Genomic DNA, 144,179 nt, shown 5'->3' with positions numbered 1-144,179 from the left:
CAGATATACGGGAGAATGGGTGAGGTTGTCATGTTTTTTATAGTTAATACTTTTGTCACATTATGCAGTTGTGACAGTTATTATTAGGGCTGTCAAAAGATTAATCGTGATTAATCACATTCAAAATAAAGATTTGTTTTTGCATAATATAAGTGTGTGCACTGTGTGTATTTATTTATAAATACACACACACGCATGTATGTATTTAAGAAACATTTTGATGTATATATATTTGTTTCGATTTTGATATTTTTATATTATATATACATAAATAAAATTATACATAAATAAATGTTTTCTTAAATGTATGTGTGTATTTATATATACATCATTATTACACACATTTCACACAAATATATTATGCAAACTAGGGATGCACCGAATCCAGATTTTTTTGGGTTTGGCCGAATACCGAATCCATTGTTTAAGATTCGGCCGAAACCGAATACCGAATCCTACTCGCATCCTTATTCCATTAACACAGTAAAACACATTAATGAAGTAAACAACGTCCACAGCAGTGTATTTTTCATTTGATTTAATTTTAACTGTAAAAAAAGGATAGGCAACATTATGCCAGGATGACAAGTGGGAAAAACTATTTTGACAATTACCATAAGCCTATGCATAATGAAAGCGATGCGGTGCGACATGCTCGTTTTTCCATTAGCAAAAGTGAACCGCCCATAAGGCTCACCGAAAGAAAAAGCTTATCTCCACGTCAGCACCCGATGTAATCAACGGCCGCGTGACGTCGACCAGCGTAGCGCAAGCCTAGGGTTCGGTTCAGTGGAAAAAAATCTAGGATTCGGCCGAACCCGAACCCCGTCAAAAATCCTGGATTCGGTGCATCCCTAATGCAAACACAAACTTTTATTTTGTATGCGATTAATCACGATTAATCTTTGGACAACCCTAATATTATATATTATTAAATACATAAAAATGTACAACGCATTTAAAAACTGTATGTGTGTATTTATATATACATAATTACTACACACAATACACACAAATATATAATGCAAACACAATCTTTTATTTTGTATGCGATTAATCGCGATTAATTTTTGGACAGCCCTAATATTATATATGCTTAATTACATAAAAATGTACAACACATTTAAAAACTGTATGTGTGTATTTATATATACATAATTACTACACACAATACACACAAAGATATAATGCAAACACAATCTTTTATTTTGTATGCGATTAATCGCGATTAATCTTTGGACAGCCCTAATATTATATATGATTACATTTTGGACAGCCCTAATATTATATATGATTAAATACATAAAAAATGTACAACACATTTAAAAACTGCATGTGTGTATTTATATACATAATTACTATACACAATACACACAAATATATAATGCAAAAATGTTTATTTTGTATGCGATTAATCGCGATAAATTTTTGGACAGCCCTAATATTATATATGATTAAATACATAAAAATGTAAAAGCCATTTAAAAACTGTATGTGTGTATTTATATATACATAATTATTACACACAATACACCCAAATATATAATGCAAACACAAACTTTTATTTGTATGCGATTAATCGCGGTTAATCTTTTGACAGCTCTAATTATTATATATGATTAAATACATAAAAATGTACAACACATTTAAAAACTTGACGATTTACACCTGGCATTTATAAAATACATACTTTATCTTAGTATACTGTGTTCACCTAAATATGAAATTGCGATTTTAATTTAAAAGACATAATTTACAAAACAAAACTCTAATTTAAGACACTTTTGAAGTTGGTGTTTAAACCAAAAGCCAGCGTACACACTCTGTACACATTTTATGAGTAACAAAGTGAATTGTACAATAACGTATGATTATAAACAAAAACTATTATAAAACTCCTCCCCTAACCCTGCCCCTAATTCCAACATCACAGAGGCGAAAGCAAATCATCAAAACATGTACAGATAAAACGTACGAATAAGCGACCTTGTAAAATCCATACAAATTACCATGAGATTATGTTGACAAAAACACAATTTTGACTTTATAGTTATTGAGATAGTCCTTGTGTGACAACTTGCCCCGGTCTTCTCATCAATAAAAACATCCCCACACAGTAGGATACAGACGTGCATGTGTGTCATCTTAGCCACGGAGGAGCAGATCAATTAAAAGGATTGTGAGTTGGTTTTGTGTGTGGGGGGGTGAGGCTTTTGTAAAATGGATGTCCTCCAAGAAAGCCAGGCCGAGTGCGTTTAAAGCGTGAATAATTTATCCCGAAACTCTATCACAGCGTTGTATCAGTTTCCATCATAAAACCTGGCAACAAGAGAGGGAAAATATATCAGCATCTGTGTGACAAGGCTCGGATGAAGAGGAGAATGCTTTTTAGGTAGCGGTGGCAGACTGCAAAAAATTCTAATAAATTAATTCAGCGTCAAGGCCGACGGAGTCTGAGGAATGACGGCATATGGCGAGGAACCGCACGTCACCCCTGGCTGTCCGGAGAGCAGACAGCATATGTTTTTCTGCTGCAATACACAGTCACAAACCGTCTAGGTTTCTAATTCAGACCTCTGCTATTGCCAACAAGGCACAGAATAAACACAGAGAAACAGGAAGACGATGTGAAGAAGAAAATTCAGTTCGCAGCAAACACTGCCAGCATCACGTAGCCTCCAGCGGCAATTTTAAAACATCATTTCAGATTTGTGAGTGAATCTACTACGAAGTAGCATCCCATAATGTGTGATACCGGCTCTGATTGCTTATCAAAGGCAAACATTGAGCATGTAGGAGTTTTCTCATCACAACAGACTAAAGCTGGGCCTGTTTTTTGAAATCTGAGAGTGAAGTGAAAGAAAACTACAGTGCTATAGACAGAGAAACTAGGGAATATGTGGAACAGCCAGAGAATGAGAGGGTACAAGAGACAAAGACGAAAACATTTTAGGTTGCTTTTCACTAGTTGCCACGGTCTGATCTGAAACGTAGCCCACCCTCCGGGCACAGGAGTAATGTGTTATGACAGTGGGGCGGGAGGGGGCAGAAGATGCTGAAAGATTTTGTTTCCTGTTCCTGTACTCCTGATTTTATGTTAATGAATATCAGATGCTGGCTATTGTGTAAACACTATCACACAGTATTTTGAGAGGATGTTTAATCACCGAATTCATCATCTGCCAAAATACATCTTTTACGCTTTGGTTCAGTTCAAGTGCAACAGCATCTAAGTGCTGAAAAATGAGATTTTGAGTAGTTGAGTATGAGTTGTTTGTATTGTTTGTTTAAAAAATACAGATTTATGCAATATTCCCATGCATCATAAAACACTTTTCTTGGTTCTTAATAATTATGTATGCAAAAAATTACAAGCAGGAATATTCCATATATTCACATTAAACATGGCTGCCACACAAATCAGAATTTTAAGGGAACACACCCAGATTTTGGGAATTTTGCTTATTTACCGTATCCCCCAAAGTTAGATAAGTCCATACATACCTTTCTCATCTCTGTGCGTGCTGTAACTCTGTCTGACGCAGCCCCCGCTAGCTTAGCTTAGCACAAAGTCTGGAAGTAAATGGCTCCAGCTAGCATACTGCTCCCAATAAGTGACAAAATAACGCGAACATTTTCCTATTTATGTGTTGTGATTTGTATAGTCACACCGTGTACAAATAACAAGGTCATATGAGACACAGCGATCTTTTAACAGTTTACATACTGGGAACTATATTCTCTGAAGACGAAGCACTGCTTCTTGGGCGGAGTGATTTGCTCGCAGCACTCGAGAAGCCCCTGATGAGGAGCAGAGAGTTCGGTCAGAGTTGTGCAAATCACTCCGCCCATGTAGCAGTGCTTTGTCTTCGTCTTTTTTAAGTTACTCATCTCAAGGGGTGTAAAATAAGAAAAAGAGACTTTTAAGACTGAAACTGTTACTTTTAAGTCCAGCACTTTGTTATAACTGAAAGTCCTGCATAGAACATCTTAAGTTTGCTTATTATGTTAAATTTCTCTTTCAAGAAACCACACACATGCATTTTTCCTGATTCGTTCATAAACTAGTGTATTGTGTACCGTACGGTTAAGATGATTCCTGACGGTTTTTTGCACTTAAAACGACACGTCTCCAATGACACACACATTAAGACATTGTTCCTTTTTTTTGTTCACACAGGGTGCTTTCCGAGAATGTTACTAGGTCCCCATCCCAGAAGGGGTCCCAGGATCAATTCCAGGAAATGTGTGCATTCACACAGAAGGCACTCTGGCAATTTTATGGCATTTTTCTTGGTGCTTCAGTGTGCTTTGTGAAAGGAGGTTTAGCAACAGAATGTACTAGCAACCACCTAGCAATGCACATCACCAACAGCAACCAATCTCTTCACCCGAATATTACAGAGATATAGGGACTCTAAACAAAGACAAAGACAAACTCCAATATCACGACTCACTTTTTTCTTAATAAAATTACCCATGTTTCTTATATAGCTGTATAGGGAAGCTATATCTAGGATTGTACAACATGTTGTGGCCCTGAAAGCTAAATCATGATTTACATTCTTTTCATTCAGCAGCCTTGAACATGGTCAAAATCAAAGGGCTACATTTACATTTGTGTGTTTCCAAACTACCTAAAAATTACAGAGTGCGTTTGGCCAACATGGCTTCTGCATGCCAATGTTTGGCCTTTTTTCTTCCAGACACTCTCTTGAGGGATTTTGGGGGGTGGGAGAGGTTTCCAAACGTGAAGATTTCCATCTGTTGGTGGCTAATTGTGTCTGAGTTCAGTCTGTAGCCATAATCACAGCACCATCATTTCCATCTGCTGAGAGAAACAACTCGGCTACCGCACACTTAAAAATCGTCTACCAACGTCCGAGTCTCCCAAAGGAAAGTGTGAAAGTGTCTTTAAAATACTAGATTGCTATGGGCCGAGAATGTGAGGGATGGTGGATGACATCTGACAAAAATAGCTGAGCTTTGAAGAATTCAGATAGTCAGGGGTTAGGATTTTTGAAACGTGCTGAGGTGAAGAACAAACATAACCTGTGCACCTCAACCCAAGTTAAGTATTTCAGAGTGGACCTGTGTGTTAATGGGAAGGTTGTGTATATTAATTATGACAGCTTTGATCTTATCACACTGTCCTGCAGACAGTTATGAGTATTTTGTTGTGCGTCGGCCAAACTGACATATAGCACGTATAGCTACATATAGCAGTAACCGCTATCAGTGAGATCTGGGTTAGATGTCACAATGAAGAAGTTGTTATTAAAACTATATCTAAATGTAGTTTCAAACCAAAAGTCTACTAGTCTGACTCCATGCATGTCAACATCTAGTTCAAAACTGCTTTATATTAAAGGGGACATATCACAAAAATCAGAGCTTTTCCATGTTTAAGTGCTATAATTGGGACCCCGGTGCTTCTATCAACCTAGAAAATGTGAAAAAGATTAACCCAGTAACTTAGTTTTGGTGAACCATTCTCTGCAAGCATAAGAAAAAATAAGTCATTGAAATTTGGATCCCCTTGTGACGTCAGAAGGAGATAATACCGCCCTTTACATACATACTCTGGAGACACCAAAAACTTATTTGACATCTTAAAAAAATCTTGTGAAATGTTTTTTCAATCAAATAGTTTTATGCATTTTATGTAAAAATATGCATAAAATAATGGCTTAAAATATATATGCTACCAGTGTTGGAGGTAATGCATTACAAGTAACATGCATTATGTAATAATATTACTTTTCTGAAGTTACGAGTAAAGTAACGCATTACTTTATAAATGTACACGACACGTTAATATTTGAGTAACTTTTTAAAAAAAAGTAATGCGAGTTACTTTTCAGTTTAATTAATTCAATGTAAAAATAAAAGAATGTACTGAATTAAACTGAACGTTTTAACATAGAATTACGCACTACTTTGCGCCTGAGCAGGAACAGTTCGAGTCAGAAATGGAGATGCCAGGCCAGAGCTTGACATTTTTGCGATCATAAAAATGTAATCACTACTAATCATAAAAACGTAAGCAGTACTTTCCATGAAAATTAACTAATTAATGCAATTAGTTACTTTTTTGGGGAGTAACTTAATATTGTAATGCATTACTTTTAAAAGTAACTTTCCCCAACACTGTATACTATACTCCTATTTCTATTGTTTTGTTTATTTTCTCTGTGCGTAAATTATTTATGGTTTGAATTTTACAAAAAAATCTACAATGGTGTACAGTCTGTCATTGTGACAACTTACCCCATATTAAATTATGCCTTCCTCTGTTGAATAAACTGTAATTTATTTCCTGAGCAATTACAATAGAAATGTTTAATGGCTTTTTAGAGCCAAGACTTCAGGCTATCTTTTAAACTTTAAAAAAATAAAACTACCTTGACAAATATTAGCTTCCTCCGATTTCCCCAGTGTAAATTGACCTGCAAGCCAACACCTCAGAAATAACCTAAATAGTCATCACAATAGACCCTCCGGACAAAAACCCGGGCAACGCGTTAGACACCACATTCGCTGTAAAAGAAAACCCTAAGACTCTTCCTCGCTCACGTAGCCTATAGCACATGTGAATTCAGACCGTTTACATTGCATCTATAAATAGAGAACTTGAGCGCCTCTTTTGTGGAGGTGCTCACAGATCATATTTGCCTTGTTAAGGAGGTGCTAATCTGCTACTGGCCAACATCCCCTCAAACAATACATGTTACAGTGAGGAAAAAAACAGCCAAAATTAGATCAGGACTGCACCTATTAGATGTAGCAGCATTACAGCTGTGTACACTATGTTGGGTTAGAGTTATGTTTCATGAGTGTATATTACTCCCTTGTGTCTGGGTGACCTGTATAAATGAAGATCAGGTATTACATTCAGAGCGGTTTAGTACATTCGAGTGTCACTTTAGTGCAACATTTTATACTTTGAAATATCCCTAATTATCACGAGGTTTTGCAATGTACTATCATATCATATATTGTCTGAGTAGCTGTCAAACTCCACAGCACAAAAAGTAGGGAAACTTTTTTTAACCTTGTGCATATATAATGTTTTCTTAATACATTAAAAAGCTGTTCATAAATGCATACTGTAATCCATCATAATTTTTTATAAGCAACTTTATAACTATAAAATGTAACTGAATAAGTGTTATTTTTTTAAGCATTTTTTTTAAACTTAAATTCTGTCTTAATTTACTTACCCTCATGTTGTTTTAGATCTGTATGAATTTATTTTTTCTAATGAACACAAAAGAAGAAATTTTGATAAATCATGAAAAGCACACTGCTGGTGGAAACTGTTGACATCCATAGGAGGAAAAACAAATCTGTGCTTACTTTCTTCATCATCATTTATCACAATGCTTCCATAGTATTTATATATATATGTCATGCTGTTATTGACTGATTTCAGTCCAACTTTGGGTTTTGATGTCAACACTACAGTACGATACAGCTTGATGTCAAGCCAAAGTTGTTTTTTGATGTCAAGCTGACGTTACAGCTCGATGTCATTTACTACACAAGTTGTAAACCAAAGTTGTTTTTAATGTTAAGCTTACGTTACAGCCTGATGTTAAGTTGACGTTACAGCTTGATGTCAATCCGATGTTACAACTTGACGTCAGGCTAAGGGTGGGCGATAAATCGCAAAATCATGTTCATAATCATGGACAAATCCCCTCCGATTATGTATGCGATTTTGCCGTGCTTCTGTGTGAAATACGGCTCTGTGTAGTAAATGCCGCTTCATCTGAAAGCAGGTGATGGCGATTTACTACTATTCACGAAACTGGCTTTACTGATGAGATACACTACACATAAGTACGCATTATCGCCAAACCCTACATCAGGCTGACGTTTGGTTTTGATGTCAACCGGACATTACAGCTTGATGTTAATCCAACGTTATAGCTTGATGTCAGGCCAACGTTGGTTTTTGATGTCAAGCTGACGTTACAGCTTGATGTCAATCCAACGTTATAGCTTGATGTCAGGCCAAAGTTGTTTTTTGATGTAAAGCTGACGTTACAGCTTGATGTCAATCCAACGTTATAGCTTGATGTCGAGCCAAAGTTGTTTTTTGATGTCAAGCTGATGTTACAGCTTGATGTCAATCCAACGTTACAGCTTGATGTCAAGCCAAAGTTATTTTTTATGTCAAGCTGACGTTACAGCTTGATGTCAATCCAACGTTACAGCTTGATGCCAGGCCAACGTTGGTTTTTGATGTCAATCTGACGTTACAGTTTGGCGTTCCAAAGGAGGGAAAACAAATCCTATGGAATTCAATGGAAATTGCCAACTTACCATATTTTGGCAAAATATCTTGACGTCAAGCTGTGATGTTGGATTTACATAAAAAACAATGACGGCCTGACGTCAACCCGAAGTTGTTTTTTGACATCAACCCGACGTCACAGCTTGATGTCAGTCCGAGGTTGTTTTTGACATCAATCTGATGTTACAGTTTGACATCAGGCCATTGTCTTTTCTAAAACCTTTCACACAGTGAGCCCAGCAGCAGTTGTGTGAGCTAAACTGTGGATCATTTATCTTTGCTTTGGCACAACATGCATTCATTGACTACTTTCAAATTCTATGAATCCTTTGCTCATTTCAACACAACAACTGCTACGACTACCTACAGACCAGATTGCACACATTTACATACTCTTTTCAAAAAAGCTTAAAACTTCAGATTAAAACAATAACATAATACAAAAAATAAGACATTAGGAGAATAAGCATTTAACAGTAATATTTATTAAATGCTATCAACATGTGTTACTCCTTTATGTAATTTCATTACCATCTACACAGAATATAAAGGGGACAACCTACAGTAACTGCCAAAAACTAAAATAAATAGGTATATATTGAAGCATAGAGCATCATCTGTGATTCATTCCTGTAATATTGCTGTTAGGTAATTTTTTATGGATGATCAATTGTGTTGGCTGACAACTTTTGCTAGTGTTATGGAGAAATTAGATGATTTGAGACACAAGACATGTATAACTTGTTTTGATAGTTTAAGTATTGAATGTGAAACTAACTGAAAGTATTGAAAAATGTGTCCAAGCGATTGTAAAAACTTGTAAACTTGACAAGATAATAAAAAAGACAAATAGATTTTTTTAATTTGTCTGTCGTGTCACTTAAGCCCGGGATACACTGCACAATTTTTGGCTCTCCCAGACAAAAGATTGTTATCGTGACACAATCGCGATTTCTGTGATCGTGGCTCTTCACCGGTGGCCCTATACGTCATACAGTGAGGGAGGTTCAAAGACGGCCGTTTTCTCGATCTTGCGTCCAAAGATAACCACAATAGTTTTCTAACAGTGTCAGAAATTTTGCATGATCAACGCGTACCGGTATTTGTTCACCACTAGCGCATGCTGTTGGCGTTGCGCTAATGTGTGCACAGCTGTCAAAGTCTCCGATTCAATAGGTGTCATCATCGTACGGTCTAGATGCTTGCTGTACCCAAGTTTAAACGTGATAAGGTATGATCTTAAAGGAGTACAAAAATCCTGCAGTGTATCCCAGGCTTTAGTTGACAGAGACAAGTGAGGTTTCCTTAACTCTTTCAAAAAAGTTTTACTTCAGACATCTCAAACGTCAAATGGTTCGGGCTCTCTCTTATTAAAAAAACGTCACAGCAAACAGCACAGGCTACTACTGCTTACAAATGTTTTACAATTTTTACTACATTATGGTGCATTTTACCTTTCTTTACTTTCTTTACAACTGGTTCAGTTGCATAGACCACCTGTACGGAGTGACTCAGCATTACTCTCACCTTCACCTGCATCAAAAGTGCAAATCCCATGTAAACCAGAACACTACCTCAGGCCTCAAACAACCTGCCTGAGATATTACCTCAAACAGGTCAGGCTTCCTTCTGAAACACCTACCCTCCACCCAGCAAAAAGTCCTAACCCAGTGCCAAGAACTTACAGAAGATGAGACAACTAATATTGTCTTGGCTAACTCTGCATAGCCTGCAGTCACAAGTCCATTGTTGCAGTGCTCTTTTGAAGCCTGGGAAAAATATCAAAGTGTTACAGCTTGACAGAGCTTTGAACACTTAGGTATTGGCCCAATGACAAAAACAACCTTAGACAACAGCGGCAAGAGAGAAGCGAGTGAGAGAGAGAGCCATTTCTTTCCCCTCCGATCCTTTATTTGCTCACGTCACACCGGCCCACAGCATTTCTCCAGTTTCAAGCCCTGACTTGATTGTTTCAGGGTTATGTGAATGGCCTGCTCTTAGCAGAAAGACGCTGGCTCGACAGCCCCAGGTAAGGCTCTCCCGCTACATGACAGCTTGACAAGTGATCTTCCATTTACTCTCTCAGGAAGTCAAGACCAGAGTATCGCACAAGTTCTGGCACATTAACGCTGGACTCTCTCCCGTCTCCTTTCTGTGCCCTCATCTCTCTCTCTTAGTACAGTACGTCTGTCACCCGGACCCCCATATTGCTTTTCTCTCTCTTTTTTCACACACACACATCCACATAAGGAATTTCAAAGAGTTTTTTTCTGTCAGGGGACGGTCTGCAATGTCTTTGCGGCACAAAGACAAAGGCGAAAGCCAAGTACTTATAATCATGTCGTTTCCACATGGAATGAGCCTGTCAGAATGGTATCTTCCATCTGACGTGCTGACAAGCAATGAGAAGACGAGTGAAAAAGTGAGGGAGATGTGGAGGAAATGAAGAAATAGGATCACATGCGAATCTTACCTCCTTAATAGTCTTGGCCAGAGTTTAGTTAAGACCTCTTTCACAATGAACAGGAAACAAATTATTGAACCAGGTGAGAATCAAATCAGCCATTTTAGAAATCACACCAATTAAACAGGTGGCATTTATCAACAATCAGTCGCGATCACAAAACAGAAGAATATATCAAAACATTTGTTCATTTGGTGCAACTTTGTGTGCAAATATTAAAGATGTGGTCAAATAATGTTAGAGGGAATAAAATGTTTTAAGTATAGGAACTGTGTACCTATTTGTTCAATTAACGATTGCTTTTTGTTTGTTTGTTTTGAGTGCAAAAGTTTAACACAGCTTTGAGGCAGACCAGTGTGTTGCATTACAAACTTTGACAACGTTTACACGTGGGCGGCTATTTTCATAAACTGACATTTCAACCTCTCTGGTTTCGAAAAAAGCTTTGTGCACATGTCACAGGTCGGGGCGGACCCGAGATAGCTAAAGGGTCACGCCCCTTTCCTAGGTTCCACCTCGAGGAGGTTCCCAAAGTCACCCCAATGACCAGACACACAAGGTAAGAATAAAATTTAAAATACAACTTTATTTAAATTATTTAAAAAGATAAATAGGGGGGGACTTAAAATAACGGCCTCTTCATGTCCACTTTCTCCTCTATTACAGGCAGTACTAGTGCGGTGCAGGTAAGTTTCCTCGCTTCCTCTCCACAGGCTTTCCAGCTTGAGAAGACATACAGTAAAGACGATGCAGGTAAAGTTCTCTCGTTCTCTCTCTCTCACTTTCTCTCCACAGGCTGCGGGCTGGGACACAAAGATCAGTTATTTGGACTGCTGATTTCTCTCACCTTTCCAGTTGTGACGACGTACAGTAAGTACGGTACGGGAAAAAGTTTTCCTCGTTCTCTTCCTCTCTCTTTCCACAGGCTGCCGACTATCACTACGGTAATTATCCACAGCAGGGCTCACCCACAGCATAGGCCAGGTAATAACAACTGAAACCGGCTGCCTTTTCGTTCTCCCACGGCGAGGTTAGCGAAGGCGGGGGTTTTTCTGACAATACACACACAGCAGTACACAGCACCACATCAAAGTGAAATTTCCACAGCAATACTGACTCACCCACCGCCCTCAAAGTGAACACTTAGGACGCCCCGTCTTCCTCCATTTCACCGGGGTCCGTTAGACGGTGTTTAACACGGCCCAGTCGGCGTTCACATCGCTGTGATAGCCCAAGTTATCCTCCTCCGGCTCACCCACCACGCTAGTTAGGGGTAGGACCGTCCTCCTTTTCCTGGAGTCGTTTGCTACGAAACAGGTTAGCATGCAGTGTGTCTCAAACTCAATGTTTCATACTCACAGTCACTGCAAGATCTTCTCTGATGCTCTCCTTTTTGATAAACACAGGCAATTTCTTCCAGCCTCACAGAACAAAGCGTTTCTTCCCCCAACAGGGTTGCACAGCGGTTTCACTTATATCGCAATATCCTCAATATAGCGAACACTCACGCTAACTCCGCTTCTCCTTTTGTTTCGTTTCAGTATCCAGTAGTCTCCAATCGTCTTCCAGCCACTATGGTTTACTTCGTCCCACACAGCCACGCCAGCTTCAGCCTGAGAGGAAAACAGCACACCAAACAGCACCAAACGAAACCTCTTCGGTGTGCTCCTTTAAAATGATCCACGGCCACCTTTCTTTCGCCTCCTGTGGCTCTGTCCTCTTTCCGCTCGCTTCCAGCGATACCCGGATCAACAGAGCCCTCGGGCTCTTCAAAAGGTGCGTGTCTTTAATCTGCCCTAGGCAAAAGGAGCTTTCCCCGTGCCGATCCCCTCTTTCCTTGTGTCCCTGCAGAGCTATTTAAGTGCCTCATCCTCACACAGCCTCCAATCACACTTTGCTTAACTAATTCGTTGCACCTGTGGCTCGTAAGGTCCTGATTTTGTTGTCCTGGAAACCAGGAAGTACTGATGTGTCATCAATATGTAGCCTGGGCGGAAACCCCATCTTCAGGCGGAACCAATCTCTGTCACTTTTGGTTCCGCCCTCCAATAGTCACCTTGTGACACACACATGTCTGTTTTCAGAAAAGTGTTCATTGACCTGTACCCGTGTATATATGCCGTCAAGAGCAAGCCAATCCTCTAGGTGGCAGAGTAACGAGAAGCTCATGCCCACGTAAGCCAATCAGAATCCCGAAAACAGCAACGAATCACTTCCTGTTCCTCTTTTGAACAAGGGCTGTTTCTCAATTCCAAGAACGCTCGTGGAGATTGGTCTTGCAAGGTGACCTTGGAAGAACGAACTCAGAAGGTTGCGAGAACACAGAACGCACTTGTGAGAACTGAGATGTGTGCGATCTTCCTGTTGGTCACCTGACCTCCCCAGATTTCAGCGCGCAAGTGTGCACTCGATGCATCCTCGATATCAAGAACACATCCAGGTATTTTCATGCGTCCTCTGTACTTGTGTTCTTGGGAATTGGAATTGAACTTCGACGGTTGATGATGACGTAGAGCGATCACACAAGGATGCAAGATCGCTAAGAACGCATATTGAGAAACAGCCAAGGTCTCACTTTTGGTGGAGATGCGAGCTGTGGCACATACTGTGTAGTTGACTGCCTAAACATCCGTTTGTCTCAGTTTACATGCAACCGTGCAACTGAAGATTTTCAAAATTTACACTCTGGCCGGAGTTTTTATAAAGAATTGGTTTCAGAGGCAAGTTCTTCGTTGTGTGTAAACGAATGGCGCAAACAAAGGGAAATGTCTCAGGTTTTCAAAATAACCATGTACGTGTAACCATGTTTTCCTAAATAGTATTCAAATTATAATTAGTGTGTCCCAAATTATAGTATATTACTGTAAAGTAATTGTCCTTAAACCACCCAGATGATGTACTTTTCCAGTGAAAGTTGCAGTGCAGATCAAGCACATGGCTGATATTACCCACAATTCATTGCAAATGGTAGGAGTTTAGTGATGATGCACTGAATAAAAAAAGGAAATTATATAGTAAAAATTACATTGTGAAGAATGAATGAAAAAGCTGAAATGTACAATCACAACACTATGCATACAACTACGCATACTTTTTTGCTACCCACTAAATTTGCTTTAGATACTTAACAAATATATACAAATAGTATACTTTACCATAACAAAAACAGTGCATACTTTTATGACCTAGTATAAGTTGGTGAATTACAACATGATCTCACGGCAAAAATGTAATACATTTATTTGTGTCCATGGCACGAAATGTAGCTTTTTTTGGTGCCTTGAGCAAGAATGTATTTTTCGTGTCATTTTATATGTTGTTTTATAATTGTTTTCCCTATTTTTAAATCATTTTTGCTTGGGGTTGGGGTTAGATTTGGGGTTTGGGCTAGGATGTCTAAAAATGTAACAGAAAGTGACTCTAACTCCAACCATAAGCGACAATGGTAAGAAAATAGAAAAAACAATGAGAAAACAATACATAAATACATACATGACACGAAAAAGAAGTTGTGCAACAGACATGAAAAACTATTTAAAGAAATTTGTGCTGAGTGACACGAAAAAGACATTCAGAAAAAAGCTTAATAAATGAATCAAATTTTTGTTGACTATAATGCGACTTTCCGTGAGATCAGTCTGGCGAATTAGTATGCAGCATATGTTTATGGCAGTATTGAAGAATTCAAGGAGACTGTATTAACAACGAGTCTTTTGTCATCGTTTCTATAATCTTATTGTCAACGCTGTCTAAGAGTCTGAAAGTTTAAACAGATGGGGCTTTCACAAATATTTAATGCAACTCTAGACACTGAACCCACAAAACAAGTTATGTTATTTAGATTTACATACCCTACCTACATACGTGTTTCCCGTAACAAAAACAATATGGGGCGTTTTCCCGGACAGGATTTAGAATAATCCAGGACTAGGCCTTATTTATATAGGTTTTTACAAACATACCTTACAAAAAACACTACAGGTGTGCATCCTGAGACGAAACAATGTCACCCATATATGTTAAAATTAGGACAAGGTGTTTTTAAATTAAACCAGCTCAAACTTGCATATTAGTCTGGGACTAGGATAAGCCCTCTCTGGGAAACCGGCCCAGTACACATTTACCGCCTAGTAACAGTAAGTATAAGCGAATTTGGGATGCAGCATATGTTTATTCCCAATGTCAAGATCCTCTTAGGGGCTGTTTACACTTGGTATAAAGATGTGTTTTCGTCGATCGGATCACAAGTGGACGAAAGAGACACATCACGTTTACACTTGATATTTAAATCCGTCTCTTTTGTCCACTTTCGACCGCTTCTGTCCTGAATACTGTGAGGGGGCGGTCTGTGAGACGGTGGGCGAGTCTCTCTGCTGTCATTTAAACGCGAGTGGGAGTGATTATAGAGTTTATATGGACGCAAACTAATATTATGTCGGAGTTCACTGCTTTTGTTGTAGGTAAATGCTGCACAGTGTTTTGTACGTGTATATGTACGAGCTTTCTCTGAATTTTCAGCGCAATTAATGAAATAAGATCGTGCAACTTTTACACGCTTTCAAAATGAAACTGCGGAGATCAGTCGCTTTAGTTTTATCAATGAAAGGCTAAAAATAGCACTGTTCACCATGTGTTCGCGCCAGAAGTCAGAAAAGACGTAAAACATTGTGCTCAGTACCTCAGATAAGATAGTGGGCGGAGAGAAGGCGGTTGCGTGTGGCTGTTCGAACACATTCAACCACATGTGCGTTTACACTACAAAAGCAATCCGATCGAAAGGGTTTTCGACTACCTCTGCATCTGGTCGAAAGTGGACGAGCTGAAAACGTTTTGAACACCGTTTACACCTAGCATTATCGTCGTCCACTTGCGATCCGATCGACGAAAACGCATGTTAATGCCAAGTGTAAACGGCCTCTTAGAAAATACTTTGTTGTATTTATAATCTTTTCTCTGAATAAAAGGTGAATAAACGAAACTCTTAAAAAAGAAGTAGGCCTATAGTAAAACCACCACTTCCAATAGTCTCTAATCTCTTCGATCACCTATAGGGGATTCAGTCAGATTAGACTATTAGCAGTATTTTAGCAGTCAGTTTTTATTTTTAAACGTGATCTCATAGATTTACAGTTACATCAGACATTTTTCATGTCTTGAGTAATTGTATTGACTGGACGCGCGGTCTCTTTTGGAGAATTAAGTAGCAAACTGTGAAATGACTGATTCACTCAATAAACAAGATATGAAATGATGATACATCATCCGAGAAGCATCTAGCTAGCGATCCATATTTGCTATCAAAGCCCGTATAGAGGCTGAAGACTTGGAGGATTTGTTTAAAAAGCATTATTTTGCTCCAGCAGGGGTTCCCTGTGTAATATCGAAGCTTGATTATGTTTGGCTCCGTTCCATTTTTCTTCCAGTGAGCCAAACAGTATGAGCAGATTTGTAAACTCCCCTTTATTTCAACATTTCAAGGGGAATTCCAACCAACTCTCACCCTCCAGTGAGTCCCTTGGCTGTCCAAAATCTGTTATTCCGGTAAAATTACCACTATTGTCGTGTATATTTACAGACGTCCTTTTGTATACGACCCTGTATATTCAGTAAGAGTAATGTTGTCATAAATCTTCAGTCAGTTCAAAACAGGGTACAATGAGAACATAAACCTTCGGTTGTATTTAGTCCCTTACATCAGAGTTGGAGCAATCAGAGCGCATGGTTTGCTATCCCGCTGTTTTAAAAGTCTAATAACAAACACCGTGTTTAACACCCTGGCAAGGAATCAAACACGCCCATATAAAAACACCCCAAAACCACATCCAGTAATTGTATCAAAATGTGTGGCTCCACTATGACCTGGAAATGTCAGATTTTTACCTTGTAATCCAAGTTATGGCTTTTGACACGTAATGGAGGGGCTCGAACTTTCCAATCGGTTTTAGAGTAAAGTGGGTTTTCGGTCTCTCTTTTCTAAAGAGCCTGAAATCTCATCAAGCCACACGGAGTGATGTAATGTGCTCTTAACATCGGCAAGAGAGGTGGACCTGTGATTTACAGAGAAGAGAGAGAAGACATGACAAAGACTAATTGCTCTCATTTATCACGTTTGCGCGCACATGCGCCAGGCGTAAACTAATTGAAATCCTCTTACCTGTCAGGCAGCGGAGGAGTGCGAGCGTAACTGCATGTGCGGGTAAAAGACAGAGAGAGATAGACAGAGAAAGAGAGAAAGTGAAGGTCCAGACAGGAAATGAAGCTTTAACTCCAAATAAACCATGTCTTTGTCTAGACAAATCTCCCTGAGAATGGTAATGCTTTCTGAAAATGTGTTAATGTCATGTAAAGTCTTTCAGTGGAGGCAGACACGGCCAAAGCCCTGCGCAAATGTGGCTCGGGACGAAAGGCTCTTTTCCGGCATAAACACCAAATCAAATTATTCGGGCAGGCAACAGCTGCCACTGCCTTCTGAGGGAGCCGGGCGAGCTTTTACTCGAAAACCTCTCTGTGTGACAGGAAGCACTAAAATATCAAACAAACAGAGACGTCAACATTGCCACAGACAACCTCAAGATCCGTGCTCAATTGTGTGACCGTGACTGCGATACGGCATCCGTGCCAAGTGACCCTTGTTTGGTACTTTTCCACAGTGGGGTGTTTTAGGTCTACACCCCCTTTGTTGTTATAAAAGGGGGAAAGAGAAAATCGGAAGGAATTTTTATTCCACTTAAATGCCAGTGCTTAAAGAAAAGGTGCGGGGGGAAAAGCACGAAAATTTTAATCCCATTCCACCCTCTCCGTCATCCATCAAAAATGTCTTTTGTTTTCTGTCCAGGGCTGTAATTACCTAAAATCGGTAGGTGTACACAAGTATGAAAGAGAGGGGTGGAGGATAAGCGAGAGAAAAATGAAGAGAGAGTATTTGTGTTTTGAACTCATAGTGGGATTTACCCTCCCCTAAAAAAAAAATCCTCAGACAAACAACGCTGTTCGAAGGGTAAATTAAAAGGATAGGTCATTTGTTTTGCCAAGCTCCAAATGTGCACGCCCGTAGCCCCGGCGAATGCATGGGACAAATTCAAAAGTGATTGCCGTGTGAAAAGAAATCCTCCTGCCTTGAGAGCGCAGATCGAATTTCGAGGTCAGAGACAATTAGAGAAAGAGGATGGGACCTGGCCTCCGTTGTCATGGAAGCCGGACCGGGCAGCTCGACGCACACACAAACACGCTGTCTATCAGCCGAGAAGCCTTTAAGTCATCCATCCTTACATTAAAAAAATAACACGGAGATTTGTGGGCCCACCCCATTGTGACCTCCGCTGCAGAGTTGAACAGGCCTCGGGCTACAAAGTCAAAGTGTAATTCAAGGTGCAGATATTCATTTATTCCCCTTTGACAAATATTATCTGTCGATCTGGCAAGTGTTAGCCGCTTCCTGAACATCTCTTGTCATTGATGTGGTGAGGGACCGACTTCAGATGTTATCGCAGGTTTAATCTTATTGGGTTTCAGCTGTTTTTTAAATGTAGTATTCCAGGAGATGAGACTGTATTAACAACAAGTCTTTTGTCATCTTTTTTTAATCATCTCATTGTCAACGCTGTCTAAGAGTCTGAGTGATTAAACAGATGGGGTAAATATGTTATGCGACTCCATGACACCGAACCCACAAAAATCTAAAGTTATGTTATTTAGATTCTCTGCATTATTGTGGTTACGTCTATTACAATCGTCCGAGATCTTCGTCATGATGAAACGGGTGACTTTTTTTGTTTGATTAATTTTTCAAACTGGGGTCCGGGGAGTTCCAAGGGGTCCCCAGACCATTTTAAAGAGAAAAAGACAAAGCAAAAGTCTACTGTGTGGCCAGTTTGTAACAATTTGGTGTCTTTATAAAATCACATCTAACTATTTATCTGTTTAAATGTTTCTTTTATAGAAAATATGGAGATATAGAAACAGATAGATATATTTTAGAAAATGCTTAAGATTTATCATAAGTGGGGTCCCTGCCATAAAATTTTAAAACCTCTGGTTTATACAATGTCACAGTAACACTGACTTTTCCCATGTTTAAGTGCTATAATTGGGTCCCCAGTGTTTTTATCAATTTATAAAATGTGAAAAAAATCAACCCAGTAACTTAGTTTTGGTAAACCATTCTCTGCAAACATGTTGAAAAAATCTACCCAGTCTCACAAAGTTTCATGATATAGTCACATATTTTTTTTATTCTTTTTTCGTGATATTATCACGAATTTCCGCGTTTTTTCGTGATCGTATAACGAATTCCTGTTTTCATGTGATTACTCAACTGCTTTTTTCCTATTTTTAAACCATTGTCGCTTTGGTGTAGGGTTAGATTTGGTGCTTGCATTAGAATCTCACTTTGGTTTATACTATTTTTTCAGATTAATTTTTTTATATGTTGCCTGGCGTTTGGGTTAGAGTTTGGTTTGGGTAGGGATGTCATTTTATGTAAATCTAACCCTAAATCGAATCGACAATGGTAAGAAAATATGACAAAACAGTTGAGTTACCAATACGTAATAATCACACGAAAACAGGAATTCGTTATACGATCACGAAAAAAAGCGGAAATTCGTGATAATATCACAAAAAAAAAATACGTGACTATATAACAAAATTTCGTGAGACTGGGCTGGAAAAAATAGATAATTTATTTTTGGCTCCCCATGTGATGTCAGAAGGGGATAATAAGGGGATAATACCGCCCCTTAATCTGCATTAATCCAACCACAGCACCGCCATTTAGTGCAGAGATCACCTCATTTGCATTTTAAAGGACAAAATTGCACATTTTTGCTCACACCTACAAATAATAATTTATTATCTATATGGTATTTTAAGCTAGAGTTTTATTTGACATCTTTAAAAAATCTTTTAAAATGTCCCCTTTAAGATCTACCACAGCAATGGAAGATCACTAAAACAAACGATTAAAGTTAAAGTGATTAAAAATATAAGAAAAAAATTTGTTATTGAATATATGAGTTCTTATAAGGACGATTATTCCTTTATTACAAATGCTTTACTCAAAAGGGTACATTTTTGATGGAAACAGGGTTGACACAACCTGGGGGTACAGCTTGTCTTTCTAACAATGCAATATAACAACTGAAACATACAGTGTTTCTGTATAGCTCAGTGGTAGAGCATTGCGTTTGCAGCGTGAAAGGTTATGGGTTTGAACCCAGGGAAGACAAGTACTGATAAAAAAAATTTATAGCTTGTAATGCATTGTAATAAAACACACTTTCGGATAAAAGTGTCTGCCAATCCATAAATATAATATAATAAACATAGCTGGATGACACGAGGATAACAAGTTGTGCCATAGCTTGAGAGAAAGAGATTTCTCAAAGATGTGTCAACAATCGACACCAAGATACCCAACAGTGCAATCCATTAAACAGATCATACTTCTGTTCATCTCAGCTTTAAAATAAAATATGGCAGAGGTCCATTTACAGTACAGGTTGGTTTTCCAGGAATGAGGTGTTGGGATGTCGCCAATATGGAATCCACAATTCAGACACAAAGAAAAACTATCTACCTGGTATACTCACAGTGTTTGTTCCAATGCATTCTAGATGAAATCATGCATAGCAAAAATGACTGGACGAGACAACAAGAGAGTCTTTCTGCTTATGTTTAAATAACAGCAAGCAAAGACTTAATGTATGAACCGATGACACATGCAGTGTTTCGTTAGTAGTTGTGAGTTTGTGGTTTTATACATTTAGCCAGACAAGTAGCTACCTGCTTAGAAAGAGTTTAAGAACGAATGAAAGACGGATCTAGACGTATGTTTACAGAATAAATAAGAATCAAAAAGGTCTGTGAGAACATTTGAGAGTGTATATTGTTTTTTCCTTGGAAATTCCAGTCTGACCTAACTGTTAATAAGCAGTAAAAATACGTAACTACTCTCAAAAAGACAAAGCATACTTTTTTGAATGTTTTATAGATGTTAAAGCATACAATGTAGACAGTTTTTACCGCTACATACAAAACTAAAACATTTACAAATCGTTTATACCACAAAGATTGCTGTATAATTTCCATTTAACCATTTTATTGAAAATGTTACCACTCTAACCCTACCCCAAATCTTACCCTAAATCCTTTTTATACAAAAATTTTAAAATACGTAATGTATTATTTTTATATTCTGCAACTTAATGGACATAAATAGGAATATTTTATTAACAATCGTAACAATATAGAATTTAAAAGATATTTTACGCTGCTAATACAGTCCTACCCCTAAACCTATCCAAAAGAGTTTATTAAAATCATGTACTGTTAGAATAAAAAGCATAACATAATTTATTGCGAAATTTCAAGAAAAGTACCAAAAGTAGTTAAAACGATGATGTGCTGTAGCCGAGGTCCGATGGAATATATGAAGTACCGAAGTATTAAAGTTATTAATCCACAAAAACGTTAATCTGGCCTCTCTCTGTCAAGGCGCGCATCTCAATTTTCAAAAGTACATTGACTGAAAGACGGCAATGTGCAAATCTGTGATGTAGCAGGCAAGAGCCAATGAGTGTTTGATATCACTGCCATGAAGCAATGATGCGCAATATTTGAATTAAAATTCATAACGAATTCGAGTTTTGTTTGTTATGGTCGCTGCTGAGAACTGAAATCAAGATCGCTGGATAAAGAGCTGAATTTGGATCTGTTCTTTGCAATCGTATGAATTTTAAAGATGTGGATTACAGAAAATGAATAAAATAAACATCTTTTGTGAATTTATGCTGTGTTTTGGTGTAATTATTGTTGCACTGTTAAAATACTTTGCTGCCTTAAAGTCATTTCAACTTACTATTAATTATCTTGACTAGAGATGAGTTGTTATATCTACAGGTGGGTTGTTATAACTTATAAGATACAGTTGAAAAAAGTAAACTTCATTTTATAAGTTGTAACAACTCATCTCTTGTCAAGATAAATAATAATAAGTTGACATGACTTGTAAATCAATTGATTTAACAAAAATATTAAGGCAGCAAAGTATTTACAGTGGACTGCATAGGAGAAAACACCTTTTGTGTGTCATGGCAAACAAACTAAATATTACAAATGGTTAAATGATTACAGAAATGCTATTCATTTTAAAGTTTTTAAAGGCGGGGTGCATGATCTCTGAAAGCCAGTGTTAACATTTAAAAAGACCTAAACAAACCCCTACCCCAATAGAATCTGGACCTTCTTTTGATAGACCCGCCCCACAAATACGCAACCCAGGCAACGATGTCGGTTACTAGACACGCCCCTTACTGCTGATTGGCTACCAGTGTGTTTTGGATCTATCTGCAGCTTTTGACACGGTCAATCACCGCATCCTCCTGTCGACTCTCATGTCTATGGGTGTCACTGACACAGCGCTTCTAGTTCAAGTCGTACCTCTCAGATAGGTCATTTCGGGTATCCTGGAGAGGTGACGTCTCCGAACCCCAACGTCTTGATACCGGGGTCCCTCAAGGCTCTGTGCTTGGACCGCTGCTCTTTTCGATATACATGACATCCCTGGGCTCTGTCATTCGGAAACATGGCTTTTCCTACCACTGCTATGCAGACGACACTCAACTCCACTTGTCGTTCCACCCTGATGATCCTACGGTTTCTGCCCGCGTCTTGGCATGCCTGAGGGACATCTCACTCTGGATGAAGGATCACCATCTCCAGCTTAACCTTGCGAAGACAGAACTGCTTGTCATATCATCTGAACCAAAGATTCAGCACAACTTTTCCATTCAGCTAGCTTCCTCGACCATCACGCCTTCCAAGACGGCCAAAAACCTGGGAGTGGTCATTGATGATCGGCTTAGCTTCACGGAGCATGTTGCCAGCACCGCTCGCTCTTGTAGATTCATCCTCTACAATATTAGGAAAATTAGACCTTTCCTAGATGAGCATGCTACGCAGGTCCTGGTCCAAGCTCTTGTCCTGTCCAGGCTGGACTACTGCAATGCGCTACTGGCAGGACTTCCAGCCTGCACGACCAAACCCCTACAGATGATTCAGAACGCAGCTGCAAGAGTGGTCTTCAATGAGCCAAAGAGGGCGCACGTCACTCCTCTCTTTGTCAAGTTACACTGGCTTCCTATAGCAGCCCGCATCAAATAAGGCTCTGCTCCTGGCCTTTAAAACCACCACTGGGTCAGCACCCCCTTACCTTCGCTTGCTTATAGAGCCTTATGTACCCTCTCGATCACTGCGCTCTGCCACCGAGCGACGGCTTGTGGTACCATCTCAAAAAGGGAAGAAAACACTAACGCGTACCTTCTCAGGAACTGTCCCACAACTGTGGAATGATCTGCCGGTCGTGACACGATCAGCTGACACTGTAGCTGTCTTTAAGACTCGGCTAAAAACCCATCTCTTCCACCATTACCTAACTTCCTAATTACAGATTTACTATCTTTATTTAGTTACCCTTCTCTTTATCTCTCTCTATTTACCTTCCTCTTTATCAACAAAAAAAAACAAAAAAAAAAAAAATTACTAACATACCCTTGGCTATGTATATTGTGTTGGACTTGATGAGACTATTTCCAGTGCACTTATGTATTGCTGTTCTTATGTTGCCATACTTGCTTCTATTGTTTACCTCACTAAGTTGCTTTGGACAAAAGCGTCTGCTAAATGACTAAATGTAAATGTAAAAATGACTAAATGTGTTTTGGTACTCATCCCGACAACCTTTTCCAAAGTGTTTTTCAAAAATCATGCACTTTGCCTTTAAGTGTAGTCTTGTTTTATATTATGTAATTCTCTGAAAGTCATGAAAATTGTATTAGATAAATGAGTAAACTATCATAAGTCAGAAAATATGACTGAAAATATGCCATAATATGAGTAAGACATGCCAAATTAATATTTATGAATAGAAATACTTACAAATCTGTATGTCTATAAAGCTGTTAATGTATAAATTATTAACATATCAGTCCTGTCAATATGTCAATATTATACGTTTCATTGCATATGAAAACATAAGAAATGTTCGTGTGGTACACTTTACGTAAACATACACACATATTCTCATGATATCACTTTGGAAGTTTGTTGTTGTCTTTTTTCAAGGATTTTTAAATTCATACACAAAATGCTGTACTAGAACATGAGGACAGAACATCATTTTTGTTCCTGTAAAAGCGTTTCAATGTATTTAATGCATTTAGATTTTTTTTTAAATGAACAATGTATACACTAATTTTTTTTTTAAATATAACAAATTTAAAATAAACCTAATGCGGACATATTATTAAATCATGATTTGCGCATGTAAACATTCACACACGGGTTTTCCACATGCACAGACACATTTGGGGAATGTTACGCGAAATAATCAAGCAATACTGTAAACAGTCGAGAATTACATGTTTCAATCTCGGTTTCTGCCACTGGACTTTTGGTGTTATGAAGTTCTGAGTCTGTCGAATGAGCTAATTGGGTAAATGTTTGGGAAACATGTCAGAAACAGATGTAGCGTACGTCCACTAGACTCCATCTCATACAAGTCTTTGATAACTCTGGAATTTTAATCAAACGAATAAAGCCGACCAGAATCCAGCGTCCCGTCGCGCAGCCGAGAGGGTATTCATTTCCACCATGCACTCTGTTAATGCTTTAAGGTGATGGCTTGGTCAATGGAGAGATAGAGTACATGAATTATTGAACAAGGGCAATGGATGGTCCCTCTGTTACCCGGCGGGAATCATCCTAGACTCATTAGACAATAATGCAGGCATATTTAAACACAGGATATTTTAGTGAAATTAATAGATGCCTATATTACACAGGGAAGTGATCTTTTAGTTTGATATTAGATTTATTGACTCATCTTTTACAGCACTTACATTGATTTGGGTTTGCATCTGAATAAACATTTTAAATTGAAACAAGCACAATGTTGGATTGACCCCTCTCAATTGACCAAAGGAAGTTTTTACTAACTTAAAGCCTTCCTGCTAATTACACTGAATTATAAAATCCGTCTTGGCGCTCTCTAACCTGTCTGTGATTAAATATGTATGACCGAGTCGTTGTGCGCCCTTGTCCCGAACAACCCGTGACCTGACTGTGACTCTGCCAGCTTCCTGTGGCTTCAGGCTGCCAAAGTGGCGGGCAGGGGCCAGTGGTGCCGAATGCCATACTGTATGCGTTCTCTGTTGCAGGCCCTTAGGGACTGTCGGCAAGAGAAGAGGTGGAGGTTTGGGGGGGGGGCTGTGGTTTCCTGCTCTCTGAATGCTTAGCTCCTGTGTGTACGCAGGTATACAAAGCCTTCCTTCAGCTTACCGGAGGAGCAGCGGTCAGATGAAAAGGGTCCGATGATGGCTAACAGATCTGTCCCCCAAGACTCCCTCCCCCAATCTCACAACACCGTGTTTGTTTACACTCTCTCAGAGCCTTTTTAGCATTTTCAGACCTGGCCTAGGACTTGGCAGTCCTCCATGGTGCTGATTGCCATATTCCCAGACCAGAAATGTCACTTACCACTTTGCTTTCCTTCATCCGCCAGTTTAAAGCTTTTGTAATCCCCGGCCGAGGGGACTCGCAGAGGAACTGGAATATTTTTGCCTGTCCGAAAAAAGGCAAATTTGCCTTTTCAGTGACAGCAATGGAAGAGTAAAAATTTTTTTTTGCCCAATATTAACATTCCAAAGACAGACGAAAGAAAGAATAAAAAAGTAAGGAAAAAAGTGCACTCTGTTAATGCTTTAAGGTGATGGCTTGGTCAATGGAGAGATAGAGCACATGAATTATTTGGTGGCTTCTAAATTCATCCCTGTTTGGATCCTAAGGAATGAATGGGGCTAGGCTAAATGCTAACACATTCGCAACGCGCTGTACGAAGATTAAGTGCACGCATTGAAAAAATATATATATGTATGAATTTGTCTAAGTTGAGGTAAGAACATAGTAAAATATTGAAAAACTGTGGTGTTTTCCTTTAAAGTTGTCAAAATAATGTCCTTAGGAACGCATATTACTAATACAATTTTTACTTAGGCTATTTATTACAAAATGTCACCATGGAACATGATCTTTCCGTAATATCCTACTGATTTCTGTCATAAAAATTTATCATTTTGACCCATACAATGTATTGTTGGCTATTGCTACAGTACAAATATACCTGTGCGACTTATGACTGGTTTTGTGGTCCGGGGTCACATATAAGCATTCAAAACTTATGGTCTCCCATTTCCACCAATATTAATCAACACATTTTTTATTGTTATTCTGCACTTTAGCTTCTCAGATTACAAGCTGTTATGTAAACTTAACGCTATTGGATGTTTAAAAGAGGGAGGGGCCACTCCCTACACGTCCCACCCTAACTTCCTGTTTCAGTGGAAATTGCATCAAAGCATCAAACAAAGCAACACACCTTTTTTAATATTTACACAAAATATTATACACAATAAGGGCAAACGTACATTAGCTGAGCAGGTGTGGGCGTTCTGTCATCTGCTTGTCAATGTATTCAGTCACTACAATAACCTTTACTAGTATAACAGAGTTAGCACAACTTCAACAACTTCATTCAACAAACCAGCGCAGATGAGAAAATACAGTACTGTAAGTCCATCCTTCTCAATGCAACACAAGAAGAAAAGGAAGTGTTTATGAAACCAAAGATTACTTACTGTAATGCTTTACTGTAGGACCCAATGAGAATGACACAACAGAAGAATCAGACAGTAGGAGGAGATACATTTTTTATAGACAGGGCAAAAGATCCATGTGTTTCACTTCACACAGCGAGTATTTTAGCCTTGAAGGCATTGCTCTGAAATTGCCCGTGGCGAAAAAAGTGTGTGTGAGAGCAAAGCAGAGAGAGAGAGAGGTTGAGCGAGAGAGAGAGTAAAAATCCCATGACTTATTGAGGAAAAACAAGCCAAGGCAGGACACAATGCTGTTTTATTAACCGGACGACATAAAGTTTATTAAACTCACAGAGAGGTTGGAACGCGGGCCAGCCGAGAAAGGCCTTGGAAGGAGTCCGAGCCATAACGGGAGAAAGTCCGACCAATTAACACCAGACCGGGAGGTCTGGACGCGGCTCGCTGGCCAAATTAAGTCCCGGGAGATCCAGAAGCTCACATCTCAAAGCAGGGGAAGCCGGAGTCATCGGCTCCACGCTGCCAAAACGAGCCCATGGCCGTCTATATAACTCACTGCCACTCACTGCTTGGTGGGCCTACAAAATACCACTGAGTGTGCAGTTTGACCACAGGTGCAGGTGGAAGTTGCGAGCGAGAGAATGGAAACCCTCTCTCACAAAAATAAGTAACAACTCAAACTTTAATGACAGCACCCGTGACCGGGGCCAAATTTCTGCCGCTATAAAACCAGGACCGGCTCCTGTGATAGGCTAAGATGTTTACACAGCCAAAGGTTTGGAGGACAGCTCCCTTTGGTGTCACACTAAAAAACATCCTGGTGTTGCTAAGCCGTTCCAATGCGGAGATACGGTTTCGATGAAAAAGCAAAAATAATTTAATTGGGCAAAATTCTTTACAGTGGGAAAGTCTTTAACACCGATGCCATAAAGTGCCTGTGTTGTGTTCTTGTAGCTGAATTGATAGAGCATTGTGTTAACAATGCAAAGGTTATGGGTTCGATTCCCAGGGAACACACATACTGACAATAGCTTGAATGCACTTTGGATAAACGTGTCTGCCATATGCATAAATGTCAAGAACATCTATATGGCATAATGTAAGATTAATGAATTGGAGTCAAGGCCTTATAGCTTGTAAATGCAATGACATATTGAATGAAATGGCAATACTCAGCGTAGGCCGGTTTAAACTTTATAAACACATAAATCAAACTCATGTCCTATGATTTATGGCTTGACAAAAAAGTCAGAGAAAATCATACAAGAAATGCATTCCAAGTAAATAAACCAAAATACATAATCATTTAAAATATATATTGCAAATGGCCAGCTTTACATAATTAAATAAACATTTTCTATCATTTTCATTTTTCTCATGTATTTGTTTCCTCCTGAAAGTTACTTACTACAATCCTATTTTATTAAGATCTTTTTGTATTTTGTATGTTTCTATATTCATATGGTGTGAATACAAAATCTCCAACATATAAAATAGATACATTTTCCAATTGGAACATTTAGCTTCAACATTAACATTTGTATAACTGGAAAAGGTGCCGTTTTATAAAGACCAGGGGTCTCATTTATTAAACGTGCGTATGCACAAAACGAGGCTACAAATGTGCGTATACCGGTTCCCATGCAAAGGTTGTGATCTATAAAAAACAAACTTGATGGGAGAATGGGCTTAAAGGGTGGAATCTGAGGATGATTCATGTATGCACACTTGCAGGTGATGTGTGATTTATAAATGGAACATTGCTTTGTTTTATAAGTCTTAATATTTTTTGGCGTTTGCCATTTTTGTCTTTTGTGTGTACGTGGACTTTTAGTAAGGATCCTACACACAGTTTTATAAATCAGACCCCAGGGCCGTGCGAAATATTGAGTTTTGGTAATATATAAATATTTTTTTCCCAGCAAGAGACAATACACTCTATATTGGTATTGTTAGATATGAACCCTGCTTTTTTGCAACAAAAGATCTGCCAGAAATGTACACTAAGTTCAGACATAAACTTTTTGACCAGCTTGCATGTCTTTGAATTATTTTCATCATACGCCATTTTATTAAAGATAATTGTGACATCTCACATTAACTTGCAAGGAAACATTTATTCCATATTCCATAAGATATTTATCATACTGTATATCGCCATTCATCCCAAAATTACAGATATATGAATTTTGGTCAACATCTCCCAGCCCCAATGACCAGTACACAATAATAGTAACGTAAGCAACCCCAATATTACAGGGACGTGCACAGGTGGGTTGCTCAGATTGCCGGGGCAACGAGGTGGAAAAAAATAAACTTTGTTAGACTGGGCGGCGTTCCTTCGTTCCTGTATTTTAATTAAATACGAAATATGTATTTCATTTTTAAATTGCCGTTTCGTGTTTCTAGGACATTCGCGAATTCATGACTCGTTTGAGTCGATTCCTTACAAAGTATGGCAAATAAATGAGTCTTTTGAGTCGATTCTTTACAAAGCAATTGGGCCAAACCATAGATATGTATAAAGGCTAGATGTCTCGCCCTCGCTGCTGGCCAATTGAGTGGAACGTCCGCATTTTGGCGGCCATCACCACAGGGCACTCGCTCACTCGTAGCATTAAGTTTCAATGATGCAGGTACGTTTAAAGGACCATAACTTGCTAAATTTTTTACCAATTTTTAAACTGTTTGGTTTGTTATAAATGTCAAAGATGTACCTATGACACTGCATACTTATACAAAAAATAAATAAAAAAATCATGAAACATGTTAAAGCATCCATAATTATAGCCACGTTAATAACGTTTGTAAAAAAACAAACCGTTTGAAATTCAGTAGAAAATTGAGCAAGTCATGGTCATTTAGAAGTACCTGAACCATTAAACTAAATGCTACGAGTGAGCGAGCTGTCTGTGGTAAGATGGCCGCCAGGTGATGCCGTTAGAGACTACGCCGTAAGACATCTAGCCTTTATAAATATCTATGGGCCAAACGTTTTGAATTGGTTTGCGAATCAGTTTGAATGAATGCAAAAACTGAATCGTCTGATGCTGTTTTACTCGTAGCCTATGTAGAAACATGCAGAAAATGAAGAATGTTGGATGACGTGAATACTAATTTGCTAATCTTTTAACTAAAAGCAAAACTTCACACATGTACTGTAACCGCGACCTGTTCGTCGTCAGACCCAGTTAAACGCGTGCAACCTACAGAAACACTGAAGCACAGATCCATTGAGAAAATCCATTGATGATTGACATCTGATTTGCTGTATACTGTACTGTATGATGTAAGTGCTTCTCACAACACACACGTGACATGAGATTCAACATGAGTTTTGTGTAAAATCAGTTTGTATCATGTATGTGTAAACCATTTATTTAAAATGGTTAAAGGGATAGTTCAGCCAAAAATGATATTAAACCGATAATTTACTCGTTATTACATTTGGAGAAACCTATCAGTGACTTGATAAGATATTGATAGGGATATTGATGAAGGGATTTTCCTGACTCAAGTCATGTTTTTCTGTGTTCTTCTTTGTGAATATATATTTTAATAAAGACCCTGTTATTCTCAGTCCTTCATATAGCCTGTGAATGTTTTTTTTTTTCGGAGGGTTCCAGAGCAACTGCCCCTCAAAATTCCTGTGCACGTCCCTGCCAATATTGATCGATGACCTCCCAATACTCTGCAATGATGTCACGGTTAGAGATCTGTACACTGAATCCTTTAATGTGTAAAAGTCTAAATGCACCCAGAATCTGAATAAAACCTAACAAACAAAAGGCTAAGTATAGCAGCAAGACTTATAACTGTAATGGTAGGTCGGTCTGTCCACGGGAGTATTTGAGTAAGTCTTTCCTCAGAGCACTAAATCTTCCTGTCCAAAACCCACCATGAAAAGAAGCAACAATAACTTCAAATGTATTTTTCTTCTCCCAAAGGCAAATATCATAATTAAAGACGATGGCAGTAAAATGACAGGCGCAACTGACTTATGTACTTTCATAATGTTACTGTTGGAATGTAGATTTCGGCTATTTTATTAAAGATCTCTCTCTTCTCTTTCTTATACGCGATGAAATGAACTCCCTCAGCTTGAAACACATTAGCTACCGCATCTGGGGGAACAAGGGCCTTTTAATACATCCTCTGCTTGTAAAGTATCTCACGCGGAACGAGTTTTTAATATTTGATATGTATGTAATACAATATTAGTTCACTTACAATGCGGCAGGGGTGGCTCTTTCTATGCGAATCTGCATGAAATCGGTGTCTGGGCCCCGGCAGTAAATCACTTTAGTGTTGTTTGTCGAAGAATTACTGTAGAGTGAGTGCAAAGCCTTTTTTTTACCGTGACGTCTCAATTTTTCGATTTTTATTCTTTGGTTTTTAAAAGGGTGGTTGAGTGATGTGCAACAAGATTATAGTTTTAAATCTCAAGAGGTTAAACTTTATGAATAAAAATGTGCCAGCAGTTTCTTTCAATGTAATCAGTGCAAGCCAGATATAAAACAGAAAGGTTTAAGAATATTTCAACATAATAAAAACAAAAGCGTCAGTTTGTCAGAATAAAGCATTCGAGTGCATTCGTTCAAGTGTGGACAGGAAATATATCAGAGAACAAAACCCATTTTGTCTCGGTGGGGTCAGAGCCCAGGACAGTATTTGTCTTTTCGTCGCCAAAAAGTGAGAAACTGTTTCGTTGTTACATTCCAGGGTAACAACCCTATCTGCTCCTCCTGGCTGCCTCCAAGTCCACTGAAATATTACAGTAGATGCCATCTGAAACTTAATTGACTTGTATATTAAAGAACTAAACAAACGCCTCCATTCCTCTCTCGTTACATCTTCATTTTGGGCACTCTATAAATAAAATAGGTCTTATAAATATTTTTCATATGTTATATAAACCAGCTCAACTCCCATATGTAAGTGGCTAAAGTTGTGTTTTTACAAAAATATGCAGAGTCTGAGGGAAACATTTGTGTAGAGTGCTGTTATTGGAGACATTTGGCTATGCTGCAAAGAAATATCACAATTAGGTGTGGGATTTACCTTTAGCTAAACCCCAAAAATAACACAAATCGACTTACAAATCTTTGGTGACATTATGGCTCTTGATGGATGCATGTGCTTTTTGGATTGGTGCTTCAACATTTTGGGACCTACAGTATAAATAAAAGATGATTCAATTTAAAAAAGTTATATACCTGTCTGCCTTAAAATTTTCAGTTAAGATTAACCTTAAAAAAATTAGTTGACAACAATTTTTACACAATTTTTAAGTTAAAAGTCACAATGAAACAGAAGTAGCAATTGTCGTCATTTTCCTAAGTGATGTATATCCAAGTAAAACAACTTCTGAAATAAAAAATGGTAGGGCTGGACGTGAATTTATCCATTGAGAATGGATTAGATCGTTGGATTTTACACATCTTTTTGTGTTAAGCTTTTAACACATTATGTGTAATTATTTTCTGTTGATTTTGTGTTCAAATAAAACACAAGTTGTGTTAAAAGTAACACAAAATGTGTTGTTTCAATAATAACACAGAGATGGGTGGATTCTGGGACAACGCATTTAGTGTGTTGTCTCAGAATCATCACTAATGTATTGTTTTAACACATCTGTTCTAAGAGTGTAATCGCTGTAATCTTATTCTGTGCCCCGTCCACCTGCCATACCGTGATCGGAAGTTAAAAAATCGTTTCGAGGAGGGGATTTGCTTTTTTGATTAAATACTATGAGGACACATTTTTTTTTTTTAAATAATGAAGCTCACAGATAAGTCATTTGTAAAAAGTAGGGCTGTCAAAAGATTAATTGCGATTAATCGCATACAAAATAATTTTTTGCATAATTTATGTATATATATACCCATCAATCGGTAACTTGTCTTTAAATCTGTTTAAAATGCACAATATTATTATACATATATGTGTGTACAGCACACACACACACACACACACATATTATGCAAACAAAAACTTTTATTTTGTATGTGATTAATCACGAATAATCTTTTGACAGCCCTAGTAAAAACAACCACAATATTTCCCAAAAATTTTTGTTTTTAAATTTAATTTCATTGTGACTTGTGAAGTTAAATTAACTAACTTTTCAAGGCAACCAGGTAACTTACTTATTTAAGTTGAACAAACAAATCGTTTTACAGTGTAAGTATATAAATGGACATTTTATAAAAATATATGTTCAGCTGAACAAAGGAAAGGTATACATATACATTTGGGATGGCATGAGGGTAGAGATCGACCGATACTCATTTTTTTAAACCGATACCAATAACAAATATTTGGATGCTTATGTGCCCGATAACCGATATGCTGAACCGATTTTTATTTACTGTTATACTTCTGATTTTGACATAATTACAACAACACTACTGAACTGAACAAACCCTTATAATAATAATCATCATAATCACTCCCTCTTTGCATACAAAGTAATAAATAGAGGGGTCTGAAAGAGTGAATAATAATATTAATTTAATGAATAATGTAGAAACTATATTCCCAATACATGGACCATTCCAAACACCCCTACCATTTCGTCAGAAATGGACTGATCCAAAGTTTGCGCTTGCGGTTGCCAGGTAACGGAGCGGGAGAGAGAACGTATAGCGGAGTTGGCTGCATGTTGTACATAGTTTATAGAGTAAAACAGGTGGATTAAGTGACATTTGGCTATGCTGCAAAGAAATATCACAATTAGGTGTGGGATTTACCTTTAGCTAAACCCCAAAAATAACACAAATCGACTTACAAATCTTTGGTGACATTATGGCTCTTGATGGATGCATGTGCTTTTTGGATTGGTGCTTCAACATTTTGGGACCTACAGTATAAATAAAAGATGATTCAATTTAAAAAAGTTATATACCTGTCTGCCTTAAAATTTTCAGTTAAGATTAACCTTAAAAAAATTAGTTGACAACAATTTTTACACAATTTTTAAGTTAAAAGTCACAATGAAACAGAAGTAGCAATTGTCGTCATTTTCCTAAGTGATGTATATCCAAGTAAAACAACTTCTGAAATAAAAAATGGTAGGGCTGGACGTGAATTTATCCATTGAGAATGGATTAGATCGTTGGATTTTACACATCTTTTTGTGTTAAGCTTTTAACACATTATGTGTAATTATTTTCTGTTGATTTTGTGTTCAAATAAAACACAAGTTGTGTTAAAAGTAACACAAAATGTGTTGTTTCAATAATAACACAGAGATGGGTGGATTCTGGGACAACGCATTTAGTGTGTTGTCTCAGAATCATCACTAATGTATTGTTTTAACACATCTGTTCTAAGAGTGTAATCGCTGTAATCTTATTCTGTGCCCCGTCCACCTGCCATACCGTGATCGGAAGTTAAAAAATCGTTTCGAGGAGGGGATTTGCTTTTTTGATTAAATACTATGAGGACACATTTTTTTTTTTTAAATAATGAAGCTCACAGATAAGTCATTTGTAAAAAGTAGGGCTGTCAAAAGATTAATTGCGATTAATCGCATACAAAATAATTTTTTGCATAATTTATGTATATATATACCCATCAATCGGTAACTTGTCTTTAAATCTGTTTAAAATGCACAATATTATTATTTCTGTGCTGCATTCTTGTCACTTTTCAGAGATTTTTGCCGTTATGATAGTGTTTTGAACATGGTAAATTACTTTCTGGCGGCAGGCGCTGCAGTCAGAGCAGCCGCAGACGTCATCAGCGTGAGCACGCTCACGAGCTTTGCTGTTGCTGCTGCATTTGGCTATCTGAGGAATTAAAACGTGCAAGAAACGCTCACAACATTTTCAAACCCCAGTTCGGTAATGTGCAGTTAACCTCCTCTGTGTTGAAAATGTATGGTTTAAAATGTGACCATCTCGACGGTATATTAGTAGAAATTTCTAGATTCATCTTCTTGGCACAATGCCAAAGTTCGCCAGAGTTCACTTGGGCGCGGGATCACACATGCTCACATATGAGTAAAATTTAATGCAAAAATTCATTCCTCCAATCATTTTATCTAAACATATTTTTTAAAATCATTATTGAACATTAAAATCAATCACGTTGCTATAGCTTATGTCGTTGTTTATTTATTTTATGGATATAAAATGACATTAATTTCATAATGCAGTTGTTGTGCAAAATGCATTAATGACACAATTAAACAAGTCATTAAACAAAACTTAAATAAAACATGTCGTTTCTGTTTTAAATATGATACCAATATCATGTCATTATTCCGATTGAATAGTATTTGATATGAAAATGAGTCAACACTTTTATTTTGGAGTTTTTTGCATGAAGGCAGGGGCACTCATATTGTTAGAAATGTTTTTTTTTATTGTTAGAAATGTAAGTGCCATGAAAAAGACTGAAAGCTCTATAATATAATTCGTTTGATGTATGTGTATGCACAATTAAAAAAAAAAAAATTGGTGCATGAAGCCCCTGTATATATATATATATATATATATATATATATATATATATATATATATATATATATATATATATAAATACACACATTAATGTTTGTATTAAAGAAACATTTACATGTATATTTTGATATATTTAATATTATAGATATAAATAAAAAATATACTGAAATATCATTTTTCTTAAATTCATACATATATGTGTGTACAGCACACACACACACACACACACATATTATGCAAACAAAAACTTTTATTTTGTATGTGATTAATCACGAATAATCTTTTGACAGCCCTAGTAAAAACAACCACAATATTTCCCAAAAATTTTTGTTTTTAAATTTAATTTCATTGTGACTTGTGAAGTTAAATTAACTAACTTTTCAAGGCAACCAGGTAACTTACTTATTTAAGTTGAACAAACAAATCGTTTTACAGTGTAAGTATATAAATGGACATTTTATAAAAATATATGTTCAGCTGAACAAAGGAAAGGTATACATATACATTTGGGATGGCATGAGGGTAGAGATCGACCGATACTCATTTTTTTAAACCGATACCAATAACAAATATTTGGATGCTTATGTGCCCGATAACCGATATGCTGAACCGATTTTTATTTACTGTTATACTTCTGATTTTGACATAATTACAACAACACTACTGAACTGAACAAACCCTTATAATAATAATCATCATAATCACTCCCTCTTTGCATACAAAGTAATAAATAGAGGGGTCTGAAAGAGTGAATAATAATATTAATTTAATGAATAATGTAGAAACTATATTCCCAATACATGGACCATTCCAAACACCCCTACCATTTCGTCAGAAATGGACTGATCCAAAGTTTGCGCTTGCGGTTGCCAGGTAACGGAGCGGGAGAGAGAACGTATAGCGGAGTTGGCTGCATGTTGTACATAGTTTATAGAGTAAAACAGGTGGATTAAGTGCCTTTTTTGGGATATAATATCTTTGTCTTGACCAGCAACCTGTAGCCTTCAGCAATCCAACCAATAGTTAGCAAAGAGATTTTACAAATATTATCACTGACTGGAATACTTCATTCAGGAAAGTAGCAAACAAAACGGCTCATATATCATTTAATTTCTTAACTGGTAATGTCATTTGATGTCAGAATAATGAATATTTTGTTGTTATAGCTTATGAAATGGTTGTTGACAGCGCTGTTTATCTATGCATTTACTCATGCATTAACTTTATCAAACTGTGACCGCTTGCGGAGGTAATAAATAATTAATTAATATCCACAGACATTTATTTAGATATTTTAGCAAAATAATGTTTATCTAGCAAATGTTAATATGGTAAATCTTGTTAAAAGTTAGCTACATGTGATGGCTATGCTTCAGCCTTCAACCCCGGTAACTTAAGTGAACAGCAATATGAACGTGATTTTACGATGCTAATGATAAGCATAAATAAAAGAAAAACGAATTTAATTTAGCGTTTTTAATTCCACAAAGCATTAACTCATGGTTGTTTTATTCATGCAAAGCTACGTCGTTATTGGGACCGGATTTGATGGATCAGCGTGACTCTGTGAGTTCGTCTTTATTCTTGGACAAGCTGCACACACACATTGCTTTTAATAAATCAACTTATTTAACATAACATACATTAATGCACAATAAGATGTGTTATAAATGCCTCATATGCAAAGTAAGTATACTCAAAGACCTTTTAATGAAGTCGCGTCGCCTTCATATTTGCTGTGCACGTTGCTGCTGCTGTGAGCTCCTCTCCTCAGATGCGTTCAGCGCGCAATTCTCTCGTTTATCGGTCAATCCGATATTACAAAACCGATATCCGATCATCGGAAAATGCTCAAATATCCGGGAAAATATCGGAAAACAGATATATCGGTCGATCTCTACATGAGGGCCAGTAAATTATGAGATTTTTATGGGCAAACTACTATTACTTTAATGACTAAGTTAAGACTGAGTTAAGTTCTGTGACTGTTAAGTTCTGTGACTGTGTATGTAGAGTCAAGATAATCCAAAAATTTACCCTGTTTAAATGATACATTTACTTTTAAAAACCTCAACTATCCTATAGTTACAGAGAGAAGAGAGTTTACATGGTACATTATGTATTGCATTACATCAGTTGTAATTCTTTAATCATATTTTAACCCAAAGTGCTATGCATGATGTGTTGTCTGAGCATCTGTCAAAACAAAAACTAAATTGTAGAGCACCTAACTACAGAAATGGCCACGAAAAAATACATTTCCATCCAATAAACTGAATTTATAAAACCCGGTATTTCTGTCGGTGTGTGTGCAAAATATAACGATTTTAGGACAAGCGTCTGTTGGTGAAAGCCGGTTACCTCGCCACAAATAGCCGTCATTCACAACACTGCATTTGATCACAGGGTCAAACACTCAATAAATAAAAACTTCTGAAAATTCTTGCAGAGCCACCATTTCAATCACTTGCAAAACGGGAAAAATATGTGTAACAGTTCACAAATCAGTTTTTATTAATTTAAACAATCAAATAATAATGTCAAAAACATCTGTACACATCTTTTTTGCAGACACAACAAACTGCGTTTCACAATGAGGCCCACGGATTGTAAATTATTTCCAGTTTGCATTATGATTGCAACATACAAAAAAATCTTGCCGTGTTTACTCTACAAAACCATGTCTACTGTTACCGTGATCTAGCAGCAAAATGTGATTCCCCGATATGGGGGGTGGCAAGGTTGGGGTGAAATTGTAAATGTGGTGAGAGAAAAAAAAACTAGGCTAACAGAAGACCTCACCTGCAGGAGCCAAGCAACATCATGTGCTGGGAGGGAAAATTAAAAACAGGTTGAGTTAGCTGGGGAAATTCACAGTCGATAGCACATGTATGTTCTCAACTCCATCGTGAGCGTGTGTATAGGTGCATATGTGTGCCCGTGTGAGTGAGCAGTGGCTTTCTTAAAGTCCAACAGCTAAGAGTTTCTCAGTCCATAGTTACCTAACAACTATCAATATGCATATTGAAAATCCTACAGTGATTTTCAAGTGGACACAGAAGACTTTTCATAGTCAAATAAAAACACTACTTCATACAAAATTACACTTGCTGTACAAGAGTTTGCATTTCAGCGCTGGTACAAAAGATAACAAACCCAATTTTGAATGCCTGTTGTGGACACGGAGGTCCAGCGTCAGGCAGGGGTAAGCAGTGGAAATACAGACATTTACATTTAGTTTGACATTCAGAGGATTAAGTTCTTAACAAGTTTTTATTAATATGCTGCTTATGCGATTCGTGATGAAGTTCTGTTTGGGATACCCCTGGGAGTTAAATAATTCTTCCCAGACATTCTAGAAAAACGCCCTTTATGAAATCCCCACCGAGTAAAAGTGTCACATTTCAATCCTCGAGTCTGTATACGATAACAAGACATCGAAGAGCGGAAGCGTACAAAGAAAATAAACATCAATGAAGGAAATACGAAATCATTGACACTTGACATCCATGCGTTTGGTCATGACAAAACAATTATCACAAAAAAATCCTTATATCTACATTTATTTATTGAACAAAATCTTAAACACGTCAACACTTTTCGGCTTTTCGGCGCAAATTACAGTGCGCGGACGCCTTTATGTACTTCCATGAAAAAACATTGCCACCTTTCCACAGCATGTACCATAATCAATATAGGAAGGAATAGTCCAGTGATTACAAATTTACACACAAAAATTGTCTGTACACGATTGTCTCTGCAATGTAAATAACGTTTCGTTAAATTTTTCCTTAAATTACTAGAAAATCCATTGGTATAGTGGAACCAAAGTACGTTGCGATGCGAAAAGGCACGAAGCCGGTGCCACTCCACAAAGTTTCAGATCATAAATAAGAAGCGCAGGACATCCAGACGAACGGTTATCAAATCAGGGCTGGAAACCAGGAGGCCCCGCCCTATTGTCTTTGTACCGTTGAAATAGATGGAGGCGTATGGAAACAAACAGGGAGGAAGATTACACCATGTTGCGGTGGGAGCGGAGTCCTGCTATGTTCCAAAGGCATCGGTAGCTCAGTTTCGTCACAGGTGTGAACCCTTGCCGAGTGCCCCGCACAGACAGGGCTGTAAAACATTTTGATGGCTTTCGAAAAAAAAAAAGCCAATTCACAGTAACCAGGGCCAGCAGCTGCAGCGCCATAAATTCACTCTCCTCTGCTTCGAAAAAGGTTTAGGGTTAAGACGAATTCCGGCCATGTGTCGACACGCTGAGCGTGTCGCTCGGGTTCTGCTCTTTCTGTGTTATGTGTATGAAGCATTTTTTTTGGGGGGGGGGGAACGCAGACACTCGGGCGACGCAGAAGGCTGGCGATGCTGATGATGGTGTTGGGGCCCGTGCGCAGCCAGGAACAGAACGTCAGGATGCTACAAGTACTCCAGGTCGAGAGCGTGGTGCAGGGCCATGAGGTCAGAGTGACTAGATATCCTCCAGAAAGGCATATTGTGCTGGGAAAACAGAGAGGAAGAGTGTTTGAAGGTGAAGAGAAAACGAAAATAAAACAAAGTCTCCAATGAACACTTCACTTGGAAAAACAATCACGCCCGCCACATGAGTGTCTAAACATCCTCAATGACCCGTAACTTCACACGAGGCTTTTAAAGAGGAGCGATTTGCAAAGACCCTCTGAAGCAGCACCAAAATGTTAAAGGGGACATATCATGAAAATCTGAGTTTTTTCATGACATGCTTAAGTGCTATAATTGGGTCCCCAGTGCTTCTGTCAAATTACCAAATGTGAAAAAGATCAACTCAGTAACTTAGTTTTGGTAAAACATTCTCTACAAGCATGTTAAAAAATAGCTCATTGAAATTTGGCTCCCCTTGTGATGTCAGAAGGGGATAATACAGCCCCTTAATCCGCACTATCCAACCACGCCACTGCCATTTAGCACAGAGATCAACTCATTTGCATTTAAAACGACACACCCAAAATGGCACAATTTTTGCTCACACCCACAAAGTGGCAATTTTAACATGCTATAATCAGTGTTGGGGGTAACGCATTACAAATAACTCGCATTACGTAATAATCTTACCTTTCTGAAGTAACAAGTAAAGTAATGCATTACTTTATAAATGTACACATTAATATTTGAGTTACTTTTTAAAAAAAAGAAATGGGAGTTACTTTTTTAAGTTTAATTAATTCAATTTATTAAATAAAAAATGTAATAATGTACTGAATTAAACTGAACATATTAACATAGAAGCAGGAACAGTTTAAGTCAGAAACGGAGATGGCATGCCAGAGCTTGACATTTTTGCGATCATAAAAAACATCTGCAAGGCCTGAAAAGAGATTAAGCCTCAGCCAAGTAAGAAAAAGTAACGCAAAAGTAACCCAAAAGTAACCTAAAAGTAACATAAGCATTACTTTCCATGAAAAGTAACTAAGTAATGCAATTAGTTACTTTTTTAGGGAGTAACTTAATATTGTAATGCATTACTTTAAAAAGTTACTTACCCCAACACTGGCTATAATAAATTATCTATTGGATATTTTGAGCTAAAACTTCACATATGTAGACACTAAAGATTTATTTGACGTCTTAAAAAAATCTTGATAAATGTCTCCTTTAAGATGTCAGATAAAAAGATTTAGTGTACTTTCATTAGATTTATGCATTTGGCAAGGTTAGATTTGATAAATTTGTGTTTTACCTACGGGTCGAACATATGACCTTAGCATTGCTTACGTAGAAGAAAATGTGACCCTGTCTGAAGAGATTTGGAGCATCAAAGTTAGATTTTAATCATTAATTTCACTTTTATTTCAATCTTTTACTGCGTCGATATAAGATATCAAGGTTGTATTTTTTTATAGAATGATTTTAGGTTGAAATCTCAAAATAAAATGACCTTGGCTTGATGTTCATTGGCAGGGCCACTACATTGACATTTTCAGGGACAAAAAAAACTTTTAAAAAAGGAGACGTGTTAGAAAAACGAATCTGCTGAGTGTTGACTACTCCTCTCGATATCATACTAATGCTGCCTTCACATGCTATCGTAATTATGGTAAATACCAAAATCCCACTTGGAAAATGCACATGAACACCCCTCATGATGTATTTTCCACTGGGCAACTCGTAAAATATTTTGATGCCCGAGTTGCCGAGATGAGACTACCTTTGACCTTTTCAAAATGGCGGAGAGCAGCAGCAACGTCGTGAATGGTTGAATGACAACAAAAGCAATGGTAAATACCAGTTCACAAATGGAAAATGCACTTGAACGCAGCAAACTGGTAAATTCTAGTTCACAACTGGAAAATGCACTTGAACAAAACACGCTGGTAAATACCAGTTCACAAATGGAAAATATCATCTTTCCCATAGCACGTGAAGGCAGCATAAGGCCTGGTGGGAAATAACTATTAGACGCACCATATATACAGCACCTCTGCACAAATGTTGCTGGAGACAACAGTGCAAATGAGGCATTGTGTCCCTGGGAGAGGCCAGGGAGAAATATGATTCTCCCAGAAGCTTGTCAGTTCAGAGTCTTCGACACTCAAACCATTACTGAGTCTTATCAAAGGTACGCCGTCTCTCAGGCATATGTTCCGCTTAGAGAAGCCTGCAGTGACCCTTAAAAGACTCTTTTCTTTTGTTTTGTAAATTGTCTTTGCTTTTAACTTTGAAAGCCAGGGAGATGGTATCTCCCCCTGCCTCGCTCGAGTTATTAACTAGAGAGGAATTGTTTCAGGGACACTTTCAAGAAGATGCCGAAAAAACGAAACTATACAAAAGTTGGACTTTCCTTTGCTGGAAGTCGCCCTTTACATTCGTCTTGTATCTGACAAAACTGTGCTATTTTATTTTTGGCAGGCCTTTTCTGGATTTCACCCTATAAAGTGCCCAGGACTTATAAAAATCTCCAAACACTATAGGCTTGGTCTTGGAGGAAATGGGGACTGACATTTAAAACTGAGGAGCCGATGTTAACTTCCTCTATTCGCATTCCTTGCATGATTAATTGACAACGTGGAACTAATCACTTGGCGCAATTTAATAAAGAATCACGTCAACACTCGCTGCCGACTCTTTCAAAACCTGTCTGAACAAAAGACTGGTTTACCTTGGTAATTAATTACATAATGACTAATTTTGGGTTTTGTGGTTTATGGCAAAGGGTTTACGCCAAAACTTGGCAGGCGTTTTGAATTCACAGTTCTTGTCAACAGGCTGCAGGTAACATAAATCTTCAAGTTTGAACAACAGGAGGCAGGAAAAACAACATTCAGGTGTTCGCTGCCTGGCCGCGTCCAACAATGCATCAAAAACTTCTGACAATCCGAACGTCCCCGTTCTTTATTCGTCAATGCTTGTCATTTTGCCGATTATCTTAAACTTATCTAACAATGATTTAAGCCTCTTAAACGCATGTTATATTTATGAACCCAACACGCCTGAGCGGACTTGTCTAGCATTACACATAGCGCAATGGCAGGGAGGTGTAATTATGTCATCCCAACCCTTTACATTTGAGCTGTCAGATGAATTGGGCCGATTACAATGTTAAGACTCATTTTCTCAGCCAATGGCACTTTCAGGGAACAGGCTGAAGAAATTAAAGTTTTAAACTAAAACAAAACAAAACCGAATGTATAGAGTTCTGGGGTACCTTTTTCGATCCTTGTTCCTCCTCCACGCCGTCTCCCACCACCACATAAACAACTTTCCTCCCGAATCTCTGAATCACCCTTTCAAAGCAGCTCTCTTTTCCTGAGAAGAGAAACAGGTTTAGTTGCTGCATCCAAGACGCAGCTCATGTGAGGGCTCTTTAAATACGCAATAAGTTACACAAAATTATGCAGCGTAAACACTTTGCCTTGGCTCAGAGATTCGATAAGATCGATGCCCAGATAAAAGCGGTCTGAAAAGCATTAAGTGTGTCTTATTTCTCCCAGAATATGGGACAAATGGACTTTAACAAGCTAAATCAGCCTCACATGTGAATGGCACGGCGAGGGAGGTACAGAGCAACCACGGGATTGAGCGCGGATCTACTTGACAATGGCCCAGAAGTGAAGGTCGGTGTTTATTTTGCGTTGGAAAAGGCAGAGAGGAAAAAAAATGTCCAAGTGGAATGACATAAATTTGGAGAAGTGGTTTCATATGTAGACCTGAAAAGAGGCCCAGTTTAGGCTGAGCTCCAAGAAAATAATCCCAGCCTGATTAGACCTCTTCCTGAACATCAACCCTCTCATGTGTCCGCCACTTCTGCAGTCTAAGCCAATCACACGCCATGTGTCTCGTGCTGTTTACACGTAATATCACAGTAATTATGGCCGCTCCAATAAAAAGTCCACTCTCATACAAACACAGGTACTGCTGCCAAACAACGCTTACCTATTTTTGTGGCGCTGTAAATGTTTTCGATTGGAAACACGACTCCGAGGCCATAGAGGAGAACCTTTGCGAGAGCAGGTATGAGCTGTGTTGTGGTCACCAAGATGTTCACACAGTTCGACCTGGAATTAAAAGTAAAATTATGTCAATCCAAAATACAGCCTAGTCGCCATCATTCGCAATGGCTTAACCATCTCCCTAAAAGGTCCAGATAAGCGTTTTTAGTGTACTGGGGAATAAAGCTCACCAGTACTGACCTTGTGTTGATTTATGAATAACAGAGATGGTCTCTATATAATTTGCATACCTTGAGTGAATTAATGTTAGTGCTTTCAGTGCCAGTGTTAACCAGGAGTCCGTCAAGGCTTCAATTTCTGCTCGCAATTGCAACCAGGCTTCCCTTTTGGCTGGGCCGAGCAGACCTGTGATGAACAGAAACATTGTTTGAGTTGGACCATCCTTCGAAATACTTAAAAATGTACTCTAAACCAAGTGGCTCTGCACAAGGGGTTATTTGAAAAAGTGCTTTTGTCGACACACCATCCCCTTCCCTAGCAATTTTAGCAAAGCAGTGTATTGGGGGATTACCTCCGACATTATTTTTATAGGTGGTGTAAATTTCTTTTACTCGTCTGTAGCGGAACGCAAGCTTTCTCATCCAGTCCACACCTCCTCTTACACCAGTGGCCAGGCACAGGTTGGCACTAGTAGCAGCGGCGTGGAATCCATCCGTGCTAAAATTATACGTACTGAACATATAAGATAGAGAAAGAAAGGATACATATTGACCAACTGCTTAAATGATCCAAAACCAATGATCCTACAGTACATGATGCCAACCATACCTCAAATCCTGGCCGTTGTCGTCCGACGACACATCGTCAATATGAACTTGATCGCACTCCTGCAAAAAGAAAAACAATGGATAGACACGGTCAGACAGTCTGAATTAAAATACACCTATTTGATTAATGGTTTTCATGTGCAAAATTGGGTGCGATTTGGCAGCTCGAGTCCACGAAGCGAATAATGTCAACAACTGTGGAATTCCCATTTGAAGCCTAAGCTCTCTCCCGAAAGCTCAAATCAGGGCTCAACCACTTCCAGCCTGAACCCCCCACCTGCTAAATCTTAATAAAAATAAACACCATCATCAGGGGACTGGGGGCCCAACCCATTTGGCGTCCACCACTAGGGGGATCCCTTGATATTCATATCTGCAAGTCATATAGATCAACCGGGACTGCATCAGCTATCACCACGGACTCTGGTACGGTAGAGATGGCCTCTCCGTGTTAGGTGTGCTGGACTGCAACAAAGAGATAGCTGTGGGATAATGAGAGCATCTGAGCCCCCTTCGGGATCTCTGGGGTCTTGGAGAGCCTGCAAGATTCTTCAGCTAAGAGCTGATTCAGCCAGTGCACACACAGTAACACGAACCAGACTTTCTGGTAAATGTAACGTACTAGAAAAATTGAACCTGATGCTAACCGCCAATGAAATTATGACCTCTGATTGCTGCCGAGCCACACACCAACACAGCCTGAGGCCAGCTTTTTGGAGAAAGCAGACTGAAAATCTGTTATTAGTTTTCCATTTATAGTCCACCTCCTCCCCTCCCCATGCAAGAGCCATGGATGTTAGCAAGCTGCGTCTGAGCATTCAAATCAAACAAATCTCAAATGGAAAGACAGAGGTGGTGGCTTGTGCATTATAAAAACTGTCTGCACATGGCATTGTGGAACATCAAAATGGAAAGAGTTATACTTGTCTATAATATAGCATCACTTACATTCACATTTATGCATTGGACGAACCCATAGTACCTTGGCACTGCTAACTTTGCTCTACCAATTGAGCTGCAAAAACACCACCAAATCATTGCATAAGTGTTTGTTTTGTTAAACTAGCACTCATATTTCAAGTTCCACCTAACACTTAGTAGTCCAGTGTTAAAACGAAGCATTTCCTTTTAGCTTTCATTGAAGAATTTCCCTTCCGTAACATTAAGCCTTTTAATTAAGTTTCAACGGCCTGCTAAGACACCAAAAACACAAATAGGACTTCCTTGTTTTAACTCAATCTGAACCTGGCCAAATGCTGACGTTATTGCATTCCTGTCTAATGCTACGGCAGGGCAGGGGTAAGGGCTTGAGACCGTAAACCTTTTTTATTTTACTGGTTCCCCTCTGAACAAATTTTTCATCTCTCTGGATTTGCGGGGAGAGGGAGGGGAGACCGACGTGAGGAGAAACTCAAACCAGCTGTTCTTTAACAGAATTAAAATCTTGACCCTCAACCCCTGCTCTAATGCAGCCATTCTCTCGCCAAGCCTCTCCCAGCAAGCTTCGAGATCCAAAGAGGAAAAGACTTTGACCCGGTGCCCTGCTCCTCCTCTGCAGGGCTCCACAGGCTCAGATAAGGGGGAGGGGGACGGCGGGTTTGGTGCTGGGGGGTTTGGGGTGACCTCACATGGAGAACTTGAAGTGTTGTGGGTCCAAGCGATGGACTGCCAATTGTGGCCGCAGCTCAGGAACACCTCGAGCTATTTGTGTAATATGTTTTTAGATAGTCAGCAGTGGATCCTTAATACCTTTTTTTGGGAACCTTTGGACAGGCCAGAATTGTTACAGAAAACTGGGTCATAACATACAATGTTTAATCCTGACTCACGTAATGAATAAAAAAAAAGTGTTTGCAGGTATTATTCATTGCGATAACAAAATGCACAAAAAATGTAAATGCTCTTTCATTTGCAAGTTGCTTTGGTTAAAATGTTCCTTACTGCGGTATTTTAAATTTAAAGCTGCAATTTGTAATTTTGCCTCTCTATCGCCATCTCTGTTTAAGACATAAAAGTGCAGGTTACTCTACCTACTTTTTACACACTATCATTATTATAAGCAGTGTTGGGGAAAGTTACTTTTAAAAGTAATGCATTACAATATTAAGTTACTCCCCCAAAAAGTAACTCATTACTTTTCATGGAAAGTAATACTTGCGTTACTTTTTCTGAGGCTTGATCTTTTTCAGGCCTTGCTGGTCTTTATTAACTCTTTCCCTGCCAATGACGAGTTTTACCGTCTTTCCGCAATATCGCTATTATCCACTTCCGCAACTTTTTAAACCCGGAAGTATTGCCCTATGGCAAGCTGCTGCATGTCCGGATCTGTTTTAAAGATCGCTCTGAATGGGATCTCTATGAAAAGTAGAATTTTTTCAAAACTGATTACAAAAGAAATACTGAAGGTAGGATGAAACGGTTTTTTTGTTTGAAAGCAGAGGGTCTGTTCTTTCATTTGGAATATTGTATGTTTATATATTTGAAGAAGAACATTTTCTGGAAGACATTAAACTTTTGTGAAAATCATGAAAAACGCTGGCACTGGCTGGCAACTTTTTTTTAAAACGCTGGCGGTGAAAGAGTTAAGAAATTGCATTTTCCATCACAAAAATGTCAAGCTCTAGCCTGCCATCTCAGTTTCTGACTCAAACTTTTCCCGTTCAGGCGCGCATGCATAGAGTGCGTAATTCTCCGTGACTATGTTCAGTTTAATTCAGTACATTTTTTTTTAATCAAATTATTAAACTGAAAAATAACTCCCATTACTTTTTCAAAAAAGTAACTCAAATATTAATGTGTAAATGTATAAAGTAATGCGTTACTTTACTCGTTACTTGAAAAAGGTAATATTATTACATAATGCATTGTAATGCGTTACCCCCAACACTGATTATAAGCTCTTTGAGAAAATATTCAACACTTCTTTATTATGTACTCTGACTTTTGTTTATTTTCAACCCCGAAAAAGTTACAAATTGCAGCTTTAATAAATTCATAAAACCGCTAGTAAAATATCTAAACTATTTAATCAACTACAAACCCATACTGCAATACTGCTCAAGTGTATTGATTGAGTGGTGGCAGCTGCTTAAATCTCTTGATATTACCACTTCTCTTGCCACAGCAACATTGTCAAAGTCACCGCATGTTTACATCGCCTTTTAATTCAGCGGTTATTACAACACGCAATTAACAGTTCACAGGCTTCTAGACCTCCGGGATGAAAGTTAGGGCGAGAGAAAGAATGCACAACCTCCAGCAATTACTGCACACAGCTGGGGCTCACATAAACCACTTGACTGCCACTCTGGTAGCTGCACCCAGACGCTAATGGAGCCGAGCGGTCCTAATGTCTTACAGTAACTCATGAGACTCATTAGGACAGCTTCTTAAGCACTCGTAAACACCGTTAAGCCTAATGATCGAGGATGGGCCAGCTTTAAGTGGTTAAGTACAGCATGTGGTTGATCTTTAAGGGTGGCTGAAGGTATCTTCAAGAAATACCTTTCTCTTGAATGGATGCAATGCTATAAAAGAAGTATAGCGCCAAGTGGGTTAATTGAAGACCGGTGGTGAGAATTCAATTGGGGGAATGAAAGCGAGCGCGATCCAGTGTAAACAGGTCTGACCTTGTTTCATTGTAGTCCTCTATGCCTTGTTCACGAAGTAGTGGTTTTAAAAACCTACAATCACTCTTAACCAAGTCCAGATGTTCCTACTGTAGGATGTGTAAAGATCCTCTTCGCAATTCATACGTAATTACGTCTTACACAAACACTTTGTCTCTCATTTTGTTTAATTCATCAAATTTCGCATTTGTTTTGAAGGTCACGCTTCAAGAAGGAAAACAATATTCATAAAGGGCTACTGTGTACAACTGTGGGAAACTCCGAGAGGGGCCTAACAAACTAGAAAATAAACACGTTCAAATCAGCTCTTCTCTGTTTTCATTCTCTCGCACTCATTTTCTTTTCAGTTCCTGCCCTGACTATCCGGGCCTAGAAAAACCTTTTCATTTATGCGAGCTATCAGAGCCTCCTTTGTTCGCTGGCATCTGTCATTAAGCAATCAGGCCGGACCGCTTGATTCTTCCTGTTGGCCAGAGGAAGGGCTTTGCTGCCGACTGCTCGGGAGCAAGCTGCAGAATGTCAAAATGAAAATGATTATTTAAAACTACAAACCTCACTTTCCCTTTCGTTGCTGCCGTTGAAGCTGGAAACATCCGTATTGCATTACCCTTCCAGGCTACCTCTGTTTCTACTCTCTTTTTTCCTATTAGCACAGGAGGTAATGGGCTTTTTTCCTTGAGCCAGATCCTAAACTCGGCCTGGAGAGGAACCGACTCCCTAACGCAGGTGAGCAGCCCAGGTAACAAAGGCACAGTATGAGTGATTACAGCCATCATCACAACATTCCTCCAAGCCTACAAGCTAAGTCCATGTGAAAAGACCCAATCCATGGTTCGCAGGTTCTCAATGCTGCCACTCCATTGGCAAGGTCTGTCATCCCCCCGTCTGTGAGGGGGGTTCATGACCCCCGGTGTTTCCCCCCCTTCACTTTCCCACCACAGTTGGCCCACGCAAGGGCGAGAGAGGTAGAGAGAGATAGGGAGGGTGCAGCTTACCTGTGGGTCGGACACAGGATATGGAGAACAAAGAGACTTCTTCAGACCCACTTCATACCAATCCACAGTTTGTGCTTGAACAGTCATGGAATTCAAACAGCCGAGTGAAACAAAGCTCTCTGGAAACGTAGGTTTCCTAAAATGGAGGCTTTTCACACTTTCATGTTAGGACAGAAAACGAGCAGATATTCTAGTCAAGTCAAGCCAAGCGAGTTGGACAAAATGCTACAAGAAAGTTTTCTCAATACATGGGTACAAATGCCAAATATTCCACTGCACATTATTGCATTTCTACCTTATGGGTGCGTTGCCAGTTAAAACAGAAGTCAGTCCAAACATAAAGACAAGCTGAAACTTGCCCTTATTAATCCTCTGACAATGTGAAGGATCGACATATCAAATTATACATTATTGTAAATCTCAGATGCCTTTAAACTTTTGTGCATTTGAAAAACTGCTATGCACACATTTTAGTATGTATATACAGTATGAGGATGAGCAAACCATCACTTGTCATCACAATGTTTCTAGCACAAGGTTTTCCATAGACCCACAACCCTTATTGCTTTAAGGCCGCTATACTGTGGGCTGCTGGGTAAGAGGGGCCCGATGCTGAGAGAAGATAGACAGGCCAACTTTAAAAGCTTTACATTTTCTCTTTAGTCATTCCAAAACACATCAGGGCTCCTGCCTTGGGACCTCTGAAGCTCTGACAGCCAACAGATACTACCTGCGTCTAGACATAAAAACACATTGAATCCACAGAGTCAAATCCTGTTCCCGAACACACAACACGCGTAGGGAAAGTTATGATAATGACTTATTTCACTTTCAAAAGAGTCACTCCTCTATTTTGGTTTGGTCCAAAGCGCTCTAGGAATTTTAATGGAACATTTGCTTGTGGTATTGGCCAGAAATAAAGTATATTAAATAACAAAGCTATCCCCTAAATAACCAACAGCAAAACGGAAGCATGTCAAACATAGCAATTCATGAACGTTTGCAAAAAGTAAATTTATAAATGAACCTTACACCACTTAAATGACCCAAATTGTAATATAAGTAAAGTCCTTTATCCTGGGGTGCTTAAAACGCCCCATGTCCCCTTTGTAAAGTCACCGGGTTAGCTCAGGTATGCATCGGCGGACGTACAACAAGGTTAATTGAAACCGTTCCCACCGCAGAGCAAAGCAGAGCTCTAAGCCAAGGAGAAGAACTCTGTCCTGCACACGGCGCTGTGTTGTTTTCTCTCCCGGCGAGCCGTGGCCCTTCCCCGCTGAGAGGGAGCACGGCCGGTCCTCCAGAGACGCACATTCCCACACACTAACCCGCACTCCAACTCTCACCCAACACACAAGAATGCTTTCATCCCTGTCGTGTCCCTACGCTCAGGTACTGGACACAGAATATAACAAGAGCTAGAAGTTATTGCATGTACCACCAGTTGTTGTGTTATAACCAAAGAGATTCATGCCAAAAAAAAAACCTCTGTGCTTTTTGTACTAATGCACAATTTTTTTATTAATTGTTATATAAAGGTTAGAAAACAATATTTTATCCTGTGAAAATAGATCTTGGAATGTAGAGAAAATTATTAATCTATAAAAATTTATAAAGGGAAAACACTGTACTGGCGTAATTATTTGAAAAAATAAAACAGAGAAAATAAGAAGAAGAATTTCAAAGGGAAAATGACAAAAATAAGTCTATGAATTTATTAGATTTAAAAATTACATATTATATTATATATTATTATTTATTCTAATTATTCTAATATAGACTAAATAAATAAATTATTAATGTATTAGTTATTTGGGTAACACTATACAATAAGGTTCATTAGTTAACAAACTAATAATGAACTGCACTTAATTTCAACAATTACTAATACTTTATTACAATCTTTTTAACGTTAGTTAATGCACAGTGAACTTACATGAACAAACAATGAACAGCTTCATTTCCATTAACTAACATTAACAAAGATTAATAAAGACTGTAACAATGTATTGCTCATTGTTTTGTTCATGTTAGTTAACACATTAACTAATGTTAACTAATGAACCTTATTTTAAAGTGTTAACTTTATTTGTTTACATTTACAATTAGACAAGATAATATTTAGTACAAAATGTACTTTTTGAAGTGAACATGTCACATCTATACATTTACATAATGTTTTTTTTTTTGTAACACTTAACACTAAAGTTGAAGTTAACATTACTAAATGCATTAGCTAACATGAATAAACAATAAACAGTATAGTTTTTCGGCTTTAATAAACATTAGTGTAAATATGATTATTTATGTTAGCACACAATAACAATGTTTTGTTTTAAAAATGTATTAGTAAATGTTGAATTTAACATAAACTAAATTAATATATATTGTAGATCTATTGTTTATTCATTGTTGGTGAATGCATTAAGTTTCGTTAACAAATACAACCTTATTGTTGTAAAGTGTTATCATTTTTTTTAAATATGATGTAAAAGTATAACAATACAAAAGCATGATAATTTTGGAGGGAAATCTGTTACAATAGAAAGGGCATAAACATACAGTATTTAAAATTTTAAAATATATATATATTATTTGCAAAATCATCTACTGACATTGTGCATGCTTTATCTCTCTATTTTTGAATGAAACTTTTCCTGAAAATAACCGCTATGAATCAATATACAGCGATCAATACAAGTATCATATTGCTGACAAGCATGAAATATATTCTGCCATTGTACAATATCAATAATTAAGTGAGCCAAAAAAACAAGACTGTCTCCTTTTCCAAAAGATCTCTGCCAATTTGTTTCTCATGTTCGGTGCTTTATCACGAGATTTCGTGCAGGTCAGTCTCTCTCTGTGTGTGTGTGTGCCCTACATGTCCCATATCTTTTCATTACTTTTCATCAGTAATCAGCATTGATCAAACTCCAAGAAAGCAGGCAACAAACAAATAAGCAAATAAGAAACAAGCCGTCAGCGGCACAGAATGGTGTAACACGACACAACGCAACATGACCCCGCACTTCACCAAGACAGAGCGAAGCTTCAATCAAACAGGATGTGACCACGAGGAAACATATCCGTGTTGATCACAAACCAAAGCAAATTTACTCGCATCTTAGTGTTTTATTCCCACAAATGTGCATGGACGCAGCATGGCACAAACCAAAGGCTAAAGAAGACAAGAATGTGTCAATCAGGCTGATGGTGTATTTCAGGACAGTTGCACATTTGTGTACACGTTACGCACATGACAGTCTGGTGTTACGGAGGTCTTGTATTTGCAAAGCCAAGTGGAAAAATGAAATTACACTGAGCATATGCACTTCTTCAAGGTATCTGCTGTGGTATTATTTACAGTTTGGAAATCTTCCTCCAATTCTTTCTTTATCCCGTCTAAATAGTCTGTTTAGTTCATAGCAAACATTCTGTTGCGGTTTGAAGTACAAAAAGCGAAGTGTTCTGGTATTGCATGCAATTGTAGTTTTAAGAGAAGGTCCTTAGCTTTAAAGTGTCAAAACGAAATGTAATAATTCCATCGCTGAGACGTAGCAGAAAGGAAAAACTGCGCATTGCACAATTCGATCGTTTTACAAGATGCCTGAACCGCCAATTCATACCCGAGTGGTCTAAACACATGAAACGAAATCAAAATACGGGACAGATGTTGTGAAAAAGCCACATTTAAGCTTTGTCACAAAACTGTCATTTCTTTTTCAAAACAGCACATCTATTATACAAAATGCGGCGTGCAATTCGACGTAGCCAAACATACGGAAATATTTAACGGCCAATTGCCGCCAATTAACTTTGATCAAGATGAGCGCGATTGCAATCTCGCCGTCATTCTTCTGTCTCGGGCAGCACAAACATTTTCTCCCTGGTTCTTGTGGCAGTAAAAGCAGAGCAAGGCCGCTGACTAATGAGACCTGCCAGACTCGCAACAAGTCTCCTCACACTTAACTATCAAACAAAACATCGCCTCCTCTGCAAGGTCAACCACGAGCAGGACACGGAGGAAAATCAATTGGTTAGGTGCGTCGGGTTTGGGGGATGAGGGAGAGTTGCTCGCCAGTGGCATCTGGGCTGGCGCGGGTTTAGATGGCTTAGTTAGATCAAGGATTATGAAATTTGTATTTACTTATTTAATTGCAATTGCAATGAAGGAGAACTGAAGCTTTAAGTTTCAAAGAAGAACGAACTGTTCCTTAAAGGGTTTGGACTTTTTTAAGTTCATCACAGTCTATACTTTTCTCCCACATTGCTAATATTTTCAATATTCGGAATAATGTGCCACAGTAGCTTGAGCAAAACCAGATCGGGTCAAGCTGAACCTGGCTGCTATGAACAAATGGATTACCGCCAATCTTAAGTAGAAATGACCCCACCGGTCTCACAGGGAGGGGCAGAAAGACACCTATATACCCTCTCAGTAACAGCCCCCTGGGGCAAATTTTACACTGATCCAACATGAATCAGGCGGTGCGGGCTGAGGAACAGTTTTCAGACCGTGACTGCGGCCGGGCGGACAGAGACACCGAGCACACAGCGTGACATGCAGACAGTCAGAGCCTGTACAGAAATATTAGAAGCTGACAAATTGGCCTGGGGAGGAGGGGCGGCGGTGGGCGCAGACCAGTGAGACTGACAAGCGCATGCAAAATTCATAGTGTCCCATGGGCTCGGAGGTAATACTTCATCCGTTGAGGGACGTTAGCGAGAAATAGGCACCCCGCTATTAAATGGTTGTTGATGCTATGGCTTAAAGTTTAATGGACTGCTCTTTTGCTCATAATGTAATGTATACACTCTGTTGTGACTTATCGACATCTTGGGCCTGGGTTTTAAATATTGCCCCTATGAAAGCAGGCTGGAGAAGTAATCACAGTATTAGAAAGTCTTCACGGGGTATGAACGCAGGAAACCCCCGAAGTGACAAAACGTGCTGGACTTACTTCTAAGTCGTTGAAGAAGAAATGCGTGTCGGCCAAGTTGAAGATCATCTCTTCCATTCTTAGTCCCAATGAAACCGACGTCGGAGGATCCTGAAAAAAAAACACCCAAAATCAATTCTAGCCTGATCAGGGTTCCCACACCTTAGTTAACTTCACATTCAAGGACCTTTCAGGGACTTTCTAGGTACCCTCAGATTCAAGGACTAAATGTGGGGACATATTTCAAGTGAGAACAAGGTTACATTGTGTAACCTTTGAAAATACATTGTTACAGTTCCCTTTCGAGGGAACTCACGCTGCGTCACTGTATATCAAATTCAACCAATGGTGAGGCTTAATGACAAAGACAGGGTGACGTGGGAGCCAGCAACTATATCGCTATCTGAAATATTGCCAAAGACGGCGTTACAGGGACGCAGGAAGTATGGCAAGGGAGACGCAGCGTCTCGTTCCCTTTTCAGTTCCCTTCTCATATACGTAACCAGAGACGTTTTCATTTGTCAAACACAACTATACAAAAACGCATTTCGGAATGAATTAACATTCGCATACAGAAGATATAAGCATTTAAAGTGAACAGTTTAGCACGTGTGCTTAAAAACTCTAGGAATTTTATGATATTATCCTACACTACACAGGGAATAATATGGATTTTTTTCCAGAACACTTGCATAAAATAGATTCAAGCACTTTAATGACCTGCATCTATGTATGTATATTTTCAAAAACTTCCCAGGGCCTTGAATTTTTTCCGCCATATTCACAAACTTTCAAGGATTTCAAGGACCCGAGGGAACCCTGCTGATGGCTAAATAATCCTAAATATGAGGACATTTTGGTGGATATCTGCAAAAACACAACATTTGTTATTTTAGTGGTAGAGTGGCTTTGAATAAAAGCATGTGAAAAGTAACAGAATGGTATAGAGATAAACTCTACACTTGGCACATCTCAATGGGTTTAACATAAAATTAGTTTAAAATACTTCAAGACCTCTAAAAGGAGGCACAGCTTAATTTTCCCACTCTGTAGACATTAAAAATTGGTCTTTGATGCGTTAAAAGGAACTTGAGGTCAAAGTGCCATCATAAATACCTAGCTGTTCATATACCTCTGTAGATCATCTTTCTTCACATTACTACTGATGCATCTCACCCCACTCCCCCTACACAATCTGATCTCACGTCAGATAAAGTATTTTTCCAACTATTTCTAAAAGGTTTAAGTTGGCAATTTAATAGAAACAGGAAGATGCACATTTTTCCTTCACAAAATAGCGTTACCAGGTAATGTATAAACCTATGCACTGGCAGTAATCAAAATGGATTACTCTCTCAAAATGTAATGGACTCTTTTTTTTTAATGTATTCTGTTTCCACAGTAATGCAATACTGGCAGTAATGGTGATCTTAGCGGTTGGGTTCGAGTTGATACAAAGATGGAAGTGACTGCACTGTACACAGTTAATACATCAGATACAGTGGATTTTTCTCTCTTATTGCAAAATGAACCTGCGCACACAAAGCGCTCACATTTCATATATTGTCTGCAAACAGTTTGGAGTCAATGCATTTGGTGTCAATACTGTGCTGTTAAGACAAAGAAACACTGTAGTACAATCTAAGAGCAACCTTATTAAATGAGCATTTATGCATTGGGGTTTTTAATCTTCATTCCACGCTGGCTTATTTCTCTAATCAGTGGATGCTCTGTGGTTCTTCATTAAGAGGATAGAGCGAGGACAGCAGAGATGAAATGAAGCAGGGGATTTATTTCGGTGTCTGTGCGGCTGTGCTGAGTCAGAAAGCTCTGCTGCCGGGATTAAAGCTTAAAGCCACCTGAAGAAACGGCTGAGCTTTTAACTGATTACATCCACGCTCGCAATGAAAATGTTTTAAGTGCGGACAGTGGGAGGGAAAACCACACAGGTTGAAGAGACCGCCAGAGTCACCACTGACGGTTTATATGCTTTTGGATCTTGGAGATAAGTTGTTTACATCCACACTGTTAAAAATTAAAGGTGCTACAGACGAGCCATTTTTCTATGTGAAATTATTTATGCTACACAAATATCTAACTCAACCTGTTTACATTAAAAAGCAATAATTGAAGAGCTCAGATGCAAAAGCGGCTAAATGCCACCTTCATCAAAAATTAGATAATGATATGACCAAATGCTCTCAGTACGTATTATACATTTATTAAATACTTTCACTTCAAATCTGCTTAATCCTGGCCTCAGGCAGAACAACCCAGTATCACGAAATTACGTACCTATAGTTACATAAATTTGTGTTTTCCGTGACGCTGACACGTTTTTCCGCCTTTTTGCGTGAACATGTCATGCATTTCTGTTTATGTGTCACTGTCACATATTTATTACTCAACTGTTTTGTCCTACTTTCTTACCATTGTCGCTTCGATTTAGGGTTAGATTTATATAAAATGCGATCCTTACCCAAACCCAACTCTAACCCTAATGCCAGGCGACAATGGTTTAAAAATCATAAAATATAAAAAAAGCAAAAAGGTATAAACCAATACTTAAAGTGACAACCTAACGCAAACACCAAATCTGGCCCTAAACCAAAGTGTCAATGGTTGAAAATAGGACAAAACAATTGAGTAACAAATACGTGACAGTGACATGTAAACAGAAATGCGTGACACGTTCACTCAAAAAGGCGGAAAAACGTGACTATAGGTACATAATTTCATGATACAGGGTTGGGCAGAATCTATTTGGATCCTGATAAAAAATGCTCATTTACATACAAGAAAACGAGTTTTGCATCTGAAGCACTTTACAAGATAACAAAAGCATTAATACTAGTGCTGGGAAAAGATTAATCGTGATAAATCGCATACAAAATAAAAGTGCATTTTTGCCTAATATATGTACTGTGTGTAATTATTATGTATATTTAAACACACACACACACACACACACACACACACACATACATACATATATACATTTCAGAACATTTTTATTTATATATCCATTTTTATATATAAAAATATAAATAAATATATATACACATGTAAATGTTTCTTAAAAACATACATGAATGTGTGTGTATTTATATACATAATAATTACACAAAGTACAGACACATATATTAGGCAAAAATGCACTTTTATTTTGTATGCGATTAATCGCGATTAATCTTTTCCCAGCACTAATTAATACTTTCAAATTATTATTATTAACTGTAATATTTTGTCCCCATATAATCCTAAATATGTCTTATGTACCCCTCATGGACATACAGTAAACTTTATTTTTAATCCAGACTCTATGTAGATTTCTTGCATAAGTGCATGCATAAGATTTAAAAAATACTGTTTCAAATGAACTAAGCTCTACAGTATATCCTAAAATAGTTCTTACTAAATAGCACTATGGGTGGTAATTCTTAAAGCAAACAACACGTTTGAATATTCCTCCCCTCCCGTCTATTTTGAGCCTCCCACACAGTCAACTTTATATAAACACCTGCGTGCGTATCTGACAGTTAATAAAAGCAGGTTTGGTGGTGAGAGGTATGCAAAGTGCACTTCTCCGTCCCGGCGAATCCTCTCCAATTAAATCTAAACAATCATTCAGCAAGAGAGTTAAGAATACAAGCAGGCCAGAGTGCCAGAGGGTCTTCTGCTGCCGTCGCCACCTGTCCCCACACATCAGTGCCTCGGCAAAGGGCGCCAGGTCCTCCCCTCTCAAATCCCCCCTCTCCCCTTCAGGCTGACGGCCACACAGCTGGCCCGAGCCATCAGCTTTATGGGAGTGAGCTGCTCTGATGCCAATTAGGATAACTGATAACCACAGCGGTGAGCTCTCCGACATGGCTCTATTTATAGGGCTCTTCCTCAACAGCCTGCCTGAAGGAAATACATTTTGGTGCGTTTTCTTACTGTTTATGTTTGAGGTTCATATCTTGAGAAATGTGAAGCACCTTGGTTTTTAATGTAAGGGGGTTGAGATGCGTATGCTGATATGGTTTAAGAGAGCATTATGTGGTTTGTGATGTTGCGGAGTAGATCGCCTAAGCATATTTCTGGTGGGAGGGCAATGTGTAATCAGATTATAAGAGGAGAGAGAGATACAGAGGGACTTTATTGGCATGTATGTGCTTAGTTACAATATTGCCAAAGTATTATTCATAAGACAAGTTATTTACAAAATCACAATAACAAAAAATAAGATACATAAATAAAAAGGACTTTTAGCATTAACACAAAGACGAGACAAAGAAGAAAGAAAGAAAGAAAGCTGTCATATTATAAATGAAGAAGGGGCCCTTAAATCAGAGGGGTGCACTGATGGCTCATATGCTGTTTGTGTGTCCTTAGATGTGAGTGTGTGAGAGGGGACGCCAACACATTTCATGTTGAGGCACAGTGTTTCGCTTCTTTACCCAGCATGCTCAGCCGAGGAAAAGTAAATAAACAGAGCAGGGTCGAGGGCCAGAGCTCCCTCACCCTTAAAACAAAACAACACCCCCATCAAACACCCTGTCTGAGGAACAAAGAGAACAAACCAGCCGCCGGGCCCGTTCCACTGACATACGAGCGCTGCTGTCATCTATACTCACCACAAAGAAAACCCTTCAAGAGCCAAAATATGCCACTTTTGTGATTTATTCCCCTTGAACTAGGAAGCTGATTTTTATGTGGTTTAAGAAACAACGAGAATGCATGCATACTAAATTCAGATTACAGCCGCAATAATCAATAATGCATTTGTGTGTTTGTGTATAAGTGTGTGTAAAATTATAATCTGGTGAATTTAGTGAGCAATCGTCCAAGTCAAATAAAGCAATGAGATCATTGCAAAAGCATGAGCATCGGAGATTGCCGTATTTCCCAAATTGTTTGTTTTTAAGGTTCAAGTATAGCTACAATGGTTTATTGACTGCAAAAGTCAACTAGTTTTCATTTCGTATTCATAACCCTATTGAACCTGCTAAATTTGGTGGTATGACTTACGAGGTAGATCACGAAAAAATTATTGCAAGCCTGTATAAATTTCTTTGTTCTGCTGAACACAAATAAAGATATTTTGAAATTTTTTTATTAACAAAACAGATCTGAGGCACCATTCACTTCCATACTATTATTTTTCCTACCATGGAAGTCAATGGTGCCCCAGATATGCTTAGTTACAAACATTCCTGAAAATATCTTTATTTGTGTTCAGCAGAACAAAGAAAGTTTGGAATATCTTGAACTTGAGGGTGAGGAAATGATGACAGAATTGATCTATTTAAAGGAAAACACCCCTGTTTTCAACATTTTACTATGTTCTAACCTCAACTTAGACGAATTAATACATCCCTATCTTATTTCAATGCGTGCACTTAATCTTTGTAGAGCATAGTGTGTATGTGTTAGCCTTTAGCCTAGCCCAATTCATTCCTTAGGATCCAAACAGGGATGCATTTACAGTAGAAGCCACCAAACACTTTCATGTTTTCCCTATTTAAAGACTGTTACACGAGTAAGTATGGTGGCACAAAATAAAACGTGGCAATTTTTTAAAAGGACAATAAATTAGAACTTTATTGTATCGCAGAAGTTTAGTTTAGTTTGTAGCATTTCGGGTGCAGTAATATTGACGGAAGTTTGAGCGAGATGGGGAGTAGTCAGGAAGTCGTTGAAGTCGAAGTGCTGCAAACTAAGTGCTCTTCCACCATACAATATAGTTCTCATTTTTTATCCGCCTAAAAAAATCGCCACGTTTTTTTGCGCAACCATAACTACTCGTGTAACAGTCTTTAAATAGGGAAAACATGGAAGTGTTTGGTGTCTTATAAATTCATCCCTGTTTGGATCCTAAGGAATGAATGGGGCTAGGCTAAATGCTAACACATTCACGACACGCTGTACAAAGATTAAGTGCATGAATTAAAAAAAGATATGTATGTATTAATTTGTCTAAACTGAGGTAAGAACATAGTAAAATATTGAAAAACGGTGGTGTTTTCCTTTAAGTCCATTTTTAATAACTTGACTGTGTTATAACAAAAATCAAAGCATTTTTTCCTTCAAACCACCATCAACCTATTCTTGCTATTCCATACCAGTCTTTCCTCTTTAAATGGCAGTTAAGGTAAATACTCAATTAAACCAACAATGAAAGATTACTGAAGTCCTAAAAACTCTTAGGAAGTGTCAATGGACATTCTCTGTGCAACTGGCTTGTAATCCACGCCTGTATCAGCCAAATAACTCAGACAGCTGCGGTCCAAGCTGAATGCCTGCGAGGCCTAGCTGAACTTATCAAAAAAAGAAACAATTACCCGATCTCCAAGCTCCTCAAAACTGAACCGTGTGCCCAAACAGTCCCTCTCAACAATGTTTTAAATGTTGCTGCAAATATTTGTCTGCGCCCGAAGATACTCACCCTTCCGAATCTGTTGGCGTAAGATCCTGTGAGCAAGGAATGGAAAACGATGATTGTTTCATCCAAATCCCAAATGAACACGCGCTGAGAAAAGAAAGAGCAAAATCAATGGCTCACTCAGCATGCAAGATGATCTGATTGTCAATAAGAAGGGTGCATGGATTCGTGCGCCCTGGGATCTTGAGATATTCACCACTCATGGTCACCATAGCACCCCGCAACTGCGGGAAGGGCCACCATCCATCTCCTTCCCCAAATGCATTAACACAATCAATACCAACAAACTAATTACCTAGATTTGTTAACATGTCATGATCTCAGTTTGCTAATGGGGGGGAAACCTTCCCGAGATAGGTCAGGTTATGTTAATCAAAAGACATGTTTTGAACTGTACAGGTCAAATATGAAAAAGATAAATTGATGATGCAGACTGAGTATTGAACTTTGTCGCCTGCTTATTTTTATAAGTACAAAAGTCTGAGTTCACACTACTTATCTGGAATTCAAACTCAAAATCTTGTTTTTTGGGATTATGCAAAAGGTCATGAGTTTGAACTAAAGAAAAAAAATGTATAGCCTGTAAGGCACTGTATTGTAAATCACTTAGGATTAAACCATCTGCCAAGCGCATGAATGTAAATAATGTAACATTAATAAGACTTAAAGACTATTTCCAGGTCAAATGTAAGCAAATGTTGGACTCCTTTGCTTCTATTCAAGCATGCATGATGTTTTTTGAATATTCGCAACACATGCTAGGGTAACATGAGTCATTATATTTTGCATAATACACTTATATACTTACTGTATTATGTGATTAAAGCACAAAGAGCATATTATAATTATAATTATATATAATGGAATATAATTTTTTCAATTCATGTCAAATGTTTTTCAACTTTTCACTTAAAATGTTAAGCTGGTACTCATAAGTATTTTCACCAACCCTCCCAGATGCTTGGACCCCACTGTACGTCAATGAACGTTTTTCTTTATTTGAAGCAGTGAACGAAACATATTTCCACATAATGAAAAGTTTCATGGTAATAATTTATTCTAACTCTCCAAATCCTGCTCGTATGAAAAACTGACAGGGCGGCAGAGGTCCAATACCTCAAGGTCAGAGTCAGGAGGAGGGGATGGGTTGTTGTTCCTTCTCCCCCGGCCACGTGACTTTCCATCCGAGGCCCGACGCAATCGATCCGATTCTGAATCTTTAATGGGGGTTGATGGACTGTGGATCGTACTGTACTCTGCTGCAGGAAAAGAAGGAAAAAAGTATATCAGAGGAGGAAAATAAAAAAGCAACCGAACATTGCGGCTGGATCCATTTACATCATCCAGTGCTCAGGGCAGTAGCTGCTGCCCACATGTTCTGATACTGATCGGTTTATGCCCCTGATACCATTTACGCTATATTAATGGCACTGCAAGGGTGTTTATGATAATGTTAAAGCTTAAATTACACAATACACATTTCTACGAGTGCTGAAGATAATTTCTCTTACCTGCAGGTTGCTCTGTAAGGGCCTGGCTGGTGATAGCTGATGGAGGTTCCTGTAAGGTGTATGTAGCAGTGGTGGAGGGCGTTGTTGGGCTGGTGTTGTTACTGGTCATGTAGGGAGAGGTATAAGGGCTACTGTTGTAATACTGCGCGTACTGACTCTGCCCAAAAGCGGGGTAGGAGGGGTAGTCCTGCAAAAAAGACATCAGGAAAGTAACGTGAGATAGGCGCACAGCAACGCTGCTACTTTACAGCGCAGATTCCAAAACGTAAACGTGACCATATGTCTGCCGTGTGCTACATCTGGACAGTGATCTGTCTTCGCTTTTTTCTTTTCCCTCTGCTTGTGGCATAATTCATACGCGCGGAGAGCAAGAGGTAATCCTTGCGTACAGTGGTCGGAACATTTAAAGTGATTCATATCATGTGAGTAATATGCAAGTGTACACATGTTCAATAAAGGCTTCCAGGAGGCAGGAGAAATACTGCATGCGTATGCCAGAAGGCGACAGGCTATGGCCCGACACGGAGGAAATACAATTTCAACTATATAGTCGGAGATAGAAAACTTAATAAAAGCTACCTGTTGTGTACTGTTGAATCCAGTTGAGTTTGTGAGGGAATTGCTGCCAGCGTAAAGCCCTGAAGTTGTTGTAAAACTGCCTCCTACGAGTGCAAGAGACATAACAGTGAGTTATCTACACATGCAATATCAAATCTAATCAGATGTGATGGGCATCAAAGCATTACTTTCAACTGATGCATGTCTGTTGCGCAAAAGACAAAAATAAAACAGTGAAATTGCAAAAAGGGGATAATTTTTAATGGTTAGAAAAAAAAGAAAACAGTAACACTTTACAAACAGGTTGTATTTGTTAATGTTAATTAATGAAGTAGAAAACATGAACGAAACAATGAACAATAATTCTACGGCATTTATTAATCTTAGTTTATGTTCATTTCGGCATTTAATACGCTTTTAAAATCAAAAGTTGTAACTTTGTAATTAGTTAAAGGGACACTTCACTTTTTTGAAAATATGCTCATTTTCCAGCTCCCATAGAGTTAAACATTTGATTTTTACCGTTTTGGAATCCATTCAGACGATCTCTGGGTCTTTTAGCATAGCTTAGCATAATCCATTGAATCTGATTAGACCATTAGCATCACGCTAAAAAAATAACCAAAGAGTTTGACTCAATGACTTTGCTGAGGCGCAATGATATTACACAGCAGCCGAAAATAGTCCCCTTAGTAACTTTCAATGGCAGGGGACTATTTTCGGGCAGTGCGTAATATCACTACGACTGGTGCAGCCATGTTACAGCAGCAAAGTCCTTGATTATTACGCCAGAATGAGAGTATAGTTCCAGACATATCTGCCTAGAAAATCAGAAGTTTTAATTTTCAGTCGGTCTTAGTACACGATGTAACTACAGAAGAGTCAAGTTTTAAATATGAAAATATATAAACTTTTTGGTTATTTTTTAGCGCGATGCTAATGGTCTAATCAGATTCAATGAATTATGCTAAGCTATGCTAAAAGTGATAGCACCAGACCTGGAGATCAGCTGAATGGATTTCAAAACAGTAAAAATCAAATGTTTAACTCTGGGGGAGCTGGAAAATGAGCATAGTTTCAAAAAAGGTGGAGTGTCCCTTTAAAGCACAAATAACGATCATGAACGATTGTATTAGCATTAACTAACATTAACAAATATTCATAAATGCTGATAAACTATATTGCTCATTGATTTTTCACATTACCCAATGCATTTATTAATGTTAAAAAATTCAACCTTAGGGATTGTGCACACCAAAACTTTTACGCCCGCGGCCGGCGCATGTTTTCAATTGTTTTCAATGGAAGCTCAGCGTTTTTCAAATAAGCCAGCAGCTAGCGTTTTTCTTCCGCGCTGAAAACAGGCGCTCAGCGCTGAGCGTGGAAAAAACGCTGGGCACCGGTTTTCAGCGCGGAAGAGAGTTGAAAAATGTTCAACTTTGTATGAAAAGCTCCGCTCGTCAATGTCAGTTCTCACGCGGCCGTCCAATCACAGTGGAGGAGGGGCGGGACAAGTATGTTTTCAATTGCAACCAACCGTCTCACAGCTGATGTATCAGAGCTACCAAAGCACCTAGCTGAAGAAAGCCGGAACTCAGCTGAAAAACAGCTGGCATTCGGCGTTTTCAGCCGCTTTTAAAAGTTTTGGTGTGCACAACCCCTTACTGTAAAGTGTTACCTGCAAACCCATTGTATTACCTATAAAATGAATGACATTTTTAAATCATTGCATGGGGACTGATCCAAGCAAGGCCCGAACCAGCTCAAAGACATTTAAAACAAAACCTTGTAGGTATTATAGGGGCATGAGGGCTTGTGAATGTGTGTGTATTTGTGTTTGTGTGTGTTGATGGGATGTGACAGTGGCTTTTTCTCTAGTTCTCTTTTCTCTATATCAGTGATTGAATCTCGGCTGATGGTCGAAAAGGGGGCCGGATCTATTATTTCATCCACCGCTACCTTTACAATAACAGAAACAGTGGCACTGTTGTGTGTTATCCACTCAGCTGCGAGGAACGGGAGGGGTGAGGTGGTCTTTTTACCTAACATCCTGCCTCAATGAATATGCATATATGTCTGCCCAAAAAGTAACTTGTGTGTAAATAAGACTCTTGATGGAGAGATAGCATCTGATGACTTAATAACATACGTGAGTTTTAGGGAATGAGACAGCCTGAAGGGACATGAAATCTTCATTGCTTTTCTAAAAGCTTCTTTTGGCCTCAAAGTCCTCATCAAGCCCTGATCAGAGGTTTCCTCAACCCTAACACAGTGATGTTTGCTCAAAGTATTTTCCCAGACTTTAAGCTAATGGACAGCTGCACTCCACGTTGTTTTCAAGCATTCCCAATGTGAAATTCTCATGTCAGTCTTATTGGATGCTATATATTTTATTGTACCCCTAATGCATTGAATCATCGTGTACATAGACTTGACAATTCTCTTTACTATTATTATTTAAATTTCACGCATTTGACAGACACTCATGTCTAAAGTGACTTTTTTAAAGTGCATTTTATCAGTAATGTATTTGTTCCCTGGAATCGGACCTGGGATTTTTGTTGCAATCCTTTACTACTGGAATGCTACTCTTTACATGTATTACTTTAGTTTAATATCTTTTGACTGCTGACTGTAAGAGCTTTGCTTAACAATTCCTATGTACTTGTATTATCTCTGCATGCTCAAATGTCAAATAAAACTTTAAATGTCAAATTTTAGTTTATTAATTTCTTTCTCGTTCTTTTCTGTATCTCTCTCCCCCCTGTATTCATTCAGATACCGATGTTTTTACTCTCCGGACGCAGACCCACTCATGTCACATAAAGTGAAAGTCATCAAACTCCCGTCGCACAACAAATTAGCTAAATCCACAGTTCAAAAAGTCATAAAGCCAGGACTTATGGGATAGCAGTTAAGTACAGAGCCACATAAAAGGCAAGCAAGACCCCCTCCGGTCCCAAAAGAATGACTCCATGCTGGGGAGAGGCCTGGTTGTTCCCAGGGGCAAAACCCCCCGTTCCTCCCCCCACCCTCTCTGTCTTGCTCCAGTTAGTTCAGTTAAGAAGAGACACTGGCTCTCCTTATGGCCTCTGCAATTGGGAGTCCATTTGCTTTGCTTGATCAGTCCTCTAGCCATGGGCTATGTCTATCATCAGTGCACAATATTTGTAGCAGAGGTTTTGTAGGCCTCTCTGGGGAGCTGGCGATCAAGTCCAGATGGGCTTCTTTAAAAAGCAGTCTGCTGCTTCTCTCACACTGTGCGCTGAATGGAGGCAGGCACAATTGTTGCTGTAATTATCAGTCAGAGAAACCCATCTCTCTCTCGCTTTCTTTCTCTCGTCCTGCATAGCCTATAAGCTTTCGGAAAAGGAAGCAAAGCTCAAACAGGTGTGAAAATATCAAATTAATTCCTAATTTATACTTGGAATGAAATTCATTGGCATGTAGCAAATCTCTACTAATTGAAAGAAAACTATTATGATAATTCATCTCTGTTTTGTGGTGTATAGATGAGGGCTAGTAGTCACAAGTTATAGGGGCTTTATCTCAGTATATCCACAATTATTATCTGTTATGTCTCAGTAACTTTGTTTATATATTTAACTTTCTAATGTAAATTTATTTCTACCTTGTGAGGTTTACTATTTTTCTCAAGCAATGGATTTTTATGTATTTAAAAAGCATCATATTTTAGTAAATTTTAGTATATAGGGCCAGATTTAGCGAAGTATATAGCGCCAGCGAAAACCATCATTTTGGTGTTAATTAACGACTGTTGATATTTACTAAAGACGCACATTGGATACTTAGCGCTGAAAATTTTGGTCTAGTTATTTTTGCGACTGACCTTATTGAATTTCTATGAGTTTTCCTTTTAGATGCAAAATTTATGGGAGGAGATTATGTAAATGATTCACGCAACTCGATTTACTTATGCTTACGCATGTGATATTTCTGGTATTTGTGCCATTATTTAACACCGTAAAAAGCATTTCTTAAATCATTTTGCAATTGAAATGGCAGCAGCAGAGATCAGAGAGCGTGTTGTACAAGGTAGAGGATTTTAACATGAAATGCCAGAGGAACATTTTATTCAAAAATATTGTTTGTCAAGCCACGTTATTTTTTATTTGCTGGAGAAAGTAAAGGAGGAGTCACTTGGAGAAGTCACACAATACAAGGTGTTTAAAAACTTCTTGTAAATCTTAATTTTATGTCCTCTGGTTCTATTCAGTGTACTATGGCTTCAATAGCTGGGATTTCACAACCAACATTTTCAGCTGCGATATCCGTGGTGCTGAACTCAAGCGCATCAGGCGTTAGTAGATCACCCGCACATCATCAGCTCTGCTTATTTGCAACCCTGAACTATTTTTCGCTGCTTTTTTGTAGATTGTGTTGGTCATTATGGAAATCAGCTGTTGCGCCTGTGTTATTTAATTTGCGTCTTTTTAGTAAATAACCTGTAGATATTAACATTCCCATCACCGCTTTAGGGAATTGCACTTTTGCCCTAATTTGCCCTGTTTAGTAAATCTGGCCCTTAATATTTAACTATTTTTGCTAACTATTTTGGGAAACTTTTAAAAAACACACACTGGCAAATGCAGATTTTAACCAAAAGTTTGACATTGATTTTCCATAAATGTCCAAACAGAATACTTTGTGTTAAAAACAATTTTTGATAATTCTGTACCTTTTGACATTTTTTGATAAAAAGCCAATTAATACAGCTTTTTTGTCTTCAAACTTTAATTGACTTTTATAAAAAAATCTACCCTGATCAATCTTTGTCCGAGTATAAAATGTGACAACTTGCCCCGGTCTCCCCTTTGCATCACTCATGACCGTTTTAAACCAGGAAGGTCCCTCTGTGCTACACTTCTGGACCTTGATCTCAGAAACCAAGCGTCGTTCTATTATACATTAAAGAGCTGGGTAAAAACATTAATTTAATTGTATTCCCTTTGACAGCTGGGTGCAGGCGGTCTGTACCGGGGTAATAGGACAGCAGTTGGTATCGTATAGATGGGGGTGGTCTAGCGCACTACGTTCAGTCTTTTCCTATGGGTTTAGACCTGCCCAATCGATGAGGCATTGAGGGGAAGCCGATAGGGACAGACTGGCCTGGTTAATGGTCATCTGTCATCTGCTGTTGCAGTAAGAGGCTAATGTGTTTATTGCTGTGTGGGCTATGCGTGGCAGACTGAAGGCACCTCAGTCTCGGCGGATGATATATACTTCAAGCAAAGTCGTTGTGGGATGACACTAAATAAGTGCTCTTATTTAGGTATATAACCCGAAAACCAATATCCTGTAAACATAATTTATAGCTCTTATAGCAAAAAAAAGTAATATTTATGCCAAAAAAAGCTATTGTATTATTCGTGATTCAAAATTTGGTGAGTAAATACTAAGCTGAATTTTGAGGGGAGTTATTCTTTAAATTTAAATGAAACAATTCACATTCAGCGTTCACACTAAACGTGCATCTGTATGAACTACACAGAGTTTATTATACTGTACTGCAATGATCCATTGCTTGATATTAAAATACTTTCTTCATTTGCATGCTAAACAATAATTTCAGAATATAACATTTTGCATTCTGAGAATAGACTCCAGGTGAATGAAGTTGGCATGTGAAGGCCGCAGCGGTCGGGTCAGAGTAACATTGACAGGCCTGGTGTTGAAGCGTGATCCCCATCAGCAGTTTTTACTGATGAGGCATGGAAAAGTAGCTTCCATGGACCGCATGTGTCAAGTTATTTACTGTGAGATGCTCTGGAGCTCTTTCAAAAATGTGGAGAAGTTTCTACTGTCACACATTATTTGGAGATTAGAGAGCTCAAAACGGCACTAACTGTTGAAACTCGCAGAAAAACACGGCAGGGACGAAGAGAATAAGAGAGCAAGAGAGAGAAATTTTGGCAATTTACCTCAAAAACGCTCGGTAGCAGACAGTTCGCCTGGTGCACTTTGATTTCCCTGTACAAATCTGACTTCTATGAACTGACCTCAAAGACAAGAGTCCCGGGTGTTTCCTCTTAAGCAAACATACTTAAGAACATACATGGCCGAGCACGGAGCCAAAACATGGAGAAAAAGATTGGTCTTAAAAGGGGAAAAAACCCATCTATTTTTTTCCCCATCTGTCCTTTTTCTCTTAAGGCCTAATGCAAAAAAGACTGTGTCTAACAACAACCCAATACAACCATCTGCTCTGGGATGTTATGATTTGGTCTGTGTCTGCCATTAATTGTGTCTCTTTTGAAGGGGGGGGGGAACCATGGCTCTATTTTGCCACTCCACTGAAGACCAGAGGAGGAAAAGAGGTGAGATCCTGACCTTGCATCTGGTAACTGTAGGGCGCTTGTCCCGTCTGAGGTGTGGAGAAACTGGAGCTGTAGCTGAGGAAGCCGCTCTGGCCTGGAGACTGGGCCTGGGTCAGTCCACTCTCTGTCTTGATGCCTGCCCACAATGGACCTAAATCAGTTAGTGACAGCAGAGTAATATGATGCACAGTCCATAGTGTTACTCCCTCCATGTCAAGCAAGACAAAAGATGGCGACTGTTTCTCAATGGGATGTGATTCAAGCTATGGCACAGGTATAAGAGGCAAGAATGGTACCCAGTGCACAAAGTGGAAGAATTGTGCTGGTATTAAATATACAGTACTGTGCAAAACGGCCACCATGCAACCATTAGATTTGTTTTTGCAATTGTATAGTGATCATATATAATTATTTCTCAGTCTCTTTATTAGAATACAACCAGAAAATACAGGAAATGTGTATGTAGTATTAAAAAAAGTATTAAAGGATAAGCTGAAGTGTCAGGTATTTAGGGTAAACTCCCCTTCCACTTCAGTAATAGCAGGCAGCTGCAGGATCTCTTAAACCTAAATGAAATTAAATCCTAATTTCTAATTCTAATCGAATGACTTCACGACTTCAGTCTCCTCAAAAAAGCTCAAGATGTGTTTCGTGCCAAGAGAGGTCACACTAAATACTGACTGATGCCTGAAGAAGACATTTAGTTCTGAAAATTGTTTTGTTTTTAATTTTGTGTACATATTTCCTGTATTTTCTTTCGTTTATATTTGTATCTTATAAAGAGCGAAAACAAAATATGGATGGACATTAAAACTTTTCTTAAACATAAAAGCTCCTAAGACTAATATATATATATAACCATTCTAATATATAATATATATTAGAATGGTTATAAATGATAATATAATAATAAACATTATTACATGGCTCACTGGAATTGCTTAATTCTGATTGGACAGTTGCGACATTTGCAGTTTTTTTAATCCCAGATAATGACTGCTCCAAACTTATAACATATGGTAACCCGAATGCTGCAAATCATTTTCACAGGTACAGTTGAATATTACACAAAATTTTATATATATATATATATATATATATAATTTTGTGTAATATTAAACTGTATAATATAACATATAAAATATAACATATATAACATATTTACAAACAACTAAACCAAATAGTGTGTTCGTGACATTTCAACATCTTATCTTAAAACCCAAAGTAAACATGTTTCCTGGCGGAAGGTTTGCATTTATTAATAATGACATAATAAAATATTTTAAATCAATATTTAATGTTCCTTACTTTACTTATGAGGTAAATAGCCTTGTAATAAGCGGTATAATGTACAGGCAGCCGGTTGTTATCACGAAATAAGCTTATTTTTGCAGTAACAAACGGCTTCCTTTACTTAACATATAGTTTGTGTAAATTAAAGCCGTAAACACAGTTATTCATTTCGGTAATAAAAACTGATTTTTAAACACTTTGATTACATTTCGTTTCTTTCCTTCAGAGAAAACTAAGGGGAAAAGACACACTTAGAAATTCACAAGTACATTTTGTTTGCGACAAATAAACACAGTGTAAAATCAAGCGATGTGTGATAATGCATTATGACATCTGTCAGATGGCTGGATGCTCCTTAGATTATTCTACAATACGCAACAAATGTAATGCTTATGTTAAAAACTTCAGAAACTAACAACAGGAGAGACTGTCTTATCATGTATAGAGAGAGTACAGGTGGTGTATAAGAGCTGTCTCTATGCAAAAATAATTAGCCTAATTCGTACTGATGTTGCAGTATTTCTTATCGGTAGGTACCGACCCACTTCAGACACTGATGGTATCTGAATGCATTCAAGTACTGTGCAAAATTAGAGTTAAAACAAACCTGTTTGATTAGATTGAATCAGGCCCAATGCAGATTTGCAATTTGCTTCCACTCAAACAAACATCTGAAGCGTAACTTAGATTTTCTACCTAAACAACGTGCGCATATTTTCGCCAAAGGTTTCAGAACGTTCAATTCCTTGAACAAGCAAAGATCATTATAGTTTAGGCTTTCAGAGGGTAACGTCTGGTTTGAAACGAAATTATTCAGTGTCTGCGAAATTAGCATAAAATAAAACATGTATGTGAATGATTCTCTGAATCTGCAGAAATAATTGAAAGGTTAGCATACTTTCCAGTTTAGGTTGAAAGTGAAGCTACAAAGGCCTATTGTTTGTAAAACCCCAGGAATCAGCACGCTGTTAGGTTTTATAAGTTTTACCGTAGATTGGTCAGATGCTAACAGTGCTAAATGCAAAGCTTCAGTTTCAATTACAGGCATAGTGATATTACGCACGAAAATAGTCCCCTTGGTTACTTTCAATAGCAGGCGACTATTTTCGAGCAGTGCATAATATTATTGCCCCTGCTGCAGCCATGTTACGGCAGCAAAGTATAGTTCCTAGCCATATCGGCCTAGAAAATCAAAACTTTTAATTTTTCGTCGGTCTTAGTACACGATGTAACTTCAGAAGAGTCAAGTTTTAAATAGAAAAAATTTGAAACTCTGGTTTTTGTTTAGCGCGATGCTAATGGTCTAATCAGATTCAATGGATTATGCTAAGCTATGCTAAAAGTGCTGGCGCCAAATCCGGAGATCAGCTGAATGCATTCCAAAACGGTAAAAATCTAATGTTTAACTCTAGGGGAGCTGGAAAAACGAGCATATTTTTTAATAAAGTGGAGTGTCCCTTTTATATTGAACTAGTGATGTTTACATTTTTAGTGAAGAGCAAAAGAAAACCTGAATTACAGAGCATTAAAGAAAAAATAAATAAATAGCAATGCTGCAGTTACCATAGGCTGGGATTCCATAGGGTTGGCCTGGCTGAGGGTACGAGCCATAGGCAGCAGCTTGCTGCATTCCTGTGGTGTATTGCGTCTGTCCGTACGCTGCCATATTTTGGGCGGAAGGAGTCGGAAGAATGTGTGGATAAGGTCTGCTATTTGAGAGCAAAAGCAAGAACAGAGAAAGACATAGTTTTTACCCGCAAGGACACATTGTAAAATTCACTCACATAGCCTGTGCCGATTCTGCTACTTAATCATAAATATTTGGGCAAGCTGTGAAACAGAAAAAAATCAGCCATTAAGCAGCTGATATACATTGCGAAAGAAAAACAAATCACCAGGGAAATCGTTGCAAGATAATAATTATAACAGATTTTGGAGAGCGCAAGCTGTGGAGATCAACGCAAACAAAGCAGCCACAGAGTCCAAGATCTGGCAGAAGGATCTAATTAAAGCTCCAAATGAAGCTGGATGCTGCTTATTTTTTTAAAGAAAAATAAAAGAAGCCTTACTTGGAAGGGTAAATCTGGGGAGAGAACTGGTGAGTTTGTCTTGGGCTGAAGCCACTGCTTCCAATGGCTGCGGAGAGTCCGAAAGAAAAGAGTCAAGCACATATTCGACATTAAAAAATAAGGTAAATATTATTCTTTGCCAACAGAACTTCTGGAATCCAAGGCAACTGTAATTGCATAGTGTTACACTATTTATTTCCCTAACCTTATTTTAGGTTGAAAAATGAAGAGCAATAACCAAGGAAAATAATCAGGTAATATGCGAGGCTTTTCTGCTGACTGTATACATAAAACCAACAGTGAATGGAAGGGCCAGTGTCCACATACACGCAAACAGAGCAGACAATGATGTATAGCACTGGTCAGTGAAGGGCTTGAAGTGCGCTGTACAATGAGAAATCGGTAGGCCTGATTACAGGTCAGTATTACACAAGTGGCCTTCATTAGATATAAACCGGCTCTATAGTTCCAAGCCCTTAATGGTGATGTCGAGGGCCATTCAGTTAACTCGCGCAAACACTGGAGAGCAACATGAGATCTTTTGATGTGCAGTTGAATGGAGGGCTCAAGTATGGCCTTTAGATGATCTCACAAGAATTTGTACGTATTTTACGAGTTGGATTAAACTACGAAATTTGACTATGTAAGGAATAATTGACGACAGGCCGTTGAATTATAAGAAAATAATTCACACCGAAGGTGGTTATGCGTCACGACACGAAGCGGATTATTTTCGAATAATTCAAAGGATTGGAGTCAATTATTCCGCTTATACCATGGTTACCAAAACTATTACTCTGGTGCCTATTTTGAAGGTTAGGTGTGTGGTTATTGAAAAATAATCAACACCCATAAAACATTTTTCAACCAATCAGAATAAAGCATTAAACAGCCCATACGAATTAGATAAAATACTACATACTCATATGTAAGGAATAATTGACGACAGGCCATTGAATTATAAGAGAATAATGCCCACCCAAGGTGCAATGTGGCACGTCGCGAAGCGGAGTGGCGTTAACACCGCGTTGTGCATTATTTTCAAATAATTCAAAGAACCGGAGTCAATTATTCCTCTTATACCACGGTTACCACAAAAATTGCTCTGGGGCCTATTTTTAAGGCATTTGACAAGTTAGGTGTGCGGTTATCAGAAATTAATGCATACCTACGGAACATTTCTCAGTCAATCAGAATACAGCATTCAACAGACCCGTGGTATAATATGTAATAATATAATACAATTTTATATTTAATAAAAATGTCTTATTATTAAATATATAATATTTATTATTATTGTTGTTAGCGGTTTATCACTTAATCTTTATTATTATTATCATTAATTATTAATTTGTTATTAATTATACTGGGCATTGCAGTTTTTAGAATTGCCGATATAAAACATTTTATGCATTAGCATTAGTAGCATGTACAAATTTTTATGGTTATGCTTTGTGGATATAATTGGCTGTGACATCCAAAGTAAAAGTTAAGTTAAGGAGATCCCGCTTTGTGTAACCGTATTCTCTACACCCTGAAACCGGGAGCTTTTCCCCACACTTCAGCACCTGGCCTGGACAAACACTGAACCTCGGCACGGCGGCATCCCTCGAGTATAAAACGGTCTCAAATGACTACATTTCATTTATATTGTCAGAGATAGAAGTCCGAGCCGTGATTTATATAGGTCTAAAATAAAGGTATCGGGTACTTAGTCAAATAGGTAGGGAAATAAGACAAATTAGCAGGAATGTAATACTCTATAAAGAGTTCTTTCGCATTCGCTGGCATTTGCTTAGCAAGTAATGTGAGCGGCCTATAACATGGAATAGACCTACCTAAATTTGTATGCGCTAGTTTTAAAATATACCATTGAGAGTATAACGTTTTTAACAGAATGCAATGAGCTGTTTTTGCGGCACTAAAAACTCAAAACAAAAAGGCATTTAATTTCAGTAAATTAACACTTTGCATGCCTCTCTATATACAGATTTGCCATTTTTGATGGCAGAATAAACCCACATTAAGTTAACACTACAGTAACTCTGTGGTTTGGTTCACTTCCTGAGTTTCTTATCAGACACGGATCATCTCTCAAACTATGGTGTGTGCGTGTCTGTGTCGTACCTGATCCTGAGAAGCTGTCTAGGGAGCCGTCTGCTACAGAGGTGGTGATTTCAGCGCTGCTCATTGGCTCTGTTTTAACTGCAAACATAAGGAAACCAAAATGTTTGTGACGCAGCACAAGCCGAGCCTGTTATCGCTCAAAAATCAAACAGGCAAAACTTTTGTGCTCGTAAAGCCAATACACTTCATTTCGGGTAATGTGCAAATTCTAAACATGGCAAAAAAGCGCTCATCCAAGCGGTTTCGTTGGCTGGCGGTGTGGCGGGATCGCGGCATTCATTAAGCGGTTGGTTTAATGAGGTAAAGCTGCTATTGAGATAATGGAGCTTTCAGGTTTCCGCATTTCAGTCCTGGCCAGCCCACAGGACAGGCCAACAATTAAATGCTAATCTGTAGTACAAATAAAAGGAGGACACTTCCCCTCCAAAACACACAAACCATTCTGTTGATTTAAGTACAATGGCCATACATAAGGCGCTCATTTAAATGCATAAACCAATGTATTGCTGAATTTGACTGACATGTTTTAAAAAGCTAATTGTCAGACAAATAAAGAAAAACTGACTGTGTAGGATATATATATATAAATATATAAGCTGAAAAAGTACCAGCTTAATAATATTGTGCTGTTGGTTTCTTGATGTCTTACCAAAAGTTGCATCAAGTACTGTAACACACAGGCAAAAAGGTGAAATTAAATGGCACAAATAAGCTTTGGAATGCATGGACGTGCAGTATAATTGATATGTCAAGGCAATGCATGGCGTATAAAATGTATTTGACCCGACCGCTCCGCACTACAATGAGGGCAACCGGGAGACAATTTCACAGCGTTTAGACAGGCCCGGATCTTTGAAATGAATCCATCTCTGTCTCGGGAGGGGGTGGGGTAGAGGTTTACTTTTAGGAAAACAAAATTCACTATGTGGGTACGGAGTCATGCCCACTGAAATCCCTCATGGCTGAGGTAGCCATCAGCTTGTCATGTTAAACATGTTGCTGCTATGGTTGTCTCTCAAAGGAACATATGTCGATAGGGAGCGGTCTGAATACACCCCCCCATCTTTTCTGAAGGGATATGGGAGAATAGCGGCAAGGAGCATGCAGAAACTAGAGCAGTCAAGTCTATCACATACCACACATAACCATAAAACCGTCCTGCGGAACATCAAATAAAATGCACATTACGCGTGCCCACAGCTTCACCATTCATTGACAGTGTGGAATCAAAGCCAAAAGTCTCAAACCATGCTTTCAACAGATTCACCAGAACACAACACAAAATGCCAAACAATCCTAATGAAAGGCACAATAGTTGAAGCGTGGCTTTTCACAATCGTGAAAATAAACGAATATAATTTGGTTTGCCAATCAAAGTATAATTTTAGATTTAAACACCAAGTATTGTCCTTTCATTGATTTTATCACCAGAACTGCACAAACCTGCAGCGGACTGTGAACTAGAACTTAACAACCAGTCAGCTGTGGTAAGCATAGTGATGTTATCACCTATAGGGAGAAAGAACGGGATAGGACACATGACAATATGCACTGTCACAGGTTGGGGCTTATCAGTGAAGAAAACCACCGTTAAGATTACTTCATATAAACTACTTTATATGAGCCGATTACAAACTTATGGGCTGTAACACGAGTCATAGCCAAAGGTATATTATTTATATATATTCTGCGCATACAGCACAAATGTATTTATGTCCTGCTAAAGTTCATTGGCGGATAAATTGTAGGATTACATTTTTTTATATAAATTTAAGAAAATTAAAATCATTAATTTATATGCAGGGCAGGTTAATATATACTTTTATATAATTTTTAATATTAATTTAATACAGCTAAAAAATGCATCGGTCAAAATGTAAAAAAAAACAATCCCCTTGACATAGAAAGCACATCATATGGCGCAATTTAGATATGTTTAACAGAAACTAAACAGTGTATGTTATTTGTGGCATAAGTTAAAAAGCATCACTAGGGACAAAGCCGTGTGCTATAGCACTTATAAATCCACCGTAATGTCACTAAATGGCCCAAATGAGACAGTAAAGACGCACCTTCAGTGCCATTTGGTGTCATGGAATTGTTATTTATATGGGAGTTGTCGATGTTGGGACCATTGGGGGACTCACTGCTTCCACTTACTCGGCTGTGTGGACTAGCTAGATCCTGCATTTCCATAGACCTGAGAGATAGAGACACAGACATTAGAAGTAAGACAACTTGCACATTTGTAGAACTGTAAATGAATGTAAATATAACATATAATTATTAATTTAAGTTCTTTTAAAATATAAATGTTATTTAAAAAAATAAAACGTATGTAATGTGATGTATGTAAACATATGTCTGACAGTCACTATTATTTCGCATTTTATAATTTCGTACCATTTCGTTTTTCATTATAATTATTTTAGGACCATAATAATTTAAGCAGAAAGTTTAATTCAAAAATTCACATGAATTTGACTGTTTCTTGTCATTTTTTGTTGTAATGACAGCATGCACTTGAGCTGGCATGAACTCCACAGGTTTGTGCAAAACCTGATGATCCATGTTATCCCAGCATGATCTGAAAATGCTCCAAAGGGCATCTTGTGTGCTTTAATGAAAGCAATGAAATCTGACCTTTTGTGCAAAGGACATTAAAGAAAAAAATATTGACGGTTAAAGTTACAAATTTTCTTATTTGATTTGTGACCTAGAATCGTGCATTTTTCATCAGTAAATCATGTTATACTGTAATTTCTAAATAAAAGCTATTTACAGATTAAAATTACAACTGGAAACTTATAATTTTAATAAAATTTTAGACTTTGGATCCCATTGTACACGTATTCAATAATAATAAACTTTATTGTGTAACAAAATACCAATACAAAAAATAAATTAAATACAAAAGAAACCGTTACTAAATTCTCACTTTAGGAAATAACATATCCATAAAGCAACAATACTGCAAATTACTGTATATATAATAATTGATCAATAACAAAAAAAAATGTATTAATAAAACTAGGCATTGTTAAAAACGTAAACTATATTAAACAAGAGCATTCCAGCAGTTCTCAAGAGAAATACACTTAACAAGGGCATTCCCCTGAGACACATCAAATGACATTCGACACAAATTTATCAATTAATGAGACATCTGATGATTGATTTACTTTCGCATTTTAAGCATTAAAAATTAACCATGACTGGCCCCGCAGAGCGCACTTCAATTTTCATACGATGGTTTCCTCCGGCGACCGCTGGTTTGAAGCACTAACAGCCGAGCTGTGTGATTTCGAGGGCCTTAAACCTCAATGAGAGTGAATGAAGAGTTCACTAAAGCGTGCTGTTTGCTCTGGCACGCATCTTAATTGTTTCTTTGTTTATATACCGAGGGCCACGCCACTAAAAACATTATTCTACAGGCTCTGTTTTACACTCACGGGACTTTATTATGCATAGCAAATAGAAGGCTAGGCCAGTGTGTGTGTGTGTTTGTGGTCGGATGCATATTATGGATGTTTGTATCTGCAAAAAATGCATTATTGCACAAATTAGGTAACAAACAAAATGCATTATTCAGTCAATTAAAATGCTAATGTGCATTAACAAACATTTAACCTATAAAGAGAAAACAAACATTACTTTAGCATAGATTATCATACCTCTTTTAGTAGTTGTTCTTGGTCTATAAAATATCCATTACAGATGGTAGCAGTTAAAAGAAGTGAAAAGTAATCCATGCCACGAAGTAAAAAATATTTGCTTTCAAAAATAATGTTAGAGAATCAATGTGTCAAACATTACATCTAAATTTGTGCCTACATTTCTCCAACATCTTCATCAATCCTGCTTTTCTGACACCTCTAACTTACTATTTTAATTCTTCCACAGTTTTCCAAAATAGCCAGACACCTACTTCTGAAGTCCTGAGCACTTGTCTGTTTGTGTCTACAAAACCGCATCAAACTTTGCTAAACAAGTAACTCCTTTGCTCTGATGCTGCTGACAGCCAATCAGCTCTCCTCTTACCTGCAACTGGATGGGCCTTAACCATCTGTGTCATATATCATCTTTTTCAGTCTTTCTCTTTCTATCCCTCCCTATGATTTTTCCACCTACCCTGATCCTAAAAACAATCTCATTCCTTGTTATTTCAGCTCGGTTCCACTGTGAAGAGCCATCCGTGACACAATAGACGTTGTCTAAGAAAACATTTTTGTTATTCTCGCGCAGAATGAGAAGAGAGGAGCTGGTGAAACAGAGAGGCACATTGTCTGTAGGCTCAGCCCCTCCGCTGTTGTTTCCTCCTCCTAAGTCTTCCCTCCCTCAAAAAGAGAGAGAGAGCAGCCGAATGACAGAAAGGTGATTCATCATTGGTCAACGACAGCTGCAAACTGGATTAGTCCTCCCCCAATCAACATGCAAAGCGGCTTAGCCAAGGTAAGCAGGAAAGGGGGGCTTGGGGGGCTTTGGGTGAGTGAGCTGGGGGCGCCTGCTTGAGGTCGCTGCCGCTGTTGCCTCTGGAAGTGTATGGGGGGGGGGGAGTTGAGAGAAATGGGAGTTTGTTGAACAGAAGCTAGTCAAGCATGACACCCCTAGCATCTTCTGAAGATCTATCATCTGCAATTGACGCTATCTGAAATTTATCTCCACTCCCTCTCCAAGCACACTGACAGTTCCTAATGATGGTCAAGGAGGGGGGGTTGATGATGACTTTGCCCAAGGCTTTGGGGGGACAGTAGACCACTACAGAGTGCATTTCTTGCAAAAAGGCAAAGGTATAGAATAAATAATGGGCCTGCATATGTTTCCTATACTTTAAATAGTGCTATTACTCTTTTAGGTTGACAATTAGATTCTGCTGTCCACTACAATGGTATACCTGTGGCACTATAACCCAATTTGAAGCCAGGACCAAACTGTGCACTCTGCCGGATCTGGATTACGGTTATTGTGCCTTTCCACCAAAAATGTTAAATGAAGTAAAAAAGCATGAATTTTTAATGCTGGTCTGTGTAGTAACCTGAGCTGTTTGGTCTTGGTGTTTTTCGACCCCCTTCCCTTTTCTTCCCCCAATGCCCGAGCCATGATGAATAATGGTAAAGTTTTAGAAATTCTCCCTCCTCATCAACCAAGCTTTCTTTTTCTATCACGTCTAGCCATGTTAACACACTTTAATATCCTCAACTCATTCCTAACATAATCCAAAGCTTGAGAGCGAAACGTTTGACGGTGCATAAAAGTTTTTTGCATTGCAGGAAAGAGAGATAAAGAAATAAATGAAGGCGGTCAAATAAAGGAGACTCCAGCGCTCAGGGCTTATGAAGCGTTACTCATGCTGGTCTCGCAGCAAAGCCCCTTATCCGACAGGTGATTTTCACCAGGTGAATGGGAAGGGGAGGGGTTGGTGGGCTTTTAAAAGCAAAAACAAGCCATTCTACCGTGCTGCTAAATATTTATTCTTTAAACAAAAAGAGGTCTGCATTCAGCATCTTTGATGTTCTTTTAATTCAACCTGAACTGAGCAGCCTTTGATGCTCTCAGAACAAAGAGTTGCTGGAAGTGTCATCAAAAAACCAAACATGCTTCACTCACGACTGTTTGCACGGCTTTTTGTTTCGCTTTGCTTATTTCATGCGCTGCGTTTCCATCTGCAAACACCGCCGGGCTTTTAACATTGATCATTATAGTGCACGCGGGCTGTCTGAGCTCGCAGAGAAAATTCACCTGCATGCTTTAATTCTGATGTCAATAACAAGCAAGACTGAAATATTTGTTATTTTTCATTTGAAAGCACTTTATAGTGGAAAACAAAATTTAGTTCTGCTATTCATATTATAAACAAAAAATATATATTTTTATAAAATAATATAAAAATCACTATAATAGTTTTGTGCATTTGTTGCTTTTCCTTTGTGCCACATTTTATGAGAGTTTAATTTTATCGAGATCAACGAATATTCAATTTTGAATTTTATAGTTATGCAAAACATGTGCTGTAAGTTATTAATTTTATAAAACAATGCTTTAATCAAAATAACTTTACAACAACTAATCCCAACTTAAACTGGTCAGCTGAATCCACATGGTGGCCCTGGAAAAATAAATCCACTTGCAAAGAATGTCGATGTAGACAACAATTGAACACAGATGTGATGAGAATTAGACACAGTTTACAAAATGCTACACTTTACTTGACTCTATGAGCATAGAGAAAAGAAATGCAATGCCAACAAAACAGTGGTATTAAAAAAAAAAGGCATTTCAGGAAAATATCTGAAAATGTGTGCCGGAATAATTTTAATGCAGGTAGGTTTAATTTTTTTTCTTACTACAACTCAATAATAAATTAAAAATTGTGAATACTCTAAAATGCTAGCAATATGATAAATTACGAAAATTCCAGAAATATAAACTGATAAAAAATAAATACTTTACAAGTGGCAAACAAAAAGGCATGCGTAAACATACATATCAAACCACTACCAAAGCTAACTTACACATTTATGTACAGAAGCAAACTTTGACGCACCCACAGAAATATGATCTCAGTTAAGTTTATAAATTTCAATTTAAATAGACAACCAAAAATTTTGAAATTTTGCAAAATTAAAATGTTAATTCTGAGCACATGTCTTGCGGTTTGTTGATGAACGATTTGTCTCTTCCATTTTGCTCAATCTGACATGAAGCTCAAGCGATGGACAGCATAGCTACATTAAATCTGTTAATTCTGAGCTCTTCAACCCACTAAATTATTTCCAGAAGTCCATCCGCTTTCAGTGTCCATCATAGGAGATTTACGCTACACATCTGATCGCATTCTCCCCACCGCAGCTTCACACACAAAAAAAAAAACTTATTTTACAGCAAACACGTATGGGATTGATCAAATTTGTACTTTTATTGCAGCAGTACCTTATTTTTACTTCTGCCTTTAATTTTACATTGTACAAGCTGCTTCGCAGACTAAAAAAAGAAAGTCTATTTAAATTTGCAAACAAATTTAGTTAAATAATAAACCTTTAGTGCTGATGCTGACAATGCAGGTGGAAAAAACTAAAAAAAGCTTAATTTACATTAAGAAAAAAATCTTTCTGCTCTCTTTCACTACATTCGACAAGCAAAATAAAAAAACTAATCCCCAGGTTTAGCTCATCCTCCGCTACCCTTCTTAAGCAAACAAACTCCTTGATTACATGTAAACAAACACAAAGGGATTTCTAAATGTTGAAGAGCCGTGATCAATTGAGCCTCTCAGCCCTTATTTCCTGCTCCCTCAGCTACGTTTTCCTGAGACAAACAGTGGCATGTTAACAAAATAACACTCTACTGTATTTAGTAAACAGCTAATCGCCACAAATGGTTTCCGCTGTCTCTATCTCATAAACAGTAGAGCGCAGCAGTTTCAATTAACCCTGTGTCTTTCACCACACACCATTTCCAACTCGGAAACAGACTTCGGCCGCGCACATACGGAACGCATTGGGCCCTCGGCAAACAACGGCACGCCGTGGGTCTGAGCGCATGGGGGCTTATCAGGAAGAGCTTAATGCAGTCAAACGTATACTTTATTAAAACAAACACAGTGCGTAAACAATTCAAATCAAGCGAACCATTATGAGGTAATTAGATAAACAGGGTTATTGTGTAGAGGATTATTAACACAATCCTGCAAAAACAATGCAATTCAAACAACAGCTGCCGGAGTTGTTCTACAATAAAATAGCACTTAAAATGTTGATATTTATAAAAAAATAAGACAACAACAGAATAGCTCTAAAAATGTATTATTTACACAATTCACCAGACAACACAGAAAAGTTAAGTCCTTGTAAAATGTACCGTCCTGATGTTCCGAACAAAAAAACAAAACCCCGTACGGTGCTGTTGGTGGCCGCCTGTCGATGTCTTACAAGACACCGATCTCCACTCGGCCTGCCGATCTGTCTACCCTAAAGCATTCCTGCCTGCAGCAGATGGCATTGGATGTCAACTGCTATACTGAAATGGTTTTGTTTATTCTGCCAGCTGTATAGGATCTTTTGTGGAGAGTCTGCTGTATTTTACTAGCTGGATGGAAATGCAACTTACTGAGCAGAGAGAAAGAAATACGGAGGCCATTATTTACATTCTTATCTCTTATTTCAATACATCTGTTATGATGTATTAGAAAAGGTTCTCCTCATCTCAGGGATAATGAGAGGGGGAAAAGGTGAATTTCCAAAAGAAGGTAGAATCAGGTGTAAGCTCTCAGGTGAGAGAGAGAGAGTCACTGGGGATTTAAATTTGAGCGGCAAACGGTGCCAATGACATGACGGCTTTCTTACAATCTTAAAATTAATTTAAAACTATAAAGGCTGTATGATGTATTAAATAAAATATTTGTATACTTGATCAAAAAAAAAATGTATGTACAATTTTGAAAAATGTATAACATGAAATGCTATAAAATATTAGATTTTTTGTTGTTTTAAAATACTTTAGAGCTTAATAACAAATAAATGTGTTTTAAAAATAATCTGACACTAAAGCAATTTTAGTTGAATTAATTATTTTTTGACAATAGTGTTGTTGACAGTGCTGTCATAAAATAATTGTTTTTATATATTTACAATATTTTAAATATGTAGTAAATACTACAGAGTTTCTTACTATATATCAATTTTATAAAACAGATTTAAAAATTGTTTATAGTTTGATCCAATTTGTTTCATGTCTGAAACAAATTGTCAGTGGTTTAAAAGCCATGGGATTTTGTCAATCTAAACACCAACACTATAAATATATCAGGAAATGTTTTACAAAAATGTCTCAATTGACAGTATTCTGCAAGTATTTAGCTAGATTTACAAACGTACAAAGTTTACAACTGACAGAGAAAGTTTAAAAGTAAAACAAAAAATGCCAAATACAGAAGAAAACTGACTATTCACATATACCCAAAATAGTACTTACTACAATTATGGTAGAATCCTTGTATTTATTTCTTGTATTCCTCCTATTTTTGCAATGTTCTGTTGACAGTCTGTCCGTTCCAGAGCAATAAAGAACTTCTTAAAAAAAAAAAAAACTTTCTCTTGGTTCGACTGAAACGCACAGATTACCGATAAAAGACAACTTTTTTCTTTTTCATTTTAAGGGTGGAAAGCCGTGGAGTCCCATGCTAGATCTCAAGAGACAGACTCCGAGCAAGAACGAGAGTTGTCCGATTACTGCTGCAGGCAGTGACCAGCTAGTGTCTGAGAAAGAAAAAAAAGTGTAGGAGAGAGAGAGAGAGAGAGAGACGGTCGAGAGAGAGTGAGCGAGCGAGCGAGCGAGAGAGGGAGGGAGCTTGCAGTTTGAAAGCGCAGTAAGTTGCTTGCTTCTCTCGAACAGGAAGACTTTAGTTTGGAGGAGGCACAGGGGAGTTTTTTTCACACCAGTCCTCCATATGTCATTCACTCACAGCTTTAAGCAATATAGCCCTTCGCTAGATTGTATCAGCGATCTTAAGACAATGAAACTGCAGAGGCTTTATGCATCTTTGCTAGTCTGTAGGATCCCGCGGCTCGGCGATCACACACACACATAGCCCCAAGGCAAAGCTTTTTTCCTCTTCCATTTATTTTTATTTTCTTTCCCACAAAGCAGTACTTTTTTGTGCCTGATTTTGTTTCCCGACGAAGGATCTTAGTGGATACGTGTAAATAAATATAGTTTATTTTACTGGAGCAAACTCGCTTGTCCGAAGCCCTCCATCAACAAGTCGAGCGCTCACTGCTGTTTGTAAGGTAATGAGTGGTGTCTGTCTGCTCCAGCTTATTACTTCATTTGTTTTCAAAGTTTACCTTCTCTACTCCCTCACAATGGAAGACTACCAAATGCAATCTATCACATTCTATAGGACAGGCATTCCTACTGAGAACGAGCTGGGGATTTATATTGCTCTAATCCAGGATTGCAGATGCAAAACTTAAAATTTAAATGAAAAATAGAGTAAAATAAATTAATAAACAAAATAATATATAAAATATATAAAAAAGCTTTTTTATAACAGCAATAAAGCATTCTAAAATTAAATAAATGAAGAAAGAATAACAAATGACATTTTAATGACAAAGTTTAATATAAACTTCATGGCGGCTTTCTGGACTAAAATGCATGTTTGAGCTGCCTTAAGTTAAGGAAACACTTAGCCATGACATATCTTAAAGGATTAGTCAATTTTCTTTAAAAAAAATCCGGATAATTTACTCACCACCATGTCATCCAAAATGTTGATGTCTTTATTTGTTTAGTCGAGAAGAAATTATGTTTTTTTTTTAGGAAAACATTCCAAGATTTTTCTCATTTTAATGGACTTTAATGGACCCCAACACTTAATAGTTTCAATGCAGTTTAAAATTGCAGTTTCAAAAGACTCTAAACGATCCCAAACTAGGCATATGGGTCTTATCCAGCGAAACGATTGTCATTTTTCACAAGAAAAAGGTAAAATATGCATTTTTAAACCACTACTACTTGTTTATCTCCGGCCCTGTGACGCGCCAGCGCTACCTTACGTTATTGCGTAATGCCGTGAAAAGGTCACGTGTTACATATATGACCATTTAAAAAAATAACTGACATAAAGACATGAATTAGTATCATTCGACATACAACAATGTCAGAACGGTCCTCTTTCTCCACACTTGTAAACACTGGGGAGTAGTTTCGATACATCATCCGTGACCTCTTGACGTGATGACGTATTGCGTGAGGTCACGCTGGCGCATCACAGGACCGGAGATAGACAAGAAGTTGTGGTTTAAAAGTGCATATTTTTTATTTTTCTTGTCGAAAATGAAAATCGTTTCGCTAGATAAGACCCTTATGCCTCGTTTGGGATTGTTTAGAGTCCTTTGAAACTGCAATTTTAAACTACATTAAAACTGTTACATGTTGGGGTCCATTAAAGTCCATTAAAATGAGAAAAATCCTGGAATGTTTTCCTCAAAAAACATAATTTCTTCTCGACTGAACAAAGAAAGACATCAACATTTTGGATGACATGGTGGTGAGTAAATTATCTGGATTTTTTTATTTATTTAAGAAAATTGACTAATCCTTTAACATACATCAGTGCCATTGTTTTGTCTCAAGATACACAACAGTATTGTAAAACTGCTTAAATGTCCTACTATAACTTCAGGATTATTTTAAACCCTGTCCGGAAAATATTATGTATATCACATTCCGTTAGCAAAGGTCATGGGTTAAATTCACAGAAAACATAAATACTGATCAAATGTAAAAGCACAAAAATTAGACTGAATATATACTCTCTTTCTCTCTCTCTCTCTCTCTCTCTCTCTCTATCATAATGTTCAAATGTAACTGGTTAACAACACAGCAGGTGCAAATGGGAAACACGTTGGCTAAAAAGACACTCACACACCTTAATGCGTCAGTGCGCTGCAGTGGACTCAGCACCCATATATGGAACAGCAGGTCAACACGAGCAAATAGTATAAATAGAGCCAAGCTTGACTTGTCCTCACTTAGATGCGCTGTGCTACTAGAGCAGTTGACATGCAAATGCAGAGCCGTTTACGCTACAGATGTGCCTACAGGTAAAACCCAGCGTTTCACATTTCAGGCTCTGAAAATTAAATATATTGCATTTTGAAAAGGCTCTTGATAACTCAATAGAGTGATAAATGCAAAGGGGATCTCAAGTAACTACTCGTCATAGCTGAGGGGTGTATACACCAATCGAGTTATAACCCTCTCTCTCTCTATCATATAAAATTAACTTTCAATGTAATTTCGCAGTTATTTCAAAATTGCACGGCATAATTACCCCAAGTTGTTTACGTCTCCAAAGCGAACGCTTTCATTTTCCCTCAAGTCTTCATCAGCGGAGAGGTTTTTAAAAGTATGTTTCGCATTACTGTACCATAAAACTATAAATAGCACAATACAGGTGAAGGATTTCTCACAATATTCAGTAAGACTGAGATTAAAATTCTGACAGATGTACTACCCATTAAAATGTGAATGGTCGTAAATAACAACTAAATTCAAACTAAATGATTTTTTGCTTATAATAAAACTATATACATGCACTCAATATTAAAGTGTGAAACACAACAGGTTTACGATTTTATTTTTGTGCATCTAAGCAATTAACTGTGAAAAAATAATGTTGAACCTAAAAGCTAAATTATTTTCTCCACTAAAATGGCCTTTAAGAATTAGACAATCAGCCATGCAATGTTCTTATTATGTGCCTATGGTGGACTTAACAAAGTTGCATTGATAGTCCTAGACTGACATCAGTGCTAAAACATTACTTGCCAAAAACTATATCAAGCTAGAAATATGAGAAGAGGGTAAGATTAAAAGTGAAGCCGTTCTTTATTAAGGATTATCTTGATGGGACCCTGCAGTCTAACTGGGAGGCTGCAGAGATGCCTGATTGAAATTTAGACACATGGTGGATCTACGGTGTCCTGCGCTGCATAGGGGTTATCAAGAAATTATGTCACAAATGCACAATTATGCTATGATTCATGCACAGCCCACAGCTGAGCCACTAAAACCAACAGCCTGGAGTTGAGCTCATTACTCGCTAAAGTAATTCGGATGAAAGACAATAAATGGGTGCCCTGATGGAATGCCATTATTGCTATTGTACAGCAGGATTTCATACAAGCATGCATTTATACTACAGGCAACATCTGCATAGAGAATGCTGATAGAAATATGACAAAAAATTATGGTTTTGAAAAATATTATTTTGTGATCATGTAATGATCATGAACCACATTGTTGGAGTTCATTCATCAGTTAGTTTTAATACGTAACACTTTAAAGCTGCCTCTCCCCCCACCCCCAAGATATGAAACTTGAACCTGGTCTTTAATAAAAACAACATTTAACACTTCAAACAAAAAAAAGAAATACCAGGTGGAGCATTTTTCTGCTGAGAAGAAAGACCAAAAACCGTTTTTGCTCATAAACCTTACAGGTACTATAAAATAGGAAAAACTGCTGATTGGTCACTTTTTTCAGAAAGTTGATATTGGATTTTTCTTCATTCTTTGTCAAACGCTTATATTTTCTGTTTTGAAAAAGCACGGTACAAATATATCCCTTGAGTGGCAGATTTATTCCCAACTGCGCAGGAAAGACAAACTGGTGTAATGTGAGAACACTTAACCAGATTCATCATGTGATAAACACATGCGATTCTTAAATTAACACGTAGAAATGAGCAAACAATTCAGATACATTATTAGTAAGAAACTGTTATTTCAGCCTGGGCCGGGTTTCCAAAAGCATCGTAAGGCTAAGTAGATCGTAAAAATGATCGTAGAATCATCTTAGATTTACGGGCCGTTTCCAAAGAGCTTCGTAACTTAAGTAGCACTTGAAAATCATCATAGGTCTACGAGTGCTCTGGAGTAATCGTTAAATCATAAGTGCATCGTAAGACAACAGAGTTACAAGGTCACCTGCAGGACAACAATCAAATTGCACTCCTATAAAGACGATAATTTAATGTTTTAATTTATTGGGTTCTTCTTTGTTTATTTTATATTAAATATATAATATAATATATTTAAAATTCAAACGAGAAATCAAATTTAAATGACTAAACATAAATTAATAAAGAAGGAAAACTTATTTGCTACAAGTTTTTTTGTATTTTGGTAAAAGTTTGGTTCCGATTGCTGCTATAATTAATCTAAAAATTGTTTTAAAGGGAAATGGCATCTAATTAAAGAAACCAAATAAATATTTACAGTACAATGCAATAATCCATAATAATAAATAAACAAAGATAATAAAAAACAAAAAATAATAGTAATCTAAACTATAATTTAAAATGCAGAAGGCATTTCGCAGTGGGACGAGTCGTAACTAAATACGGAAAGAATATTTCATTATGCACAAATTATTAAAACATTTAAAAAGCCATTGAACAATTATGAATAATAATATAAAAAATATTAATGCACATCGGCTGAAGATAATTAGCCTAAACAAGCTTCTGCTACAAATTCTATAGGTGACATTTCAGCACTTGACAAACGGATAGCGACTCGTAAGTAGCACTTAAAACGCAGCTGTGAGCGATCGTTTTACGTACATCTTAGGGAAACGCACATAAATGAACAATGAATGTTCGTTAAGTAGATCGTAGAAAGCGCTGTTAAGTGCTTAGTTCAATCGTTATCGAGAAACCCAGCCCTAATCTCACAAGTATTTGTACGTATTTTACGAGTTGGCTAATTCATATGAATTTGTACGAAACGTGTATCCTACAAAAACATACGATTATCATAAAAAAACAACGTCACAGGGCAAAAGCACAGTGTACAACAATGTATGAATGTGGTCGTACGAATTAGCCACCCCATAAATACGTACAAATTGCCATGAGATAGCGTTGGTGATTAAACAAAACTAGTGATGCACCGATGTATCGGCAGCCGATATTTATCGGCCGATTTTTGCTGAATTTGAAACCATCGGCATATCGGCAATAGCACGAGAAAGGCCGATACCGATTGTTTATTGATTAACTGCATAAAAAATGAGTTAATGTTGTTAATAAAATAAATGCTGAATAGCAAAAACCACCTTTGAAGGTTGTCATGCTGTCTTATTATATTTGTTTTAGCTTAATTTGGGCCTCTCTTATTATGTTGGTCAGTTGAATGTTAATTAGATCCAATCCATGTTCAGTAAAAATTATTGGATGCAGAAATAAATTAGCTAATAGACCAACTGTATAGTATTGTATACAAGTGTTTAATATCGGTATCGGCATCGGCCAGAAGTTGTCTGTTTAAATCGGTATCGGCCCAAAAAATCCTATCGGTGCATCCCTAAACAAAAGATATAAAATTATACAACATATTGCTGTTGGTAAGTAGCCTTATTTTTCTGAGGTTTCATTACACAGAATTTAAGATAAATTAATGTATTTTATAAAATGTCATAAAACTAGTCCCCCCCCCCGATGGTGCAATGTAGCACACAGTGAGAAATTATTAAAAAAAATTCTTGGGGTTGACTTAATTCAAGTTAAAAAATCAGGTTACACCTAATGTAGCCAATTAGCACCATGTGTTATACATTATATGTACATTATAATTGATTTGCACTGTACCAAACATTGTCTATTGTGCATACACTGCCTCTGAGTTTAGCACAACGGTGAGGTTATAGCACTTGCACTGCCGGCTATCTGCACATCCCTTGTTACCGAGCAGTATCATATCGCATTCACAAGCATCTTGCAACAAACCAAATTCTTCGAGTAGATACCAAACTGTATCTAAATCAGTTCCCTATCAGGCTGGGTATGACAAATAAAAAGGATTCAAATTCGTAATCTGAAAAACTCAATCCTCTACCATTGCACTCGTAAGTAATGGGCGATGCTAAATTCGAACACGACGTACAAGAAGGTTTATGGATTAGACGGCCTCATTAGTGGGTGTTTTCTCTCCCCCTGTCTGATCTCACAGCCTGCACCATCAATCTCCCAAACTCCATTTGCTGGATCCAACCTGCAGTGCTTAATTTCATGGGAAGAAAGGAAAGCCAATCAGATGAAATCTGTTCAGAAGAGCACCGTACCCACTATTCAAATACTGTCTTCATTTGACTCCAGGGCAATCTCTGATGATGATGACAGGTTGCTACCACAAAAAAGATTTCAACAGCACAGACAGATCATTTGAAAGCACCCTAAGGTAAATTACTAGAAAAACGAAGTGCTTTCAAGTGGTGAACAAAAACTGCAGCAAAGACCCATTTCTTTATAAACAAACATGTTTGTCTGTCAGGTTTGTCTGTCTTCCATGGTAGGGTTGATGAAAGTATTTTCATACTTATTCCTCAGAAACACAGCTTGATTTCTCCTCATCAGAATAATTCAGCCGGTTAACCACAAAAGGACGCTGAATAATTCAAAATTTGCAATCACAGGCAAGACAAACAGGGAGATTTCCAAAAGATGATACATATGTTTTGTGTTAAGTGAGTTACTATTCTTTGTGTACATTCATGAGGATGAATTTTAAACTACAGTGATGTTTTGCGAGTCTAGAATTCATCATTTATTTAAGCAAAACGTCTGTTATTTTCAAATCAGTCATCCAAATGAACCCTAATCATTATTCCTAAACAGCAATGAGATCAAATAGAAATCAACCAGAGACCCTTTTTCAATTGTCCTTTGATTTAAAGACCGTAGTAATCTTATATGTCTTTTCCAAAGTTTTAGCAAAGATTCCAACAATGTCTCAAACTTTGCTAAGATCCCAAAAATAAAAAGTTTAAACTTGAAATTATACATAAGAGTACATTATGTTACTTACATTAATTATATACATCAGCACTGTTCGGGATTAATTCAGGATAAAACAATTTCTGACACTATGGGGCTGTTTCCCAGACATGGATTAGCTTAAACCAGGACTAGTCCTTAGTTTAATTAAGAAATATAACTAGTTTTTAAAAACATGTCTTACTAAAAACATTACATGTGTGCATTTCAAGGCAAAACAAAGGGCACTGTATTTTAAGATATGTCAATGCAAGTTGTTTTCAGTTTGGACAGCTCTTACATTTATTTTAGTCTAGGACTAATCTAATCCCTGTCTAGGAAATCTCCTCCCATAGTACAACCCAGTTTCACGGAGTTGCGTATAAATAGCACAAAGTGTGAAAATCGTGCAATACATACGCCAAATTCCAATTTGGCATGCATATGATACACCAGTCCTTCCCATTCACTTAAACGGCATATCTTTTTTTTGTCTTTTTATTTATTGGTTTCTCAGTTTTTTCCCATTTTCGCTTGGGTTTAGGGTTAGAACTACTTTTGTATAAAAATGACATCCTAACCCAAACCCCAATTCTAACCCCAATTGCAAGCGATCATGGCTAAATATAGACAAAAACATGGAGAAACATGTATATTAAATAACCTCCTTAAGCAAATCTCAAATCTTACCCGAAAATGGTTTAAAAACAATAAAAAATTGAGAAACTAATAAATAAAACAACATGTATTGCACGATTTTCACTAGGGATGCACCGATACCTGGAATCGATACCACGTTCTGAGAAATGTCTATGTTTGAGCGGCGTGTAAGGGGTTAATGCCTCTTGTGTTGTCCAAAGTGGCAGAGTTTACAACAAACTGGAAAACTAGTCCTTTGTTTTTTTGTTAAATTATATGACTAAAGCTGTTACCTGTAAATTTAAATCATGTTTTTTTTATTAAGTACTCGGTATCGGTATCGGCAAGTACTGAAATGCAAGTACTCGTACTCGTACTCGTACTCGTATTCCAAAAAAGTTTTTCACACTTTATGCTATTTATACGCATCTACATGAGACTGGGTAGCATAGTACATGTACATGCAGCCACTGGTAAAGCTCAGTGGTAAAGCATCGTATTAGCAGCGCCAAAGATCATGGGTTCAAACCCAGAGATCAGACATGCTAATAAAATATTAAAGTAGTAACATTGTAATGCACTGTAAATTGCTTTGATGTTAACAATACATTTATGCATTCATCCAAAATAGAAAGCTTTATTAAAATGATAGTTCACCCAAAACTAGAAATTTTATTTAAAAATATATTTTGATAAATGAAGGTAATCACACAATTGATGCTTTCCTACTATAGAAGTCAATGGGTACCATATCATCATTTATCAAAATATCTTCTTTTATGTGTAACATAAAATACAGAAATGCATACAGGTTTACACAACATGAGGGAAAGTAAATTTCATTTTGGGTGAACTATCCTTTTTAATTTTTCTGACAATACTAAAGTGACACATGGAATTGGTCAAGCCCACCAGAATAAGCGTATTTGTTTAAGAGAAGCACCAAAGACACTTCTGCTCAAGAGTGCACCACTTTATGAGCATTCAGACACACCTGGTGAAGGCCTATGAGGCTCCTCTGATCCTCTACAAGACAGTTTATGACTCTCCAGGAATCTGAAAAAGCACCAAACCAAGCAAACTACAGGGATCTATTACTCAAAATGAGACATCACAGAGGATCTCAATAATATGCAAGACAACCTCCCTACTGGTGTTTGTTCAAACAGTGGACTGAAGCTAGCGGCTGTTGTTAGAGATGATGAACTAACTTTTTGTTTAGTTTAGTTTATTTACGTATTGTTCAAAACAATGCATTAAAAAGTTAATTCATACAGTTACATTAAACTGGGCGTATTTCCACTGTTTTGGCTGTGTTGATGTTGACAAACTAAACTACCAAATGAACTGCAGGTGTTGTAGTCATACGAAACTCAACAATACCTCAGTATAGAAACCAAGCAGTATCTTCAACTAAAGACTAAAAGAGTGACGATGAGTGCACAGCATAAGATACTTTAAATCACAACTGCTGGATTTGGACTACATTAATATTTCAAAATATATATTTTTGAAAAGTTCCTACACCAATATTACACATTTACTGTATGCATATGCAAAAAACCCTAATAAAATAAACGTAGAGCAAGCCGTATGCATGGTTATGTAATGTGGAACACAGTAAGCCTTTATAGTCTGTGAATACAGTTAACCTGTTGACTCCCTTGAAATACATATTGAGCATAGGGCAGGCATTAAAGTGAATAATTGATTGATTTCTTTTCCAGTAAAGGAGCCTTTTAAACTCCTTTAAGCATGGGTATAACATAACTGGAATCTTACATTCCTGTATAAGAAAGGTTGTTGGACTCCTACTACTAAATTTAAATCAGCTGCGCCCTAAAATACCAATATGTTTCGTAATAAATTTTCAGGCGCTTTCGAATGACTCCGCATGAGCATGCCGTGCGTTCGCAGGAACATTTGTCAGCGCAGGCCCGACTGTCTCATTCTTTTCACTGGTCAGAAATATGGCATTCCCAACCTTCACAGCTGCCTCCCCCAATTGGGTCCAGGTCAGCAGAAGTGGCGCAGCCAGACCGTTGCCTCCGCGGCCCCCGGAATGGTCTCTCCCCTGCGGAGTGGACACTTTGGCTCTCAGGCAGAGGGATTAGTTTCAGCCCAGCAGAACTCCCAGTGGGGGAAGAGCCCTGAAAGTCCAGAGGTTAGAGCCACTGCTTCCTTCCAGCCGGCTGACATTTGTGAAGCGGGGAGCCCACATAACAAAAACACATTAGGCAAATGTCTGCTTGGGGTTGTCTGTTTAAATTGCCCAGATGAAAGCCACTTTGATTGGGACACGGCCGTTCGGTACAATGGCGGTGGGCAGTTCCGGGGAAAGGGGCAGGCGTATGGAAGGAATGCAAAAAGGGGGATACGACCGTGTCTCGGTGTAAGAGAAAACTGGATATGAGTCTCAGCGGGTCGTGCAAATGTGCTAGATGATAGCACGGCTCAGAAAAGTGCAGCCTCGTTCATATGAAAACATTATAGGTTAAAGAAACACAGACATTGCGAAAGCAAAGAAAGGCCTATTGTTGATTTCTTTCATTTTGAGTTCATTACGCCTGTTTAAGGCCTACATTATCTTTTATAATATCTGTACTAAATATATATCCACACTTGCTCTTCAGGAAGCTATTTAGGAAGTATAATTAAATCAGTCAGTGCTGTTTACCATATATAATGGCAGGGCGTGTTGCTATCGGAAGGCAGATTTCGGATCATTTTTAGACATTTAACAGCTGAACTTCCTTCTCCTCATGTATATGCATTTAAAATAACACTTGGATTATTTGTATATGGAATTCCATTCACTTTATAGGACAGGGAAGATGCTGCAGTGGCCCCTGAAGTGTGTGAATTATTAGCAGCCTGCCTGGCCAGTAGTCGCCTCCCATCATGTTGGCGTCATAGAAAGTGACTTGAAGCATGACCAGAAGTTCAAAAATAACCAAAGGTTAATAACAGTTTAGGACTATGCATGAGAGAGCTAAAACACATGCTAATAGCATACCCCAATGTGGCCTAACTCTCCGTGACTCCGTACACAGCTCTGGGTCTCGTCTTCTTAATTGGCAAAATTTATAAGGACAGCTGCCTTTGGTTTAAAAATCACCGCAAGTATTCACAGCAGACGTTTCAAGGGCAAGTGCACCAAACACGCGCATCAAAATACTGCAGTCGCAGTTTTATGGAAGATCTCGTCTCGACTTGCCAACTTTTCCATGTTTATTTCCTCTTTACGTGTTCGGCGTATAGCTGCAGCAGTGCTCAGAAGGTGATTTCCTTCAAAAGGAAATGGAAATTGCCTTGTGGGATTTCAGGCCAATAATCTTTGAACTCAAAAATATGTTGGACCATACACGCAGGCCTGCCGATAACTGACAAGATGGCTGAAATCCCACTCCAACACAGCGGACATACTCTGAGGTGTAACAAACTTAAAAGTAAAGCATTTATAACAAAGAGATTTTATTCATTATCCAGATGTATGTATCAAAAAGTTCTTTACAAACACGCGATCATGATAGATTTATTTCTGAGTGCCTAAACCGCAGGGAAAGGGTTTTTATTGCTTTGCTGCATGTACTGTAGTATACTTGCTCCATGACTTCATTGGAGTGTATCAGATCGCAGCGTCTGAATGGGATGTGCAGGGTGAATTCCAAGTAATGGATACGCTGGAGAGGAAAAGTTGTTTCAAAACAGTATTTGAAGTTCACCTGATGGCACATCCTCTTCACAGGACCTACTGACCTTTCGCTAGACATTGCCTACTGTCACATGATTGACAGCCATTGGAAATATGAAGAATATGAAGAGCTCAGATGCAAAAGCTGCTAAGTGCCACCTCTATAAAAAATTAGATAATGATGTTCTCAGGATAAATAATGCATTCATCAAATACTTAAAGGATTAGTCAATTTTCTAGATAATTTACTCACCACCATGTCATCCAAAATGTTGATGTCTTTCTTTGTTCAGTCTAGAAAAAATTATGTTTTTTGAGGAAAACATTCCAGGCTTTTTCTCATTTTAAAGGACTTTAATGAACCCCAACACGTAACAGTTTTAATGCAGTTTAAAATTGCTGTTTCAACAGAGTTTCAAAGGACTGTAAATGATCTCAAACGAGGCATAAGGGTCTTAACTAGCGAAACATTTGTCATTGTTGACAAGAAAAAAAAAAAAATGCTCTTTTAAACTACAACTTCTCGTCTTCCTCCGGTCCTGTGACACGCCAGCGCGACCTCACGTAATACGTCATCAAGCCGAAAGGTCACGGATGACGTATCGAAACTACGCCCCAGTGTTTACAAGTGTGGAGAAAGAGGACCGTTCTGACAATGTTGTATGTCGAATGATACTAATTAATATCTTTGTGTCAGTTTATTGTTTAAAATGGTCCGCAAATGTGCGCTTCATATATGTAACACGTGACCTTTCCACGGCATTACGCAATTACGTGAGGTTGCGCTGGCGTGTCACAGGACCGAAGGAAGATGGGAAGTTGTAGTTTAAAAGTGCTTATTTTTTATTTTTCTTAACAATGACAATCGTTTCACTAGATAAGACCCTTATGCCTCCTTTGGGATCGTTTAGAGTCCTTTGAAACTCAGTTGAAATTGCAATTTTAAAATGTTACATGTTGGGGTCCATTAAAGACCATTAAAATGAGAAAAATCCTGGAATGTTTTCCTCAAAAAACATAATTTCTTCTCGACTGAACAAAGAAAGACATCAACATTTTGGATGACATGGAGGTGAGTTAATTATCTGGATTTTTTTAAGAAAATTGACTTATCCTTTAACACTTCAAATCCGCTAAATCCCGGCTTCAGGACATTCAGAAATACCAGTTTGTTGGCAGAATTTGCTGAACAACACACTGATTTTACAGCAAAGTCCTCTAAGTGCACAGTAGATAAACTGAATGAACGACGGCATGCGTACATCATGTTTTTTACCCGATTAAACAAGGTTTATCAAAAATATTAGGATTTTTTTTAGCTTTTAATTCAGAAAGAACAGTAAAAGGTGAGATTTTTGCATATATTTGGAGGGTTTTGCAGCAAAATTTGTTGAATGCCAATGAAATGATAAAGTGACATTTGAAAAAGAAACAAGGCTATGGCGTTTAATCAGACCCAAAAGTCGCGCACACAAAAACCACGCGCGAGCGCGAGATACGAGCGCGCAGAACACTATTCGCGCGCGGACAAGCGTCCTCGCGAGCGCGCAGAACACTATCTGCGCGCGGAAAAGCGTCCCCGCGAGCGCGCAGAATACAGTTCGCCCGCGGAAAAGCGTCCTCGCGAGAGGGCACCTCCGCTCAGCACGCACAAATGTAGTCACGCGAGCAAAGGCTTGGATAAGCGCTCGCTCGACTCTCTCTATGCTCTCACAGCTGCACCACACGCGCTCGCTCGATCAAGATGACTTTTGGGACTTTGGGGGCGGGACATTGACTGATGTCTCCGCTTCTGTGATTGGTTGTTTGATTTGATTAGTGACACGCATGATCTCTTGTTCCACTATCCGTATCCAGTCAATCTAGGTAGAGAATACACGTTTATATGACCATTATGTCGGAGCACGTAATTTTAATGATTGCAAAACCAAACAACATTGCCAATTTTATTATGTTTACTGTTTATCATCTTGCATATATACTGTAGGCTACTGACATTGTCAGGTCACATAGTTGGTTCGGACTTAGCATTAGCAAACTTTAGTATAGTCCTGTACAAAACTTTATAAAAAAAGGTGATATTATCTAACAATTGTAATTTTAGTGTACCTTATCAGCATGACAAAGACTGTACATGTATAGCATTTTCAGTTGGGCTGTGTACAAATAAAAGAAGTAAATGTGAGAGAGTTAAAAATGTCAAATGGAACAGTAAGATTTTTTTTAAATATACAAAACAAAATAGTATAGTGTAAAGAATATGTAAACAAAGATTACCAGAAATGATACATACAAACACCAACTCAATATAAAGAAATTATGGACTGGTGTGTTGGTGTGTATAAATGTGTATGTGTATATGTTTATATAAAAAAACTAAAAAACTAGATACTAGTTTTGTTTAATATATTAGTTTTATTCTGTATCTTTTCAGGGTCAAAATAGCATTTAATTTTACTTTGTTGTTGTATTTGAGTTTCCCAATGAGTTTCATTTGCCATAATATGGTTGTTAAATTATCTACATATTAAACAACAAACAAAATTAATACCTTAAAATGAGCATTATTGTTTGGTTATGTTTGGACCCTTAATAAAATTAACCATGGTTTTATTGTAGTAAAAGTGTAGTAACCATGTTTTTTGGTGTATTGATTACTATCAACAACCCCATGGTTTTACTACACTTACCATGGTTTAACTATGGTTTTTAAAAACCATGGTTATCAAAACCATGGTTATTTTGTGGTTACCATGGTTTTACTATAGTAACCATGTTTTTTTGGTTTTAACTGTAGTAAAACCATGGTTCATTTTTGTTAGGGGAGCTTATTGCATGGTTTAAACAAGACTAATGTTTTAACATAAATTACCTACTCCGACATAATGGTCATATTAAAACATGTTTTCTCTACCTAGATTGACTGGATACGGATAGTGGAACAAGAGATCATGCGTGTCACTAATCAAATCAAACAACCAATCACAGAAGCGGAGACATCAGTCAATGTCCCGCCCCCAAAGTCCCAAAAGTCATCTTGATCGAGCGAGCGCGTGTGGTGCAGCTGTGAGAGCATAGAGAGAGTCGAGCGAGCGCTCATCCAAGCCTTTGCTCGCGTGACTACATTTGTGCGTGCTGAGCGGAGGTGCCCTCTCGCGAGGACGCTTTTCCGCGCGCGAACTGTATTCTGCGCGCTCGCGGGGACGCTTTTCCGCGCGCGGATAGTGTTCTGCGCGCTCGCGAGGACGCTTGTCCGCGCGCGAATAGTGTTCTGCGCGCTCGTATCTTGCGCTCGCGCGTGGTTTTTGTGCGCGCGACTTTTGGGTCTGTTTAAACGCCATACAAGGCATTTCAATTATTGACTAATAATTTTCATTGCCATTAAGGGGAACCTAAACATAAGAGCCTAATAATAAAAGGTAATTTACAAGAAAACATGTCAGGCTCACTTGCATCTGAGTTCCTTATAAAACAAAATGCTGATAGGACAATAATGAGAAGGACTGTTGTAGGTAAAATATGCTTTTAGGAACCAAGAACAGAGATTTAAACCAGATGTATGAATTATCGTTCAGCACTATTGTGAGAGAAACCGTTTAAACTTCCATTGCAATGTAACAAAAAGGATGTGCGATGCTTTTCATTTAATTTATTTTGAGTAAAATGTTTATATGAGATGCTTAGTCACATTTTTTATTTTGTAAAAAAAAGAAAAGAAAATGAGAATAATCATAATGCTTTTGATTGTCTTTGAGTTTGAAGATCCTCTGCATCCAATAAAATTAGCAGGCTGTCCGCATGCTGAGTGTTTGGCTTTCATAAATGAAGATAAACTAATAAAAGGATGACAAAATTTGGGCTCAGATGGTTAGCATATGATGCAGTTTTGCCAAGAGCGCAAGGCTCGCTGCCACCTATAAAGCCTTTCAAGGCATATGGAGAAAATCGATTTGTCATTTATTTTATATTCTTCAAAAACAAGACCAGTAAATTGGTTAAATAAACTGAGTCATCTTACTCTAAACGCAGTCTTTTAATGCTGTATTGCATTAGCATTGTCTGATCCTTAACAGCAGTATAAAACAGTTTTTTGGATGAACATTGAATAAACAAGAAATCAAAGCGTCTGAGGGGTACGACTCGGTGCTCACAGCTAGATTGACCTATAAATAGAGGAGCGTACCATGGTAACACATGTCTCAGTTACACGACTGGAAACTTTTAATAGGCCTCAAAAACTTCCTGTTGCCATGGATACAATGCACAAGAACAACCCAGGACTTGGATGTGAAACAGGTAGGACTGGTCAGGCCAATTAGATGAACCATTTGCTTGAATGAAAGCTACCAGAGGAACATTCATTGTAATTGGGGGGTTGTTCGTTTACCGGGGCTGGAATTGTTCTCTCTTTTGGCCGCACCTGGCTTAGACTCTCTAGAAGAATGGAAATGACACGCAGCTTCAATTTTAATGGGTACTCCGCATAGACAGCTGTCATTTTTGTGTTTAGAATCATATCAGAATAGTGGATTAGTGAGGTAAGGCCCGTTTTGAGATTGAAAAATAAATTTTGAAAGATAAAAGGATTAAAGACATTATTTTTGAGATAGTACTGACATTTTAAGATTTTGATTGACCATACCTGTGTGCAAAGGCTACTTGCAAACAGATCTGCATCAATTTCTGACATTTCTTGGTTTCAAAAACGTCATTTAATAATCTAGGCTAACTATAGAACAGATATAGTCCAGCAAGGAGTAACGCACTTCAAGCCAAAATAAACTTGAATTTGGTAACATGTTGTTTTTGCCAAGATATAACTTGAGAGATATATGAGAAAAGTCAACAGTGATTACAATGGGTTTTGATTTGATTTATTTATTTTATTTATTCTAGAGATGCAGCAATATATCGGCCAATAATCTGTATCGGCTGATAAAAGCTATTTTTCGGCCATTGGCCGATAGTTGAAAAAATAATTGTCTGATTATTCTTGTCAGGTAAGGGGCAGGAAGGGCATTAAACTGTAATGTGTGTAAAAGAAGTGTTAAGAAACATCAGCTTGATTTTTGTGTTGATAGTAATTAAATGAATATAATTGAATTGATAAAACTTAAGAAATAGTATTTTATTTATTCAGAATTTAGTTCAAGCAATTAAGAATGTTAATTTGACTAACAAGTTTGTTTATTATTAGGACCAGTTGCAGGTTTGTTTATTACTAAGACCAGTTGCTTTGAAACTGTATCACAGTTATAATTGGTTATTGGTATCGGCATATATCACCTTTAATAATCGGTTATCAGTATCGGCAGATATCACCTCTAATAATCGGTTATTGGTATCAGCAGATATCAATTCTAATAACCAGTTACCGGTATCGGCAGATATCACGTTTAATATTCGGTTATCTACAGATATTACTTGTAATAATCGGTTATCGGTATCGGCAGATATCACCTCTAATATTCGGTTATCGACAGATATTACTTGTAATAATCATTTATCGGTATCGGTAGAAATCACCACCAATATTCGGTTACCAACAGATATTACTTGCAATAATCGGTTATGGTATCGGCAGATAACACAGCTAATAAGCAGTTATCGGTATCGGCAGATATCACCTCTAATAATCAGTTATTGGTATCGGCAGATATCAATTCTAATAAGCATTTATTGGTATCGGTAGATATCACCGCTAATATTCGGTTATCGATAGATATTACTTGTAATAATCGGTATCGGCATATATCACCTCTAATATTCGGTTATCGACAGATATTACTTGCAACAATCGGTTATCGTATCGGCGGATATCACCTCTAATAATCGGTTATCGGTATGGGCAGATACCACCTCAAATAATCGGTTATCGTTAGTGGCAGATATCACTTCTTATAGTCGTTTATCGTATCGGCAGAGAAATTTTGTATCAGTGCATCTCTATTTTATTCCATTCATTTTTGGGCTACAATTAGACGTCTTTAAGAATTTCGCATACAGACCAAATTTTGCTTTGTTTAAGCCTACATGTCTGGTGTTGTGTTTGGATGGCTGTTGCTTGCTGATTACTGGGCTCACTTTAATTCAGGAACATACATTTGCTTATTAAAATGGCATATATTACGGATAGTTTAATTATAAAGTTCATCTTTATCACTGGATCATTATCTGATGAGTTTCTGTTGCCATGATTAATAACAAAATACACAAATATCTCTTTTCAATAAAATTCAATTTACTGTCTACTTTTTACGGGTGGTTGTTCAACGCTAACTGCGCCAGCAATATCCCACAGTTTGGCAGAATCTATAATCAGCCAAATTTACAAGTTGTGTTTGCTCTAAAAAGAATAAAAATTACAATTTAAATATGCATCACTGTTTCAATGCCTTTATAAACTGGTTTAAATGAAGCCAAAATAGTTAAAGAGACTAAAGACTAAAACATTGTTTTCCTAAAAAAAAACTGTCCCCAATTGATTAATAAATGTACCCATCTCCAGAGGTTCTTCTGCATTTACCGCCATGAGGAATGACCCATTACATGATGACTATGCTACTTACAAAATTACAAGCTAGTTGAAATTCGGTCCCACAGAACGGCTGCTATGGGCCTGAATAATTGATCAGATATTGAAAAGCTCTAATACAAGGAGGCAGCCTGCTATGCAGTCAACGTTCTTGTCCACAGCCACCGTATAATCTCTAATACATAAAGGAAAAGGCTGATTAGGCAGAAGAGTGCAAATGTTGTTTCTTATTTTTATCCCTCTAGGAGAGCAGAATTCGAAATACAAGATTAGGTTACCATGCCTCAATCTGTCATGCTAAGGAAACACGCCCAACTGTTAAAGCTCCCTGCCGCACGGAGTAACACGATCAGCACAAACCAGCATATTTATGACATACCGTAAACAACGCAACACAGACACATAAACACAAACTTTTCCCATTTTTTAGATGGGACGCTCGGTAAACATTTGTTGTATGTCATAAAAGAACGCTAACTCAAAAGGATAGATGGCAAAACAAAATGATAAACACTGAATTAAAGATTACTCAGCCATGCCACCTCACAAAAACAAAGCCTAACTCGATGCATGGCCATAGCTGTCATACACAAACAAAACATAGTTTGTGAATTGACCAACCCCGTCTCACCTGCACAAACCATCTCAGACCCTAGACATGCCAGCTGCTGTCTCCTTAATAAATTGTACTTTCTACAAAAGGTGATGAATTGAAAAATGTTTAGCAGCCTGATCAATTATTTACCTCGTCTCTCACTTAAATCAGCCCTTGATGAATAATTAAAATTAATCTCATTACAGGAGATTTCATTATGAGATAATTTAATTAAATGAAAGACCTCAATGGTCTGAGACTTGTGCTTCCAGCATCGGTTAATGGGATGGGAATGGGACTCAAGACTGGGAGGTTATACACACAAGCACATACATTATTCATAGCTTCTTCTAAGTAAGAACAAATCAATAATAAGTTGTCGTCTTATCAATGTGTTGAATATATTTCAGTTTAATAGCCTGGCAATGGCTTCTTCAATTTGGTAATTTTTAGGGTTCATTTAAAATTTAATTTCAAAAAAATAAAAATAAACTACCTAAAATGTCTATTGTTTTGTCCTGTACTACATTACTAATAGAGAAGTATTGTAGTGAGAGAGTGAAATATGCTTAAGAGTTTATTTTCTAAAAGTCCACCGGGACCCAAACTACGTCACCTGTCCGTCACTTAACATTTAAATACGCTTTGGCTTTGAAATAATACACCTATGCATTAAGCCTAAATGTGCAGTTATGCGGACAAGAACAAAAAAGTCTGACATGGGGGAACAACTTTTCTGCTGAGGTCAAACGTTCCTCTGTCCAAATTACGAAGGGTACAGCTCGTACACCTGATCCCAAAAATAAATGATATCACAGTCTTGTGGGAGCCATTAGGAAGCATTCTTTGTGGCAAGTTTTTTGTGTGTCTTGTCTTAGGAGCACTTAAGAAGCAGGAATTCCTTCGGGCCGGTGATACACATCTAGGTAATGTTCCGGTTAAAGCCATTTTGTGCCATCCGGATATCAAGTGTTAAAGTTTCACACACTCACAGGCACGCTCACCAAAATGAAATTGTATCATAACGCATGTGGGTTTAAGTCGCAGTAGTGCATGTTGCTTGCATAGCAAAGGAATGCTTGAATGAGTCACGCGTGACTGTTTGAAAATGCCACGCTGTGACGCATTACAATATACCTGTATAATGTTACAGGTAATGTCTCAAATTTAACTATGAGAAACAACTATGAAAAAGGTCTACTATACTGCATATCATGCTTCCTGTTTATTATAATATTATATTATTAAAGTAAAATTATAGTTTGAATTTATATATTTGAATAAATGTATCATATCATATACACAGTGTTTTATTATTATTCATAATAGGGACTAAACAAAACTCCTTCAATAATGCGAGGCAGAGGACAATATGCCTTTGAATCTCATTTCAGCATAATGTATATTCAGTCATAGGCTTCAATTTAAAAGAGGAAATCATGACTATAAACATTAGCATTTTGTGCAAACAACTGGGTAATTTGTTTAGCCTCATAATAAGCTGGAGATGGCATACAATGCAAGAAGGGCTTTTGGTTTTAAAATGAATAAAAATTGATTGCGTCCCAATAAAAAACGAATTGGCAGAGTGTTAACTGGATTCCAGTCAAACGTCTGTAGCAGTCCCTGGTCGCTTTATTGTGTGCTAATGCAATAGAGCACACTTAGCAATAAATGCATCTTTCTGATGAGCTCGGAGAGGTTTTCCAAAATGGCCTGATGAAATTGTCCAAATTAGATTAGGCTGAGCTGCTAATGACTCTTAAAACAAAGGAAAATCTCCAAATAAAATTAGCCGAGCCTCTTGTTCTCTAAATAAATCATATGTAAATTACTGTCATTGGAAAAAAGATGCCTGCCTGGAGGGTAAAGGTTTCATTATCTCAATGGGCTTGGAACTCTAATAAGGAGGCTCCTCAAACACAATTAAAACTTGAAAATAAATCAGAGGATATTCATCTAACTTGCAGGAAGCTTATATATTTAAACTGAAAATTTGGGTTTTATAAATCTTTGGGGCAGTTTGACTTCTCAACATGTTTGCTAGACACCCGATTGTATCATGTTGTGACAGTGTTGCATTGCCTTTATTACTCATGGGCATTTCCAAAAGCACTTGATCTAAAATTCTGCTTAGATTTAAGATACATTTTGTTTGTGACAGCTTTGAAAGAAAATCATCACTTGTGTATTTCACTGTATGACTTCTGAGTAATGAAACTCAATGGTGACCATAACTCATCAATATTGACTAAGGTCATGTCAAGGATTGAAATCAATGAGTAAAATCAAACTTTGATGCTCCTAATCTTGTATTTACATTCTGAGACTTTAGTCTGGATTTCACAGACAGGGACACATAGGGCAGTTTCCTGGACAGGTTAATCCAAGACTAGGCCTTTTTATTAGGACATTTAAGTAGTTTTTACAAACAAACCTTACAAAAACACTTATATAAAGGCACTTATATATGTTAAGAAATTACAGATGTATTTAAATTAAGGCAGCTGAAACATGCATTTTTGTCTGGGACTAGGATTAACCCTGTCTGGCAAGTGTACAATTCATATATACATAAAAATGCTCATTTTCCAGCTCTACTTTCAGGCGTTAAGTAATACCATTGCTCTTCCTGCAACTTTTAATTTTCCTTCGGTCTACACGATGTAACTACAGAAGAGTTGAGTTTTAAAGAGGAAAAATATCGAAACTCTTTAATTATTATTTTTGAGCGTGATGCTAAATGTCTAATCAGATTTCATGGATTATGCTAAGCTATGCTAAAAATGGTACGACCGGACCCGGATATCAGCTGAATGGATTCCAAAACAGTAAAAATCTAATGTTTAACTCTAGGGGAGCTGGAAAATGAGCATATTTAATATATTAATATATTTTTTTAAAGTGGAGTGTCCCTTGAATTATACTTCTTATTAACAACATTAAAATGAAAAATGTCTAAACTGTTGTAAACTGAACTCAGAATCTGTTTCCTTCATGCCCCCTCTCTCTACAACACTGACATAAACCAACCAGGCCGACATGACAAGCCTTCAGCAATTACTACAGCAAATAAACAGAATGAATGACGTTTGAAGAACGGCAGAGTGTGACTCAATACAAACACAGGGATTTCAGTTGCTTAGGTACACCTAACCGCTCTAGTGTTCCTGCCATTCAGGTTAATTCTGTGTATTGTTCACATTATATCCCTGTTTGACCTGGTGAACGCGCTAAGCCCTGCTGAAGAAAAGAACGCAGGGGAGTCAAAACACTCTTACAGGTGCTCGTAAAATAGGCGAGGATTTGTTGTATTGTTTTCTTGGTGTACGCATACGCTGCCTATTCACTGACAGTAAGAAGAAAGAAGTGAAATAAAAATTACAGACGGAAGTAGAAAAAAGACAGAAAGAGAATAAAGCAATAAACCACGAGAGGTTGTGCGATACAGTGACTTGCCAGGTAAGGGGCAGGTGCGTAATGTGGCTAGATGGGAAGTACAGCAAAAAATAGACAATGTATAGTGTTTGTTTAGCGTGCAAAAGGGCACGAGTTCAAATCCTAACCTAAACCAGATAAGACGTAAGCCAAAACATACAGCAAATTACATGAATTTGGGTACCCAAACAACCACAGTAAAATCACAGTTGAGACATACCAATGTGATAGAATATGATCCAATATTTTATAAATACAATTAATAGTAATAAATATTAACAGAATATACATTTTCCGAAACAAGGAACTCAAAAAAGGTACAAAACTGTACCTCACTGGGGTACCTATAGGTTCATTTTTGTACCTTTATGGGTATACAGATTGAAATGTTAACCCTAAGGACTATTGTGTATCTTTGAGGACCAATTTTGTACTAGTTAAATATAGGGATGGGACGATTACCGGTTTCACGATTAACCACGATAAAATGTTCTGACGGTTAGTATTATCATTTAAAATTTAATTATCATTACAACCATGTTTGATTACCGTGATTTTGAAAACTTGCAGTAAATCTTGTCCAGCCAGAATCAGTTTGACGCAGGTGCACACATGCAACATAGTTTTTTGCACAAGGCGGCATTTAAGGGATAATGTATTGTATTCATTCACGGTAAACTTATTAGACAGATTTATTATTTTTTTAGCACAGAAATAATTTCAGGGACATAAAATATTAAATTGTGATTTTCAAAAATAAAACTTTTTTATGTTTTCAGTGTGTATATCAGTTCTATTTGAACATTTCCATCTAATTTTAACAAAACCATTATAATATTGATAACCGTGATAACTTTGGTCATTATAATCACAATGCAAAAAATGACTTTCTTACTTAGAATATTGGTGTTGTTTTAAGCAGAAATATCTAAACATTATTAAATTAAGATGCTTTTTCTCATGAGCAAAATGACCTAAGAAAATTGCTTAAATTATTTGTTTAAGAAAAAAAGAAAACGTATTTTTAGACTTTTTTCTCACCCCATTGGCAGATATTTTTGCTTGTTTTAAGTTGAAATTTACTTAAATTTAACAAAATTGTATATATATATTGTCTATAAACTAGACTTATTTTCTTAGGTCATTTTGCTCATCAAGAAAAAGCATCTTAATTTAAGAATTTTTAGATATTTCTACTGAAAACAAGACAAAAATACCAAGAAAGTCATTTTTTGCAGGGCACGATATGAAATTTTCATACCGTCCCATCCCTAGTTAAATATCAGGGGTAGAAAACATTTTACTGTACCGTTGAAAAGGTACACAATAGGACCTTAAAGTACAGAAATGTACCTCAAAGCGACAGGTACAGTTTTGTACCTTTATTCTGACAGTAAAGACTATTAGATAAACTGCAAACTGTTCAGAAATGTACTATATTATCGCCAGTGGCGCATGATCCAAAGCTCTTTGCCACATGTTATAAGCCCGTCATGTGTGTGTGGCTCGTCATGTCAAAATACATGTCTGCTGCAGACGCGTCTAAAGGGTTTATGATAAAAGAGACGCTCAAGTTTGCCAGATACTCGCTTAATTTCATGTGTAATCAAAGTTTAGCGTTAAGTGAGTAGGGCTGTCACTTTTGTGAAAAAATCATTTTCGATTTTTAATATATAAGTGTTCATTGAATCGATTGTAAAATCGATTTTCCATGTCTAAAAAAGACGTTTCCATTTTCAACGCCAAATAACAGACAAATGTAAAGAGAGCGCCTGAAATGCACAAGTCAGCAATATTTCTTATTCATTGTCATTAAGTTTCGTGCAGAATAAAAAACAGCAACAGTAGTGCAACATTCTCAAAAAAAAATATGCAGAGTGGACTGCTGCCATGAATGAAAAACATTACTGCGGGCTTCAACCGGCTGCTTTTATGATTTAGGCAATTCAAAAATTATTTTAAATAATGATTCGATCCATTTCAAACAACTGTTCAAAAATGAAACTTTAAATAGACTTACTTGAAGTTGAGAACATGCTGTGTATTTTTTTATTAAACGTAACCGACACTTAGGCGACACTAGGCAGGCATAATGAAATGCGCAAAAAGAATAGGGCCATTACAAATTATTGGTCAGGAAAAAAAGTCGATCAACATTTTAGGGGTCAAGAGCAGAGCGCTTTTCATTCACTATATGTCCATCTGTTGAGAAGACGCACTCGGACCGCACTGATGTCCCAGGGAAACTCGGGTAACGTACTTCGTTGCCAGCTGCGTATTTCGTACTGCCAATCTTCCATCACAAAAGCGGGTTGCTGTCAGCTCGCAAGGGTGGCTCCTTGTCATAACTCCTTCATCTCCTGTAAGGTCACAATTTCGACGCTCTCTCGTGTTGCACATGTTTATTGACGTTGTCCTCCATTTTCTTTGCAAAACATTAGATGCAGCGATTGAAAGCGTGAAACTATAGGTGCGTAAAATTGCTGGGTATTTTCTGTCTAGCTTTCGCACACCTACTGCACTTTCGGAATTATTTATTTTCTTTTTCTGCTTGTTTGTGAGTTTTGTTACATCTATATTTTTAACTGTTTAATTCTTTTAAAATTAATAGTGTACATATTTGGTTAAAATCGATTGCCTATTTTCGTTTTCGAAACTTTTTTTGGTTGGTCCGATCGATTGTGCAATCGATTTTCGAACGAAAAGTGACAGCCCTATAAGTGAGTGTCTTGCGGGAATTTTGTGAACACTTTTGACGCGTGTGCAGCAGGCACATATCTTGACATGATGCATGATGCACATAGGTTTACATGATGCACCAAACACATATTTTGACATGACGAGCAACACGCATGACAATACGAACACATATTTAGAATTCGCGCCCGGCGGAAGAGAAGTCACCGGCTGCCACTATTACACACTGTCAAAAAAAAGCTGTCACGAGGATGGTATCTTTTTATGTTAAGTTTTTTATTTGTATCATATAGGTACAGATATGTCTACATTAGGTACCAAGAGAGAAAATTAAATCAGTAAAATGCAACCTTTAGGAACAAACGTGTACTTTTTGGTAGGGTACCACCTAGTGAAACATTTTGTAGCTTAGTGTGTTATGTCTGGTTACAAGGTGTATTTATTACATTGTACTACAAACACGGCTTATCCGGCAAGGATTTAGAGATCTGAGATCTTTTATTAAAAATAACAACAGCATTTATTCCAACTAGCAAACTGGCATCAGACATTGGCACCTTGAGGTGGCAGGCAGTAAATGCACCGGATATAGATCAACCAACCTCGGTTTTGTTTTACTTTGTTTCCACCGCATTTCTAATTCATATATCACAACTTACATCAATGAAAATCTGTCATAAAAAGCTTGGTTGTGTAGAAATGCCATTCATACAGATTTTTATATAGTAAACACATTAAGTAAACGCCCATCACTGGACACAAAAATATATATTTACACTAATGCCATTTTCATTTACATTTTACTAAGTATGATTCACAGCATGGTCCCATTCCATCGATTCCATCTGTCAGAATATTTCATTTCAGCAAATGGAGACACATTAATTGCACCAAGTGTTCTTAAAGGAGCTAGAAAACACATTACCATAATTGAAAGTCCATACTGCGGTAAAAATAACCGTACTCGTGTTGAGCTAGACCCACTGGTGCCTTTTGCTGTCTGTTGGTGAGAACTAAATATATTTTCTGCATTCTGAATGGCATTCCAGTCCAAAGTGTATGTGCCAGTAGTTAACAGTGTACGATCATAAATAGTTTTCTCAGCCAAAGCATTTTCAAGACTAAGTAGCGTCTTTAATGGAGGAAGTCCGGCATTGGAAATAAACCAGCTAATAATGGCTAAAGAGATGCTTTTTGTTCTCACTTTAAAGGCCTGCATTAGCAACCGTTCTAATAACATCTCATATTGACATGATGTTAACATTTCTGGCAACGTGATGGTGTAACATCTCAGGATCCAAATCCTAGGCCAAAATTATGTCACTTGCAGCACCTGTTCCCGGGATACGTCATCACCTTTGAGCGGTTCCGGCCGGCTTCCAAAAAAGTGAACCTCTGAACCGCTGCCTTTGGTTCTTAATTTGTGAGTTAGCAAGCAGCAACAGCCACAAAGTTAGTGAGTGTGGTCAGAGGGGTTACATAAAGGAAAAATGGACTCAACATGTCAGTCAACATCATGGTGTGGTGGAGACTTTCAGTAACATGTCCGATTTAAGTGCAAATGAGAGCATTAAAGTTCATAGTTAATATGCAAAACAGATCATTTCTGTTGCACACCTGTGGCCACACATTCAATATCAGGGCACCGAACTGCCATGGTGTTTGGCAACAATAAACAGCATATAGTTAGGTCACCGAGTTCAATTTCTTGGCAGAGTTTTATCATTAATATTAATAAATGTGACTATATTAAAACATTCTGTCTTTTATTGCTTTTGTAGCCATTTTTATACAAATAAGCAGGGCTTGACATCAACTCTTTTGCTCACCATTAAAGTGGCAAGTTGTTTCCAAAGTTACTAGCCACTCAGCATTTTAACTGGCCACAATTACAGTATGTTGTTAGTAAAATACATTTTATATGATTAAACTTGATTAGATGCAGACTGACTTTCAAATGCAGATTGACCACCCAAATTAAGACAACATTTATTAACTGGTCTATACCACAGTACAGATCATATCATATATTTAGCTGCATGAAAAACATGCTAGTAAGGCATAAAGATTAACTTCTAATAAATATATTAAAAGAGGCGCTGGGGTGTAGAAGATTAACTAAAAAGATAAACACAAAAACCCTAGGCAAACACTTTAAATATTTATTAACTACAGCAGGAAAATAGTGTCAAGACATGTACATTAATTTTACTGTCAACTTGTTTATGCCGAGAGTATTTTATTAGCTTGATCATGGTTTAAATTAAAAGTGATTTAAGACTTCAAGGCTGTTAAGATTTTTAATGGCAAATGTCGAGAGGGCATTAATGTTGCACAAAGTATCTCTCCTCGGACAAACTGGGACGTGTGCATTCAGGTATGCGCTATGAATTTTTCTCCACTAGAGAGTGTGCACACAATTTAAATCTTTTCATTCACTTTTATGCAATTTTTATTCTTTCCCGAAGTGTTTATGTGCTCAGACTGCGTCCTGTGCATTCGCAAAAATGAAAGCAGAGCTGAAAAAAACTCAACCCCTATTGTAGGCCTGCTGGATGCAGGAGGTGCTCATGGGAGTTGTAGTTTCCCAGTTTCGTATTACGCATTGTTTGGCATTTTAAACTTTTAAGAAAACTACAATAAAAAATGAAACCTGCCAAAATGGCTAGTGGGATTGGCCACCGCTGAAATCTACCCACATTTGGTTAATGTCGAGCCCTGCAAATAAGCCACACAAGTGCTGAGCACTATAATTTTACCACAGTTTTGGGGTTTTTCTCTGGTTCACAAGACGACACACTACACTCTTAAATGAAGGCTCCTAAAAAGGTTCTTTGTTAGGATGTATGGGCCCATAAAAAACTTTAACTCTCTTAACTCCGCAGAGACGACGTATTTTTGTAGGTCAACCCTGGAAGTTAGCGGGACACAGGGGTCCCTCACTAAAAAACCCATTTTTTTGTCGCATCGACTTTTGGATTATAAAATCTGTGTTTAACAAAAGTTTATGACACTTACACGATTTGTCCAACAAGATTATCTTCACTGATAAACACAACTTTTTTGAATTGTGAAGTCTACTTTTTTTTGTTTTTTCTAGTAAACGCATTTAGACTTCAAAAATCATAAAAGTTGTGAAAATTAACAAAATGTGCAAGTGTCACAAACCTTTGTTAGACACAGAGCTTATCTTTTGCGATAATCCAAAAGTTTTTGGGGAAAATTAATAGGCCTTATGGCGAGAGAATCACTGCCCCGCTAATTCCGGGTGGGCCTACAAAAATTTGTCATCTCTACAGCACTACACTGTAAAAAGTTGAATCAACTTAAAAAATTTAATTGGTAACTTGAATATACAGCACTGTGCAAAAGTCTTAGGCCACCATGCCATAATTAGATGTGTTGTTTTTGCTATTGTATAGTGATCATATATAATTATTTCTCAGTCTCTTTATTAGAATACAACCAGAAAATACAGGAAATGTGTATGTAGTATTAAAAACAGTATAAAAGTATAAGCTGAAGTGTCAGGTATTTAGGGTAAACTCCCCTTTCACTTAAGCAATAGCAGGCAGCTGCAGGATCTCTTAAACCTAAATGAAATTATATATAGAATTTCTAATTCTAATCAAATGACTTCACGATGTGTTTATTTTAGGGCTGTCAAAAGATTAATCGCGATTAATCGCATCCAACATAAAAGTTTGTGTTTACATAGCATATGTGTGTGTACTGTGTATAAATATTATGTATATATAAATACACACACACACATTCATGTATATATTTAAGAAATATTTGCATTTAAATACTGTATATACATTTCTATAATTTATATTATATATAAATATAAATATTTTATATATAAATATAACAATTTTTTCTTAAATATATACATGATTGGGTGTGTTTTTATATATAAATAATAATTATACACAGTACACACACATATGTTATGTAAACACAAACTTTTATTTTGGATGCGATGAGGTCACACTAAATACTGAAGAAGACATTTAGTTCTGAAAATTGTTTTGTTTTTAATTTTGTGTACAAATTTCATGTATTTTCTGTTTGTATCTTAAAAAATAGTGAAAAATAAATATGAATGGACATTAAAACTTTGCTAAAACAACAAAGCTGGTAATGGTGGCTTTTGACTTTTGCACAGTACACTCTAAAAACCGTTGGGTTATTTGTTTTACCCAATAGGTGGGTTAAACATATTGGGTTGTTGTGTTGGGTTATTCCTAGCTTGTATTGGGTTATTTCTATAACAACCCAGACCGATGGGTTAAAATCGGGCTCACGTCACGCATTTTGAATTTCAATGGTCGACAGGTGCCACTGCTGAGTGCGGACAGACACGAGAGGTACGTTTTAAAATATATATCTCTGTGTAATGTTTTTTTTTGCTACAAAGTGTCTTTAAGCTCTAACACACAGTAAACTATCAGCCACGATTTCTACAAATACTTGTACAAAAACGCTGTTGTCTAGTTTTTGTCCGTTACACGTGTTCCATTGATTAACTGTTACCGATGCCAACACGCGTTTTTAAACCATCATAAAGGTGGAAAAACATCGCAATTTATTTTAATACTAAACAGCACCAACAGCATGATCCCTTACGAAAATGAATCATGTCTTTTTTTAGTATTATAACGTTAGTTTCATGGCGTATTGATTGCCATATTGCTTTAACCGTGTTTTCTGTAACAGACAATGCTTTTTTGTTTAAAGTGTAGTAAAACCCGTTTTTAACTTTTGTAAGAGAATGCGACCGGCTGTTTTTGGCTCCAAATATTTTTTTAGCCGGTCTGTGTTATAGAAACAGAGCTGTAATATAAATGTGCTTCTGAATGGAAATGTCTTAAGAAGCTATTATATTGTCGTCTTACTGTCGCCTGATAAAGCGCTGTTTAATCCTGCACGTCTTTTACTGTTTACTGTAACCCCGGTAACGGTTGAACTTGCTCTTCAGCGACATCTACTGTCAAAGTAGAGTATTTCAGCTTGCCAGATGTGTTTGCTTTGAGATTTAATTCATTATTCTTTTCATTAAATGTAGACATTCTTGGAGATGTTGCATTAAAAACCTTACAAAATGGCCAGCAAGATGGTTCAGCCTTCTTACAGTACCAAGAAGCAAAGCAAGCATTTATAAATTTTCAACCTGTAAGTATCATTTATGACACTTGTTTTTTTATCCTGTTTATGTGTGCATATTTACATTGTGAAAATTCTGTCTTTAGGTCAGAAAACAAACATAATTCAGTATTTGGAGGAGGAGGTAGGACGAAGACCCCATGTCCTGTTATGGGATGAATTCGACTAATCACAAGCCTTTGTTTTCGTGGGGAGGCATGGCCCAGGAGCAAGACCAGCAGTTGACATGTGCTTTAATATTTTTTACATTTTATACAGAGTATCCCAAGCCTTTCACTACTGTTAAGTAGTTTCTGTAACACAATACATTTTGTACCAGGTGATGTTTCCTTAACACACTGTCACCTGTTTAAAGGGACAGTTCCCCCAAAAAATGAAAATTATGTCATAATTTTCTTCCTCTCCTGTCGTTACAAACATACATTTTTTTTATTCTGATGACCATAAAGGAAGATTTTTTGAGTAATGTTTGAAACCAAACAGATCATGAGCCCCATTGACTGTCATAGTAGGAAAAAAGAATACTATGAAAATGAATGGGGCTCATGATCGGTTTGATTTCAAACATTCTTTGAAATATACCTTTGTGGTTATCAAAGTAAAGACTTATATACAGGTTTATAAGAACATGAGAGGATGAAAATGATGACAAAATGTGTGAACTATGCTTTTAAGCAGTTTTTAGTTGGATAAGATGGAGTAGATTTGTTCTGTTCTTATGTTTTTGTTTATTTATGTATGTATATATGTATGTATGTGTGTATGTATTTATGCTTCTAAACATGTATGTATTTATACATTTAAATGCAGGTGCAAATGACTAAATGAAAATAAAGCATTATAAATGTATTTGTAAGTTTTGTATTATTTATTTATAAAGCAAATAATAGTAATAAATAATAATAATAATAATAATGAGGTTAAAACAGCATTGCAAAAATAACCCAACAAATTGGTTATTTCATAACCCAACTAATTGGGTTAAACTTTCTACCCAATGCATTGGGTTAAAATAACCCAACAATGGGTCGGTGCTATAGTAACCCACCATTGGGTTATTTATTGGGTTATTTTTAACCCAACTGTTTTTAGTGAGTACTGTATATATATACACTTTAAGTGAAAATGTTAAGTTTTTTAAGGTGTTACCAATTGAAGTCATTTTTCACTTTTTACAGTGTATTACAAAGTTGTGTTGTAGTGGAAAAGATTCTTCAATCTAAAAAAATATTTATTTAAAAAACCCATGGCTAAATGAACAAAAATGCTTCTCTTTATGGCATTTGTGCAAAGGACCCTTTCTAGTCTTAATCCTAGAGTACAGGACAGTCAGACGCACATCCTAGCAAAGCATAGTTTATTTGACTGGTATGCGTTCACAGACGCACATTGCAAGAAATTGCAATTATTTTCCTGGCCTGCATATACTATTCTGATATCAAAATTTGCATTGTGCACTGTACACGAACCCCCGCGTAAAAACTGAACCATATTTCAGGCTTCACTCTCAGTATTTCTCTTGTTAAAAAAACTGCTTCCATAAAACATCTGTGCAAATTTAATTTTAAAAATCCCCTTACAATTCAACACAAGCTGCGCACACAGTGTTGTACAGCTGAAACTTAACAAGTCCAATGCTTCATATCCACACAACTTTTTTATTTCCAACCAAACGTGCTAACAGCAAAGTAACACGCACTCGTTCACTCCCTGCCCTGCTGCTGACTTCACCGTACCCGCAACTTGTTTGTCCACAGTTTGCTGAAAAATTTCTCTGCGACTCAGTAGGTGGAAGTGACATTTATTATTTTGGGCAAGCTCCCGTTTAAAACAGTAAATGTAAAGAGAAACATGGACGTTTCTAGCCGAGAGAGTCGGTGGTGAAATCACTTCACACTTTGAGTAAGGTGCTGACAGTAGGGATCAGGGCAGTGTAAGTTATTCCAGAGGTCTCCGCAGGATAGCAAATGATGTGACCCAAACAAGAAGCCGATAAGCCAGTGACATACCGGGAAACAATCCCTGCTTTACCTCCAGCAATATATTCATCCGCATGAGCTGACTGCTTCATGAACGGAAGCGGACTGATACCCAGCAGAAAGGGAAAGTATGCTCAGTGACAAATGTATTGGGTATAATGTAGATTATTTTACCCAGTATAATGGAAAACAAGATCTTAAATCATGCATTTTCATTAAATGGGCAATAAAAGTAGGTTCTTAAACTTTAGATTATGTCGATTATTAGCATAATGAGGTCATGAGGGTTGTAAAATTGGATCAAACTGAACAGTTACTCAGTGTGGGCCAGCTAGTTTGGGACCAAATGTTGCTCTGAAGTTACTGTTAAATGTAAACACCTACCCTATCTCACGGCAAAATTTGATTAGTGTTACTGATACGATTTTACGGCGTTTTTCGTGCCTCTAGAGCACGAATGTCTTTTTTGTCCCACCCAGCACAAATTTCTATAAATGGTTTTTCGTGTCTGTGCCACAACTTTTTTTATCGTGTCATTTCATATTTTTTTCTCCTCGTTTTTCCTATTTTTAAATCATTGTTGCTTGGGGTTAGGGTAAGATTTGGGGTTTGTGTTAGCATGTTATTTTATGCATTGGTTTCTACATGTTTTCATCCACTTTTAAAACTATTCTCGCCTGGAGTTGGGGTTTGGGTTAGGAAGTCGCAGGAAGTGATTTTAACCACAACCCCAGGAAACAATGGTAAAGAAATAGGAAAAACTAATGAGAAAACAAAATATAAAATGACAAAAAAAAGAAAGTTGTGGCACAGACACGAAAAACCATTTATAGAAATTCGGGCTGGGTGGCACGAAAAAGACATTCGTGCACGAAAAACAGCAGAAAATCTTGTCAATAACACGAAAACATTAATCAAATATTTCGTGACTATAACACAAATTTACGTGAGATTTGGTTGTAAATACAGACGGACAGACTTGTTCTTTTTTTCTATTACAGTACTTTCTTTACAATACGAATATTAGTAAAAGTATGATTAAAGAGCTCAGATGCAAGTGTGTCTGACATGTTTTCTTGTAAATGAGCTTTTATTATAGACTCTTAATGGATTTTGCCAACAAAACGGTATTTCTGAATAGCCTGAGGCTGCTATTAAGCGGATTTGAAGCAAAGTATTTGATAAACGCATAATACGTGCCGAGAGCATTCGGTCGATATTGTTATCTTGTTTTTGACGGAAGTGGCCTATACCGGCTTTTACATCTAAGCTCCTCAATTGTTAACAGTCAAGTAGGTCAAAACATCCAAATAGGACAGACTAAAATTATTTATTTTAAAATTTCATTTAAGGTATTTCATAGCAGTATACATGTATGTAAGATCCTAGTATGTGTGTCCATTCTTCTTAAATAAGTCACTTTTCCAAATACTGATTAAAAATGCAGTATAAGATAATCATAAATATGATCCTATTTAAAACAAGCACCTGACAAAAGTTAAAGCTCAAACTTTGCCAAATTCTGTACACTTTATGAATTGTAAATAAAAATTGTGGAGGTGCAAGTAAACACTACATCAGCATAAAGTTTTTTAACACCCCCACATGACATAATAGTCAAGAGATTGGGGGCTGAGGGCATTACATCCACATTGACTTTACACACCTATTAAAAACAGCAGTCATTCACACCAAGTTTAACAGGAAGACATTGTAAAACGAAATGAGCGAGACCTACAGTATTTCATAATTAATAGTTTGCGGTGAGGGAATGAGGTCCACGGTGACGTAAAAAGGTCAACAATAAAAAGTTGACAAAATAGTAATCAATCTCTCTTTTAAAATAATTCATAATCATTTTGAAATGAAAAAATCTGTGATTGCCGGAGGGATATATATAGCCTATACTCAGGCACAGTAGCCGTGATTATAATGACCGTAGAAAGTGTTTTGCTAGCAAATACATTCGTCAGTTCGTACGGTGGTCTCGCACGCAGCAGGAGGCCACACCTGCAAACTGTTCAGAGTAAATTTCTTTGCAGTCCAACTTGCCCTTGTCTGCTACGCTGCGCTAACTCTATTGTCAAATCCTTAATCACCACCACCAGATTTATATTCCAGGGTTAACTCATGGGAATGACTCAATAAAGCTCAGAGTTATTTGTTCTTTTTATAGTCAATTACTTCACTACGTATAGAATGGGCAACTTTTGATAACTCACAGCAATACGCCAAAATCAGGTTAACGCATTTATCACTGTGCTGTGCTTTGTTTAGTCTGATATGCCTTGAGCAGAATTTAGACTGTGGGGGAATAAAAGAAATTATGGCAGAATATAAAACAGAGACAAGATAGACGCTAATCTATTAAAAGATGTAATGTAGCTTTACCTCGCTGTGTTTTAGTAGAGTATTGAGATCTTACAAACCTGGAGGTGAGACAAACAGAGCAATTGCAGATGACAACTTGTTCACAATGAGTTAAATTTGCGGTTAATTTCAGCGTTCAGTTTGTTTTCGCACTGCACAAAGAAAAATTAATCTCCAGGCTAAGCGTTTGGCTATTTGTTGCAGATTAAAACAAGTGACTTAATAAAGTACAATCAGTTTTTAAAAATCCCAGGTTTCAGTCCAGAAATAAAAGCCGAAGCCAGAGCACTTATAACCTACAAACATCTATCTTAATCATTCGCTGCATTAATGGCCAAAGCGCTTGCAACACTCAGTTCATAGAGAGCAAAGTGTTTGGTTATTTCATACAGTAGATGCACTCCAGAATCAGGAGCTTTATGAGAGAATGGTGATTTCGATAAAGGGATGTGGTCTGTGTTGAGATGTCAGGAGTGTAATGGCTAGCTGAGTCATAGGTTAAAAAAAGCTGTCATTAGGGATTTCAACCCACTGCAACTCATGACAGTAGCGTAGTGAATTATTTATTAAGGTGGAAACTTAAGTGCCCCAAACTCAAGGCCGCCTGTTTTTCTGAGTGTTATTTTTTCTCTTCAAGCTTGTTTAAACTGCGCTGCCAATAATTGTCACGTTTGCAAGTTTTAATAAGGATGATTTATTAGCGTGACTTTCCTTGCCATTTCATTTCTGCCAAGCGATTTCGTTTAACGACAATAACAAATGAATGCATTTTGAAAATATGCCTAAAAGTTGCTGAACATGATGAATATTGAGAGATGAGTGTAAATATAACCAAAAATAAATGCGCTTTTAAATCACTCTTTTTATAAATGAGTGCAAAACATTATGTTCTTTGGCTGATGCATTTTTACCATAGCAACTGTACAGAACTTTTATGACATTTATACTGCATTATTAGCAGCCTGACATATTAGTTAGGTTAAGTTAACTTTAACTTTAAGGTGTGGGCGATATGACCAAAATCTTCTATCACGATAGGATTCATTTTATAGCATGATAACAATATGTATCACGGTAGAGTTTTTTTATGTTTTAATAAGGTTTTTCTGTTTTTAAAATCTTTAATACCATAGAAATGTTCATAATTTTCACAAAAACCGTATACAAGCATAAAAAAAGATGAAAAGAAACAAAACTCAAGCTCTCTGAAGATAAACAGTCAATGATGAAGGAATGATCATAAATAATTACAGTGCATTGAAAATGCGCTGTACTGTTCTTACTGGGCTTTTTATTATTATTATTATTATTATTATTATTATTCTTCCAACCAAATTTCCGCAATTAATACGGCTCGAACCGTTTAACTTAGAAACTTCATTCAAACTCTCAAACGTGCGGACTATTCGGGAATAGTGTGCTATGACTTTTATAAGCAATCGGGGGTACGGTCTACGCCCCAGGGGCGAAAAAGCAGCCGAAAAATCCCATAGACTTAACATTGCGACAAACTTTGACGAGTCGTAGCTCAGACCTAGGATTTCACAGAAACTTGTGACTTGCCACATTTGAAGAGGCTGGCAGGCTCTGTAAGAACATAACTCACAATGGGGTGTAAGTTGTACCCCTGGGGTGTAAGAGGTCCCCAAATTTCCCCATAGACTTATAATGGGGCAGGAATCATGCCCATATAAGGAACTAAAAACGTCCCGAATGGAATATCTTTGCAGCGCAGTGTCATAGAGACATGGGGGTGGGCTCATTTTACTCAGGCATCCAATCAGTCCCTTAGGATCCTTATTGAGCTATCAAGCCACGCCCCTAGCAACCATTTTGGGCACCCTAGCAACATCTCCCATAGACTGCCATTATAAAATGCCCAAATGGATATCTTTGCAGCACAGTGTCACAGAGACATGGGGGTGGGCTCATTTTACTCAGGCATCCAATCAGTCTCTCACCATCCTTATTGAGGTATTAAGCCACGCCCCTAGCAACCAAATATGAGCAGCCTAGCAACATAATAAACAAAGCCTTATATCTCTGGATCCGGACATCATAGAGACATGGGGGTCGGGTCTTTGGGTCATATTAGCTTCATGCTAGCTTCATGCTAAGTCATGCTAGCTTCGTGCTAGTTTCATGCTAGTTTTATGCTAATTTTATAATAAATCTTGCTAACTTAATGTTAAATCATGCTAGCTTCATGTTAAATCTTGTTAGCTTCATGCTAATCATGCTAGCATCATCTTAATCATGCTAGCATAATGCTAATAATGCTAGGATCATGTTAATTTCATGCTAAATTCATGCTAACTTCATGGTAATCATGTTAGCATCATGCTAGCTTCATGCAAATGATGCTAGCTTCATGCTAATCATACTAACATCATGTTAGCTTTATGCTAATCATGATAACATCATGCTAGCTTCATGCTAATCATACTAGCATCGTGCTAGCTTCATGCTAATCATGTTAGCATCATGCTAGCTTCATGCTAATCATGCTAGCATCATGCTAGCTTCATGCTAATCATGCTAGCTTCATGCTAATCATGCTAGCATCATGCTAGCTTCATACTAATCATGCTAGCATCATGCTAGCTTCATGCTAGCTTCATGCTAGCTTCATGCTACTCATGCTAGCATCATGCTAACGTCATGCTAATCATGCTAGCTTCATGCTAGCTTCATGGTAATCATGCTAACATCATGCTAGCTTCATGCTAATCATGCTAGCATCATGCTAGCTTCATGCTAGTCATGCTAGCTTCATGCTAGCTTCATGGTAATCATGCTAGCATCATGTTAGCTTCATGCTAATCATGCTAGCTTCGTGTTTATCATGATAACATTATGCTAGCTTCATGCTAATCATGCTAGCATCGTGCTAGCTTCATGCTAATCATGCTAGCATCGTGCTAGCTTCATGCTAATCATGCTAGCATCGTGCTAGCTTCATGCTTATCATGCTAGCATCGTGCTAGCTTCATGCTAATCATGCTAGCATCGTGCTAGCTTCATGCTAATCATGCTAACATCGTGCTAGCTTCATGCTAATCATGCTAGCATCGTGCTAGCTTCATGCTAATCATGCTAGCATCGTGCTAGCTTCATGCTAATCATGCTAGCATTGTGCTAGCTTCATGCTAGCATCATGCTAATCATGCTAGCATCATGCTAATCATGTTAGCATCATGCTAGCTTCATGCTAATCATGCTAACATCATGCTAACTTCATGTTAATCATGTTAGCATCATGCTAGCTTTATGTTAATCATGCTAACATCATGCTAGCTTCATGCTAATCATGCTAGCATCATGCTAGCTTCATGCTAATCATGCTAGCTTCATGCTAATCATGCTAACATCATGTTAGCTTCATGCTAGTCATGCTAGCATCATGCTAGCTTCATGCTAGTCATGCTAGCTTCATGCTAATCATGCTAGCATCATGCTAACGTCATGCTGAATCATGCTAATCATGCTAGCATCATATTTCATCATGATCACTTTTTTAAATCATGCTAGCTTCACACTTAAACATGTCAACAGCCAGGTAAACTACTAGACTAAATTTCTTTTACATTTCTGTCAATCAGCTTTTTGCATTTTCATGCACTGGTAATTCCTTGGGAATTGCATATCTAGTTATGTATACTATGTATATATATTTTTTATTTAAAGTGACACCATGTAATTTTTCAACCTTCATAATACATTTTCAAGACCCTTGTGATAGTACATCGACTTTAAATAGGTTGAATGACATGTCTACCATAGCCTGACGGGGTCTGTATCACTTTTACTCGTATTTTAAAACTTAGGGTTTGTGGTAGTAACCAGAGCACAAAAAAAAACTACAAAATTCGACTGCTTTACGGCATACGTCACTTCCTCCACACAATTTGTTTTTAACGTGAATTTTGCTGGAGGCTACTTAAGGAGTGTAGAGAGCGGTTTCTAATATGTGACTCTGTGGCACAGTCTTTAGTGTCACGGACCTATGACACGGGCGACCCGGGTTCGATTCCCCTTTAAGGCAATTTTTTATATAAACTGTTGATTCATACATAAATGCGATGTTCTTTATAAATTACGGCGATTATATTGCATATAGTTCCCTGTATTCAGATGCTGTGTTCACGTATTTACCTTTCTTTTTACTGTGTCTATGATATTTACATTACAATCCAGGATGCTATAGCACTCAAACTTGCTCACAGTGTAAAACCAAACCCTATTCATTCACCAATCAGATCCGAGCGTTTCTCTCTTCTCTCTTCCTCATTTGCTGCGTTCCGCTGTCACTCGCGTGACGTATTACAAAGCGGCAGACCTAAACGCATCGGTTTACTTGGATTTGGAGCGATTTTCACACAAAAAAGAGGAATAACGAGCGCCATTGCGGAAAATCCTGGTGGCGAGGGAGAGAGAGAGGATGCAACAATATTTGTTTGGAAAAAGGCAAGGAAATACGTCTGGTCGTTTCTGAATTGGAAGGCTGCAGCCTCCGGAGGTCAAATATGCAGGCTGCACACGTCATCAAGCCTGGGTTATTAAGGTAAACTGAGCATTACATTCGCAAGTCATAAGCATACTGCAACAATTTACGATTAACTAAGTATAATAGTCAACTTTGTAATTGTTAATATTGTGAAATAAGACAGTCTTGATGACGTATTAGAAATACGACATCCGGAGGCTGCAACCTTCAGATTGAGAAATGGCTTCTGCCACGACGAGTTCCTCATCAGAAAGTTGTAACATGACTGCGTTTCTCCCTGTTGTCTCAAAATGTTGATCGTTTAGCATTTTAAATGTTTGTTTTTAGTTTAGTTTTAAGGTTGGCCAGTTCCTTTCCTTTGCGACAGTGCTGCGGCGCTTGTGGGCTCTAGGTGCGCTAGAAGTGAAAAATACGTGTCTAGCACCCCCTAGTGGCCAAAAGTTTCATGGTGTCCCTTTAAGGTAGAAAAGTGATTTGGTCAAGAGCAGTGAGAGATTTTCTCTTAATGCTGTTTGATAAACATGATTGACAGACAGGAGAAAAATTAGGTAACATCCCCTTTAAGACCAAAGTCCGCATCCTACTGTATGTTACACATGCGTTTTCTCTTTTAGCTGTTCACTTTCTCTAAAGCCCTAAATGGTCGTGTTTATGAGGATAATTGCAAAGACGCAAATTTTGTCGCATATATGTATTTAAGGCCAATAAAGCGTAAAAATGGGCATGAGCTTAATGAGCAGCGGTTGCGTGACTTGCGCGCTCCTCACACACAGAAAGAGCGCACACATATAGATCTGTTGTTTGTGTTTCAATGGCTTAAGATAACTTGTTTTAAAACGGTGGTGCTTAAATATGTGTACAAACGTTACGTTTTCGTGAACACGTGAACAAGGGAGGGTGATGGGCGTGTAACCTCCTTAGAGACGATAGTCCAAATCTTTACCGGTTGACAAATTTTTACCGGTTAATCATTTCTACCGGTTTATAACCCACCCCTACTTTAAGTCAGTAATTGGCAGCAATTGAGCTATACTACATACAGTACATACAGTAAACATACAGTAGTTGTCAATACACCTAAAAAGGCCCAATTAAGGAATTTGATTAAAACAAATGCAAGCTGCTGTCATTGAATTGAAAAGATTGTGGTACATATAAAACATTAAGCACTTGTACAATGCATGTACATTTTTTTTTATTCTAAGGTAAAGTTTACCGGAACTTTTTGATCCAGTTGTTATAATATTATTTTTTATAAGTAACATACACATAGACGAAAAACATGTACTCCTACCAAAAAAATGTACAGGCCACCTAACACTTTTGATAAACGCTGCTACCCCATTCATTTATTGTCATTTATATACATCATATATATTTATATATAATCAGGTATATGTGGATGTAATGTCATCACACTCCAATCTCTTGTCCGTTTAAAAAGCATTACAATCCTGCAGTTCTGTTGTTTACTTGCACTTTCATGATTTTAATTTACACTTCAAAAATACAAAAACATTTTTGCAATCTTTTGTTTGTTGCTATATGTGCATTTTTAAAGCATGACAATTCTTTTACAAGGTACTTTTCATCAATAGGGAATAGGGACTTAAGAAGAATGCTGAAGAATCAGGGACACAAATATCAGGATTTTAATTGTAAATGGAAATTATTAGGGATGCTCCGATCGATCGGCCGCCAATCGGTACCGCCCGATAATGGCATTAAATGACTCGATTAAATTTACTGATCACATGAACAGAGCGATCTCTCTCACGTCTTAAAGCTACAGTAACCTAATTCATCTCTCAATAAAATCACTCTCGGCTCTTGACCAAAGTACCGTTATACTTCATACAAATGTGTGTATATTTAAATCTTACAGTAAAGACTGTGAAGTGTTTTATTTTCATTACTTTTAAGAGACATAAACCCTTTTAAAGAGATATTACATTTCTCTTTGCAGAAGAAATATTTGTTGTGCTAATTTATTTGATTCTTAATTATAACAATATATACCTAATAACTGCAAGTAATATAACAAATGCAACATCTGTGGTATTACTTTATCTAGAAAATTGTTAACAGTTACAGTCATCAAGAGCTTGCATATCAGCTTTTTTTTTAAAAAACGGTATCGGAATCAGCCAATCACGAAGATAACAAATCGGTAATCGGTATCGGCTGCAAAAATCCTGATCGAAGCACCCCTAGAAATGATCTTACTTACAATTACTCTTAAAATAGCAAATTTAGTCAGTCCCATTTACTGTAGATGTTCTGACCTCTTTTACTTTGTACTGTGTACTGGCTGTAAATGGTTGAAATCACAATAAAAGCGAACTTGACTTGACAATTGAAGCATTTAATTTTAAATCTGCACATTTAATCTACAACTAGAGTTTAAGCAAATGCAAGCATTCCTGAACATGCACACTAAATCATATATCACCCACACACAAAATGTTTTATTTCCATTTTTTAAATCCCAGTTGTTTAACACAAGCCACAACATTTTCCAACTCTCCATTTGAAATCAATTTCACATTGTTCTCATTGTCTACTGATTGCTAACTCCACACATATCACTCAAGGCCCTCGCTCTTTGTTTTGTCCATAATGTATGAAAATGGTTAAAAATCCCATGGGTCAGGGAAAATGATCTGTTCATTCCAGTCGCCTGTTTTAAGTCAGTCAAAACATTCCCGACTTCAAAAGAGGGCTTTGCCTTCTTAGGCCATTTCAGTGTCCCCGACTCAATGGCCCAGGAGGGGTTGGTTATTTGGATAAATTAATTTCTGGAGTCTGCCTGGTTTTGCAAAAGCACCGCATGTCTGACAGCAAATTAGTCTCACTGAAACAACAGAGACTTTTAAGTCTGAAAGGAAACACCAGCGTAAAAAAGGTGGCACGGACAATACGCCGAATCGAGATTGAAATATTGAATTGTACATCTGGAGTTGGCCGTGCATTTCTTTCCATATTGAACATCATAATAGTAGTTTGAAGCAATTACAGACGATCACATGGGTGTTAGAATAAAACCATGACATGTAATGGATACAGAGCTTCCCTTGCCCTGCGCAAACGCTTCAACCTCGGCCACAAGAGCACGTTTTGCACGGTTTCACGGGCTGCACGTTTCAAAAACAAACTATAACAGACTAATCCCCAATTCTGGGCATCGTGTCAGCGTGGTACAAACAGACTGCTTGCTATCATAATGTGCTCAAATCTGTGCTTTTATGTAAAACTCTAAACTGTATCAGTTCTTGATGAAATGGGCTAACCAGTGTCTTTATAACACTGACTCCAAAGCCACAAACTTGAGGTAGAGCGGTGCAGAGCAGAGGTCTTTAAGAGTGGAGGCCCAGACCTCAGCCAACACATGAAGACAATTCAAGATAAATGGAGCATGGTATTTTCACAGTACATGAAAGGCTGCCCAAGGACACAGTCCTGAAAGAGAGAACTTAGCAAGCCAGTAAAAGCGGAAAAAAAGAAACTTCAAAGTGGTACCAAAACACATTTTGATTTGGGATAATTCATTTGATGAAATGCTTTGTGGGTCTTGGAATTGACGCAGTTACCACTTTGAGCGCTTAACGTATCCACTTCACAACACAAAACTACACACCCATAACATCATATATTTCCCTTAATGATAATGTAACGTAATGGTCCGTAATACAAATAAATGGCTTAAAAGCTAATTTTATCCAAATTTAAACTAAGTCTAAAATTATGCATGAAATAATATACAGTACAATATATTACATAAGAAATAGTCTGCATTTACTGAGATACGTGTGATTCATGCACAAACACTGAAATAGACATTGACAATAGTTATCCACTTGCATATGTACACTTACACTTATTTCCCAATGGAAAGTGTGAAGCCCACAAAACAGTCAAATGACAGAAACGTATTGAGTTTAATCAAGTAGAAAACCAAGCCGTTTGGATATGAATTATTACACAAATCCACTTCTGCTGCAGCACAACCTTGAACTCCATGTAATGACACCACTGGGCTAATGAGACCACATACCCTTGATGACGCTACATAACTAACCAGAGGGAGGGCTAGTATGTCAACCACACAAGCTACAGTGAGACCAAACCCAATGACCACTGTTACAGTGGGCCAAAACATGTTCGGTTAAACTGATACCATGCTTGAATGAATACAATCTTCATATGCCATGTTAGTCTAAAAAAAAAGTCAAATATTCTTGCGCAGTTACTGGATTAACAGTAGCAAATTTATGGTAAGACTAAGTGAGTCTGTTGTAAGGTACACTGGTGTTTTAATTAAGTTAAACTAATCATATTTATTGCTTTTAGTGGGTAAAAAAATTACAATTTAATGATCACAAACAAGGGATGCACAAAATTAAATGAATTTTAAATAGATGACCACTTATGTTACTTGTGAATTATTTACACTTCTAAACAGGGTTAGCAATTCATAATTTGTAATGTTGATGCTTTAGGGAGAATGCTTAAAACTATTCCTTAATTATTCATTATCATGTTGATACAGGCTATATACGACTACATATCCATTTACATTGATATATGTTGATGCATCTGGCAGACGCTTTTACTCAAAAATGTATGTGTGTTCCCGGGAATCGAACTCGCAATTTTTGTGCAATGCTCTACCAACAGGAATCAACAGGAACAATTTTATAATTTTATTTTTTTATTATATTTCATTTGGCGTTATTTATCAACTCTACTGATCCGACAGTAATTTTGACGCTTTTGAATTTTTTGTATAAATTAAATGCATCAATTTCCTCAGCATATAATTTTGCAGGCTTTATAAATCCTTTGAAAAGGCTTTATAAATCCCCCTGCCCTACCTTCCTTCCCTTATTACAGCAAAATAATACACTGTAAAAAAAAAATGCAGCAAGTTAAAACAACTTGGTTTTGCAAGTCAATTAATCCTACTATTTTAAACATTTGGCTTAAAAAAAGATAACATATAAATTCCAGTAGAAATAGTTTAACTTAATTTTTTAAGTTAAAGTAACATAAAAATATGTGCTGATTTGACAAAAATGCTGCAATTTTTTTACAGTGTATAATGGTCAAACTTTACAATAAGGTTGTATTTGTTAACATTAGTTAATGCTTAGCTAACAATGAACAATATTTCTACAACATTTATTCATCTTAGTTCATCCTAATACTTTTAACATTAGTTAATGGACATTAAACTAATAAAAACAAGTGATAGCATTAACTATAATTAACTAAGATCAATAAATGCTCAAAAACTATATTGCTCATTGTTAGTTTATGTTAGCTTATGCATTAACAAATACAATCTTATTGTAAAGTATAACCAATTGTATAATAAATTGATACACTAAGTGTAGTTTAATAATTTATATTATTTGTAATATTTATTTTAAATTATAAATACTTTAATCTCAACAGCTATGGCATTAAGGAGTTAATTTTAAATAACTGCAAAAACAGACATTAATTGCTAGTAGATAGTATCTGCTCCAGGCTATGAAATAGCAGCACATTATAGCAAAACAACCCCTTCACCGCTCTTGGTGTACATTTTCTTGTATATTAAATGTAATATGCCCCCTAGAGGAAGTTTCTTCAAAACACCTCTCTAGTCTCACAATTGACCTATTTTATGTTTGAAGAGGTTTCTTTTCATTCAAATTTTTGTTTAACCACCAGAAAATAAATAAAATGTTCAGTCAAAGAAAACAAAAATCCAGTCCAAAAGCTGAACTTAATCCACACGTATCAGTCAAGTTTTGTATTCCTGTCAAAGCACAGACCAATAATAGCTGTATATTTATAGATGTGAACATTACGACTCCTCAGCTTTAGAAATTATGCCGCTTGGATGACCCGTCATTAACCCCCACAATTCCAGTTATCCTTATCTTAGATTTAAACTGTTAATCAATCTCAATTGTCTGATCCAACTAAAAGTTTTCTTCAATTAATCTCTTGTCTCGACTCAGTTAAGATAGCATTTTTCATCTGTAAGCGGATCACTTCTGAGCGCATAAAGACAGGCTCGCACACAAACGCAGTACCATCAGAGAGAGAAATGTGTCTGCGAGTGAGCACCGTTTGGCAGGAGCACATTCTTAATTTCTTCATGCTCCATCTGTTGAAATGATAAAGTGCAGCCATAATGGAACACAACAAGATTAGATTAATTGGGTTTGTCCATTATACTGCAGGCCCTTCCACAGATGATCGCAATTTTCTCGGTTAGGGCCATTATTGCGAGATCTGTTTAGCAGCTGATGCAATTAAAATGGGCTTAATGTAAATCTAACAATACAAATAACACTTTCCCTCAATGTACGTTCGAGTGGACAGCCAGCGCGAAAGTCCAAAAGCGGAACAGATAAACTGCGCTTCAGCCCTTATTTAACTTCAAACAAACCAGGGCTCGATTTGATTAGTCTGAACCCTGTGATCAATAACTTTGTTATTGATGTGATCACCGGGCATGTTTTCATGTTCCCAGGGATGTTCAGGGATCCAGTTGCAGACCATCCTCTTAGTGTTAGATGACTGATCTGCTGCGTTTAAATCGCTTATGGACCTCAGAGTCCACAACACTCCTATATGCTACTGCTGTGTGTTGATATACAGGCGCGTCAAAGCCAAAAAGAGAGGCAGAGAGAATTTCGTGTCTCTACCATCGCCCTTGTTGTTCTGACAGGCCTCTTACCGGCAGTTTCCTGCAGCTGTATCAAGTCACTTCTATGGAAGGAGACCAGCAGGAAGTACGAATATCAGAGGAGGTCCCTGTGTATCGCCAAATCCTCTGACCGCTATTTAAATAACGGCTCGACGGGCTGAACACTTCTAGTCTCAGCATGTCTATAACTTTTGATTTATACCAAATTGTAAAACTGTAACAACGTTATAGCTGTTTATTTTATTTTTTCAACAGACGGGCCGAGTACTGGATATACCTTTCTTTCTAACATGTATTTTTCATTTAGGGATCTGAGGCAACATCTGTTTTTTGTGACTTTGTTTGCATCTGCACCACAGAGTCCTGCGTTATTGTGGCTAAATAGAGCAATTACCATAACCATAGACAACACAGTTATAATTTTGTGTGCTGTATATCGCTTTCAAAGCATGTTTTGAATTACTGTATCCTATCGTATTTCGGTACATATAAAGTAACACGCACCTGGCAAGAAGTATATGTTTTCTTTCAATGCACAAAAAGGAGAAAATAAACTTCTTTAGTAATTAGGTTGTCATTTCATTGCTCCTTGTCATTTCATCTTCAGTTCCGTCTTTTCATTTCATTAAACATGCACATTTATTGTACAAGGATCCTTGGCAATGTAACACAAGCGTATGAAGGCTTGCACACCTTGTGGTTATGCTTTAACAAGATGGGATGCGAGTTATTGGCAGAGAAAGACAGAAAAACAAGCCAATTTGTCTTGTTATGGTATGCAGGTGATATTTAGTGTCAAAGTTATCTCTCTTTGCAACTGATGCGAGGCTAAAAATAGAGAAAACTAAAAATAAATAAATATCTGAAAATTTAAAATCGTGTATTATTGCATTGTGGTACCTTTAGTTTTAGAAGTTGCACATTTCCTGAGCGTGTTATTTCTGTGTTAGGTATTCGCTAAAAAAGGTACCACTGAAGTTTTGGACGGTTGAGGTCACTGAGAATGCTAATAAGCTGCTTTGCCTATCCAAATACTCTGTTAGTTTGGGTTTTGAGATGTGGTGTAAGGGTTGGGAGCCAAAGAAAACACTTTTACAGGTAGGAGAAAAACACTGACAAAACTTGCCTTAATTCAGACCTCATTTATAGTTCATACTGGGAAATAAATTAACTGCAACCGTAACCAAACATCAACTCTGCAGTAAATAAAAAAAACACAAAATTAAAAAATGTTAATGACTTTAAATCTAAGAGGAGAAATCCCTCCTTTATTTATGCATTATATATATATATATATATATATATATATATATATATATTTTTTTTTTTTTTTTTTTTTTTTTTTTTTTTAAAGGACAAGTTCGGTATTTTAGACTTAAAGCCCTGTTTTCAGATTGTTTATGGTGAAATAGAATGGTTTTGACTGAAATTTCGACATTTGCGGCTGTCCTGAGAATTTTCGCGTGTTTGTGTTTCAGCTCAGACCTCTACAATGGGATTAATGGTGCACTGGAACAATCCTTCCTAAAATGCATTAAACTTTTGTTTACAAAGACGTGAAACTCACCGAGTGGTCAGGGGTGTTCACTGATATGCTCACACAAAAATCGCTGCAAAAGATGCTTTCCAACAGCTGTTTTAGCGTTCGTTGTTAACTTGTGGACCTATTTTCCCAAACGCTTCACACCCGTACATTCTTCCGCTTAGAGCTTGAATAATAGACACTCCAGCCCAGGTGGTGGCGCTAATCTGCCTTTGCCAATTGCAAGAATAGAAACAAAGTTCCCGGCGCGGAGTAATACCGTACCTCACAGCACATCTAATACATGTCAATGGAGTTGGTAAAAACTACGATAAAACCTGTTGGAATGCGTCTTTTGCAGCGATTTTTGTGTGAGCATACCAGTGAACACCCCTGACCAATCGGTGAGTTTCACGTCTTTGTAAACGAAAGTTTAATGCATTTTAGAAAGGATTGTTCCAGTGCACCATTAAACCCATTGTAGAGGTCTGAGCTGAAACACAAACACGCGGAAATTCTCAGGGCAGCCGAAAATGTCGAAATTTCAGTCAAAACCGTTCTATTTCACCATAAACAATCTGAAAACAGGGCTTTAAGTCTAAAATACCGAACTTGTCCTTTAAATAACCTTTACATGTTTGGTAAACGCGGTTTTATCATTTTACAGTATTACATGTACATGTCCTATGTCTAAATCAATAACACAATACAATAAAAGAATGAGGACTACAAACCGAAAACAACATAATCTTCAGCTCTACTTCACAAAGTTTTGTCTAGTCAGCAGTAAACTATATTTGACCCTTGCCTTTGTTACTGTTTATCACAATAAAGTGATACAAAAAATCAGCCAGGCTTTGACTGCTAATATTCACAGACTCAACCCTCAGCAAACACAGTCTGTTTTTGATAACACAGGTGACACCACACAGAAACTGTGATGTCCTGTTTAAACCACACTGACATAGTGAGAACATAATATTCATCCAACAAAGATTAATAACAGAATTCTCTACACATTCAAGCAGAAAGGTAAAGAGATTTTTAATCATATAATTAATTATTAATTATTATTTAACTATTAATAGCTATAATTAAAATAATTCATCCTCCAAGTAATATAGCTCATTAATCAAATTGTTTAATTCAATTTTATTTACATAACGCTTTTCACAATTGTTTAATTGTTCCAAAGCAGCTTTACATTAATAAAAACAAGAGAAAACATAGGACAACAAAGTAGAAAGTACAGTGGCTAAAATTAATTCATACTGGTGAGCTGAGTAATAATGCAACGTACATTTAACATAAAGTCATTTTAAGTTAAGCTAATGTCAGCTGACTCCCAAGGGGTTGAATATACTCTGTGGGAAAACCCCTTAAAAAAAACCCTTGAAAGAGAGCCAGACATAGCTGATCCTATAGAGGATATACTATACAGTATATTGTGTACTATATTATAAAGATGTATGTGAATAATAAGTTTTAAGAATTTAAAATAAAAGTTAAAGGAAGTGGATGGTTGTCCCTAGGGGATCCTTAAAAAAAAGAAATGATTTTACTATATATTTAATGGGGAGCACCGATCAGGATTTTTCCAGTCGATACAGAGTACCAAATTCTTGTCGTCGTGATCGTCCGATACCAAATGCCCGATACTGATTCTTCAAGCTGATATGCAAGCTCTTTGATGACTGTAACTGTTAACCTTTTTCTAGATAAAGTAATACCACAGATGTTGCCTTTGTTATATTATTTGGAGAAATTAGGTAATAGTATATTATTGTTTTAAAAGAGAATCAAATAAAAAAACAACAACAAATATTTATTTTACAAAGAGATATTTAAAAGTCTTCACTGTATAAATTAAATATCTTCAGTCAAGAGCAGAGAGTGATTTTCTCTTAAATATTATTGATAAATGAATTAGGTTACTGTAGCTTTAAGAAGTGAGAGAGAGCTCTGAACAACAGACTGTGTCTGTGTGCGTCCGCATCGGGTGTAGGCGGACAAGAGCAGCTGCAAGTAAAATGAAAGTTTAAACTATAAAAACTTTTAAACGCATGCAAATAATTAACTTTCGGCATTAAGGTGCAATGTCCGCAATAGATAAGTGTTGTATACGTCATTTAATGGGAATGTAAAGACGCTTTGCGCTGTTAGGACCGGAGCGTGCCCTGATAGAAAAATACACATATCTCTGTAAAAACAGAGAGAAATCCAAATTTGAAGGTCACACATGAGCAACGGGTTGTAAAAATGCTCGCACTGCATAAAACGGTCTCAAATTGGGGCCGCATTCATGAACCCTATAATGACAAACGTAATTAGAAAGATTTGTTCATAAGATCGGCAAACCTACCGACTGAGTCATAATGTGATGACAGACCGATACCGTCTGCAGCCGATCGATCAGAGCATGCCTAATATTTAAAGTGTGGGTTTTTTTGCGAATTTTAACCAACAGCTCAGTCTACAGCTCACGCCTCAATTTCAAAACGCATAGAGAAGCTAAGGTAGCTGCCAAAGGACAAACATGTTGTCATCTGAGACAAAGTAGGGACGAAACGTGCTCTGTAGAACAATACATTTAGGGCTACTGTACACAAAACATGGCGTAAACTTTAAACATGGTGGTGACTTCCATGTTTTTTTATGTAGATAAAAGCGGCTCATTCTAAAGTGGGTCGCACACTGGAGGCGAAGCTCAGCACTGCGCCGAAAAAAAAAATCGAACACATTGTTCGCTATGACTATAAGCACACCGGAGCCGCTAGGTGGCACCTGTCTGCGCCGCCCAGCTTTGAGTCAGGAAGTTGCTCAAATTCCTGTCGCACCACTTACATAGTTTTACATTAAATAACATTTAATTTGTCCCAAATCATTAACGATTAACATTGGCTGCTAACGTATATTTTGCATTTTGAAGTAGACGCTATCTGACGAAGCTCACCTATTTAATATGCACTTCCAGTTTACGATACCTCCGAGTTGTCCTAGACGCGACTCTGAGCTGCGCGGCCAGTGTGCAACCCCTTTTAGGTAATAAAAACAATTTCATTACAGTTCATTAAGTAAGGTCTTTATACACCACTGTTAAAATAGTTATGCATATTATATTGCATTTCTGTCAAGAGATTCTTCTAAAAATCCCACATTGCACCTTTAACTATAATTGTCAAATATTGAATGCTCAGTATTATTCTGATCATATCAACAATGAAATTCATATCGTGTAATATCAGCATGTATTTAAAATATTTTAACTTCCCACTGAATTTATGGATGTATATGCTACCAAATTGGTGCCACCACACACCCATGAGCTCTCATTTTCCTCTGCCAGGCTATTTGCATCATGTGTGTACAACTTAGGAAAAGCAATGTAAATATGATACACCTAGAATCACAAAACCTACAGGTGAATTGTGGCCGAAGTGTTACCACACGTCATGCTTACAAATTTCTTTGCACAAAATTTTAATCAGGTCCCATCATGTTTAGTCATTAGGCTAGGTCTGGATCCAGCCAATATTATGGCGGGCTGATCCTAGACTACAGACTCATGGGATAGACACTGTACTTGGCTTAATGGAGATGAAATAAGTCCAGTCATAAAACCCAACACCACCAAGCACACACTGTGGAACAAACTTGATTGTGACGCTTCTGGGTGCACGTGGGTGATTTCAAACAGATCATTTTCATTTGTCATATACATTTTTTCAAAGCAGAATATACAAATAAGCACTTACCTTTAAGCCACGGGTCAGCAGGCGTGGCATAAAACCCATACAGTAAGGAATCATGGGAAATAAACTATATTTAGTCACACTTGTTTTTCAAAGACAATTTGCATCGGCTACACCATGGCATCTGAAATCCCCCTCGGCATTTTGAAAGCAGACCTGGTAAAAGAGAAAAAGCAGAATCATTTTTTTACCCGAAATTAAGATGTAGTAAAGAGAAACAGTAGCCTCACAGCCAATGCCTTACTAAATCCATATGTGGTTTAAACACAGGAAATACCCTCCGTTCAATGTAATCACACTGAAGGCCTATCCATCGGAGAGGGCCTTGTGGAACTAATTGAACACCATTAAGACTCTCGGTTCCAAATATGGAACGCACACGAAAATCAACTTTTATGCTATTAAAGAAATCATAGCAAAAAAAAATCAAGGGCTGCATTTCAGTGAGATCTAATCATGAATTGAAGAAAAATGAAAAAAAAAAGTACTTTTCGTAATCTGTCTCTCCATAAACAAGTTTAGATTCATACGGCTATCTCCCAAAACGACAATCAATCCATTGGGACATAAATTGGCAAACCAAAAGTACAAATCATCATAATTACACTAAGTGCTTCATCTACAGAGGAAAATGGATTACACTGCATTTCTGATGGGATGTCTCAGAATCTCGTATAGTTCATTGGCGCCTGAAATGTTAATGCTTAGACTGACAGTGTCATAATCAAAGTCTTAAAATTGTATAATGAATAAATGAAAACCCCGTTCTTGTGAAGCAATGCCACATGGGATTTATTTCCTTGTTTTGTGGTTGCAACAACTGCAATCCTCCATTACACACACAAGTAGACAAATCACAAGGGTTTTATAATTACTACAAACTATTTCAAAGTTCGACAGCATACAAGAAACAATTAAAATCCACTACATGTAATCTCTTATGATCAGCGAGCAGCCCACATCTTTTTATCCCTCGACATCTCTGACATTTGCGGGGGCGAGTTTGTTTACCCCTTCGCTGGTTGTGGTGGTAGATGGAGTGTGGCTGGATGGACTAGTGCCAGTTGAAGAAGGCGCAGCATAGATTCTGACAGCCCTGCGAGGCAGTCACCCTCAACATATGCCATTGATTTAACTAGCACTCCTATAAAGAGCCGGCCAGACCGGTTAACACAGTCTCGTCTCTCTCTCACACACAAACGTCTATTCCAAAGAGTGAATCTGAGAAGAAAGCACGGTTCAGAAATCCTTGATTTGTAACCTTCCAGAAAAACCTCGACAAGCCCTCCCACACCCCAGCCGTCCCTCATCTCTCCCCTTCCACCCACTCCCCGACTCCCACACTCCCAAGTCCCAGCTCAGCACTCAATACAAGGCTCTGCTGGTCTTCTGTGACAGCATATGGTTATCCACTCAAGCTGTCTCGAGACACTTGTGCATCATAGTCTGCTTATGAACAGATTTAAATTGGACCGGTGGCATTTGTTGGACACGCAGGTGCTGTTCTTTTCAAAAACCTTTAAATTTTTTGCAGATTTTGGGGGGAAATCTGCAGTATTCCCAATTGTATTTTAATATGGTAAAATGCATTAAACAGAGCTTAAAGTACTAGCTACTCAGTTTTATCAAATTAGCCGAAATAATAAACAAGTGCATAAAGCGCAGTGGGCTTATAAAGCTATGAATGTGAACCATTTTTTTGGAAATGAAGCAGTCTTTTGCCAAATTCTGGTGGGTGCAGACTGCTTGAGCCAACCCTCGAATTTGGAAACCAGTAAGATCCCTTCTTTAAAGACCTGTTTAGACCACCCTAAGTTTTCAGGCTATTCCAGACTGGGGTAGACTGAGTGTGGTCTAGCATTACCATGCTGTTCATTACCATGCAGACCCAGCATTTCCAATGTAATTGCCAAGCAGTGGTGCGCCTTTAATGTGCTCTTAAAGAAGAGCTAAGAAGTGTGTGTGAGTGTGAAAGATAAATGGGGTGGCAGCATTTGATGGAGGGATCTGTATAAAGCGATAGCATCCCTAACTGAGCCCCTGGGACTAATAGGGTAGGAAAGGGGAAGGAGATAGAGAATGGGAGGGAAGCTGTTCAGTCTTCTCATGTTAATGTATTTGACGTTGCTGCTTTACTCCTGATGAGTGCCCATCTCGACTATATGTCTGCGGTGTTAAAAGATAATGTCTCTTATCCTCTCTCTCTCTTTCTGATTGATTCTCTAGATCAATACGTCTCAGAATCTGCCCTTAGAGCTCCCCTTCAACACATCGACACATGCAGCACATCCACAAGTCAGTCCAACAAGCGAGGAAACAAAAGTCTTTGCCCCAGAGCACAGACCATGTGGAAAGGTGAAGACAGTTTAACGGGATGTCTTCAACAAGATCCCCCCTCATGATCCCAATTCCCCACAAAAGCAAAGAGACTAATAGTTTTTAAAGGAGATGGAGAATAAATTAGAGGATAACATTAAGCTGTCACCTAAAGAACATAGCGATAAAGGCTCTCACTCAGCGCTTCGTGAATGAAGTTTATATACTGCTATAGCTTTATTTCATTAAAAGCTTTTTAACATTTATCTTTTTGTATCTGTCATACTATAGTGAAATTCTTTTCTACAAAAGCTGTCACTGGGGCAGTACCCTTTCAAAAAAGCAGGGTTTCCCGCAGCACTTTGCAGTTTGGGCGGCCCGCCTAAGCTGGGAAAACCCTACCGCCTTAACTAAGTTGTCCAAAAAAAAGGCCGTCAAGTGTATCTCGGAGAATAGCGTGGACGCGCTTCACACCGCGAGCATGCACGCGCGCCACACGGCGAAATGAGAGAAAGACATGGTCTGTCACTGTCTGGAGGATAGCCAGTTCACAAAACGTTTATCTGTGAGAACTGTAAGTGGACTTATGTTTTGGGTTTATTTAAGCCTGTTACTGCATTAGTCTATAGTTCTTGCAAATTTACGGTAAGTTAGCTGGTGATTTTGATGTTTGAGCAACCTGCTAGCTAGGTTTCACATGCCTGTTAATTAGATATAATTGTTGAGCGCTCTTGCTCACTTTATTTATGTGCATTATTAACATGCTACAGTAGTTACACTCCTTTAAGATAATGTAAATAATAGTGGGAAATAATCAGTTTTTACAATCTTCGCGCTATCATCTTTCGCTAGACGTTCTACAACATCTGCTTTAGTTTGTGTTTATTAACCCTTTAATTTCACTTCATCACAAAGCAATTCCTGTTAGAGGTATCTGTTAAAAACATTTAATTCATTAATAATCTAGTATGTGTTCATTTTCTGTCATAGTTTCTTCAAAATTAAGTTTTGAGTGTTTTAATGAAAATATTTTCATTTTCATCATGAAGCATACGCCCTGCCACTTTGAAAACCACGGCCCGGGGGGAACCCTGAAAAGGTTCTTAATACCTACAGATTTATCTTAATAACTTCCAATTGCCAAAAACAGTCTGTTGCAGTTGTTTTATACTGAACATTACCAGCATTTGGTAAACAAATTAACCACAAAAACATTCTCCTAAGCAGAGGTTTACACAGTGCAGAAAGACTTTTAACTCTTGACTATGTCTGTGAATAACTATAACTTATCTATGAGTGATGAGCCCCACAGCAGCCATTTCATCCTAAACACACACTACTGAGGGTGAAAGAGGAGTGATCATTAAGACAAAAATGTTTTTAAACTGCAATTTACGCTTCATCAAAGACGCCTCCCCTTTAGACGCTACAATAATGGATGCCGTAAAGGTCGCCCTAAAGATCTGACTTTCAATTTGCCGTTGCAGCCCTGTATGAGCCTGAACATATAGGGGTTGTCTCAGCGATGATTACAAATAGTGCTTCAACACCCCGTAGACATCAAAGGTGGTATGAGAAAGGTTACTCACCCACAGGAGGGGGTAAGTGAAATATGACCAATAAAGAAAAAGACAGAGATGATGTAAGGTTTTCTAAGGAGCAACTATTTGGGTTTCTTGTCAAGCGGCAAGTTCCTCCTAACTCTAAAACAACAGTATGTGTACTGCACATAAAGTCACTGTATGCCATATTTTAAAATAGCCTGACTATACTGTATGTTCCTCTATCTACAAGCTTTGTAGGCTATGCTAATACAAGTAGTTGGCAGTTTGACAGAAAGTTAAATGCCATCTCATTTGTAAGTCGCTTTGGATAAAAGGCATGTGCTATATGCATAAATGTAAATATAAAATGTAAATGTGAGCAAATAGACCTAGAATGTCAGCTTTCATTTTCTGTTGTTGCTATTTAAAAAAAATATTTTTATGTTGTGTTAATCCCAAATTACCTTTTTTCTTGTGAAACATACTGTAATAATATTTTAAAGAATTTTCTAAAAAAAAAACCTAATGGTGAGTGTGGCTGTCAATCACTAACCTGGGGTTTCCCACTAGTACAACAAAACTGATTCATGTCAATGACAGCAAAAGTACTTTTAATTTCACATCAAGGCCTCCACCCCCATCCATACATCCACACGCCTTCCTCTGCAGCCACTGTCCCATTATGCTCTTGTAACACAGATAATGAATACACAGATAAAGCACAAACTCTCCCAAGACAATGGCCTTCCTATGGCAAGTGTGGATAATTTTCATGAGAAAGGCAGGGCGTGTTTTGGCAAATTGCACCAGATTCATCTATTAGGCATCCCCTTTCATTATCGAGTTTCCTCCATCCATCTCTGGGGCGGGCTTATCGTGAGGCTGCCTCTCAATAGCCTGAGCCATTGCTAAGATTTCAGGTGCTGGGGGACCAGGCTAGCTGGAAACAGGTGTTCCCTCTGTTTGTGGGCAGCAGAGGTCCTGGAATGGAAGCATGGGAAAGGGCAGTCACCGCCATAGTTCTACATCAATGGGCAGATAACAGTGAGCCATTGATTTCATGAATTCAGCTAAATTGGCATACTTAAGTAGAGGCTATAAGTAGTGGGAAGAGGAAGAAAGAGGATAAAGAGAAGTCGCCCATCAGTAAGTTTAGGAAGTGTGTGTTGCCCTATGACATACCAGAGCTTGTGTGAAAGCATGCATTAGACTCCCACCCCCTTTCTGGAAAAAAACTGAAGCATCAACTAATTGAGAAACATAGAAAACTCTGTGTATGTTTTGATCATCATTCTGAGTCTGATCGCTAACAAAAATGCAATTATTTCAGTTTTTTGATCAAAATTTGGTATTTTTAAAGAAACCTTACCCATAGCTGAGAGATCATAAAAAATAGAACAAATGATGATAGGATGAAACTTTTTTTTTACAAGGTTTTTTGTTTGTTTGTTTATAAGCAGAGGGTCTGTTCTTTCATTTGATATATTGTATGTTTATATATTTATAGAAGAACATTTTCTGAAAGGCATTTTGTAAAACTTTTGTGAAAATCACAAGAAAATGCTGGCGGGCAACTTTAAAAAAAAAAAAAACACTGGCGGGGAAAGAGGTAAATCACAGCTTTGAGGAGTCTTGTGGTTATGTCTATTAGCTTTAAGGCCATCTAAATGCAAGAGTAATACAAAGTCAACCTAACATTTAACTAGTTTTGGCATACATACATATGAAGAGTTTGGTTCCAAAACGAGATACATTTTTCAAAAATCCAATTCTGCAGTTGGTTTGTTTTGATTTAAGCCTTTCAGCTGTTACTTATTCACAATACAGCACTTTCCTCCAGTACCTTATTGCTTTTATAAAACGATTACTACACAACATTGAAGTAAAAAAAATTATTAGTGCAACTTTCATGAAGTTAAATCTATAAAAGCATTCCTTCTGCTAGAAAAATAGTCCCTGACCGTGAACAACAACGTAATATGCATGAAAGCTCAAATAAAAACAAGAAACCATTCTCAAACTGATACGTGTGGTTGCTAGGGTGTTGCTAAGGGTGCAGTGATAAATAAAACTGTTGGGTGAAGCGGTCATAGCCGTGTTTTATCGTGAATAAAGCACAGCTATTGACCAATCAGAATCAAGGACTGGAACTAATCGTTTTATAAAACTAAAAAACACAATAATTATCACTATAATACATAATTATACAATAAGTATCACAATAATGCTACGTACACAAGAAACGCGGGGCATCACGTTACTCGCTCTAGATTACTCGCGGGATTTAACTTCGTGTCATGCAAATTTTTCGCTGGAGTTGAATTTTTTTTACTTGGGCGAAGACGCGTTTGAGACAAATAGCGCGTTTTCGCGGCAAACACACCGCCCATATCGTATCATTTGCATCGCCCCACGCGAGGACGTCTGATTGCGTCTTTGCATTGACTTTGTACGTAATCTACTCGCGCAAATTGTTGAACTCGCATCTGGTGTGAACCCACTCTAAAACACAATGAAAACATGATAACATAATAATAAACATGTTTTGACAAAAAAATTAAAAACTGAGTTATCTCGTTTTGAAACCAAACTCTTCATATTTACAATTAATATAGTTTCTCTTACAGGACAAACCAGTAATATATGTTCCATCCAAACTTCCTGTTTTTCCAGGAAATACACGCTCACAATCGACTAACACCAGAAAACATGGTCTAATGGCGCTTTTCCATTGCATAGTACCCCACGGTTTAGTTTAGTTTGGGTCGGGTCAGCTCACCTCACTTCGGCGTGGTTAGCTTTTCCATCGAGTTTAGTATCACTTCGGAGTGGGAGGGATTATAGGCGTGTCGTTATATTTACGCTGCCTACTGCTTTGACATCATACACGTGAGAGCGTTGTTATACATTCCCATACATTCATTTATTTCTCAGTCTGCCACAAAATTAAAATTGGCCACCACAAATAGATGTTTGCACATCGCGTTTATAACTACCTCTGTCTCACATGACAGTTTCTGTTCAAACACCCGACCCGTGGCGTCAGTCGACGGCGCTCCGCTGAGCCTCATTCAAGTTGCATTTAAGCATATATAATGCGGACGTGCACATCGCGAATGTGCCGCCACAAACTGCAAGTCTGGAAAAAACTGTTATGGTGTCCCGGCTTCTCAACCTGCGGATGTTTTTCATCGCTAAAAGGGTGTTTGGAAACTTATAGCAGAACACAGATAACAACATGTTTGCTTGAGACAGCGCAAGCTAGCAGTAAGCTAAAGCTAATGTTTACATAGCGATGACGATTCTCTCAGACCAATCAGTGATCTACAGTGTTTTCGCGTCACGTTTGGTATCAGCTCGGGTCGCTTGGAACCCCAACCGAGTTGGTACGAAAAAAGTATCGGGTACTACGTACTGCACCCAATGGAAAAGCTCCCAAAAGTAAGCTGACCCGACCCAAACTAAACTAAACCGTGGGCTACTATGCAATGGAAAAGCGCCATAAGTTTCCTTGTTAGCCCACCTGACAGTTTGAATTCTGATGTGGGTCGGGCAGAACCAGTTACTCTTGTCAAAAATCTCATAGGGTCTATAATGATAATGGTGGATAATGCAGTGTAATGTTCTTACCTGAGAGGAGCTGCATTCTCAGCCTTAATATTGACAGCATGGCCTCAGTCTATAGCAGCTCTCCAGACCAGCGTGGTGAGATCAATCACAGGTTCTATCACCTCTGGCCATACCGGTCACAAGACAGGTGTGAATGTGGGCATACATTTCTTAAAGCTTGCTCACCTGCAGTCTTGCCAGTATAAATAGAGAGGAACATAAATATGACAGATATACATACTTGTATTTGTCTTTATTAAATAAACAAACTTACCACTCATCTGAAATTGGGAGGGCACTGCGAGTATTATTTCACTACAAGACAATAAATAGCTTTTAAAGCAGATATGTCTCCACCCGGAGTTCACACCAAATCCATAAACCTAAACTGAAATCATATCGTTTCAACGCGAGCAGAGGACAAAGACATTTGCAGATGATATTAACAGACCTGCGCACGTAATAATATATAGACGGGACAGTCATTAAAGCAGTTTCGGGCTCCTCGTGGATTCATTTGCGCTGACCCACGAAGCAGTATTTTCTTAACACTAGCAGCAGGCCGCTTTGATGTTATCTGTCTGTCCAAACAACCAGACTGCGCCCGATCAGCTGCGGTGGACGAAGGAGCCATATTAATCATGGTGAAGTCTGCGAGCGCGCCATCATAAATCGCGTGACCCAGTGCTTAACGGACGGAGTCCCTGGACGCCCTTTCGTCATTTATCAACGCGCTCTAACTCCGGATGCTGGGTAAATAACATGGGGGTAGCTGAGGCTTATGATGTTAAGCGAACCGAAGAGGCCTTAATGTAGTTATATACTGCTTTATTTATTTTGCAATGTTCCGATAGAGTTAAGAGGCGGGAAAGTACCTTCGTCAACTGGCGCTGCGCAGACATATCGGCTTATGACATCAAAATATCGCGAGAGAATACAACGTGACTCGATGGGTGCGCTGTGTTTTGCGTGGATGCGCAGCTGCTTTGTGATTTTTAATGCTAGACAAGCAAACACAATTAAACAAGTGATAGGATAAACATTTTAAATGATAAATATGCTGACTAAAAGGCAAAGATTACTTAGGTGCTTGGATATTACTTTCACCCTGTTTCTTTTCATATTTAATTTTTAGTAACAGTAAAAATAATTAAAAAATGTGAATAATAACATAAATAAATAATTAGGTTTAAAACTAAATATTAAAACATTAAACGTAACAGAAATTATTTAAATATATTTACTTACAAAATCAAGCTAAAAATCTTTAATGTCTTTCAAGTTTATAACTTGCACCTGTTTCTCTCCTTTATTACCTGCTAGCCTGCTATCTTTATTTGTCAAACCAAAACATTAATTGCCCTGAGCAACCTTTAAGAACTCATCAACACTATGAGCTCTTTCATGTTCATACCTCCAGCTCCTAAAATGGCCGTGGTTAGGAGTGGCTCATCAGTGTAGTGTGCGAGTGTATGAGTGATGACTCTCTCAGGGGCTAAGACAATAGTCTTAGTCAGGTTACACTCTTGGACACCTCCCAGTGCACAGACACTTATACACACATTTGCTGGTGTCTGAATGTGTATGTGGAGTCACGCACATTATGCATTTAGACACATGCCTCCAAGACATCATTTACAGCGGTGGCACAAATTGCACCTGCTCACTTTCAGCATTCACTGTTACTTTCTATTTTCATTCTGTTTTCCAGGATGTATGCCGTGTTTAAATCATTTTGGATAGTAAGGCAAAAGCAGTTAGATAAATAACTTATACTAACCAGCATTCTATAACCGATGGTACCCATTTAGCCACACATTTAAAGAAAATTAAGCATAACACTAGTAGTTGAACTTGCAGCACAAAATAGTTTCCCAGGCTCTTGATAAGGATTGTGGGGGGCTGACTGCATGGCAATCTCGTGGTTATAACACTGGTTTCCCTGTGAGGGGCAGGACAGAGGGACAGAAGGTCCATCATCATAACCACACTGGACTTGTCCTCACTCTGGCAACGTAACAGAGCCTTTCAAAGACAGATGACAAGCACACAAAGAAAACACAGGTGGCTATAGACCACCTGGAGAAAAGAAAGAGATGGAGAGAGAGAAATAGGTGGCTCCCCTTTGAACTTTCGGCTTAGGGGGTAGTTCCACCCCAGCTTAGTCTTTTGGTCTGAATGCTTTGTTTTCTTTGACCAATATGTCTATGGCTATGTCTAACTAATATTTTGAGGTTTTTTACTGTTGTGCAATTGTTAAAATGAGGTTGACATAAAAGAAAATATAGAAATCCTAAGCCTGCTTTATTCTGGCCTAAATGCTTTGTTTCCTTTGACCATTATGTCTGTCTATTAAAGGTGCATTGCTATGTACCTAATTTAGATTTTTTGTGCAATTGCTTAGATGAGGTTGACGTCCAATAAATGCAAAACAATCTTAATCCAAAAGAAATGCTATAGAGTGCAATAAGATGTTTGTTTTAGGATAACCCACCAAGTTCCCACTGCCCACTAGTTTGGTAGTTACAGGTTAAGTTTCATAATCATGTTTCACCGTTGACCCCTTTTCACCACTCCTTAGATCAATATTGTGCAATAATTAATGGAGTTGTTACGCTCACTAATCCAATTTCATGCTTTGCTTTCTGAAGGGTCCCGGTCTGATCAAGATGAATTTGAAATGGAGGGCTACTTCTGGATCTACCTTTGAACTGATAGACACCTCCATTGATTTTACTCAG

At 37.7% G+C, this 144,179-nt stretch overlaps 1 protein-coding gene and 1 long non-coding RNA gene across 15 annotated transcripts; one reads left to right on the top strand and one right to left on the bottom strand.

Moving 5' to 3' along the window:
* Positions 1–36,831: 36,831 nt before the first annotated feature.
* On the bottom strand, positions 36,832–134,080 carry eya1 (EYA transcriptional coactivator and phosphatase 1). 14 transcript variants are annotated; one of them, XM_065294954.2, is made up of 18 exons: positions 133,973–134,080; positions 76,118–76,245; positions 75,489–75,554; positions 74,046–74,123; positions 71,919–71,985; positions 71,413–71,558; positions 68,570–68,707; positions 62,240–62,322; positions 61,661–61,847; positions 61,266–61,408; positions 60,153–60,236; positions 53,747–53,836; positions 44,160–44,218; positions 43,903–44,063; positions 43,622–43,736; positions 43,315–43,436; positions 42,587–42,687; positions 36,833–39,405 (listed from the first exon to the last, which is right to left on the bottom strand). In XM_065294954.2, the coding sequence occupies exons 2-18, from the start codon at positions 76,239–76,241 to the stop codon at positions 39,325–39,327; spliced, it is 1,845 nt and encodes a 614-aa protein (XP_065151026.1). In that variant the 5' UTR covers positions 76,242–76,245; positions 133,973–134,080; the 3' UTR covers positions 36,833–39,324. The 14 variants fall into 14 exon arrangements, with proteins under 14 accessions (XP_073669205.1, XP_065151026.1, XP_065151027.1 ...); XM_065294955.2 differs by lacking the exon at positions 133,973–134,080 and adding an exon at positions 125,865–125,913; XM_065294957.2 differs by lacking the exon at positions 133,973–134,080 and adding an exon at positions 92,990–93,288.
* On the top strand, positions 112,215–113,838 carry LOC135785587 (uncharacterized). The gene is made up of 3 exons (XR_010546663.1): positions 112,215–112,337; positions 113,036–113,142; positions 113,220–113,838. It is a non-coding gene; the product is annotated as an uncharacterized lncRNA (long non-coding RNA).
* Positions 134,081–144,179: the final 10,099 nt, after the last annotated feature.

Source organism: Paramisgurnus dabryanus, chromosome 22 (assembly GCF_030506205.2).
Source record: "Paramisgurnus dabryanus chromosome 22, PD_genome_1.1, whole genome shotgun sequence".
NCBI lineage: Eukaryota > Metazoa > Chordata > Actinopteri > Cypriniformes > Cobitidae > Paramisgurnus > Paramisgurnus dabryanus.
Note: the sequence above shows the minus strand (reverse complement) of the source record. Positions and strands in the feature narration are given on the sequence as shown.

Coding starts and splice junctions, on each gene's coding strand:
- eya1 (XM_065294954.2), bottom strand. CDS start 76,241: ATGGAAATGCAGGATCTAGCTAGTCCACACAGCCGAGTAAGTGGAAGC. Junction 71,986..74,045: donor AGACAGCTTCTCAGGATCAG/GTACGACACAGA, acceptor GACTCTCCGCAG/CCATTGGAAGCAGTGGCTTC. Junction 42,688..43,314: donor TTACAGCGCCACAAAAATAG/GTAAGCGTTGTT, acceptor TTCTCTTCTCAG/GAAAAGAGAGCTGCTTTGAA.